At 34.3% G+C, this 126454-nt stretch overlaps 9 protein-coding genes and 1 pseudogene across 18 annotated transcripts; 1 reads left to right on the top strand and 9 right to left on the bottom strand.

The window, feature by feature from the left end:
* Positions 1–999: 999 nt before the first annotated feature.
* Positions 1000–18871, bottom strand: LOC140976442 (probable serine/threonine protein kinase IREH1). Its single transcript, XM_073440594.1, has 17 exons — positions 17924–18871; positions 15421–15491; positions 15135–15317; positions 13707–15050; positions 6347–6519; positions 6032–6278; positions 5840–5932; positions 5616–5756; positions 5427–5519; positions 4439–4643; positions 3742–3827; positions 3561–3649; positions 2754–2805; positions 2422–2478; positions 2166–2339; positions 1998–2075; positions 1000–1262 (listed from the first exon to the last, which is right to left on the bottom strand). The coding sequence occupies exons 1-17, from the start codon at positions 18636–18638 to the stop codon at positions 1179–1181; spliced, it is 3885 nt and encodes a 1294-aa protein (XP_073296695.1). The 5' UTR covers positions 18639–18871; the 3' UTR covers positions 1000–1178.
* Positions 18872–38083: 19212 nt separating this feature from the next.
* On the bottom strand, positions 38084–40664 carry LOC140976440 (protein indeterminate-domain 14-like). Its single transcript, XM_073440592.1, has 3 exons — positions 40087–40664; positions 39597–39996; positions 38084–39085 (listed from the first exon to the last, which is right to left on the bottom strand). The coding sequence occupies exons 1-3, from the start codon at positions 40187–40189 to the stop codon at positions 38266–38268; spliced, it is 1323 nt and encodes a 440-aa protein (XP_073296693.1). The 5' UTR covers positions 40190–40664; the 3' UTR covers positions 38084–38265.
* Positions 40665–41877: 1213 nt separating this feature from the next.
* LOC140977460 (uncharacterized) lies at positions 41878–44819 on the bottom strand (annotated as a pseudogene).
* A 4425-nt stretch (positions 44820–49244) lies between these two features.
* Positions 49245–52040, bottom strand: LOC140976438 (UV-B-induced protein At3g17800, chloroplastic-like). Of its 2 annotated transcripts, none has more exons than XM_073440590.1 (4): positions 51909–52040; positions 51619–51784; positions 50461–50753; positions 49245–50262 (listed from the first exon to the last, which is right to left on the bottom strand). In XM_073440590.1, the coding sequence occupies exons 2-4, from the start codon at positions 51757–51759 to the stop codon at positions 49443–49445; spliced, it is 1254 nt and encodes a 417-aa protein (XP_073296691.1). In that variant the 5' UTR covers positions 51760–51784; positions 51909–52040; the 3' UTR covers positions 49245–49442. The 2 variants fall into 2 exon arrangements, with proteins under 2 accessions (XP_073296691.1, XP_073296692.1); XM_073440591.1 differs by having other exon boundaries at positions 51904–52032.
* Positions 52041–65092: 13052 nt separating this feature from the next.
* LOC140976437 (NF-X1-type zinc finger protein NFXL1) lies at positions 65093–69176 on the bottom strand. Its single transcript, XM_073440589.1, has 2 exons — positions 68977–69176; positions 65093–68732 (listed from the first exon to the last, which is right to left on the bottom strand). Exon 2 carries the CDS (start codon positions 68680–68682, stop codon positions 65338–65340), a length of 3345 nt encoding a protein of 1114 aa, XP_073296690.1. The 5' UTR covers positions 68683–68732; positions 68977–69176; the 3' UTR covers positions 65093–65337.
* A 701-nt stretch (positions 69177–69877) lies between these two features.
* LOC140976436 (protein transport protein SEC24 B-like) lies at positions 69878–92937 on the bottom strand. Of its 8 annotated transcripts, none has more exons than XR_012175218.1 (24): positions 91659–92937; positions 90276–90482; positions 89997–90071; positions 89730–89828; positions 84866–84977; positions 84489–84616; positions 80886–81005; positions 80370–80450; positions 80027–80104; positions 79707–79799; positions 77843–77897; positions 76847–76923; positions 75775–75846; positions 75569–75652; positions 75257–75376; positions 75098–75166; positions 74008–74088; positions 73679–73817; positions 73262–73426; positions 72085–72230; positions 71821–72000; positions 71254–71342; positions 71066–71172; positions 69879–70243 (listed from the first exon to the last, which is right to left on the bottom strand). XR_012175218.1 is itself a non-coding variant. In XM_073440582.1 (24 exons), the coding sequence occupies exons 1-24, from the start codon at positions 92487–92489 to the stop codon at positions 70131–70133; spliced, it is 3246 nt and encodes a 1081-aa protein (XP_073296683.1). In that variant the 5' UTR covers positions 92490–92937; the 3' UTR covers positions 69881–70130. The 8 variants fall into 8 exon arrangements, 6 of the variants coding, with proteins under 6 accessions (XP_073296687.1, XP_073296686.1, XP_073296683.1 ...); XM_073440582.1 differs by having other exon boundaries at positions 69881–70243; positions 71141–71172; XM_073440584.1 differs by having other exon boundaries at positions 69883–70243; positions 71141–71172; positions 74008–74085.
* Positions 92938–96027: 3090 nt separating this feature from the next.
* LOC140976435 (mitochondrial phosphate carrier protein 3, mitochondrial-like) lies at positions 96028–99754 on the top strand. Its single transcript, XM_073440581.1, has 6 exons — positions 96028–96565; positions 98044–98405; positions 98762–98805; positions 98906–99120; positions 99197–99321; positions 99477–99754. The coding sequence occupies exons 1-6, from the start codon at positions 96209–96211 to the stop codon at positions 99517–99519; spliced, it is 1146 nt and encodes a 381-aa protein (XP_073296682.1). The 5' UTR covers positions 96028–96208; the 3' UTR covers positions 99520–99754.
* LOC140976434 (uncharacterized) lies at positions 99487–105488 on the bottom strand. Of its 2 annotated transcripts, none has more exons than XM_073440579.1 (14): positions 105289–105488; positions 105101–105161; positions 104808–104945; positions 103720–103817; positions 103333–103416; positions 102717–102850; positions 102443–102515; positions 102306–102351; positions 101994–102103; positions 101791–101898; positions 101600–101659; positions 101330–101391; positions 100934–101246; positions 99487–100500 (listed from the first exon to the last, which is right to left on the bottom strand). In XM_073440579.1, the coding sequence occupies exons 1-14, from the start codon at positions 105367–105369 to the stop codon at positions 100294–100296; spliced, it is 1575 nt and encodes a 524-aa protein (XP_073296680.1). In that variant the 5' UTR covers positions 105370–105488; the 3' UTR covers positions 99487–100293. The 2 variants fall into 2 exon arrangements, with proteins under 2 accessions (XP_073296680.1, XP_073296681.1); XM_073440580.1 differs by having other exon boundaries at positions 105104–105161.
* Positions 105489–107580: 2092 nt separating this feature from the next.
* Positions 107581–111922, bottom strand: LOC140976433 (long chain base biosynthesis protein 2d-like). Its single transcript, XM_073440578.1, has 12 exons — positions 111662–111922; positions 111519–111584; positions 110894–110982; positions 110476–110621; positions 110260–110384; positions 110088–110181; positions 109831–109994; positions 109327–109488; positions 108541–108667; positions 108266–108432; positions 108010–108117; positions 107581–107834 (listed from the first exon to the last, which is right to left on the bottom strand). Exons 1-12 carry the CDS (start codon positions 111785–111787, stop codon positions 107739–107741), a joined length of 1470 nt encoding a protein of 489 aa, XP_073296679.1. The 5' UTR covers positions 111788–111922; the 3' UTR covers positions 107581–107738.
* Positions 111923–114191: 2269 nt separating this feature from the next.
* LOC140976044 (CASP-like protein 1F1) lies at positions 114192–115239 on the bottom strand. The gene is made up of 3 exons (XM_073439889.1): positions 114941–115239; positions 114711–114834; positions 114192–114617 (listed from the first exon to the last, which is right to left on the bottom strand). Exons 1-3 carry the CDS (start codon positions 115123–115125, stop codon positions 114396–114398), a joined length of 531 nt encoding a protein of 176 aa, XP_073295990.1. The 5' UTR covers positions 115126–115239; the 3' UTR covers positions 114192–114395.
* Positions 115240–126454: the final 11215 nt, after the last annotated feature.

Genomic DNA, 126454 nt, shown 5'->3' with positions numbered 1-126454 from the left:
ATATATTAATTTAAACGGGTATTCGGGTCGGGTGTGGGTCGGATTATATCAAACCCGCCTCCATACCCGAACCCGAAAATACACATACCCGATTACCCAATTATTTAATCGGGTCTAAAAATCCCTCCATATCCACTTCTATTCGGGTCGGGTATCGGATCCTCCAATGGGTTCGGAGGAAATTGTCATCCCTAGTCTTGTGCTTGTAATTTCTTTGCTGGGAGTGTGGTGATTTGGCCATGGAAACGTCTACTCCAGAAAGCTTGCATCCTACCGAAACATCGCTTTGCATTATGGATGTACGCTCATGGTAAGCTTCCCACTCGAGACAGGCTTGAATTTGTAGAGGACAAAACATGTGTACTATATAATGGTGCAATCGAAAATTTGACACACCTATTCTCCTTGTGTAATTGGTATGGTTTAGGTGGGAATTAAACATTGGCTTGGAATGAAGAAACTAATGAGCTCCAAAGCTGCGATTCTACGAGTGTTTAGAGGAGTGTATCGAGAGAATTCCAAGCTAGCTAAGATGCGCTGCTCGACCTTTGCAGCTACTGTTTACCAGGTGTGGAACATAAGAAATAGAACCATATTCAAAAATGAGAAGCCAGATTTTGATGCAACAATTAAAATCAAGATATTCATTTTTCGTTGCTTTCTTAGTTCAACTTATGTATCTATAATTTTGTTTTAGTTAATTACTAAATTGTTTGATATTTGAATTGTTCTATCTGAGATATAATTACTTTTTACCTTATTAATGAATGTCCTTCTCAATATTATTTTTTTAAAAAAAAAAAACGACCGAACCTTTTTTAATGGTTTTATTTGTCACATTTTTACACGCTTGCCTTTGTTCATGTCATTGTATTTGTAACATCGTTTTGGAAGAATTAACAAGTTGTAAGCTAGTTTTGGAACCCGAAATTGGCTCTCATAAGAGGGTAATACAACCCGAAATTGGCTTTCAAAACATTTTTCAATTAAAACCGGCTATACACCCGAAATTGGCTTTCAAAAGAGGGTAATACAACCCAATTTTGTAACAAGAGTACTACATTATATGATGTAAAAGCACAAGAGAGCTCTATACAAACACCAAAACTTGAGCAAAATACAGAACACATTTACAGGGAATACATATTGGTAAGTATTTTGCACCCCACATACCCGAACTATGCACTAGAGTTCGCAGGAGGATCGTCTTTCCAACCTTTTGTAAGCAAATCGTAGTTGATGGATGCAAGCTGGGAAAGATTCTGTTGCACAGCAAAAAATGAATATGAGGTTTAGGCGGTTTACAGCCGTTGTTGACATTTGAGCAATAAATTAAGGTAATGCCCGATGTTATGTATTTAAGCACAAATGAACTTTCTTGCAGCAATACCTTTGAAAGCTTGAAAAAAAATTATAATATTCAAAAGCATGAAGAGAAAATCTTGTAATGCTATGCTAAAGGACCGGTTTTGTTATGATGAATTGATGGAAAGAAAACAAGAAATTAGGTTCATATCTGTTTTGAATCATATAAAGCATGACATGTGAATTGAATGATGGAAACAAGTGAAGGAGGACAAGGGTTTAGGCCTGTTACAAGTCGTTATATCTAAAAGTCTGAGAGAGAAAATGGCTCACTACGTTAATATTTCAACATGCCCCCCTCAACTCTAAGCCGTAGTGACAAGTAATATGTTCAGAATTAAAATTGAAGGCGTAAGTAAATATGCACATTAGTGAGACACAAGGCAACAAAGACCTGGAGATACACCCAAGACCAACTTATTGAAATATATGGGATTTTGTAAACCAAGGAATTTGCGTATGTAGCCTCCACACTCTAATACAAAATCGAAAACTACTTGCCCCAAAAGCTAAGAGTATAGGTAACCCAACAATAGTTTTACACACTTTAACAATACCCCCTACGCACCATCAGCTCATAAAAAAATCAGAAAAACTCAGCACCATTATGCACGAAATGATTAAATTATTACCTTGAATGAGAAATTGCTGAAGGAATAATTTATATCACAGTTGGAGTCGAATTCTTGAAGACCCCCACATTCATCTCCCTGTTCATGATCCCATCAAATTCGAAACCATTAGCATCATAAATTCATAACTAGAATATAAAATTTTTAAGTTCTGTTCCACCAACGCACCAGTTCTTCATGTCTGTTGCTCAGGCAACTACTGCTACCACTAATGCTTCCATTGTCGGTGGAATATTCGAATTCGCTATGTGCATAAACATGTTCATCAGATGGATTCCACGAGTAACGGCTTGTAAAGTAACTAGTGTCTGTTGCATCGTCTGACGAAGGGACAAAAGCTGCCTGGGAGAAGTAGCAGAATGATTCTTAGACGCCACCAATTTTTGTATTTGATAGGTAATTCAACTTGTTTTTAGAGTCAAACCTTCTGTCTAGCAAGCGTGTCCCAATTAATATCTCTGAAAAATGGATGCTGTTTCACCTGCCCCGCATATCTTATTCTTAGATTGGTATAAAAATTGGAATGACGATTTTAATCAACTATAATGATGCTATTTTAAGGACAAAGGATGATAACCGGCAGCCATTTTTCCTAGAAGTCTATAGTAAATCAAATTTGTCATAAAGAAGACATACTTAGAACAATGCTTTATCATAATGAATAAGATACACTGACAGGGATTGTTAAATAAATCCATCGTATAATCATCTAAAAGAGGTGATTAACATCATAGGTAAGACAATTAATAAAATCACCTCAGAGGCTCCACCAGCTCCAAGTCTCTGGTCTGGGTCTTCGGTCAAAAACCTGTCAGTTAACACAAGAAACTCTTAGGCAGATCAACTAATTTTAGCTTATTAACTCTCACCAATTTGGTGAATAGGTTTATGTAGCTTCTTAATTCAAAGCAAATAAAAATGAAACAAGAACAATTTCAACATGTTACACAGGTGATAGCTCAAGCAATGATTATGCATTTATATGCCCTGATATGAAGTCTATATGCAGCATATGGTTGTGCCATACTTCGGAAGAGGAAAATCAGGAATCTTCCCATGGGAAAAAAAAAACTTGGAAAAATAATTTTTCAAAACCACATTTATATAATTAAATGATCACTAATAACCACGTTACAGTCGACTATAACTTATGCTGATGCCAAATATCACACTAATTCATATTATTTATTTCCCAAATTTAGCTATACCCGAGGTTGGAATAGAAACACTGAACATATTTTTCACATGGTACAGGAGAAGGAAGAGAGGAACAGACACTGATACTGATCCAAATCTCATTTCAAGAAAATAGGAAAATTATGTCCAATAAAATAAAAGGAAAATAAAAAGGGCCATATGCTTTAAAAACACATCTGAGAGAAATATCTGCAAATATTCGAGTCTTTGATGTTCATACCCAAAACCTTTATATTACCCACATTTTGAAATATGAAACATTCAGAAGAAACTGGAAGTCAAGTAGGGATGTCAGATCACAAACATAAGGAGGTTAGAATAGAAGACATGCTGAGTAAAAAATACAAACCATGGGAATTATCTTACCCATCAATCAAATCGTAAGCATCAAGACTCATTTCATCAGGCACCCGAGGCCAAGGAATCTTACGATTAAGAATGTTGTCAAATATTTTCTACAAAAAAATTGATCAAGTAAGAACACAACCAAAAAGGACCTTAAAGGAAAAATATAAGGTTAAGTACACAAATAGCTCATCTTATTAACCTGAGGGTGCTCAGCATTGAAAGGAGGGATGCCAACAATCAACTCGAAAAGAATAACACCCACAGACCACCAATCTGCAGTAAAGCCTGAGGACATGTAGAAAACAATATTAATACGCATAATTTCTGACAAGTTATAGATAAAAAGTGCATCGAGCATCCTCATCCAGAAAACTACAACCCTTACTCAATAACTCTATCCAGTTACTCGGTGTTATAATGTATGTTGATAGTAACCCATAAAATGACCACTTAGACTACATAGTATACATCACAAACCTTAAAAATCATTTCAATCATGCAACTTGACACCTCTTTCATGTGCATCTAAAAGAAATTGCCCCTGAAGTAACATCTAAGTGAGTTTCATTCCTACAGTGAGTACCTCTTAAGGCTCACTTTCATCACTATCTTACCTTTTCTTCTGGTGTTAAAAATTTTGAATAAACATGAAGCAGTCACAAGGTAACGATACACTTATAGGATTAGAAAGAGAATGAAAAAAGATATAGGTTTCATTGATCAGTGATTATACTGAACACTTCCTGGGAAGATGTTTATGAATTATAATCTTGCTATCAAATACAAGATCAGCGTTATGTCAACAGACGATGGAATATTTATCTAGTCAAAACGAATTGAAAGCTTCAAATAATTCATTCCAGGCTATAAAATAAAAGAAAAAAGGACACGCTAACCATGCCCAGTTCCCAGAAGAATCTCAGGTGCCAAGTAGTCTGGAGTTCCCACTGCTGAGCGTTTCTTTCGCCTTTCTTGCTGATGCTCGGATGCAGATAGAGGGGGTTCGTCCTCTTCCATCGAAGATGTTCCACTGACAGCGGGAGCCGATAAATCATCAGTGCTGTTAATAAGGCCAACTTTTGATAGCCCAAAGTCTGTCAACTGTTCAAAACGAAGGAAACAAGTAATTTCAAAACTCAAACTATACATCGAACCACATAAAGAAGACAGTAGACAACAGCAAAAATGAAGTAACTTCAAGTGCCTCATCTGTGGCACTTAAAGAAGTTTTAATCAAATTATGACACAGGTAAGGCAGTTCATCCGGAGTGATATTGTCCCTTGTACAACATAATATTGCGATTGTGATATATACCAGATCAATGAAGATTTTCAAAACTTACTTAAGAGTAAAACAAAAATAAATGCATGAAAAAAAATTCTTAATCGCAGACAACTCATCTCTTAATTTCAATTAACCAAAAATGCAGATGGTGCGTTTGAAGCACCCTGACTTTGTACCTTTCTAGTCTAAGGAAAGGATAAAGATAGGAAGAGGGACATGGAAAACAATATATTCAAGTAAGATTGGACTTTCAAATAAGGCTCTTGGGAAAGTCGGATATAGCATGACAGAGTCACGAGGTGATTAAAAGGGAAGGAGTCGTAAGGTGATCAAAAGGGAAGGAGTTCTTGTCAAATAGCCTCCCTTGAAGCTCATCTTGCTAATCTATCTTACAGTGCTTGGCTCGATATTTGGAAAATGTCAAATCACATATAAATTTTTTCTTTGAGGTCATCTTTACACCACTTATATTTTCAATGAAGTATCAAAACATAGAAAAGATAAAGCCTAATAAGTTGCCTATAGTTGAATGATATAAATAAGTAAATCTGAATGTGTCAATGTAAGGCAAGAGCAATTAAAGCATGACAAAAAATGACCTTGATATGTCCATCATGTGCAATCAACAAATTATCGGGTTTTAGATCACGGTGAACCACACGAAGTGAATGCAAGTACTCCAAAGCAAGCACCTGGTCATCCATCGCACGTGACACGTTAATCAGTCACCTAGTAACCATAAGAATGAGGAATAAAATAAAACATAAATGAAATCAATAAACACTTACAACTTCTGCAATATATATGCGAGCGACATCTTCATCCAAGCAGCCTAGATTTCTCAACAATGAATAAAGATCTCCCCCATTCAAGTACTCCATTACAAGATACAAATTTTCACGGCAAGTGAATGAATAAAAGAACCGGACCTAAAACATGAGACAATAAATGAATTTATATATGATCATTAAAAGAAAACAAAGTAAAAGAACTGCAAGATAAATAGTCACACCACAAAAGGATTGCGAACAGATATTAGAATATCACGCTCTGCCAAAATACTCTCAACCGCATTCTTGCGTATCATATCTGCTTTTTTAAGAACCTGCAGATTGCAAATTCTCAATGTCAAGCTATCAATTGAGTTTTATACAGTATATTCCGTAAGGCATTTTCTTGTTCTTGGTTGTTATACTCCACTTACCTTTATCGCAAAAAAATCTCCTGTTGTTCTCTTTTTGGCCAAGAAAACTCGACCAAATGCCCCACGACTTATTGGTTTTATAATCTCAAAGTCATCAATAGAAGTCCGGTCTCTGTTAGAATGCACCGGACTACTTCGCAAGCTACGCACAACATCATCTTCTAAAGGAGCATCTTCATCAATGACAGCGCTTGTTATATCAACCTTATCATCATCAACTAGCTCACATAGTTGTAAATATTTCTCCCTACATGATTGAATGAAGGGTTAACACTAATGCTCCATCATAGACAAACAAAAATGTCAATACTTCACCTGATTAATTTCTCTATGCGTGCTCCAAATGTATCCACCGTGAGAGACTCAAATTTTCTTCGGTCTATGACAACTTTCAAGTCTTCAAGACAAGAAAGCAGATATTGCAAAGAACGATCATCATCAATGGGTGTGTTTGCCACACAACGAGCAATATCAGCAAGTTCATTTATCTGTATACGTGTTTCCCCAATATGAAAAATAAAAAAGAAAGAACTGGGAACTCAATTTAATGTAATTGGCAGTAGTCATCTGAACAATCATCATCATTTAAAACATAACACGCTCAACAGAATCCCAAAATCAATCCAACATTGGGAATTGGATCGATAAAATAATCACTTAATATTGACGTGATCCATGTCTCATCCAAGCAATCTTCAGATAAGCGAGTTCTCATTATTCTAGGTTGATTTCATACAATATAAAACACACTTTTTTTTTATTGCAAACGAAAATTTTATTAGAATAAGATAACAAAGTACAAAAAAGCGGATGAGAAATCCGCAAAAAAAGCTGCAAAGAAAGAAAACTACTATACTTTCGTCAACGGCATAGAAATTTCCAATCCCTCACGTCTGAGATAAAAAGGTAGTTAAACTCTGCAACTTTGTCGTCCAACTCGCGACTTTGAATTTAATCTACTCCCAGACCTCGTCCGTAGACTCGGTTATATCTGTAAAAATTCTTTTGTTCCGCTCCAACCAAATTAAACAAAAAATGCAATGAACTACTAATTACCAAAAACTCGTAGTTCTCCTCCCAGTAAGTAAGTCTGGCTCCAAAAGAAACATGTCATGTTCCTTTGTCGGAAATGTCCATTCGAAACCCGATTCCTACAATACTTTTATCCAAATTCCGCTCGTGAATGAACAATGCAACAGTAGATGGTCTCGATCCTGCTCTTTGTTTCGGCATAGGCTACACAAGTGCAGGCCTGAAGCACATGCAGGCCATCTTTTCGCAATGAATCGCAAGTCGGCAATTTTCTCAAAACCACAGTCCACAAAAAAACTTGAACCTGATGCGAGATAGGTACTTTCCAGATATTAGTGTAACACGGGAACAAAGGAAAGTTGCAGATCGGAAAAAAAATGTCGTCGAAAGAACTAACAGAAAAAGACCCTGAATAATCCCCCAGCCAAACCCTAAAATCCTCCGTGCCCAACTCTAAATTAGTTGTATCTAAGACCCCTAATAGAGTGCTGAACTCACCAATTTCGACCTCATTTAAAGCTCTTCTGAAACGCACATCCCAGTCAAAGTTGGAGTTAACCGGGAAATCGACGACACTGATGAAGTTGCTAACAGGTTTGTTAAGAGACATCGAAAATGATCCTCCCAAAAACGAATGAGATTCCCCCCTTTGAGCACCTCCTTAATTAACAGATGAAAAGCCGGGTACGGACGAGAGATAAATTTCCAAAGGCTTCTAAAAGTCGATTTCCTAGCCAACCCAACGACCCATTCATATTCTTGCCGACCATAAATGCTCTTGATAACTTTTTTCCACAAAGAATCCCTTTCCAGTGAGCATTTCCACCACCATTTCTCTAAAAGTGCCTTATTCCTCAAACAAATATCCCCCAAGCCCAGATCCCCCCGTCTTTTCGTTTACAAACTTGATCCCAGGCAACTACATGACAATGTGCCTCCCTATTGGCTCCGTCCCACGGAAAGTCCCTCATTAATTTTTCCATCCTTTTTGCCACCCGAATTGACACTTTAAAAAGAGACATGAAATATGTTGGCGCACTTAACACCGACCTTATCAATGTTAGGCGACCTCCTTTGAGAGAAACGCCTTTTTCCAGCTTGCTAGTTTCTTAAACATTTTGGAAACCAAGGGTTCCCAAAAATCAAAATTCCTCGGATTGCCACCCAACGGTACCCTAAGGTACTTAACTGGCCACTTCTTTTTTTTACACCCAGTCGCCAAAAGCCAAACCTTCCACCTCCTCTTACGAATAATTTAATCCCAACAAACTTTTTTCCCAAGTTAATTTTCAATTCTGATTTGAGGATGAAAGAATTGAGTATTTACACCAAAACAAGCAGATGCCTCTCAGATTGGACAAAAAACAAAGTATCGTCCTAGAATTGGATGTGATAGATTTTTTTTTCTCTCCCTACTTCCAGCCGTTTTACTTCATTCGCGTCCTTAGACCTGTCTACCAAACACCCCAATCCATCGATCAATAGACTAAAAAATAAAGGGGATAATGAGTCACCTTGCCTAAGACCTCGCTCCCCTTTAAATTTTCCTCGTGGCCGTCCATTAATAAAAATCGAAAAAGTGACACTGGATACACACCTCTTAATCCACTTTCTCCATCTAACACCAAATCCTTCTTTTGTAGCACAAAGTCCAGAAATCTCCGGTCCACGTTATCGTACGCCTTTTCCAAATCAACTTTAAGCACCCACCCTTTCTTCTTTTTCCATCTGCATTCCTCTACGATTTCATTTGCGATAAAACAACAATCTACAATCCGTCTCCCTTGAATAAATGCACACTGGTTTTCCGCTTTTGTATTGTTCGAGACTTTCTTCAACCTGTTGGTTAAGACTTTAGTCAAGATCTTGTACATGCTCGTTATCAGACAAATCGGTCTAAAGTCTTTAATCTTGAACGCTTCTTGTTTCTTTGGGATCCGACAAATGTAAGTTTCATTGGTAATACCATTAATGCCTCCTTCAAAAATTCAGCAAACACCTTCATTAAATCATCTTTGACCGTATCCCAACACTTTTGATAGAAAGCTAAGGTATACCCGTCCAACCTGGAGCTTTCGACAATTGCTTTCAAACACCGTTTTTTTAATCTCTTCCTCGGAAAACGAAATCTCCAACTCCTCTACTTCAAGCCTATCTAAAGGGCCCAACTCCAAATTGTCGAACACAACCATCACCATCCGATTTCCTATAAAGATTCCTATAAAAACCGATAATGGTCTCTTCAATTTGGCTCTCCTCCGTAACCACAGACCCATCCTTCAGTTCCACCATATCTATCATTGACCTATTCTTTCAATTATTCAGTAAGGCATGGAAAAATTTGAAATTCTGATCCCCGTCCCTCGACCGTCGCACTTTTGCTTTTTGACTTTCCATCTGAAACCTTCTAAATGATATGACTTCAAGTTCACACCTCGCCGCCCTTCTTTCCTCATTAAGAAAATCCGACCAATTTCCCCCTGCTTCTAAATCATCCAACTATTTAATTATGTTTATCAATCCCATGTATTTAACACCCACGTCTCCAAAGACCTCTCCATTCCATTTGGAAACCTCGACTTTTATTCCTCTGAGTTTCTTCATAAACTTATACCCTTCCCACCCCTAACTAACCCCATTGTTCCACCACAACAAAATGAGTCTTTCTAGGTTTGATGAAACAGCCAATCATTCTCAAATCTGAAAGGAGATGGACCCCAACTCAACTTAGCAGTATCAAACAACCCTGGATACTGATCTGAAGTCGTTCTGGGTAGCATCGTTTGTCTGAAAGTGGGGAAAATGTCTACCCATCCCCCGGAGAACAAGTATATGTCTAAACGGCAGCAAATCAGATTGGCCCTAAAGTTAGACCACGAATACTTTGCGTTCAATAAAGGCTGGTCATGCAGTCTCAGTTCCCAGATCAAATTGTCAAAACCCTGACATACTCGTATTATTTGAAAGGCTATTCATCTTTTCTCTCGTGTATCTGACCACATTAAAATCTCCTCCCAAGCACCACTTGTCTGCCAGTTCGTCCCAAAAGAGTTCTCCATCTCTTGGCTTGCATGGCCCGTAAATAGCTGAGAACCACCATTTGATATCATCTTTCCAACGGATCTCAATCGAAACCGAAAATTCCACTATAAAATTATCACTGACCACAACCACTCTAGGATCTCACATCACTAAAATACCCTCAGAACTTCCTATGCCGGTAAGATTACCCAATCAACAGACTTCCAAAAACTTGCAATGAATCGATTATCCACCATTTGTTTCTTGATTTCTAGAAGCACCACGATATCCGGTTTTTCCTGGCGTAAAACAGTGTGAACTAGTTCCCGCCATCTAGCTGCCCCTCTACCTCTAATGTTCCAAGAGCATATTTTCATATCAACGCATTTGGACCCTTCGAAGTCCAGCCTTTCTCGTAGTTAATCCCACACTTCAATCTCTTTAGTTCTCTGCTTAAGATGCCCATTGATTTCTTGACACCTTCCCAACACTTGTACTCTGAATACACTCCCGGAATCGTACTCTCAGCACAAACTTGATCTTCATCTCAGGCCTTTTAGAAATTAATCTCACTATACCCGTCTTAGCATCTACCCTCATTTGCCCTCCTCATAGAAAACCACTAGACAACCCCACAACAGAGAACGACGCAAGGAGGATAGAATGAAGCTTGAATGAGTGATTAAGAAATGATTAATGAAAACAAGATAGTACCACTCCCACTAAAGGTTTCGTATTTTGCGGTTGAAGTGACCTGGTAGTAGGCAAAGGTCCCGGAAATGATGAGAACAGCCCCTTAAGATTCGTCACCTCTTCCTCGGTGTGAGCTGAAGACTCTGATTGACAAGATACATGGCTATCAGACTCAGAGGAATCGAAACCATCCCCTAAAGCATCATCTTGTGTATCGGTGAAAGCTATTTATTCTCTATCATCCAAATCGAACTCCAATGTCCTCCTTATTCGATAGACTTGAGTTTAGTAAACCACCATCTTCAGGGACAGCTATACCCTCGTTGATACCCCTGAATTGTCTTTTGCTGTAAGTTTTCCCATATATAGGCAGTAAATTCTTTGTGCTTACGGCACCTATACTTTTAGCTTGCTCCTCGGACTCATGGTTTATTAGGGATTGAATGGGTGATCTTCTGAATTGTTTAACTTCTTTAGGGACAATTCTTTTTAAGGTCGTAGTCACCTTTCCCCCAATGGGGGTGCCGACGTCGCGCCTTCCTCTGCTGCCCGGTCTTCGTGTTTCTTAAGGGTAGCAAAAGCCTGCACATCTTTCACCATTTCCCCACTATTGCCAGATCCAAAACCTTTCCTTCTGTCTTCTATGTTTAATATTTGATCTCGTATAACGTCCAATTCTTTGGCCCCTTTCATTGAGCAACTGATAGAATCCGCAACTCCTAGTTTTCTACGAGTGTTTTGAGTTACCCCAACCGGCCAAAGTCCTCTTGCAATTAACCACGACCTGAGCATTTGATTACCGTTCGTAGTACTCGTAGACTGTTATGTCAAAAGTATCAACCTGAATTCGAATCTCTGTAGCCCTCCCATCCAACGGAATCTTCATCCTACTTTGAATAAACCCTCTTTCGGTACCTTTCACCTTGATCTTAGTTGCCCCAAGATCTCTGAAGTATAATGTGTCAGCATTACTGTCCATCAAACCCCCACACCGATCCCCGATAACTTTAAAAGTATCATGTGACCATAAGTTCCAAGGTAGGCCAAAGATCCTAACCCAGCTACTGCAACAATTATAAACCATGTCTGACGTGTTGATTTCTAGTCTCCACTCCTCAAAGACGAAAGACACCCCTCTGTCGAAGAACCCTCTCTTTAATTTTAGAAAATAGAAGAATTCTGACAAAATAGAAGGCCACCACACGGCTTTATTAGCTTGAAACAGAAATAGTTCAACCCTAATGTTTACAGAGTTACCAAGAGCAAGTTGTATCTGCTCCTTCAAAATGTTGATCCTTTCTTTGGTAACAATAAGTGCTTCATGCCATTTATGGTCCACCATTTGCCTACCACTATCCTCTACGACCTTCAGCCCTAGACGAAGCTCCATCTCGTTTAGTCTATCTTTCTGATGACGAAGTTGCCTAGCGTTGCCGCGATCTAGAATGGGTTGGGCCTTCCTCTAGGAGTTCTCTGCTAGTAAATTTGCCAAGATGTTGGATATCCTTTTCCAACCCCCTGAATTGTAACCACTAGGCACTATAGTGATCTGTTTTCTGCACAGCTTGTAGAATTTAGACACCTCTAGGAAGCAGACTCGCTTGTACGTAAATCATTGAATGGTAAATACTGCATTTCTGCCCCTAAAGCGATTCAAGTCTGAGCACGAAGAAGGAAGATTGACGAAATCCTTAAATTTTAAACTGATCCAACGTGCCTCTTCTCGATCAAGATCCAGCACATAGCTCACGTTCCTAGTTTTTTCAGACCAGCATATTGAAGATGCCCAGTGCCCACCCTCTGTGCGAACACTTTTTGTTCGATCTTCACTTCTTCATCCGAACTACTAGCCTAAAAATAGGAGACGACCTCCGTTGATACGATATAGCCTTGTTCCGAGCATACATCCCCACGAAGGTGCTAATGTTCAGCGATCCAGAAGCAAGAAAACAGAGAGAAGAGGTCTCATTACAGAGAGCGGTCAGAAGGCGCCATTATCAACAAAAAAACAGGAAGCCGGAGAGAAGAGAAGACCACTGGCTAGAAAAATGACAGAGACCGCCAGCAAAAAAGTACTCCAACGACGCCGCTATCAACGGGAGGGGGAGAAAAGAGGCAACACGAGAGAAGAGAAGCAAACGAAAACGAAAAACGAAAGAAGAAGAAAGGGTAGAGGACCGCCGACGGCGCCGGTGGGGGGGAAGCGCTCGACGATGATCAGGAATAAAGGACACTGATTGAAGAAGAAAGTTACCAATTCTTTTTTTTTTTTTTTTGAATGTCAAACCAATAACTTGTAACCAAGAACACATTAAGATTCCGCATGGTAAAATCATGGTGGAAAGTGTTTCTACATAAAAATTAGTAAACATAAAAAAAAGTTTCTTTGCAATTCCTCATACGTTACTGAAATGTATGGTTTTACACTTACAATTCCTCATACGTTAATTGGTTTTTCACTTACATCAACAAAAACTGAAATGTGTCCCTCTCACATATGTAAGGATGCTGGCACGAGCTAGATGCCCAGGTCACTGGAGTTTACTTCAGTGTCATAGTTGATGCTATATAACTAGAAATAAAGTGAAACTTTGATGCATCGATTGTCAAAATCCTTTAGATGTTCAACTACAGCCAGAGATATTATTAGCCTAGAAAAACATATGATCAAACCGAAAACAACCCTGACGCCATATTCTAGCAAATTCAGTGTTTCACTGTCACAAAATAACACAGCTTCTATAAAACGTGTTTATGAAAAAAAAATCATCTCAAAGACAGATTTGTGGATGATTAAGGACAAACTTGCAGATATAATTTTTTTCTTGCAAACCAAAATCACAAATAGTGAATTTTTGGAAGGATGCTTTGAAACTGAAGACTAGAGATTACAATAAACAAAAAACAATTCAGCTGGACTAAGGTCTACCTGAGGAAGATCACCATGCTCGGAGAAGGCACCTTTCCCTGACAAAAGCAAATCAATTGGGCTTGTCCTAGGTGTCATCAATGGGGACTTAGGTGTCATGCTGCCTGCTGACGATGTTGCCATTCCTTGGTCTGACTTAGGACCAAAACGTGTTCTACATGTCATGGATGGTAAAGCTTTAAAATCATCCACGTCAATGGTATTCTCAGTTTCAGCAAAAGAGTCTAACATGTCTTCAGAGCCTCTGCGGGACCAATCACTGAATTTTGGAGAAATAAGCTCCGACTCTGGGCTCCCAGCAGCTTGTTGAATGTCCTTTGCCGAAAATGATTCCATAAGCTTCTCAAGAGTTTCAGCAATTCGGAGAAGACGCTCATTGGCTCTTACACCCTTTTGATCACATCGATCAGCAATTGCACATATTCTAGAATGGTCTTCCACGTGCAAAGTAGGAACCTCCTCCTCACAAATGCGGCAAATTATTGAACTTTCATCGGATGTTATTGGCTGATCTCCCCGATAGCCCCAGGAATGCTTATGCTGGTGCTTGGAGGGCATGGGCATCATGGAGTTAACATGAGAATCTTTAACAGGAGAAATCTCAGGCATCTTAGCTGTAGCAAGCTCTGCATCACTAGCTCTTTTTCTGATATCTAATAATCTTGAAGCATCCAGAATAGTGTCATTCTGCTCCTTAACTGAAGCAGCTTCTTTGGGGCTTTTTCCAGAAGGAGATGGAAATTTCTTCCAAGATGCCATTCTATTTCTGCCAGCTGAAGAATCCATGTTTTCTGCGGTTTCAGCATGTGAAGATTGAAATTTTCCTTGTGCAGCAAGTTCTCTCTTCCACTCTGATTGTTCTTGACTATAAAATTTCCTGGTGGAGGGAACCTTCGTGACTTTTGGATCACTGGGCACCTTTCCATCGCTACCAATGACAGGAGGAACCTGTTTATCTGCAGGTTGAAGAGATTGACGGAGCTGAAAAAAATTTCTGTCCTCAGCTCGTTCACTTTCCTTATGAAACTGCAACAATCTAGTGCATCTAGTGAGTATAAAAAGCATTCGAGTGTGCAGCTGCTTTAACATGCCCATAGGAAGCTCTTGCCGCCTATCATCCAACTCTTGTACTATGCCTTCACATTGAAGCCAAAATTCTCCAGGTGAAGTCATTGCACAACTCCTAGCAAGAACTAGCAAGTCCTCTATAGTTTCTTGCCATTCTGGATGACTTTCAGCATTTTTTTCTAAAACTCCAACCAGATCTGCTGCAAAAATATGAAGATCAGAATCCACTTCTTCCTTTGCCTTGTCAAACTTTGTACGTATCATTGATAAAACCTCCTGTTGCAGTTTTAGAAACACTGAATATCCAAAAGAATAATAGCAAAATATCCTTGTTTTAGTTGAGTTTATAAGCATGAATACCTCCAAGTTATTCAACCTTCGAGGCTTCCAAAATGGATAAGGTCGTACACCTTTAGAATTTAACTCATGAGAGAAGCTTTTAATATCTCCAGGAAACCTTTTCCTGGGCGCACTTGTAACACGGAGTATAGCTTGAAATCTGGGAGATTCAGACTCTTTTGGATTGTCACAATCATATGATGCCTATAAAAAGTATGAAAAGACAAAAATAACATAAGCAAATTTGAATTATTGGTCAAGGAACTTTGAACTTTTATGCTTCACAGCATCAAAAAAAATAAACCACCTTAATCTCTGGAGTACACGCATCTGAGCTCATGAGACCTACAGGATTACCCCATGATGAATCAAATTGCCCTGAAATAACCAAGTGAAAGGTATGAGTGCTGCACCACATAACATGAGGCTCCAAGTACTATGAGTCTTTCCAGTTTCCGTGACAGGAAATTTAGCATTTTTTTGTTCTAACTTATACAAGAAGCCTCAGTCTTGGTAGCCCATAATGAAAGATAATGCTGTGTGAGAAAGAAAGTAAAAAAAATGTCGACTGACTGCCCAGCAAGGTGCTAAGGGAAGAGGTAAATAAGCAAATGTGATGAACAACAAACCATTCTAATTGAGGAAATCTGAAAGTTGGAAAGTCATTTACTCAACCAGTTCATGCAGATTAGAGTATGCCAGTTTAACTTGGTTTCTTAACTTACGGAGTAATGGGAAGTTTCTGAAAAAAAAAATTGGCTGAATACATTTATACAAGTTTATATAAGATAAATTCTGAATCTAAGGAAAGTAACAACATCCATGGGAATGGTACGAGGACACAGAAGAGAATTGAGATAAAGGAGCATTTTGATGCCATTTTGCCATGATCTCTGGCAGCCTATAAAGGTGATACTATGGTTTAATTTTTAAATGGAGGTCAATTTCATTTTGCCACGTGCTATATTCTTAGATTATCATGCCAGCATCATGTAAGGCAAACGATAAATGAGACAGTTCTTCATAGTACTGCTTTTCTTCCCATTTCATCTCCTATTCCAGCAAATACAAAACTTTTTTCCCAAAGTCTATTAAAAGATTGGTTTTCTGTTTGCTTCCTATCATTATGAATGATAATGCTAAAAGGTAATAGTAATGTACTTGAAATCTTCCTGCACGTCATAAATAAAAATATAAACACAGTTCAAAGAACAAGAAAAAAGCAGGAGGTGGTATCCAACATCACTTATGTCTCAACCAGAAAAGTTAATTCCTCATTACTTATTCAAACAACTATGATCACCTCTTCAAAATTAGCCTTATATAGTGGGTTACATAAACTAGAGGCATTCGGAAATCAGACTAAGCGATCCAAAGTGAAAAACCAAACCAAACTACATAGTTTTGATTGGATTTTAGTCACAGTTTGAATTGGCTTTTAATTGGTCCAAGGTTCATTTGAAAAACAACCCAAACCAAACAAAATCAAACTAAATATTAATATAATATAAGCAAGAAATAATATATTAATATTTTGTGTTACAAGTATTTCTAGAGAGATGAATTTATTCGATTAATTCTATTATAAAAATAAAAAGTAATAAAATATGTGTATAAAATGATAGCATTACATGTTTGATTATCATAAAAACAAAAACAAATAATGGTTGTAATTCAATTTAATCGTTTTTCTTAAGCAGTTTAATTTTCTTTACTCTTTTTTAAAAGACATTTGTATTTTTTTATTATAATGAGGGTGGTGGGTTTTTGTTTTAACATGGATTCGAACTTATGTCTCCCAAGGTTTTTATGTGACGATAGTGTAGTTTCTTTCGGAGATACACCTTTTATATTGTTAAAAAATGATTTGATTTTTGTTTTTATATTGACATTTCTTTATTTACAAATATTATATTAGATAATTTAAATTATATTTAACATTAATCAAAATATTTAATCTGCGAAAAAACGATTTTCCACACCAAACAAAACCAAAAATCTAGGTTTATTTTGATTTGATTTGCTATTTAACAAAACAAATAGAATGGGTTTGTTTCAAACTTTTATCAATAACCGAACCAAACCGAACCAAACGGTCCAAACCGCACTTGATCATCCCTAACATAAACCCACAATTCAAAAATTCACCATTCTATACCCCTCATAATGGCTCCACATTGCATTAAAAATTTGACAACTGAAGCCAGGTTCCATACGAGCCTATTCAATATGCCACACATGTCCTTATAATCCCACCTACCGAAGCCAGGTTCCATACGAGCCAATTCAATCTGCTCCACCTGTCCTTACAATCCCACCTCTTTAAGATTATACGGTTAAAAAATATGGTAAGAAGGCATATCACTTCTAAGTATCTAGCATGTTTTACCACCGTTTGGGATTCTTTTGACCAGCCTTATGCTAATTGGTTTCAGAACTTGTGGGAATTACTTTCTCAACCGGGTAAAATAAACATACAGCCATCATAATGCTTAAGGAGTTCCACTGACTGAAAAACCAGAAACACCTACTACAGCAGATTCCAAACAAAGCCCAATGGTATAAATCATCCACTGATCGCCATGTACAATAAGTTATCTAGATTACATGTCTAAGTTAATTCATAGATTCTTCTCAACCTTGTATGGCAAATGCTCCATTAGTTAAAATATATATGTATATCCTCATAATGTACAGGCCTTATGCTCAAGTAAAAAAATATTAAGGAACAAACACAACTACAAAATGTCATTGGAACCACATGTAAACTAAAGAAGTCTGTCGACCTCATAAGATGAAAAAATGAATACCCGTTGCTCCCGACGAAGACTCGCCATTTTGAAGCCGAGATCTTGCCTGAGCTGTGGAAACATGAGGGCTCTGATCCCTCGATGGCCCACTCTCTGTCGACATACCATCTGAATTGCTTCCATTCTCCACATTTTCCAGCAATGGTTTCTCCTTCTTCTTCTTACCAACATCACCTCCATCAAGGACACCACGGCTACCCAAAGGCCTCGACAAGTTACTAGAACCCAAAGGAACCCCCTTATCCCTACTCCCGAAACTAAAAAAGCTCTCCTGCGGCAGCGGTCCCGATCGAGTTTTTATCTTGTTCAAACCCAAGGACGAAGCCAATATCGGCGAAAAAGATGCCGACGTGGGTCCTGCCGCAGGGGCCGCGGTCTCGCTAGATTCCTTCGAATTGGAAGGAGCAGGAGATGAATTCTTCAATCTCTCGGTTGTGGGCTTGTTTAAACTCAGCGTATCTTTACCTTTAGAATCTTTTCTCCTGAGAAGGATTTTGCTAGTTGTCGTCGGAGTGTTAGCACGGGAGGAGGCACCGGCGGCTGCAGAACCGGAGCTATCTTTAGAAACGAATGGTGATAAAGATTTGGGCTTTTTCTTATCTGATCGGATCGGGGAATTGGAGTTGGACCCCGATGATCGAGGACTGTTGGAGGATCCGTCTGGGCTCGAAGTGTCGGATTTCTTCGAAGAAAAAAACCTTCCCTTGAACACCATTTTCAACTACTTTACTCAAATATTCTTGGTTCTTTCAAAGTAGCCCCGAAATGGGAGTATGGAGCAAGTGGGATAGTGAGTTAGCAGTAGCAGTAGCAGAAGCTGTGGACATGACGGCAAGACGGCGGAGGACGAAAGTTGCGAGCTTTTTTTGCCGCATTTGATGGGGGGAGGAGGCGGTGCCAGAATCGAACGGTTTTGACTGGAATTTAACAGTGGACGCTGTGTAATGACTTCAACTCCCATTATTTTTGTAACTTATTTTCATTTTTTTTTTCTTTCTTAATTCTAATTTTAATTTTTAACATGAATTTTTTTATCCTAAAAAAATCTATTATATTTCACAAATTTATTTTTATGAAACATATCAATATTATTTTTATTTAAATTAAAAATAATATTTTTAGACTAAAAATTTTTGTTTACAAAATTTATCTGTAAAATCGTCTCAAATAAATTTTTGTGATAATTTTAATATATTTAAAAAATAAATTAATTTGACTGAAATTATTTAATATTAGAATGTATTTAATATGAAAATAAGATATCTTCTCGATTACATCTAATACATTATTGAATTTTGAATAGAACTTAATTGTAAATATTTTAAAAGACAATCGTATTGTTATATTTGCAAGCACTTATAATTCATTTAGTAGCTCTCCAAAGTCCTGTGAGACGGTCTCACGAGTCGTATTTTGTGAGACAAATCTCTTATTTGGGTCATTCATGAAAAAGTATTACTTTTTATGCTAAAAATATTACTTTTTATTTTGAATATCGGTAGGGTTGATCCGTCTCACATATAAAAATTCGTGAGACCGTCTCACAAGAGACCTATTCCTCATTCAAACCAAACTAAAATTTTAATAATATATAAATAAATAATAAATTTTCGAAAATTTAAAAATAAATTGATTTTATCTAAAGTAAATTATCCGTTTTAATAGTTTTTTAATCAAACAAGTCAATGAATATTTGAAGAGGTCTAATTCAAAGGGGATGGACTTCTTGATGATATTGGAGCTAATCTAAAAGAAAATTTATCAAACATTTCATGGACTTGAACTAACCTTTGTTTATATAATTTTTTGGTAATTTTATTGGTGTAAATAATGGGCTCAATACATCTTATGTATTTCAGCCCATCATTGAGATAAACGATAGAATTTTGGAATAAGAGATATTCGGACATTTCAACAGTTTCCAATAATTTTTATTCTTTTCTAAAAATCGAAATAAAAATTTTATTACAATTAGTATCGAACTTGAGATTTTAATGTCAAATTGACTATAAATCATGAACATATTTTTTAGGGATCAATGAAGTTAAGTTATCAGTATGATTCGACCATAAGATAATTGATAAAATTGATATCATACTCATTTGATTTTTCACATTAATCTCAAATGAACCTAATGTATTTTTCACTCTACTTCCTTATATATTATCATTTTTACACTTGATAAAAAGGAGATGAATGTCAAAAACATGAAATACGAGAAAAATCTCTATACTTATTATATGTTACATGGTAAGCGGCACACTTAAAATCTAAATCTAATCGTAAGTCTCTCCCGTCATATCTTTTAAAAAAAAAATTTAAAAAAAAAAAAAAAAAAGTCGACCTAACTTATTTTTCAAAATTTTCTTATGCAAGTTTTGATAACAACTAATGAAAAGTAACTTTTCGAGTCACCATATTATTAAATATTTTCACGAGTACATTTAGATAATATCACAAACTAAATTATTGGCCAAAACCATAAAATTCAAGGGCTTTAAGTAGTAGGATTGGGCCACATTTAGACTTTGAGTTTTTATAGCTTTACATAAAGCCCATAAAAGTAATTCCAAAATACTATAAATATAATATAAGAAATAATAAAATTACTACAATTAAATTAAATTTTTTTTATTAGTAATTAAAATGATTGTAAAATACCATCTACAGTTGTTAGAGATAATTTAAATAATGATTGTAATCTCTAAATTAGTTTTTTTTATGACTCGTGTTTAAAAAAGATATGTAATGAATTAGTCGTCATAGACCAATGATATTATTATTGTATCGCTCATATATTTCATCAGCACATATGCAAGAAAATGTACAATGGGTTAACTTTTAAACAATCGATATATTAATTCTTTAAAGGTTGTTATTGGATTGATGAATTTGATTCGAAGAAAGATGAGGAAAATAAATTTCATATTATTCTCATCGATCCAAAGACGATTTAAGTGATTCTCAATAGTCGTGTGGAAAAATCATAACTATATTTGTACTCCATCAATCCCTGCAACTCAATACATCACTATAGCTCTATCCGTTAGCACCGCATTCTAGCTTGTTTTGACTCTACAAAAGACTCAAGGTAGCAAGTTTGATGTTATTGTGAGTGGGCTATGAACTTTCTTTTTGAATTGAAGAAGGTGATTATTGCAATTAGTCTTGAACCTGAAACATTATCTCAAATATGATATTATGATGTCAGACGAGCTACAAGTTATCGATAAATTGACTATAAACTTATGTATTATAGTTGGGGATTCACAGCCAAATTATAAAATTTGTCTCTAACCACTACAAGAAAAAAGCCTAAAGACAACGGTGAAAATCCGTTGTCGTATGCCCTGAAAAACCGTTGTTAAAGCTTCTGTGATTAAAGAGTTCGCTCAAAGACAACAGTTTTTCACCGTTGTTGTAGCTACAATAAAATTTGCGATTGGATTTATGCAAAACTGTCGCTAAAATTAGCGACAGTTTATTTAACCTTCGCTAATTTTAGTGACGGTTTGCCATAAAGTCCGTCGCTAATTTTAGCGACGGTTTCTTCATGATTTCCGTCACTAATATTTTCGGTAAAATAAAAAAAAATTTACTTTTAATAATTTAACAAATCTAAACGAACTTACAATTTGACTATGCAAACAATATTCATGAACTTAACTAACACTTAAAAATTTACCAAAAATTAAAGCGAAAAAATTTATCCTAAATCGAAACTAAAATCGTGTAAGAGAAAAAAAATTTAAGTATAGTGAGGTGATAAAATCGTGTAAGAGAGAAAAATTTTAACTGTTGTGAAGTGGTGTGGAGGAAAATGGACCGAAAGTGCAGATATGTATAGACAATTTACGACGGTTTTTGCTTAGACTGTCGCTAATAGTGACAGTAATTGCAAAACAGTCGCATATTTTAAATTTACGACTGTTTTAAACACGATTTTGTTTAAAACCGTTGCTAATTTTAGCGACGGTTTCAGAAAACTGTTGCTACTTTAAAGCATGCGACGGTTTTACTTAAAATCGTCGCTATATATAGCGACTGATTATATACCGTCGCTATTTTTAAATTAGCGACGGTTTCCAAAAAAACACACTCAAAGATAACGGTTCATAGAACCATTGTCTTTGACCATAAAAAATGCTCGAAGACAACGATTTTATAGAAGCGTTGTTATTAACCCTAAAAACCGTTGTCTTTGACCCCCAAAAGACAACGGTTTTTATAAAACCGTTGTGTTTTGCCCTCAAAAGACAACGGTTTTTATAAAACCGTTGTCTTTTGCTTAAAAAACGCACATACAACAACGGTTTTGACTAAAATCGTTGTTAAAAAGCATACGACAACGGTTTTAGTAAAAACCATTGTCGTATGTTCGTTGTTGATTTGGTTTTTGCTTGTAGTGAACATATATTGATCATTGAATCACTCACTTGACCAAATTATTGAATCTAACTCTTTAAAACTGGCAACTTTAGGGTGAGATCTCTTTGTTTTCTTCTATTAAAAAGTAGATTAATTAATATTTTTTTCATGGACGTGATCAATTTGATCCACATATTTTAAAATTCTTCAAAAAAAAAAGTTCTAAAATCTTAAACAGCAATACCTNTTTATCCATGAGAAAGGGAGAAAAGGTTGTTTTTCTTTTCCTTTTTTCCCCTACTCCTTTTTATCCTTTTCACTTTTTTTCTTTTTGGTTGCTAAGTGTTAATATTTTGTGGGAATAATACCTTTTTTAATCTCTGTGCGCCCTCACCATCTTCCGCCGGTGGTGTGTTCATTTCAAATGAAAGAGAAATATATAGAAAAAGCAAAAATCAAAAATAAAATTACCACACACATATAAAATACAGTCTTGTTTCCCAAAATGAAAAAAAAAAAAAAAAAAATTGGGTTTCATTCCAAAGAGGTGGTACTTATATGTACTTTCGAAAGAAATAAAATTTAAAAATTAGATTTTTTTATCGCAAATCAATTTTCGAATCGATGTTTATACAAATATACTAGATATACCCATAAAAAATATCAAACGACTAGATGTAATTTCAAAAAATGCCTCCATATTCAAGGGGAATTGAAGTTCGTAATTTGATTTAAACTCGAATAGAGTTGTTGATTTACACATTTTTCATGTTAAAAAGAATTGCATTGAAATGAATCAACTCTCATCATGCTTGAGTTTTAATCATTACAGAGATATTTAATTTATCTTTATATAAGATTTCCTATATTTCTTCGCATGGAGAATACTATGTAAGCACCAAATCTTAATTCCAAGGATTCTAGATATGGGCACAACCAAGTAAAATAGAGCTGAATAAGTTGGTATCGGGTGTGATATATTGAAATATAATTATGAAAATAAAGAATAAAATTGGACACCGATGTTTACATGCAAAACCCCTAAAAATTATTGGAGTAAAAATCGACGAGCAAGATGAAAGAATTCAACTATAATATTTTATGGTGTATACTCATCGTATTATCAAAGATAGTATACACTCTCTTAATACAAGAAAACAAACAACACACAAATATTATAGAAATAACTAGAAGAAGAGAGAAACTTGATCATTGAGATTCTCAACTTAAGAACGGGTTAAGGAATGAGGTGAAATGATGCACTTATTTATAGGTGCTCTTCTCCGTCTGAACGCAAGAAATTTCTGCACAATTTCATTGTCTGAATTTACGATGTCAATTCCATTTTTCGAATGCAAAATATGACCCCAATTTTTTCGCACAATTAGTACATACCTACCAACTTAAATTATGCCTCTCGCCACTCATCATTATTTTGCCGACATTTCTCTCAACTGGAGATATAATTGAGAATCAAAAACATCTCCATACATCTTTTCAATCTTGTTATTCCCTGTTGCTTACGTTTGTTCTAGGCTACTTGAGGATCTACACCACTCAAACTCATCAGTGTTCACTTCTTGGTTAGAACATCATCTTTGTTATAATTTTTATGGATCTTCTGCATATTCACATTTTCGTCTTCTACTACTTCTCGAAAAAAATGAAACAAAACTCCAATGTGTTTAGTCCTTAAATGAAAGACTAGATTCTTTGCAATGTGCAAGGCACTCTGACAATCACAAAACAAATGAAATTTCTCTTGTTTGTGACAGATCTCCTACAATAATATTTTAATTCATATTGTCTCCTTATAAACTTGAATAGTTGCCATATATTAAATTTTCATTGTAGATAACTTTACAATTATTTGCAGTTTTAAATCCTAGCTTGCTGCTCCTCCTACGAGTGTAAACATGTAACTAGTAGTATATTTCCTCTTATCAGGATCACCTGCATAATCTGAATCGAAATAGTCCTTGAGTATAAAATTTGATCATCCATAGCATAATGCAGCATTTGAGATACCTTTAATGTATCTAAAGATGCTCTTAACATACTTCAATTCTCTCTTCCAGGATTCGTGATATACCAAATGACTATTCTCACTGCTTCCGCAAAATCTTTTGTCTATAGCATATAGATTTTTTATTCAAGATCTCCATTACGAAATATTATTTCCAAATCTAGTTGTCTAGATGTAAGTCAAACACTGCATACAATGTCAACACAACTTTGACTGCTGTAGGTTGAATCACAGAAGAAAATATCTCAGTGAAGTCAATGTCTTCTTTTTTAGCATATTTTTTTTACAACCAATCTAGCAAGATACCACTCTACTTGTTTATTATCATGTTTGATCTTATATATCCATCCGTTACAAATTGTTTTTCTCTTGTGATGGTGTAACAAGATCACAAGTTTTTTTTATATCTAATTCGGTAAATTCTTCTAGCATTACTGTCATCCATGAGGATACATCCGAGATTTGAATAGCTTCATAGAAACTCAATGGCTCATCATCCTCTGTTAATAGACAATATGCAGTATTGCTTTCAGTGACATAATCTGAAAGTCGACCTGGTAGTCTTCTGTCTCGAGTTGACAGTCTTACTTTGGAAACCTCATACTCAACATGTTCTTGTTCCTCGTGCTCTGGTACTACTTCACAAGAAATTTTATCTTCTTATGTCTAATTTTCAACCTGAAATATAGTAGTTTCTGAATTCAGTATGTCATTGTCTCCCTTTACTTTATCTTTCTCGAAATAACATTCTCGTTGATGACAAGCTTGTGAACAATATGGTACCACAAATGAAACGCCTTTACTACATTAGCATAATCCAAGAAGATACATTTTTTTGGATTTCGAATCTAACTTTGATATTTCTTTTCATAGTACAAAACGTACATGGAACTTCCAAATATTTGCAAATGAGAATAATTACCAGTTTCCCTCCACAACTCCATCGGAGTCTTCAGATAATCACCACTGAAAGAAAACAATTAACAATATAACAAGCGATTTCAACTGTTTTTGCCCAAAATGACTTGGTTAGACCCGCAGTCCTCAACATGGCTATTGTTCTGTCCAACAAATTCTTTTTCATCCGCTGTTGAGGTGAGTAAACCATTGTGAACTGTCTTTCAATGTCCTCATATTGGCAAAATGCATCAAATTCGCCACTGGTATATTCTCTCCATTGTCAGTCCTCAAACCTTGATTTTTTTTCCCACAATCAAGTTCAATCAGCGCTTTGAAATATTTGAAGACCTGGAAAACATCTGATTAATTATTGATTGGATACACCCAACATCTGCTAGAGAAATAATCAATGAACGAGACAAAGTATCTCGCTCCTCCTAGGGATACAACCAGTTCTTGCCAAACATCCGAATGAATTAACTCCAATATGCATCTGCTTCTGGCAGTAGAATTGCCAAAATTTAATCTGTGTTGTTTACTGGTAGCACAATGATCAAAAAAGTATAGAGACACTTTTGTAAGCTTTGACAGCAGCTTCTGTCCTGAGAGAATTTTCAACTCTCGTTCTAACATATGGCAGAGGATTCGATGCCATAACACTGTTAATTATTCTCATGCACCAATCGAGCAACCGCTAGTTCCGTCTCTTTATGTGTTATTACAAAAGTACATACAAATTTACAACTACTTTTTCTGCCTTCATAACGACTCGATACGAGTTTTGCACCCGATATAATCAAATTGCCCAAATGACAAAATATTCTTCATCTGTCCTTTCATATGTTGTATCTCATGTATGGTATGAAAAGTGTCATCAAACATTTTTATTTTGATAGTATTGACCTCATCGGTTTCCAAGGCTTGATCATTTTCCGATGAATACAGATCCTTTTGAGACTAGTTCATATTGATCGAATCATTCTCTCTGAGACGTCACGTGTCACGTCGCTCCTGAATCCATAATTCATGTGTCACAAAATTTGTGTCTTCCTTCTACAACTGTCGCTGCTTCGCTGAATAGTTTTTCACCACCGCCTGATGTAATGGTCACATTTCCTTGAGAACCCTTCTCGAAACTTATACATTCTTTCTTGAAGTGTCATTTACCGTCACATTTAAAGCAGTAAATTTTTTTTTTCTTGTTTATCGACTTTGATCAACCTTATCTTTGGCTCCCACCAAAGTCACGATCCATAAATCTTCTACTTATCATCGGTAAAGACTCTACCTGCTTCAAAGCTACCAACCTATCTTCATTATTCTTGCTTTGACTTTCTTCTCCGAGAACTGCAGTTAAGATATCGTTGAATTTTAGAAAGCTCATAAGAATATTGTTGGTTAAGTTGATGATAAGTTGTTCATATGATTCTGGAAAATAGAATATTTAGTGTGTTGATATGGTCGGTCATCGATGAGGATTCCGTCATCTGAAGATTGTAAAGTCTTCTCTTTATAAAATTTTTATTATGTAGTGACTTGAATTCGTACATTTTTTTTCAGAGTATCAAAGATATTTTTTGCATTATTTATCTCAGAAATAATTGACAGTACTTTGTTTGATATGTCCAAATGTAAATTAGCAATAACATTATCATTAATATCATTTCACTTTTCATCATCCGTCATTTCACTCTGTCTATCTCCAATAGTCGCCAAACAATTTTTCTTTCTTAAAATTGTTTGTATTTTTTCAACAACATAAAATTGTTTCCATTGAAATTTGTTATCTCGTACATGCCTGTCATTATGTCACAACAATTTAGTAGACTGAACAAAATAATCTCATCTTAATAAAAAATATCAAAAAAATATTTTCTGATATGCAAGATCAGTCAAGGCTGCAACCACATAACTTACTCAGAATTTTAAGAAATTTTAAACCAAGATTCTGATAGCACTTGTTGGTCTCACGTGCAGCATCTTGATATATAATTATGAAAATAAAGAATAAAATTGTACACCGAGATTTATGTGGAAAACCTCTTAAAATTATTATGGTAAAAAAATAGACAAGATGAAAAGAATTTCACAATAATATTTTATGGTATACAACCACTCATTATATTTTCAAAGAAAACACACAATTTCTTAATATAGGAGAAACAAACATCTCACAAATATATTATAAAAATAATTAGTAGAAGAGAGAAATTTGAGAATTGAGATTCTCAACTTCAGAACGAGTAAGGAATGTGGTGAATTGATGTACCTATTTACAAACGTAAGCAATTTCTGCACAATTTAATAATCTGAATTCACGATGTCAATTCCGTTTTTTCCATTACAAAATATGACCCGAATTTTTCCGCACAATTAATGTATACCTACCAACTAAAATTTTTTCTGCCACCATTCATCATTATTTTGCCTACATTTTTCTCACTTGGAGATTTAATGAGAAACCAAACATAATATAATCCATATTTTTATATTCGAATTCGACTTCGAATATTTTTGGTCGAGTCGAAGCCCAAAGAATATGGATAAATTTTTTTATTGAATAAAAATTCAAATTCAAATTTGATTAATTTGAAACAATCTTTATTATTATTTGTAGACGACGCATACACGTTGTACATATAAATATCAATCACAACTCATATAAATCCATTGACAACACAAACATAAAATTTTTCAGTGTTATTATCTCTTTAAGTTAATCAGCTTACACCAAAAAAATACAGATATAAATGGAATATGATTATAATATTATTTGAATTTTAAATCAATAGTAGAAGGGTAAATCTGGTTCATACTTATAATGAAAATCAATAATTTTGATATAAAAATAATATTTTTCATGATTCGAGTCAGATTTAAAATCTGTCTCACGAAATTAAATTGTGAGATGATCTCATATAAATTTTTGTGATATATAAAATATATAAATAAGTAGAGTGAAAGAAACACAGCATGTGGGGGTGGGTAGGCATGCTTAACGGGCCGGTTCGACCCGGAACCAACCCGGAACTGGCCCGTTAAGCCCGGAACCGGAACCGGTATGGAAGAACTGGACCCGAAACTGTGTACAATCCGTTGGTTTGTGGGTTGAACCGGTTCAACCGGTTCTGGGTCTGGTTCCAAATCGGTTCCAGTCCGTATCCAGAACCGGACCCGAAACCCATAATCCGATTTTTAAAAAATAAAAATAAAAAAATGGCCTTTGGGCTTGCAGCCGTTGGCCCAAAGTCTGCATTTGCAGCAGCCGTTCTTTTGCACATTTTAGTAGCCGTTCAACGAAGATCCAGAATATTCAAAATATATTTTAATAAATCGTGATGAATTTTAGATGTTCAATTGTAAAAATAAATGTTTAAGTTATTTTGTTAAATTTTTTTTATGTAATCACAATTATTTGCAATCAAAATACTAAATAAAAAAGTGTCCATTAATATTACTAATTTTAATTATATAGTAAAATAATATAAATTAGAGTTCGGAACCGGTTTGACCCGAACCGGAACCGGTTTATTAGAATCCGAACCGTTCCGAAACCGGTCCGGTGGAACCGATAAACATGCCTGGGGTGGGGCTATATACTTTTTGGAAATTCCATTGAGAGAGTCCAAAAGTCAAAGCATAAAATCTAAAAGATTTAAAAGCGCCTTTCCAAAAGAATAAAAAACGTGCTACTAACGTTTTTAGCTACGCTGCATTTCACGTTTAATGAATCGTTTTATTCTTGTTATTGCATGTGTACTTCATTCAATCTCCATCCTTTTGCAATGATAAAATAATGCATATGTGTATATATATAATTATAGAATCCAACTATGATTCACTAATTTATATAATAAATTCGATTTAAATAATAATTTTGCTAAACGATGAAACATTAATTTTCCGTTAATGATTGTGATTTTTAAATACAAATTGTCTATTTTCAATTGAAAAAGAAGCACCTATTTTAAATCAGATGACAATGCTTAGACGACTTCATTCAAGAAATATTGTCCAGTTCTTGCCACGATCAGTGAATCAAGTAGCTCAATGTATAGCTCAATATGTTATTAGGTTTAAACATGATTTTGTTTGGGAGATCATCTCCCATCTTGCATGTTAATAAAGAATTCTACATATATAAATGATACCCTCGAAAGAGTTTAGAACCCGTGTTATTTTAGGATTTGGGCAGGAGGACATATCTAAGAGTAAAATGTTAGCACGAGCAAGAACCAGCTTGGGTAAAGGAAGTTCTCTCTGGTGAACCATACTAGGAGCAGATCAAACAGGCACATGCCCAGATGAACTTGGGCTCTCAACTTAGCCCGAGTAATGCAATAGGATTTAGGAGATTAAGGGACATGCCCACATTATCACACCATGATCATCTGTCCGAGCACCTTAGTATAAGTATCATTTCCGGGTCACAGATATGGGATACCATACTTCGGAATCTTGGGACTGTCATTCAGCGCACGTTGTTATTACGTTACTAGACTAGAGGCAATCTGAGTTGTCAGATGTGGCAGTATCAGAAGACGGGGCATGGATAGCCATCTTGCCATAAGTAGCAACTGAACACTGAAAAAAAGGTCATCATTACTTGTATCTCTATAAATACCTATTTTTATTAATTGTGAGGCATGCAATTCACTTACTATTTTTCACAAATACTCAATATACATTCTCTAAATTGCATTTTTTCTTCTGAGAAACACTTGACTGACTTCAGCATTGGAGTGACTACGTGCGCCCCACTATCATTCATTGTTATCTGAGTGTGAAGATTGTACAGCCCGGGAACTACCAACCTAGTCTCCCATGTTCCCGAGAAGAATTCACCCAGCTTGGTAAAATCGTCCACTTAGTTCACTCGATTTACTCAGCCCATATCAATAAATAAAGGACTTCGTTTGAATCTAAGATAATATAACAAGTACGTTATATATAACGTTACTTCCAACTCTTTCCAAAACTCTAAATTAAACTTTGCAAGAATTAGAGTTTGAGCACTGAGACTGTAAGGCTCGAGATTTTATCATTTTAATCCGAGATTATTTAATTTACGAATTTTGGAATGAGGAATTAGATTCCATGGTTTTTTTGTAATTAATTAGGATTGAAATTGAATTAAAAGATGGAGCGGGGATCGATTTGTAAATAGTGAAAAGTTGAGGGACTAAAGTGCAATAGCACTTGGGTGGACACTTGTCACACCAGGCAATGATATATATATATATATTTGACAAAGTTCTTTCATTCTCCAGAAGCAAAAATCGAGATTCCATAGAAAAGTTCTCAAATTCTCTTCGAAGCCTAGAAACTCGATTGTGCAAGATCCGAATATCAGAAATTAATTCCGAACACGGTACCGAGCTCCTCTTGACACGAGCTACAACTGGACGTAAGTTTCATTGAGTTTTGTTATTATTTGAAATTATGATATTGGAGGAATTATTATTTGATCATTATTATGTGTTCTGGGAATACTACATATCGTAGAATCGAAACCAGATTGAAGAACAGATTGATTATGGAGTTGTTATGATTTTCTGATTATATTGCTTGAGATTGGACATATTTGGATTATAGACTGATTACAAATTGTATCGGATATGAGTTATGATTTGTAATTGATATATGTTGCTATTGTATTGACGGGGATATCGGGATTGTACCGTTATGCCGTTGATTTGCATTAAATTCAGAGTAATCAAATTCAATATTGAATTGGGAATGGAATGGTGATATTATTATTCTCGATATGTCATTTCAGATTTACAGAGACAGTCTTGAGTTCAGCACTTATATTGCTTCAGACCGAGACTACGAAAGAAAGGTATAAGTCAATGTCGAACCCGGGAGAATGACTCGAGTTAGATATAACTTGAGTTTCCCTAAACCACATACTTATTGTTATTATATGCATTGATTTGAATTGATATGCTTGGTCTATTGATTTATAGAAAGCGTGATTAGACGATTGGTCTTGTGACAGAGGTGCCAGACTGTGATAGAGTAGTCACTGGCCCATTGCACGTTGTCACAGAGGAGTTATTGGCGGAGGTGCCAAAGGCTTTGACGGATAGGTCAAGACACTAGATGTTTGGTTTATATCGATGTTTGATTAGGAGTGGATTTACTTCTATTACTGAGATTCGATATAGTATGCCAACGTCTGGAAACCGGGATCCCTAGACTAGGAATGAGTCTAGTCTGAACTGTAGAGTCACGAGTTAATTTACAGTTTTATATCGATTTATGTTTTCAGATTTAATACATGTGATTGATATTTGTTTCATGCTTTTATATCGATTATATGATTGCATGTTTTGTTGATTTATACTGGGATGTATTTCTCACCGGAAATATCCGGCTGTTGTCGTGTTTGTATGTGTGCATGGCAACAGGTGGGACAGGATCGGGGTCAGGAAGAAGATGAGAGAGATCGTGATTAGAGTGGAGACTTCGGACTTTGATGTATATAGGGTTTGGAACACTAGACATTTAGTTGTTACACCTTAGTTTGAGTTTGATGTTTGTTGTACAAGACTTGTACTATTATACGGATATGTATATTAGATTGAATTTTATTACGTTCCGCACTATATTTAAAAAAAAAATGTAGACCCAGATTAATTACATTGATCCAATTAGCCCAATGACGATTAAGAAGATGTTTAGCGTCCGGGTCCCCACAGAGACAGAAGCGTATTTTATGTTCAAATTAAAGATAGTAAATTAAGAAGAATAAACACTTTCATTTACTATCACTTTCACACAAGTGTGTATTTTGAATCATCGACTAAAACTACTTGAAAACTTGTGTCAATTTAATAACTCGTTAAATTAGCAAAATATTCTAAAGACACATTTCTTAATATAATATATGCTCTATTTCAATTTTGATTAAGCTATGTTTAATTCGTTTAAAGTTCAGTTATACATTAATTCTAAGTTCTATTTCAATTCTATAAAATGTATTATGTTTTTTTATCCCTTTTTTTTATCAATAAATAAAATATATTATCAATCAAAACGATTATACATATACGGGCATACTCAGGTAAAATAATAACATGCTGTTTGAACACAAGTCAATTCTGTATTTTATATCTATGATTATATTATTAAGTTTTTTCGTAATATAGATAAGAGATTCGGTGCCATGGTCTGTTTTATTTTTTTTGTTTTAATTCATTATCTCAAAATTACATTTTAGTCCCACATTATTTTTCACAATTATGATATGACATTTATTTAAAATTTCAAATTTATTTTTTTTACTAATTTTAAAAATTATAATACGACATTAATTTAAATAGAAATCAAGTTAATTGCAAAAACGACTATACAACCACGCAATACGTATAAACAATAACTAGTATTATATTATATATGACAAAAACTTGTGTGAGACGGTCTCACGAGTCGTATTTTGTGAGACATATATCTTATTTGGATCATCCATGAAAAAATATTACTTTTTATGCTATAAATATTATTTTTTTATTGTGAATATCAGTATTTACCCGTCTCACATATAAAAATTCGTGATATCATTTCATAAAAAACCTATTCATTATTATTTTATTTATTATTTTTTGGGGACAAGCCATATGTCTTGTCTGACTTTGTTAAACACGTTACGATGCTAGAACAAAGTTAACTTTTTGTGATACCCGAGGTTTAATAAAATATTATATATAATTTAATATAAATTTTCAAAATAACTTTAAAATATAATAATTTTATATTTTGGAGAATGGCTTCGTTTTGCACGAATATGATATAATTATTGTATAATAAATAAATTTCGGAAAAAATATATCTACGTACACTTTTGTTCCAATAAATAAATTTGGGAAAAAAAATACGTACACGTTTCACTTTTGTTCCCTAAAAAAATAGAATTATAAATTTTAAAGTAATTGGATTTCGAAATTAAAATTTTAAATATGATATTTTGTTTATTGAAAATTTTGTAGCTTTCCATCTTAAAATATTGTACATAATTTTAGAATAATAATATGATATATTTTATTTGAGAAAAAAATTAAAGTTTCCATTTATTTATTTAGAGAAATTAGAAAATGCAATATTTGAAAATGATAACCAAGAGTATGTCTATTGTGGGACGGTCTCACGAATCTTTATATGTGAGACGAGTCAATCATACCGATATTCACAATAAAAAATAATAATTTTAGCATAAAAAGTAATACATTTTCATGGATGATCCAAATAAAAGATATGTCTCATAAAATACGACTCGTGAGACCGTCTCACACAAGTTTTTGCCTTTAACCAAACATATTTGGTGACCAAGTTGAAATGAGATAATGAATGATCTAATGAAAAATCGAAAGATAATAATAAAATAATAATTCAAATTATAGTAAAAACTGAATCAAACACAAAATAATTCAAAGATATTAAATACCCGAATATCATATTTCTCACTGAAAAATATCTTAATTAATAGCATATATAGATACATAAACACGATATATGTGAGAGCAACTCCAACCCTTGCTCCACAATGGAGTTGCTCCATTGTGGAGCAAGGTTTTTCACTCCAATCCAGCACCAAAAATGGTGCTGGACTGGAGTTGTCCTAAAACCCACTCTAGATGTGGCGCAGTACAAAGTGCTGCGCCACATCTTTTTTTTTTTTTTTTAAATTTTTTTATTTGTTTTTAAATAATTATAAATATTTAATATTTTATTATATATTAATTATATAATTAATATTTTTATTTTTTAAAATTTTAAAATAATTTCCTCTTGAAACTTAAATATTAATTTAAATTTTTTTAAATTTTTTTTAAAATTAAATAGATATTAAATTAAATAATTATTTTATTTATATAAAATAATTAATCGATTTTCTAATAAATAATGAAATAATATAATTATATTTATTATGTATAATTGTGTAATGGAATTATAAATAGTTATTATTGAATTAAAATTAATATTATAAGAATATTCTGAGAATATTCTTTTTTAGTGTAGAATGTAGTGTAGATATGTTGGAGATGAATTTAGTGTTACACTATTGTAGTGCAGAATATAGTGTAAAATGTAGTGCAGTAGGTTGGAGATGGTCTGAATGCTCACACATGCAAAGAGGTATGTATATCATGAATTTTTTTGTGTGTTATATATAATTATAATTAAAATAATATATAATATCTCTATTATCGTGGAAAAAAATTTATTTTTTTTATATCTTTTATATTATTAAAAAAATTATTAAATAAAAAGTCTGGGGAAATGGGCCAGAGTGGGTAAATTTGTATGGAGATTGAAGTTATAATGAGAGAGGAGAAAGAGACGAGTCAGCATCAACCATTACCTCCTCGGCACTGAAAACCATGATTTTACATTAATGTTTGGCTCCACACTTAAATATAAAAACTTATGTGAGACGATCTTACGAGTCATATTTTATGAGACGGATCTCTTATTTGGATCATTCATGAAAAATTATTAATTTTTATGCTAAGAGTATTACTTTTTATTGTGAATATCAGTATGATTGACCCGTCTCACAGATAAAAATTCGTGATACCGTCTCACAAGAGATCTATTTTTAAAAACGACACTTATTACCTCACTCGTGTCCATTCTTACCGCACAATTTATTAATTATTACAATGTTACGTTACAATTTCAATATTATAAATTGACGTTACAATTTCAATATTATAAATTGCACGATAGTTTAAATGTCAAGTGTTGATCGTATTTATGATTAAAAGAAATTATCGTACTTCAATAATATATCTCAACAATTGCACTTCTTTCATTACATGATAATCAAACACATGATATTGATTGATATCAATTGTAAAATCGAACATTTTAAAAAATAATTATATAGGATTATTTTCGAAATAAATATAATGCAAGGACGTATGGATATTATTACAACAATTTGGGAGTAACGTAGTTTAAAGTTGGGGACGGGTCACCTCAATTTCTCTGACCACCTCAGCCAACAAAGATCTGCTAATAGTCCAAATACCAAATCTAACACGAACCAAATGTTTGACCATAGAACAAATTATATAAATATATTCAATATTATTTTACACAAATATTATATGAATTTTCAACCCCTTTCTTCATATATCGATATCTTTATACATTATATACATATATATATATATATAATTTTGATATGTTGTTCATCAATCATGTTCATTTTTATGCTCATAATTGAGTCGACAATGACTTATTGGACGTGTGTAGAATATCAAAATCATACATGCAGTAAATGGCTGTCAACCGAGTAATAAACACAAAAATGAATACGGTTAATAGACAACATATCAAAATTATGTATATATAACTGCGTCTACTAACTCTAGTAAACTTAATCTCAATTTACCTTATTTATAGTAGTTTGGAAGAATAATTACAAATCCAAAAAGAAATATTCTTAACTGATTAATAGCAATTAATGCGAATCTTTGTGAAAACAAAGTAACCTTTTGTTTGCTTTTCCCTTTAAATTGACAACTAAGAGAAGAAAAGTAAATCTACATCGAATTCGCATCATTATTTGTTTCTGTAAAAAGCTTATCCTGCAAAAATTAAAGCTCAAATTTGGTAGATAGATTCAAATCCATGAAATAAATGAACAAATTAACTTTATGGTAAAATCATGATGATATTTCGCATCATCCGTGTATTTGATTTCAATGTATAACCTTTTAGGTATTGTTTGGTGCACATGATATGATAAACATGTGAGATATAATATAAGGATAAGTTAAGGATAAATAAGATGTAGGATATTATATTTAATGTTTGGTATGATTTTAATAAGAGTGATTAAATTTATATATTAGATTGTAATGACAAAATTAACCTTATCATAAAAATTTTATACATATATATATATGCGTGTATGTATATATATGTTTCATTGTCATAAAACAATTATAAATAAATTCTTTATCAAATAATCTTATATATTTTAAAATTTTAATTTGATGTGTCCAATACTCTAGTTCGTTTTTCACTTTTTTACATATTTATTTTATTTATATTTTACGTTTTAATATTTTTTATTGTTTCATGAGTTTATAATTTGATTATGGATATTTTAAAATAAATTATTGATGAAATTTCGAAATATCTCAAGTTTAGTAAATAGTATAGATTCATTTTAATACTAACTATTTAGTTTTAAATTTTAATAACAAAAATATATTTTTAATATTATATAAATTGTGTATGTTTTAACACAATATCAATAGCAATTTTTTTCCGAAGGAATATCTAAAACTAATTTAAATCCCAATGCTTGTGAAATGGGGGCAATAATGTCATTTCATAGATTTTATTATTTATCATGTAGATATCCCTACACATTAGAGGAATGTCTTCTCCATAGTGAACCACCATTATCACGGGCCATCCAATTTTTATGAGCTATTAAAAAATGAACCAAACATGAGATGAAGGATGATAAGTTATTAATCATTTAGTTATAAAGTGTACCAAACTATGCCTAAGAGTAGAAAATATTATATAATCACTATATTTCTTAATATCATTGTCGCGCCCCAAATCCAAATCACAGTAAATTAATTCACACGACTACACTTATTTTACGACTAATTGGTATCAGTCATCTAGCATCAGTCATCTAGCAGAACAAATATGTCTGTCTATCTTATCTTATCTTATCTTATCTTATCCATTATGAACGTTGATTTGTTTAACACAAAAGTACAAAAAATATTGAGACTGTGTGTATCATATTATAAATGTTGTGTGCAGGTAAAACCTATCAACAACATGCAACGAGATATACTAATTAAACACACAAATAAATTTTAATGACTAAATTAAGACAGAATAAATCACACACAAGTATAAAAACTTGTGCGGTGTTTTATGACAAAATATTCACTAGAAAATTATAAATACTTTACAAAATTTATACTAGTGAAACTATGAAAAACGATATTACTTAATAAGTCAAAGAAGTAAATTGCATCACAAATAAACAAAAATAAAACAACGGATGCAACTGTATTGTCGAAACCCGGAGACATGAATAACTCTTCAACCAAAATTTTACACGAGTGTAGTCTTCGAGTGTTCAACACCTCACGACAACACAACAAACATCGTGAGTCGATTATTTACTGATGTAATTATTTGCTCTTTCTTCGACTCTCAAAACCGCTGTCTCAAAACCTATGCATCAACAATGATATCTTATTTATAGAGTTATTTTATTTCTTATATAAAATCTTACGCAAATTAGAAAACAAGAATTTCATTTGAAAATACTCTTTTCAACAATAATGTAATATCTAGAGATCTTATCATAAATATCAATAATATTATCGAATAAAGAAAATACCAATATTAAAGATAATTTTATTAATTTAAAAAGACAAAATTTCATGTTTAATACAATAATATTATATAAAAAAATAAAATATTTCTTTCACATCATACCAAAAGCATGTCAGCATTTAGTTTACCTCGCCAAATCAAGATGAGCACAAAAAAATGTTGGAATATATATTCCCGTACGTATTTGGTCCCAAAATATTGAGTGTTGAAAACATCTCATATCAGAAGTCGATAATTTTGGAGCTTCGTACCTTTAAACCATATGCATACGTTCATCCCAATTTTAATATAGATACAGAATATTTTCAAGTGGGAATCATAAATCCAAAATTTCTGAACTCGAATGACAGAAAATAGAAGAAAAACTTATTCAATCATTTTTTATATACACAATAAAGTTGCCTCGCCGGAAATGCAGAGTAAAATACACAAAGCATACGGGGATTTTGTAAGGATAAAAATCAGTAAGTTTTAAAATAAGGCAATAAACTCCGTCGATCTCCATTTATGCGCCATAATTTCAAAGATAATAATAGTTGTTTAGAGGAGTGTTAATTACACCCCAGTAAAAAGAGTTTCAATAATTAACATTGAAATCACAAAATTCAATGTAACACGGTGGAGTAAATTCTGCGTGATGAATTCATATCAATTTTGATCAACTTTTCTTGAATTCCCATTCTCTAAGAACAGCTGATATGTTACTCATCCCAAGTGAATTCTCACAAGAAGAAGACGAAGCTTCTGCAAATGTCGGCCAGGAAGAAGATGTAGAATGACTCTGCTGGAATTTTTGCTTGCAAGAATTACAAGTGATCTGCTGCATGATGGAGTTGACTTGCTCCGTGGCGTGTTCTTTCAGCGCTTGAGCCTTTTCCAGCTCCATAATGGCCTGTTGCCGGATCCTTTTAGCTTCGGAGAATTGCTGCTCCGCTAGTTCTATTTGTCTTTTCGCTTCCTGCCTCGCCTCGTCGGCGTAAGCTTTCTCCGCCATGGCCATCCTAAGCTGCTCTTGCGTGAACTCTTTCAGACTTTCTGCTGCTATCCCCGCTGCTGAAAAAGGTTGTTTTTCACAGGTGGTGATGATACCCCGCGGCGAGGACCGATGGTAGTTGACGGTGGTTCTAGTGTCGGTTCTTCCTCCCATTTCCGACGACCCAATTGAGAGCTGCAGCTGTGTCGACTGATACTCATCTAATTTTTTAGAAAGAAGCTGGAGCTCAAGATTCGGGTAGCGGGAGGCGGTGCCGCCGCAGCTGGTGTCGGCGAAGCTGCTGAAGAAAATGGGGTCTATTTGTCTGGGCAAAGCACTGCTGCCATGCCTGGGCGCTACACTGAGATTGGTGTCGCTGGAGGGACTGGGGCTTGAAGCCGTTCCCGATAAGCAAGCCGCCACCAGAGGCGGCGGTAGTGGGTGAGATTCTGATCGGAGCTGCCCCATGCTGCAAGCATCTTGATGCTCGATGAAACTCTCCACCCTATGAAAATAAAATATTTTTATTTAAATAAAACAGTACTAGAAACTCCTTAATTATGTATGATAAAGTTCTTCTGAAGAAGGTAACAATTAAATTAATTATATCATGCATATATAGATACATACATGTAAACATCTGAACTGGGATTTCAAAAAGATTCAATTTTTATTATCCCAAAACAATCATTGTTTATATATTAAACATAGACCAGTCAAGTCAAAATCAAGTGTTCTTGAGAAAAAGATTTGACACACTCTTCTGAAGTTGAAGGAAAACTGAAAACTCACATTTTAAATAAATAAAAAGAAGTACGGAAGTATTAAAAATCTACCACAAATTTGTACCAAAAAACATTCTGCACTGAGTACATGAAAAAAACAGGAGACAAAATCCCTGATCCTTTCGTTCTGCCAAAATATACATTCATATATTTCTTATAATTTAACTCCACTAATTAGCAACATTACTTATATATTGAAACATCTTCAAAGAAAATTAGCCAAGAACGTACCTGGAAAAGACACGGCCACAATCACAAGAATGCCCACGAGTCCCACAGGTTTTCAGATGGGCTTTGTAATCCGACTGCACAGCGTATCCTTTGGAGCATTTCTCGCAGACCCATTGTTTCTGATTACTGTGCTTCCGCCTGAAGTGTTTCTTGATCCCGACAAGATCTCCGAGCGCGTGGCAGGGATTGTGGTGGAGGCAGCTGGGCTCCGGGCAGACGTAGACACGCTTCCGCGCCATCGGGGTGTCGCGCTTCAGCAGCTTCCACGGAACTTTGTGCCGTCGCCGGTGCATCTGCAGGTTCTGGTCGCGCTGGAACCCTTGGTTGCAGATCTCGCACACGTATCGATCTGATTCCAGAAGGGTTTTCGGGGATAGAAAGATCACCTCCGCATCTGGATCTGGAAGCGTAAAAATTCGACGGAAAACATTAAAATTTAATCATAAGAAACCCCGAAATTTGATCTTACGTGCAGTTAATAATTAGTTACCTGGAGTTCCAGCGGGCCGTCGTTTTCGTTTACTGACGCTTCCGTTTTCCGAAGAAGAGAGTGGCTCCGAAGGAGAAGAGGGATTATCGCTGTTTCTTAACATTGCTCCCAAACTGACAAATTCCTATGATCAAAATCCCAACTTACAAATCAACAACTGGGATCCGTTTTAATTTCTTCTTTTCCTATGAACTAATAATGGGAAGAAGAGAGATAGGACTACTGTTCAAATATATACACACGAACTTGAGCTTCAAACATGGATGAAAAGCAGCCAAAGAAATTCACAAAAAAAAAATCAAGAAAAGCTTCTTTTCAGATTGAAGCTTTCGATCAGCTGATCTTGAATTTTTACAGCAAAAACAAGAGCTACAACTTTTTTTTTTCTGATCCGTTACTGCTTCTCTCTTGGCCATGACCGGCCAGGAAGAATAAAAGAGAGAGGGGGGGTGGGGTNGGGGGGGGGGGGGGGGGGGTGGGGTGGGGTATGATAGAGCAAGGACAAATATATGGTTCCAACTCGAAGAAGTAATTGCGGCAAAAGAAAAAACATATATCCTCCTCGCTAAGGAACAAAAACACATTCATTNAATAAATGTGTGTGGTACAAGCCATTCCACACACATATGTATATGTATGTATATACGTACATGTTGGGGTCTCATTCTTCGTCAGTTTCATGCTAACAGCGTCTTTGTATAAAATAAACACAAGGGATGGGATGGGATGGGATGGTTAAATGAATGAAATAAAAAGTATACAAGTTGTATATTCACTTTATTTTATTTTTATGATTTTTTTAAATAGTGAAAAAATATATTTTCAAAATAACAACCAAAAAAGTTCAACTAAATATCAAATAACAAACATATTTAACAATGTAGTGTTGATTTTCAATGAGCAAAAATATAAAATATTTCAAGTCATCACTCAAAATATGAGTTACTTTTTTATTTCTTCAAAAACTTCAGATATTACCATTGATAATAGCTTGAACCAACTAATTTTTCTTCTTCTTCCGAAATGCTAAAAACACTTCAATTAACTTATGAGATTTGACTATGTGATACATTGCTTTCATGATTTCTCTTGTGCTAAGATTAGGAAATCTTTCTTATCTCAGAATTAATTTTTTGTCGTTTTACTGAAATTTATGCAATCTTTATTGCTCGATCTTCTCCAAAAATAATAATTAGCTCATCATAAAACGGGAATGAATTATTTCTCGATACTGAATGAGTAGGATGACTATGAAAAAAATATATATAAAAATCAGTTTTATAATAGTCATTAAATAATCAACAATACGTGAAAATATAATCAACTCTGAATATATGAATCTCATGCGGATTTTTCTGAAGTAATACGTTTTTTTATGGATCAAAACCAAAACCACTTGTATTGGGACCATTCAACATATCATACCACTACAATAAAAATAGTTTTTCGCATCGCACTGTTAACAGTACACAATAAAGGAACGTCGTTAATAGTATTATTAACAACGTGCATATTTATGTGATTTGTTAATAGTAAAAAAATTTTTAAAAAAATCGTATTTAGACATTAACGGCGTACATTTATTGCATGCCGTCAATATTATTATTCACGGCATGCATATTAGCACGCTGCGAAAAATGGGCGCCCAATTAATTAGCCACGGCATGCATATAGCACGTGCGAAAATAAAAGCCCAATTATCAATTGTTAAATTATGAAAATTAAAATATTTAACTAAGTATTTCATTGGACCAAATGCAATCCAATCTATTTATTTTATAACAAAACAAATCATAAATCATTTGTTTGAGCTGTCCAAGTATTGAACATATTAGTTGCAAGATTTCTTCTAAAATTAGTTCACTCATTAGAATGTTCCAATCACAGTACGTAGCAAGTTCTTCATCTGCATCTGCTGCATTATTATTTATGCTTTCCTCTTGTTGTTCTTCAACTAGTGGACTGTCTTCATCATCTGATCGATAACCACTCATTTCTTGCCTTATAAAATTATGAAATAAACAACATGCCATGGTGATGCGATTTTGAATTTTAATTGGATAATACGAGGTACGTCTAAGGATTCCCCAGCGAGTTTTTAGTAAGTCAAACAGTCTCTCTATTATATTTCTGACAGAATAATGTTTCCCGTTGAATAATTTTTGGATAGTAGTAGGCTGTTTTTTTCACTCCAATCATTAAGATGATATGTTTGGCCTCAAAATTGTGCATGAAATCCATCACAATTGGTATATCTGGCATCCACAAGATAATAAGAACCTTAAAAATTATACAACAATTCAGAAGTTCGTCTTCACTACCTCACGAGCTATGTCATCTTTCACAAAATTATGGTAAATGAATCATACCACAAGGAACAACTAAACCATTTTCCCTACTTATAGCATCTTTAAGAACTCTACCATCAGCGATGATCCTTCCCAACCAGTCTGAAAGTGGTTGTTTATTATAAACGTACAGGAAATTAATATATTGTGTGTATCAGAAGTTAGTGTTGTGTTCTGATATTGTCAACACGAGAACACAACATGCCGCCGAAATTAATTATTTAACACACAAGTACAACTTGATAAAATAGAGATCGGATTTAAATTATGCACAAATACGAATACTTGTGCAATGCCTCATGACAAAAATTCACTATAAAAATATATAATCGTTTACACCAAAATAATACTAGTGAGAATAACAAAACCAAATTCCTTGACACTCCAAGAAATTAAAATGCATCAAAATAAACTAAAATAAAAAATAGATGCATAAACCGAAGTTGCTTAAAACCAATATAAAAACACTCTTCGATCCACACTTTGTGTCAATGTTGTTCTTCACATGTCTTCAATACCAATCAGCAACACGGCATAAGCGTGAGTTGATCACTCAAATTCTTCAACACGAAAATTGTCTCCACCTCTGAACATCCTGTACGTTCAAAGAAAAAAAAACTCCAGCAACTGTGTAAAGATCCTCTCCAAAGTATTGACCTAATTATCTTTTCATAAGAACAAAATCCTACAAACATAAAACAAAATTTTATTAGGAATAAGTTCAAATCTAAGATGTTATATCTTATATATAAATACCAAAAACAAATCATAATAGATAAATATCAAGATTAGATTAGGTAAACCAAGTCTAAGAATAAATCTTATTATTAGATCAAGTCAAATTAGTCTAGAAATACAAAACTCTTATTTTTTAAATTTAAATAAAAGACAAAGATTAATTACGAATAAAATATTCCTTTCATAGTCAACACATAGATAAATTGCATATCTTGGGAGCACACTCCTAATATATTAGTAGCGATTTCAATTTTGCGAGTTCGATATCTAGATTTCTCTTCAGAAGACACACGAACCTTGATATGAGTGTCATCTAGAGCTCCTAAACACCCCTATCATTAAAAAAAAACTCTCATAAGTATATTATAACATATAAACTAATATAATAAACTAATTAAAATACCTTAATATTTCCATCTCTCATCTGTAGACTCATCAGGCCAGTCGAGTTTCTTAAGTATTTCTCCTTGAAGGCTTATAAGAGCATTTATCACTTTTTTGAAATATCTACTAATTGTTTCCTCTGAAGGTTCAAAATTGGCATTTATGAGATACGGCAAAAACTTGTGTGAGACGATCTCACGGGTCGTAATTTGTGAGACGAATATCTTATTTGGGTCATCCATGAAAAAGTATTACTTTTTATGCTAAGAGTATTACTTTTTATTGTTAATATCGGTAGGGTTGACCGGTCTCACAGATAAAGATTCGTAAGACCATCTCACAGATAAAGATTCGTAAGACCATCTCACAAGAGACCTACTCTTATGAGACTATGATTTATGTGATGAGCCAAAATATGCAATGTCATTGCAACTTGTTCATCCGCTAACATATTATTGGTCGATGATATTATTCCAGTTGCTTGAAATACATAACAATGTATTTCTTTTTCCTCGTTAGTTTTCTTGTTGTTAACTTTAATCTTGTCATAACTATAAGTATATTGAAAAGAACATATATTAGCTGGTTTAGTCCCAAAAAATTCACACAACAATTTGCTAACATCGGCCTTTTTATACTAATGTTGTTAAAACGTAGAATATATTTTAAAAATATCATTTCCAGTTAATGATAATAAGGGATTAGTTAAATCAAATCTCATTTATTTATTAATCTAACCACCTCTTGCCAAACATCCATTTCTCAACATGGGAAAAAAAATTTACTGAGAAGAAAAATAAACATGAAACCAATTATTTATACAAAAAGAACATGAAGACAAATTAAAAATAATTAAATCAAACAATCACTTAAAACATAGAAATCCAACGAACATCATCCAAAGCCCCAACATTCTGTTTAAGTTTTTTAAAAAACATAGAACATGCAACACACACAGATCCTAATGTATATAAAATTTCAACAACAAAAAAACCCACGAAGAAAGGAGATTTTATAAAGAGGAATTTAGGTATTACCTTCGAGAGACGGGAGGAAAAATATAGAGAGCGGAAGAAGAAGAAGGAGAAGTAAAGTTTGAGCCGTAGGAAAGATTGTAGAAGATGATATCGATTAGAAGAAAAAATATATGATTTTATCATCTTAAAAAATAGGAGGTAAAAAATAGAATGGAATGATGATTCCTTGATATCAACAATGTGATTTGGAATGAGGTTTGGAATGCTCATTTCATTCCTACCTCATTCCATCGTACCAAGTATGACATCTGTTGAAACATTTTATGTTTGCAATCTTGATTTTGATGTTAACAAAACTTGTTTTTTTTGTTTCTAACAAATTTACCTAAGTGCGCGGAAAGCTGAAACTGATCAGGCTTCAAAATGATCAGTTACCGATCCAAAACTAAAGCTATCGAGACGCAAACTGAAAGTGTCAACTGATTTATCAAACCGAACCAGTTCAACTGATATATCAAAGACCAGTACAACTGATTGTCTTGCTGATAAGTGGTTCAGCAGAAGACCTTCAGAAGCCCGTCCAGCTGATGAAGAGTTCAACTGATGAAAAGCCCAGCTGACCAGTTCAACTGAATAGTGAAATCAGTTCAGCTGACGAGCCCACTGATTTCACCATACCAGCTCAAGACCAGTTCAAAGCATCAGTTAGGAGCTGATCAGTTTGCAGAACAAGACAAACTTATCTAATGGAATTCAGATAAGCATAGAAGTACAAGCTACTTCGCAGACGAAGGACAATAATGAACATTGCAGCAGAACAAGACAAGACGTTTCAGAATGACTGTCAGAAAGGACAAGACACAAATTTCAAGGAACATATTTAAATTGCAACGAACATATTTGATGAGTCTTAATGTACGGTTACATTGTCCATATATATACAAGATCAAGACCATCAACAAAGAAGAGTAGAAAACAAGTGTGTGAAAAAGATAAGACACGCTCAACTCATATCGGTTTTATTTAGAATTTTTTATCCAAACTTTAAACCTAACTAATTTTTTCGGTTTGGTTAATTTTAAAACCAATCCAAACTCTGATCGATTAAAAACAATTCCAAACCTACAACGTGTAGGGATGATAATTTCCTCTAACCCGACGGAGAATCAGACACTCGAACCAAATCGAGGAAGGTTTTTAGGGGAGTTTTTATCCGATTAAATAAATGAGTAATCATGCATGATGTTTTTTGGATAAGAAAAAGATGGNTAATTGTAATATGTTTTTGTTGAATGATAATAGTTGAATAAATGAAGAAAATTATTAATGCATAGTTGATGTTATTATTGTAGGATAATGATGTTAGGATAAATTGCTTATAATATTTTGTTATTTCTTCTAAATTTAAATTTGTTAATTTTTATAATAATTTTGTTCCTTATTGTTATCAACGATTTAGTAAAAATCCTTAACTTAATCGAAATAATTCAATTTTGAGAAAATGCAATTATAGGTGATTATATGATATTTGGATGAGGTATGAATTTTCAATCATCCGACCGATACGAGGATGATGATGAAATAGAATACCCAATGAAAATGAATATGCTGATGAATATAATAAATGAGTACGAGAACAGAAGATACATAATATCACCCAACCCGATCATTTGTCATCCATAACAATGTGGATTTGATTATCCAGTTTGGTTTTATTTGATTTAGTTTCTCCTCCACGAGCAATAAACAGGAGTCGAGACCAAGCCAAGTGAAACAGCATAAAGTATCGAAAAGGCAAGCCTTAAAAGTAAGTTTCACAAATATGAATAAAAATAAATACAAGTAAAATTAAATGACTAAAACTCAACTTTAACAAATTAAAATACAAATTGTCTTAGTAGTTGTCGTCTCGTCGTTGCAACGGATTTTCCCAGGAGATTTCTTCCCGAGTGGAAAAAGAGAAGAGCAGAAAGATTGCACACACCACTTTAAATCTCTATAAATTATCGTGACATTTATTGAAATACAATTTGTGAATGTAATCAAGTATCACATAATTGGTTGATAATGAATCATTTTTCAAAAAATTGAATCTCCATCAATCTTACGTGATTAATAAGGTTTCAATGATGCCCAAAAACTAAACCTTTTTGTATTTAAATCAACCCAAAATTGGAGGACTAATTGCTAAGTCATTTTTCATTTTAAAAAAATGAATTTTATAAATAAGTAGCTTCTCTATATATTCAAGATGCTCTTTTAGTTAATTCTTGCACATTGACTCGTGAAAATGATAAGGTTGTATTTAGATTGATATATTTGATCGAAATTAATAATTTCAAATTCATAATAACGAATCAATTTGTTTGTTTGGGTAAATCCACTTGACAATGGATTTAAAATTCCCACAAGTTATTTTTCAGGTCATTATGATAGATTTCAAATTCATCTCAATACAGAGTCATTTCAAATATTTTTCCGAACACTCTCTCGAATCCAAATCTTTCCATCTAAACACAACCAGAACCGATGCAACCTAAATATCATAAAAAGGAAAGCTCTAATGTAACGTGTAGCAATGATGTCTTGTAAAGTCTATCCTAGAAATCCAAATAGATTAATATTAAATTAAGAACCGGAAAGATGGGCAATAATAGAATTAGAATTGTTTTTTAAAAAATAAAATAAAAAATAAATAGAACTAGAATTAATATATTTATATTAAAGTAAGAACAATTGGGAGGTATGATTGCAAAAGACATTCATTCTCATCTTCTTCTGCATGTGTGTGCTCAGAATCCAGCTTCCATCATGTCTCCATTCTTTCAGCACAATAAACAAATATTGATTAGGTCTCATGTCTCACGGATCTTAATCTGTGAGGCGGGTCAATCCTACACATATTCACAATAAAAAGTAATACTCTTAGTATAAAAAGTAATACTTTTTCATGGATGACCCAAATAAGAGATCCGTCTCACAAATACGACCCGTGAGACCGTCTCACACAAGTTTTTGCCTTGCTTTATGTCCCTAAGCTTAATTAATATATTAAACCTTTTTTAATTATCGTTATTTTTTTATTACGTGAAAACCCGTAATCACTATCTTTCGGTACAAACTAAATAAATCATCAGGATAACGCAATAGTCTTCAAACCACATCAATCAAGTAAACCACACTGCACAAGTTCTGTGTGACAAGTTCGTCCAATATTTATATTTGTCTTTATTATCATTACATTATAGGGTGCACAAAGACATACACTCGCACAATTGCTATAAACAGCATCAGATCACCTTTATACGGTGTTTTGAACATCTTTGAATCATGGTGATCTAAGCTATAAATATCGGATCAAGATCCTCTGCTGTGGGAACTCACAACAGATGGTGGTATGGACGTTGTTTTAGTCCACAACACTATTAAAAAAAACTTATTTTTTTAAAAATTTGTATTTTTATATTTTAATTATTTCAAAATCAAAATTATATTTTTTATATTAAAATATGTCATTAATAATCCAATTTAAAGTTACAATTTTATTTTTGATTATAAATATATATTGTTGGGGGTAAAATGACGTCTCTCTTATTACTTTTTCTTTTATAATTTTTTTAACTCTTTTTTTTAAAAAAATGTTAATAAAAATTTAATTTTTTTGTTACACATATGTGATTTCGAACTAACAAGAAAATACGACGGTACATTCAATTTTATTATCACATATTTGTAACAAAAAAGTAATGTACCGTCGTTTTTTTTTTTTTATGGAATCACATATTTGTAACAAAAAAATTAAATTTTTATTAACATTTTTAAAAAAAAAGAGTTGAAAAAATTATAAAAAATAATAATAAGAGAGACGTCATTTTACCCCACACAATATATATGTGTAATAAAAAATAAAATTGTAACTTTAAATTAGATTATTAATCACATATTTTAATATAAAAAATATAATTTTGATTTTGAAATAATTAAAATATAAAAATACCAATTTTTAAAAAAAATAAGTTTTAGGTGGGTTCCCTCCACGTCAGAGGATCTTGATCCATAAATATCGGGATCCAATTGTGGAGATATATCATTTCTATAATAAGAAGTATACACAAATCGTAATTACATACATTTACATATTCGTGGAGATGATTCTAGAACCCGTAGAAAATAGAATGACACTGTTATATTCATTGAAATATATCTTATAATGTAAATATATATTTGTCAGTCGAAAAACAAAACATGGCAAGCTAGCCTACTTTGGATAAGATCGTTCGGCCCATTCCAAAATCATTCACTGAAACTAACCACAGAATCGCACTATGTGAACGAGTTCAGACACCATCTCGTGCAAAGTATTACAATAAATTTAGATAAAAATATATATATTATCATTATCTTTCAATTCATAGATTAAAATTAGCAGCTACAAATACTTCGAAATCTCGAATATAGATTAATGGGAACTCAAAATTCAAAACAATATAATTGAAAAAAATCTAGAGAAGTGGTTACGTTGTTGAAGAATGAACTTTGGCACTAGTGGAAAGTTTGAAGTGATTGTTTTCTTTTTTTTTTAAAAAAAAAGAGATGTATGAAAATAATTTTTTGAAAAAACAACATAAACATTGGGCAGGAACTATTAGTTTTCAATGAGCAAGAGGATGGTACAAAATTATAAAGAGGAAACAAATCACATAGCAGAATCAAAGAGTCTACATTAATTGCCATTCAGTTATATAGATAGCTGAAGTCAGTCCAACATGACATCATCACTAACATTATATAGAATTCAAAACACCCCCGTCACTATATACAGATCACTTGGAGAAAGAACACACCATCACTTATTGGTCAATGAAATTTCCATCGGAATGTTCACGTTCCCAGAGAGAGAACACAAGGCCTAATTTGCAACAAAATGGTACCTCATATCGACGTAGCTCTCGACATCCCACAGGAAGGAACCGAAGGTCACGGCCTCCAGAACGAGTCTTTTCAGACCACCGAGGCTAATCTTGATTTGTTCATCTTTGGAAGAATCAATGGTTCCTTCAGGAGTGATAACTATCTCAGGTCTACCGAACAATGCTTCAGTGTGTTTTTCTATGATGTTAATAGCTTCCTTAGATCTAATGGTTGCATATCTCTGAAGTGTCTCCCCATCAAACGACATGACATAAGTTCTTAATCTTGATGGCTTTACTCCAGTGAAGTTTCCTGCACCAATGCTACCGGCCCATGATGAAACTTCCGGGTGAGGTGGAACATTTCCGGAAGATTTTTCACTGCTTTCAGTACCAGGTCTCGGCTCGCCAGCTATGACCTGTTGGATATTGGTCCCTTCATCTTCAATACCCTGTGGTAGGATTTTCATTGTTTTCTCCAGCTGAAATCTCTGGTCTAGCCGTTTTAGAAAATATCCATACATGACTGATGCAGCATAAACCTGGCCAACTCTTAGTTTGCTTATTTCAGCCATTGAGTTGGAACCACTGAGTCGATTTCCAAGAATTAGAGCTAAATGATTTTGAATCATCTCATAAGCTTCAGGGGAGTGGAGATGCTGCACCTTCTCCTCTTGACTGGTCAAGGGGTTTGGTGGTGATGGTGTTATACCAGGAACCAAAGGTACGTTAGCATCCATAAATTTCTGTACCACCAATGCATACAATATCTCCTCCAAGGCCTTTTTCCTTTCATTGGATTTGACCTCTGCAATTCTCCTGAAATTAGGGATTCCATCACATGGTTTAAAATTATTGACCCATCATAAACGTTCAACCAGAATTGATTATCAATTAGCATTAATCTGCTCCCGTGACCGACGATTTGGAAGTTTAAAATTCCAAAAGGCGCAAATTTAAGTAGTTTAATTACTTCAAAAGCATTCTTCGCAACAATTCAATGCCGCAAATACTAACCTGTACAAAACTAGTTCAGTACCAGATGCAGACGACCCTTCCTTCTCTTTCTCAGCATCACGGTCAGACTGAAGCTGTTCAAGCTGTTGTTCTACTGCAGCAGGGACAAGGTGTGGATGACTTATTAAAATCTGAGACAGAAACTGACCAATTGGTGACTCAAGTTGAAGTGGAGCGATCGGAGCAGCAGAACTATCAGAATTCGATTGCATAGACGCTCTGACAGCATTGCGCTTCCTGCTAAAACCCAATTTTCTTATTCCAAAGTTTGAAATAGAAATTGATAGCCCTTGCTGCAACACACCAAGAAAAATGGACAACAATAAGATGAAAAACAACAAAAAAGATGTGGTTAAAGCTTGAAAATATTTCAGATTGTATATCTTAAAGATAGAGGGTATGTTTGCCTGCATTGCCCTCGGGGCTTCCTTCTTCATCCATGAAATAAAACCAAACATTACACGTCATTTTCATCTATTTCACCCATGACAAATTTTTGTATTACTTTCTACATCTCCCAAACATTATTTTGTCAATATCAATTTGATTCTAACCACCATTTTTATATTATGACATAACATTTACAGGAAAAAAAAAATTTTGCTCAGAAAACAAAGTCAAATATACATCATGTCCTTCATAAAAAATTTCAACAAATAGTTTTTAGAAACATCAATAACAAAATAAGCTAGCCGAGCCTTGTCGGCCCAGAAAACGAGAAAAAGAGATATCCGAGTAAAATCCAGTCTTCCACAAGTCAACATTCGACTTCGTAGACGATATAATAATTAAAAAAATCCAAACATGACGCATCATGAGCGATTAAGGAATCCAAAACATCACTGTGTGGCACTCCTTTTGTTAAAAAAAAAAAAGAAAAAAGTAACAAAAATAGTAATTTTTAACATTAGATTTCAAAGTAAAACTATACTCTTGACAGAATAAAAAGCTGCAAAATTCGCACAAAACAGGTATTTCAACAATCCAAGCGATCAATGATAGCTAGCTAAACAATCAAAAACCAAATTAAGAAGACAAAGTAATCCCAAAACACGATCTTTAAAAAATAATGCTATTTAATTCAACATATTTCATCGGTCATAAACACCATTTACTTCCCTGATAGAGCCCAACCCAAAACAAACAAAAAATCGTTACCTGGATCGAAGCGTTGGAAAATGGAGATTTGAACCCAACCCGCGTAATACCCGTGCGAGTAGACCCAGATCGAGCAGCCCAGTCGGGCGGCAAATGGGAAACATTAGTGAAAGAAGACTGAAAAGCCGCCACAGTTTCCATCGTCAATCAACACCGCTTCCCTTCACTGCGGCAAAAAAGGATACAAATAAAAACCCTCCAAAAGATCAACAAAGATCCCCATAAAATAAACGAAAATGCAAAAAATCACGAACAGAATCAAATATTATCTGTTATAGTTGTCACCTCACCGAATTAATGACGAATCGGGGAAGTTAGGGTTTGGATTCGCGCAGTTAATTCGAGAATTGATTGGAAAATCAATATACGCTTCTGTTTAATATTGTCGAAGCTTAAACAGAGTCGGCAATTGTATTCAGATATTATTATGAATTATATTTATAGACGTCTCAGTGGCAAAAAACCCCCTTTTTCACTTCATTTACGAATAGCCCACCGTTCGTTTATTGATTGTGAGACGGTCTCACGAATCTTTATATATGAGATGGGTCAACTATATCGATATTCAAAAAAAAAATAATACTCTTAGCATAAAAGTAATATTTTTCATAGATAATCCAAATAAGAGATCCATTTCACAAAATACGATCCATGAGACCGTCTCACACAAATTTTTGTCTTATTTTGATTTGAAAGCGAATACGCTTTTTTGTTGGAATTAACAAGTTATTGTTTAATAAATAAGTATCAGATTTTTTGTATTAAAAGAGTAGAATTATTAAATTAATATAAATATATATCAATTGATAAATTATATACTCAATATAATATATTTTTAAAATATTTATAAATATATAATCATAGATTATAATTTTTCTATCGATAAATATTTCATATAGACAGTTAAAATATTTTTATGTCGCAGATAAAAATAAAATAAATATTTTAATTATATTTAAATTAAAATAACAATCAATCGAAAAAAATCACGAAACTTATTATAAACGTCTAAATTAAATAAAAGAACTTCTAGCCATTAGAATTACACAAATCGGGGCATCAATTAAGATTTTTCATGAGTCGATGTATCAATGCTCTAATCGTCACGCTCGATCGACTTTTTTTCTTCTCTTTTTCAATAGATTCTTCTTGTTATTATACATCTTCTTATTTGAATATTTTTTCAAATTCAAAACGGATAAATACCAGATTTCGAAATTATAAAACGATAATTATCATGTTTTGGTAATCCAAAAACAACTCCTCCGAACTCTCTGATTACAAATATTTATTTTATTATTATTTTCAATATATTAAAATATTTTTAGATTTATATATGATTGATTTATTGAGTCTTTAAAAATGTAAGTGAATTAATTCCTAACTCATTTTACTTATCTCATCAAAATCATTTAATTATTCTAAATAATTTTAAACTTATTAAAATAAGAAATCTCTCGGACATAAATAAATAAAAAAAAATTAACATTTTGTCTTTTCAAAATAAAGTAAAAATAATTTTTAAAATTAGAAATAATATATTTTGTTCAAATCACAGAAATTATAGAAATTTGTTTTTAGAATAAATGAATTATTATTTATTAAATTAAAAGCGTTGAGATCTCTATGTGGTGGAGGGAGATTGTCGACCTTTCCTAGTTAGAGAGTGGTGAACAATGAGGCTGCGTGGCTTGTTTTAATTGGTCACTGACTTTGTGGCCTAGAAAATCTTGACCAAGCCACCACTTCATTTTTTATCCACCAAAATACCAATTTTTTTTTTCATTCAAACCCTTATTTTATTTTTGATTGGTTAAAATTAAATTTCTCGATTAATTTTATAATAATAATAAATAAGACAAAAACTTGTGTGAGACGGCTTTACGGATCGTATTTTGTGAGACAGATTTCTTATTTGGGTCATCCATGAAAAAATATTATTTTTTATGCTAAAGTAACGTTTGGTTCGTGATATGAGACAAATAATATAGATATAAATAATATTTTTTGATAATAAAATATATAAAAATGATAGTTAATATAATATTTGATTTGATTGATTAATTTGATTAAATTTGAGATGATGTGATATTATCATTTTGTCCTTTAGAAAATATTAATAAATTATTTATTAAGGGTAATATTGTAATTTCAATTCAATGATTTGATTGATGTGAGATAAGTGATTGATGATTTGATTGATTGATGCGATAAAGATTGGTAGATGGATAAATAATATGGTGCATGAAACATGATATTAGATTTGATAAAAATATGGATAAATAATAACGTGAACCAAACGGTATCTAAGAGTATTACTTTTTATTGTGAATATGGATAGAGTTAATCCGTCTCACAGATAAAGATTCGTGAGATCGTCTCACAAGAGACATATTCTAATAATAATAATAATAATAATAATAATAATAATAACCGACTTCATGAAATCATCCGCAACATTTAAATCTACACCCGGTGTTGGATTTGGATAGAAGGATTTGATTCGAAAGAAACGATTTTAAGTATATTTAAATATTAACTGATCACGACTTTGTTTGATACAAAATCGTATTATATTTAGCATAAATGAAAGAACAAAGGAATATGTGTAAGCAATTGTTACCACCAAAGTATGATCATCATACTTTTAAAAAAGAATCTGTTTGGAATTTGAAATGATGGCTTTTAAATTCTTTGGTTTGTTCGGATAAAAAAAATAAATGAATTTTTAAATATTTTCAATAGTAATTTTGATTATTTTAAATATAATAAAGATAGATACCGATCTAGATCTATTTTTTAAACCATTGTTATTAGTTATAGTTTTTGGTAAAACGACAGATGTTCGGTCTTACAATTGGATTAAAGTTAAGGTCATGAGTTCGATTATCATTGATTGCAATGAGTGTAATTATTTGGAGAGGGATTGTTGGTATGCAATAATTGTTATTTCTTATTAGAACAATCGAAACGTGATGTTTGAACTGCTGTACAGTTTAAAAATTTTTGAGTTGTATTATTTACATTAGTTAGAATTTTTGATAAAACGGCAAATGATCGTTATTATATTATGCATGTTCTCTATATATTTTGGTTAATATTATTATTAAATAAAGTAAAACAACATCATCAATATGCTACAATTATTGCCACATCTTGCCACATTGCTAGCGTCCGCTGTCATTTGGCAACAGAAGCTGTTTTTTTTTTTTTTTGTCTAAAAGTTTTTAATTATTTATTTTCATTATTTTTATTCGTTTTGCATTAGAACTTGAATACATATCTTGTTTAAAAAAAATAAGAATTGAGATTTCACATAAAAAAAAATGTGGATTGAAGCTCAAGTTCAATAATTCGAAAAAATAGATCACTTAAAATGATGAACCGGTCAACTATTTTTTTCAAAAAATTATTGAGTAATTTACGATGAAAATTAATATTTTTAGCATAAAAAATTAATACTTTTTCATGAACCGATAGAATTAAAGATATCTCTCACAAGATTAATATGTGAGACGGTCTAAGAATTTTTTTTGAAAATTCTTTATTCGTAAAATATTAGGTAATTTATCTTTTTAAAAAATTGTACTCTTTATATTGTTTTGAAAAAATTCTTTATTTATTTAAATATTTTTTGGTTTATTTTTCAAAAAAAAATAAATAAATAAGTATATATGTGCATCAGTCCATTTATTTTTAATTTTATTTGTACTAGTAATATGCTTAATATAAAAAATAATGATAGTTGGAATATGCAAATTCTTGAATTTCTGTGCCTAAAATTCTTGAATTTATATTATTCTAATTTTTTTAAATATTTTATTTATTTAAATACACGTTGATTAGTTTTCAATAATAAAATAGAAGAAGTTGTCAATTTTTTTTGCAAATTAACGAATTTGAGGTCCAACTCCCATTTTGGTTACTTTATTTTAAAAATATTACACAATTTAACTTTTGAAATAATTTGTACTATTATATATATATAAATTGTAATGTCCGAGATTTTAGTACTGTAATAAGACATTGATTAATTGACAGAATTGAGATTTCATGAGCTAAAATAAGACGTGAAAGGAGAAGCCGGGAGTCAATGTATTATAAGCCAAGATGTTGGACAGAATATCTGGCGCCCGAGCGGTAGGAAAAGACCGCCCGAGCGCCAATGCATCACAAGATTTAAATTTGGACAGGAAGTCTGGCGCCCGAGCGGTAGTTTTTGACCGCCCGAGCGCCGATGTTGAACAAGAGGAATACTTGGACAGAAGGTTCGCCGCCCGAGCGGTAGTTTGTGACCGCCCGAGCGCCAATGTTCAATAAGGATATGTCTCGGACAGAACATCCCGCGCCCGAGCAATAGATTGCAACCGCCCGAGCGTCGACTGAAATGTGTGAAAATAAGCCACGTTTCTCTAGCATGCAACTTGTGATATATATATATATATATATATTTCATGCCTTCAGCAAGAATCAAAAAAGGAGAAAACGAGAAAGGGTCAGAAGAATGGTATGAAAAATTTTTACGCCTTTTATTTGAGGAAATTGAAGTTTACGAAAGATTCGGCCGTCAGAATTTCAATCCGATTTCAGTATCGTGTTTCTATCCACGAGAGCTTCAACTAGACGCAAGTTTTATTGAATTTTGATATGGTTTGAAATTATGGTATTATCAGAATCGGATAGGATTGATATATGATGTTCTTGAGATATTAGACATCGTAGAACCGAGAACAGATTGACGAACAGATTGGTTATACATTTGTTATGATTTTTCAGAGATGGAATTGAGATTATTCAGATTTATGAGATTGTGGATTATATTGGATATTGGCTATGATTTGTAATTAATATATATTGTTGTTTGAGTTGACGGGAATAGCAAGACTGTACCGTTATGCCGTCGATATTGAATTAGATTGAATATTGATCAGAACAGATTTGATTTGATTGGTGTATTGATATTATACTCCTCGATATTGTCATTGCCAGATTGAGTATTGACAGGTTTGAATTTGAGACTGCGACAGAGCTAGAAATCGGCGAAAGGAAGGTATAAATCAATGTTAACCGGGAGATTTACTTAAGTCAGATTGGACTTGAGTTTCTCTAAATCACATACTTGTATGTTATTGTTTCATACCTTTATATTGTTTGAATGAATATGCTTAGTCTATGGATTTGTAGAAAAGCAGATAATAGCAGATAGCTATTGGGTGAGAGTCGCTGACAGAGGTGCCAGATTATGACAGAGTGATCATTGGCCCATTGCACAATGTCAGAGTAGGCATTGGCGGATATGCCAAGTCTATGGCGGATATGCCAAGACAATGGATATTTGATTTATATTGATGTTGCTTAGGAATGGATCGATTCCTATCGCGGAAATTCGGTATATTATAATATCCAGGAACCGGGATCCCTAGATTAGAAATGAGTCGAGTCTGAGATGACGAGTCAAAGAGTTTTATCTGTATTCACTAATGTGTCATAAATTATTATTTATGTTTGGTGATACATGGTTTATGCTTTTGTATATGATTTTATGCATTGCATGTATATATTGTTTATACTGGGATTATTCTCACCGGAGTTATCCGGCTGTTGTCTTGTTTGTATGTGTGCACGACAACAGGTGGGACACGATCAGGGTCAAGAAGAGGATGAGAGAAAGGACAAGTTAGCGTGGTGATCCGGATCAGAAGTAGTTAGGTTTCAGCACTTGATATATAGTAGTTGAACCCTAGTTTCGTTTGTTGTATGCTGTACAACACTTGTACTTTTATACTGATGTGTATACAAGATTGATTCCATTACGTTCCGCATTTAAAAAAAAATTTAGACCCTGTTTATCTTTATTGGATTGAATTATTCTCAAAGAATGATTAAGAAATGAATTAGCGTCTCGGTCCCCACATAAATAAAATAATTTTTTTTAAAAAAAAATGAAAAGAACACAAATTCAAGAATTTTAAGTACGAAAATTAAAAATTTTGCATATTCCAACTATAATTATTAATTTTTTTATTAATCATATTAATTAAAAATAAGTGGATCGATACACATATGTACTTATTTCTTTATTTTTTTAAGAATTCAACCAATATATATTTAAATGAATAAAGAATTTTTTTAAAACAATATAAAGATTACAATTTTTTTAAATAATAATTACATAATATTTTATAAGTAAATATATTTGTGAAATTTTTTTTTACCATCATCATTTTAAGTTGGTCTATCTTTTCGAATTATTGAACTTGAACTTCATCTCTCATTTTTATATGAGATCTCAAGTTTATTTTATTAAATAAGATATGTGTTCAATTTCTTATTTAAAACAAATAATAATAATGAAAATAAATAAAATAAAAAAATATAGCATCCACTCAGGAAGCAACAATAATTGCAACGTCCTCTTCTATTAGTAGCGAACACTTCAATATTTTTGCAGCGTTCGTTATTGATGGTGACGTTTAGCTTTATTTCTGCAAAACCTCACCATTTACTTTTTTATTTTTTTTAAACACAATTTATTTTTAAAATTAATTTTTTTTAGAACAAAAACCCACGTAACTATTATTTTCCAACTGCGATTGCTTCTAGTTTTACAAGCTTCCTATATTTTTGAATAGTATTATAGTAAATACTTTTTTTTAAAACAAAATAGTCAATGCACTTGATAAATGTTGCTCGTAATAGGGGTTTATTTTTATTTATCAAATCATTTAAAACAAAAAGATATTAAATTTATCATCTTGAGCTTTGTCATAGCTAATATTATAAAAACCCCATCAGATTTATATTTATCTTATATTTTATGCTCTTAGGATCGAGTTAGAGTTTAGATGAGATGAATAAACTATTTTTTAAAAATTTATTTAAAAACTTGAGTTACAATAACTTGTTCTTGAAATATTCAAAAATGAACAGAACACAGTGAAATTAAATCGAGTTTGGTTCTAAAACCATACGGAAGAAATTCTAAATAATCCCTCTAAAAGCCGATTAAATATTTTTAAAATATTAAAAAAGTATGCAAGTTAAAATAATAATGATTTGGTCGAAACATTTTATCAAATATTTTGTATGCGATGTTTTGGTATTTGAAAGACAAATACTATGTTTCAACTATGACTACCGAAAACAGTAGCAAGAATAAGTAAATTTTATAAATAAATATACACGAATTTTTTTATGGATGTTTGTAGATTAAATACTCATGATACGTCACACATGCTTCCTCTTGGAAGGATTAACTAGAAGACTTTGATTTATACAACTTTTTGTACAAATCTATTTTAACTTAAGATTTATCCTTATCTAATCAAAACTCATAGCATACCCTCGATTTATATCTTTCAATTTATTATCTCTATATATCATATACCATTTATTATCTCATGTTACAAACCAAATTTTCCTTTTTTATGTGTGTGAGTTGCCCCTCCCATTTCTTTTATATTCCCTTTTTAAAATTTTTCCAATTTTAATTAATGTCCCTTCTAGGTGCATGTATTAAACTTGGCGTGCCTCGTGGGTAACTGACCTAAGGCTGATTCCACGTCAAACCACTCATTTAGTCATTTACGTCACCATTTCATTTTATCATTATTATGAATGAATTTAATAATTTTCTAATTCTAAATTAATGATAATAAATAATAAGGTTTTACAGAATAAAAATTAATATTAGAATAAATAAATGATGCTCTCTCATCTAATATAACTTCTTCTTTTTTTCGAGTTTGTATTTTCTGATTCAAGACTTTAAATTTATGATACATGCATGATACATTAACATCGACATGCATAATTATTTTTTTGCGACATATTCTCAAAAAAAGTAAGACAATGTTATGATATATTTGATATAGACTTCACAATGGAATATTGTAATAAGAAAATATTTTAGAATTTTATTTCACTTGGATTTAGTCGTCGCTAGCTATCGCTTGTGATCACGTCTCGGAAAAATAAGGTGTTCTATACTTTTTCTAACAAAATATATTTAAAATATGAAATCAAATGATATTAGAGGATTACATTTGTGTATTTTTCTTGTTTGATTTGATTATCAACCAACGAATTATAAATATATAAGAAATATTTCTATACATATATTAATAATAAACCAGACAAAAACTTGTGTAAGACGGTCTCACGTGTCGTATTTTGTGAGACGGATATCTTATTTGGGTCATCGATGAAAAGGTATCACTTTTTATGCTAAGAATATTACTTTTTATTGTGAATATCGATAGGGTTGATCCGTCTCACAGCTAAAGATTCGTAACCCCATATGACATACTCAATAAACCAATAATGCAAATAACTTATCAATGAAAAGGAACTATATATTGGGCGATCCAAGATTATCCCCGCCAAAAGATGATTGGAATTGGAATATTGATTTTGGACCACCACCATTCAATTTTAAATATTTTGAATTGAGATCAAGTTATCCTTTATATTTATTTGGTATAACGATAAGTCTTGATTGTACTATTGACATTAGAAGTAAATGCGATGTGTTTGTCATCTTCATCTTCATCTTCATATCCGAATTATATACCTGCCTTCATACCCAATCTCATTCTTGTTTCTTTTCTCGAATCTTAACCGGAACCCGCGGGGATCAAATCTACATCCCCGCTCCAAAAATAGTAATGACACGGCGGTCCACGAACCCGAACTTATTATTATTATAATTAATTTTAATAATATTAATATTATTAAAAGTAATTATAATTAATATTATTATATTAATAATAATATTATTAGTATCGAGATGAGTTCAGAGATATGAATGATATATCAATACTCGTCCTGAACAATTTCGGAGATTCAAAAAATTCTCGAACTCGAACCCAAAAATTATTCCCCAAACCCTTTCTGTTTAGGTTTTTCCCCGTGGGGTGCCGAACGCACGGAGAAAATTGTCATATCTAATTAGAAGTTACACATATGTTGCAAGTTGGTGCAATATTGAAATGATGATTATGAACGAGCAATATTTGCTTACGTTGGAAAAAGATCAGACCGGAACTATGAAAATATCATTTGATTGAATATGATTAAAGTTAAAATTATATATCTAACAAGTAACAACTGTATTTTTTGTAATAATTATGAAATCTCAACTGTTATTTTATAGTGTATGACTGAAATATTGCCGTTTTATCAAAACTATAGCTGGTGGTAAAAGTGTAACTCAAATATTTCAAACTGTACAACAACTCGAGCATCAAGTTTCGATTGTTCTACTCAATATGGACGATTATTGAACTCAATGGATAGACTCTTGTAGCATTAATACAAGGTTATAACCAATGTTTTCGAAATCGGAGCGATCTGTCCGACCGAGAACTGGTCACGAGTCTCGTCCGATTCGATCCGATCAAGAAAGTGCTAATAAATTGTTTGACTAGTTTTGAAATGGCTGGAACGTCAAAACCGCCCAAAACGATAATAACTGATCAAGAATCGGTTATTACTTTTTTAAAAAAATAATCAATTTATTTTTTTACTTTTTATATTTAAAATTTTATTTTATTTTTGTATATATATGATTATTTTTATTTTGAATTTTATTTAAAAAATTTATTTTAGTACTATTAAACCTTATTTTATATATATAAAATTTAGTATTGAATGTATCTTCAATACAAACTTTAATTCTTTTAATCGACCACCAAGTGCTATAGATATACATTCAATACTCGTCAGAATGACTCACATGATACCATCAACCGAGCCACATAAAAGCTACAATGTAAATTATTTTTTGATTTAGATTTTTTTTTTCAAATTATTTTGTAAAAAAGTAATTTAATCATTAAACGCTTGCAGCCTTTCAGAAAATTATAAAAATAGTTCAAAAAAAAAAAAGTTCATTGAAAATTTTGATCCTCTAAAATCAGAGTTCTAGTTGGCCAATTATTGTATATTTTTTTTTATTAAAAAAAAATGTTTACGGTCATTTTCTGACTTTCAAGTAATGTTTTATGTCGAGTAATTTTTTGCGTGAAACTATATATATATATAATTCAGAATTCTGCATATTTCATGTGTTATAATATAGTATATCGTGTGCATGATCTGAAGACAGTCTAACGGACACGACGAGCTCATATATAACTACTTGCAATGCAGATAATGAAAGGGAAGTCGGGCACTTGGAAAATTGGATCACGAATATCAGCTCTGTAACTCCCCAGGATTCGACATTCGACGTCACGTTCGATTGGGAAGAAGAAGAGTTTGGCAGTCCAGAGGCATTTCTCATCAACAACTCAGTTTTACCTAAAGACACTTACTCTAGAGCATGTACCTTGACACAGAACAATCCACTTTGTTTGCAACTCTTGGGTTTACCTATAAAAAGCACTCCCTGTTTTCTTCTCCAGTCAGGTACAAAAAAATTTATATATCTAAGCAAAATAGCTCATGGGTATGGATATATTTAAGTTTCATTTTTTTTATTTTATCGGGTTCTTTGCATTCACTTCCCCTATACTTAATCATGTGTTTGACACTTATCTTCCTTACATGTTATAATTTTTGTATTTGACACTTATTTTTCTTGCATGTTATAATTTTTGCACTTGATAAGAGATGTAACAGGCGAGTGAATGCAAAAGACCCTCTTGCAAGCACATGTTACCCATCATTTAATCGAGATCAATTTTACTTGATGTGTTTGTCCAGGAGCAATAATTGGCCTAACTAACATAGCGCGCATTTGTATATATAGTTTAAAAGATTTGAATGATATTGTTGTTTTAATATATAGTTTATGATATTGCGACAAACAGCCAATCTCACCGGTTATAATTACCAGCAGAGGAATCGCAGTGGAGGCTACAGATTCACCACACGGCATTCGTTTAATATTACTTGAAGACTATCCATATGCGGTCGATGAACTGGAAATCTGGTCAGCCATAGAAACATGGGTTGAGAATTACTGCAACTTGTGCTACGAATCAGACGAGGCTACGGAAAAAGACACCGAGTTACAATCATGGTGGAAGGAGGTGAGGGAAGAGGTCTACCATAAGTCGGCCTTTCTTTCATGCCCGAGCTATGAAGTCCCGAATACGATGAGCTGTGCTCCAACCCAGACAAGGCATTCCTAAGAACAGTCACTGTTATTTGATAAGAAATCAGGCCCGTGTTTGCTTTATTTGTGCAAAAATATATATATACATATAGATAACAGTTTTTTTAGAAATATCTGCGCAATCGTGTGTAAAGTCAAATGGGGAGAGTGTCCAACCAAACTACGGCGGCACCACCATCTTCTTCACAGATCAAACACTTCAGCCACCCCACGACCTCCATCCAATCCCATATCCCATCCAACTACCTATAAACTCAAATCCAGCGGGACGATGTGCACATGCCCGATCTGCAAATTTCTTCTCCATCGATCATGTTGTTAAATGTTATTTTTGATTGTCTTAATTTTTTAGTTACTTTGATAAAAAAAATTTAAATATTAATTTGAAAATTTAGGTGATAACGTGATAACTGAATAAAATATTTTGTTTGATATATCTTTTGATTGATTAACATATTATGAAAATATAGAAAGATATATTTTGATTAATATGAAAATATATGATGTAAAATTTGAAAAAATAATATCTATGAATAAGTGTCTAGAGTGTTCATTCAATTCGAAGATTGTCTAGTATGATTGTTAGGTTAATCATGAATGAGTGATAGTAGTATTGGGATATATGATCTCGGGAGAAATTCTCGTGCGTCAAACCACTGATATTGTGTTACTTGATCTGGTTGACTAGGTGAGCCATAAAAGAGTAACGTCAGATCTTAACAGATAATATTGTATTCGCTAAGGGTAGAGCTGGTGGTAGGAAAAAAGTGAGTGATCTCTAACATATATTAGACTGCACCAGCAGATAAACACGCACATTCCCGGATTCATGAGCATAACAGTCCGACCCATTAGCACCCAAATAAGTGTATTATGCACTGTCACGAGTATAAGAGATAAAATTGCGTTTTGATTAATAACTATATCAATTGATCCTAAAAATTGATATCAGATTGATGTCATTAGTTGAAGTGTCCCATGGGTTTGAGTAAGAATTTATCGTTCTTATAATATTAAAAAAGTTCGAATTTTATTTTATTTTTCAAATATTTTTATGGTAAAGCTATGAAACAATTTTAGATGAATTAATTAGTTAGGCAATTCGAAGAAATTTATGAAGACTCATAAGCATAAATTTCAGTTAAAATCATTTCATACCATGGGTTTGAATAATAATTTATCGTTCTTATAATGTTAATAAACAGTTATTAGTATTATCAATATTATATTTTTATCATTGTATTATTAATAATTTTTTTTAATTAAATACTTTAATGATTATTGTTCTATTCGTTACTAATATAAAATTATTATTCTCGTATAAATAATATTAATATTTATTATTATTGTTATTAGTATTCTATTATTACTATAATTATTATTACTATTTTATTTATTTATCTATTATTTAATATTAATATTTATTATATTATTTTTGAAAATCATTAATATTGTTTTATTAATTACTGTTGTTGTCATTGTTACTATTAATGTTGTTATAGTCATTTAAAAATTCAAAAGTTTAAATAAAATATTTTAGCAATTTAAAATGTTTGAAAAGATGATATGATAATGATAAGAGAATACACAAAATTAATAAAATAGATTTTTATAATATTTTTTATTACGAAATAAAAAAACTAATAATTTTATAGGGATGTTTTTGTTATTTGACAACAAAATTAATAATATACTGTGTATTTGAGATTTGACAATCACCTCTCCTCTGAAAAAACTAAAATATCAAATTCATTAAGAAAGCCCACTTTTAAATTATGAGAACCTGATCATGGTTCCATTAAAACTGAAACCCGAATTAAATTTTATTTTTGAATTCTGATTCGAAAATTAAAAAGGGATTTTTGGTCAATTTCGATCTTACAAATAAAAAACCAAAATCAGAATTGAAATAAGTGGAACTGTTGCAGAATTATGAGTTCATCTTAAAATTCTAGAATCCCCGAGTAAACATTGGCAAGTTATATAAAAAATTACTCGATTTATCTATAAACTAAAATTTTGGATTTTATTTTTGCTTTTGAATTAGAAAAAAAGACAGTTTTACTATTTCATAATTTAGTAACAAAATAATTGTAGCTTAGCTAGTTTGCTGAAATTGGGAGCTGCGTTGCTATTATTTTTCTTGAATACTAAGATTTATTATATCAAATTTCTATTAAAATCACTTCAAGCGCGAAGTTTTAAGAAATAATTTGTCGTATTTATGAAGAATAAATAAATAAATTCAATTAATCATACTAAAAGTAATATCTTGAGTGTATTTTCTATTACAATTTAATGATTGATAAAGGTGAGGGATTGACGAACAATTTGGCTGGCCGATAGAAGATAATAAATAGGGGAGAAAATTTCATTTTCATAGAAGCCAAGCCAGAACAAGGTAGGCTGAGCTAGAGTCCGAGAAAATATACCTAAAAACCATATCCAACCCCCCTTCAAAGAAAAGGAATTGCAAAACAAAATACAGCGGAAGAAGCCACTCAATGGCGCATGTCCTCCCAAGCATCCACACTCAAATCAAAATATAACACCAATACTCCTAATCAAAATTTGTATTTGATAGCTTTTTTTTTTAATTATTCACATGCTTTCTCCCAATCGTCCACCACATCACCTGATTGGTCGTCGCTCGCCCCTTCTTGCAGTGTTGAAGGGTTCATGCAAATAACCTCTGGTTTAGATTCAGTAGCTGAAGGACTTTCTGGCTGTTTCGACATATGCTCAAGCTTAACTGAATCATTAGATGATTTCGAGGTGCTTCCCGAATCTAAAACACTCCATCTGTTGCTAGAAGCCATGCCGGGAGCTTCTTTCCCACTCGATGAAGGCAACTTGGAATCAGCAATATTTGCAGACCACTCCTCAGCACCCCAAGAACTCTCCTTCCAGTCAGGTTCCTGCAGTACTGCCTTCTTCCATGGGTTCCCTTTCACCACAGTGACGGTACCGTCCTTGGCTGCTGCGGCAGATCCCCATGCGTTGGTGCTGGAAGTGATTGGAGTAGCACTGCCGTTTTGAGGAACAACAATAGCACCATAATACACAGACCCCTGGTCCAGTCTCCTCATAGCAGTCGCAGCTCGGGCAGGATCACCAAATACGGCCAAGGCATTCTTATCATTCAGCCAGACTAATTCACATTCCCCTCCGAACCTTAGAACCAGGGCACTAATATCTGCTTCCCTGGGCAAATCAAATAAAGCAACAACAAGCCTGGGATCCATGTCCACTAGAGAGTCAAAAACGGGGGGTTGAATTAGGTTGCTAAGATTGGAACCTTTAACACCGAGTATGCGAGCTGGGGCTTTAGACCTGGGTGTTACATGAACGACAACAAATCTTTTTGGCTCCCAACCAGCAGCATTCACAGATAGCTTCCACCTTTCTGCAATCAGTCTCACAGCATCTCTCTTCTCCTTTGACATTATGCAGAACACATGAACTTTAAGTGCATTGAGCCCCCCTCTACCCCTTCCAAGGACAAGATATTTGCACCTCTCTTCCACAGATAAGGCCCATTTAGAGTCACGCCTGAGAAGGTCTGAAAGCACTTCAGACACTGATGAGTTCTCGCCAAAGTGAAGTGCAGTCAAGTTAGAAGAATTAGCATCAAAAGCATCAGCGAGAACCTTTTTGCGCTCCATTTTTGCACATTCATCATCACACATAAGCTTCCTCTGACCAAGTGGAATTCTCTCGCCATTACCTGCTGCAGGTTGGAGAGGAGCTGTCAACTTCTGGATTGTAGAAGCTTCAAAAACAGTATCAGCATTGTTTCCAGAACTGCTGCCCCCATTATCACATGGAACTGCTGCGGTGATTCGGCCACAAGAACAAGTAATTGTAATAGAAAACTCACATCTCACGTCAGGACATGCAGTTGAAGGGTGACAAAGGGCAGTACAAGTATGCCTGCAATCTCTCCTTGGTGCACCACATGTCTGCCCACAAGATACTCGCAAACCAGTAGTTGATCCAGTGGAAGAATCACATGGCGATGGATGACAATTCCTAGAGCACGCATGTAAGCCACATTGTCTGGTCTTTCCACATAACTTGTTGCACCTAATATCCTTTGATCCACAAGGAATGTTCCGGAGAACCACATGCCCACCAACACACTCCTTTGCGACAGGAACTGAGCAAGGTGGGCAATCCCCAAAATGGCAGCTATGTGAAGAAGGATGACCACAGGGCTGAGGAACTGAGCAAGGGTACTGACATGAAGGGAGAGGCGTACCACATGGGAGAGGAGGAGGAATTGAAGTTCTGCCGCAAGCACAAGACAAGTCAGTAAAAATAGTCTCCAGGCAGGGAGGGCAATGACCACTGTGACATAGTGACATGCACGAATGCTGCCCACACCTTAGCTTCTTCTCACATGGCATGGAGCACAAATGAGGATCCCAATCAACCATGGGAGAGCTGTTAGAATTAGAAAGAGGACAACACCGCTCGCTGCACCGATGCCTTCCACAGTTTTTCTTCAGGCCACAAGGTTTATCGCATGTATAACTGTCTATCCCTGAAACAGTCTTGTAGCACTCCACAGTCCGAGAAGTTGAACCACAACGACACTTTTGGGTAACAAGTACAGGACATGGCGGACAAGCCCCACGATGGCATGTATCCTGACAGTGATGTAATCCACAAGGGAGAATCTTTCCACAAACCTGGGAACAAGTAGGGATAGGATCCAGACAACTCTCCCTATCCTCTTTTAAGCCTGTCTTACCACAGCAGCATGCCTTTATTCTATCAGGCAGCAACTCACATTCCCCACATAATCCTGGATGGCAATTTTCGATGCAACCATGATTGCCACAATTAAGTGTCTTCTCACAAGTAAAACCACAAGAGAATACACCATCTTCAACCTTGACTTCTCCCTTAACAATCATATCTCCACAGTGAACAATCTCAATGTTTTTCTTGCAAAAACAAGATGCATTAACAAGAACCTGGCAAGGATCACAAGGACCCACATGGCATACCCTTTCACAATAATGCCGCCCGCAATCAAGAAGCTTGCCACATGTTTGTCCACAGGTGAGAACAGACTTCCGATCAGAGCATCTTGTTGTAATCACTTTCTTCCCACAAGGACACCTACGTGGTGGAGCAAAAGCCTTGCAAGGGGTACAAGGACCAGGATGGCATTGTAAAACACAAACATGAGGACAAAGATCCTCTTTACTCATGCCAATATCAGGACCATCCTTTTCCAATAATTTTCCACATTGCTCGCCACAAGAATGCGGGGTCAAATATAAATCTGAAGGGGGGTCTGGTCTCTTCCCGCAAAAGCAGACATATCGAATGTCCTTAGAAGACACGAGCTGAACAGATTGACATCCAGGACAACGCCAATTCAAACCCTGATTCTTTTCAGCCAGTAAATCTACAGAAGTAGGTGCTCTAGCCCATTTTTTAATACAATTCAGGTGAAAAATTGAGTAGCAGCTGGAGCAGGACCATATTGCGGCAGACCTTCTAACCATGTCATAACAAATCATGCATTCAACAGATCCCTTCAAAAGCTTATCCTGAATTTCCTGCAAGAGTTGAGGAATGTTCATGTCCTTCACCATCTTAGCCTTCTCTTTGCCGCTATCTATCCCCCGATCCTTCTCCTTCTCTTTGTGTTGATTAATAAACCGATCACCGTTTCCTCTTGGCCCGAAATGGTTCCTATTCCGGTTGGTGACAACAGGTCGAACCAACCTATTGACTGAACCCACACCGTTCCCATTTCCATCATCGGTCTGGGTTGAAGTCTCAACTGTAGCTAATGGACTTACTGTTGTCGTGGTGGCTGCAGAACCTCGCAGGACCCACTCACGACGGTTATTCTGGAAATGATTGTTTCTAGGTCGTCGATAACTGTTTTCCCTTCCGCTCGTTTGATCAGAAAAGCTCATAACTCGATCCAGAGATCCGAAATCGTAATCTGCTGTCTCCGTACTAGAATCTGAGAGAAACAAATTAACACGAGGTTCAGCAACCAAAAAATAAAAAAAATCGGCATGGAAATCATCAATCCCAACCAAACATCGTACAGAATGAAAACAGAAACCCTAAATTTTCAAATATACGGACACTACACCGACTAATTCTCAGAAATCGTCCAAAAATCAGCAATAGCAGTAAAAAAAAGTAAAAAAAAAAAAGAAAAAGAAAAAAGGAAAGACAAACAAGATAGAAATGGTAGAGACCTGAAGAGCGCCAAAGAAACTGAAATCGATCCTGAATCTCCAGAAATTATACACTGATTTATGAAAATCTGAATTTGTGGGTGGAGCGGTGTGAGAGGATCAGGGGGATGAGATATTTAAACAACAGGGGAACGTGCCGCCCAAACAATGGCAGCAAAGAGGGAAAGAGAGAGGAAGACGGTGTGCGACCTGAGGCCCTAACAGAACACACTGACATATTTTATACATGACAAAAAAAATCGTGTGAGACTTTTGGATCGTATTTTGTGAGACGAATTTTTTATTTTTTCTATAAAATATACCTTTCATATTTTTCACTTTTGATTTCATTTTATAGGAGAAAATGCCCTTTTTCCTTATTCGAGATAAAAAAAAGTGTAAAAATATGTATGCATTTGCGATAATGTTTAAAACTAGAATTGATTATTGAAATGATTGAAAATTATCAGCTATACTAAGTATATATACTGAATTATAAATTATATAAAACATATGAATAACATCTATTGAAACGATATTTCAGCCATTTCTGAATTGATGATGGTGATTGGAATTTCCAAATACCGCAATAGCTCAACAATTATTTTCTGTGAACATAACAACATTCATCATTCTCCATCTCCAAGATTTTTATAGTTGTTCTTGGTACAAAGAAAGAATCCTTATTTTTTTTAATTGGTCGGATCTCGAACCCGATACCTCATCTTTGGTACGGGAATAAAGAAGCCTTTTTTGTTTCAAAACATATGAATAAACCATACTGTATGTACATAGATGCACGTGTATTCCACATGTACGATGAATATTTAACAGAGAACCAAACCAAAATCAATAAAATCCATATATAAACAATCACCGCAGCAAATCATACCGGTCGGTATCAACGACATACAATAGTCCACAGCAAGAGAAAAAGTCAGCTTTGCCATTGCAAAAATAAAAAAAAATTTATTTGTAATCAGATAGAACTTCCTATGACAAAATAAAATTTAGTTTCTTAAACATCTATGAACATCTACTTCGATTGAAAACTATACCTTAAAATCGCGGTGACGACCAACTACTCTGAATCTAATTGATACAACATATGATTGATCCTTAATAATACATTGCAAAACAAACGATAAAAGGTGATGGAAAATAAATATTAAACATCAAATATTTGTCAGTTTACTTTGAACTTGTCGATGGATGTGTACTAGGTATTCAACGTAAGAAAGCGAGCCCAGATTCTTGTCTTCCACCATGTATGAGAAAAACATCATCCCTGCACATCAAACAAAAATATGCACTTTTTAACTTGTACGATCCGGAACAGGTTTTAGTTCATACACTTGTCTTACGGGAGTTGGGATAGAGACCATGAGAAAGGGAAGGAGTGACAGTTAGTATGCAATTAGCCTGTGATACAGTCAGAATTTGACTCAAACTCTATCTATTGACGAAGTCTGGTTCGAGAAAGAACTACTCTGATAGCTAATTGAGTCTAGTTCATGCACATATAAGTTAAAGCTCGAGCACTTATCGAGCTTATTCAAAGTTTGAGTTCAAGTAATTTTTGTGATATTTTTAGACTGCTGTCATAACCTCAGTTATTTAGTTAACTACATATTTGACAGCAAAATTTACAAAAACCTGACAGCACTTTAGCCATTTTTGTCTATTTCTAATATCTTCCAGCCTTCGGAGTACTATCTCAAGTAACTAAAACAGTGTATGACTACTGATCGAGTTCGATTACTCAATTTGCAAGTTGAACTCTTCTACAACAAACGCTACTCGTGCTTGACTTGTGTTCAGATTGGGACTTGGACCTAACTCAACCCTACAACTTCCAAGGACTTAATCCAGGCAATGTGATACATCTAACACACCCTTCATGTCTAAGAAAAAACAACTGAAGTGTAAAGTTTACATTATCGGGTTGAGGTGGGCTTGATCTCTGATAACATGTTAATATTGAGATTTGAACATATCTCAACCCCAAAAGCTAGCTCAGGAGGGAAAGATTGTTCAACTCCATATACACAACTCTCAAGAACTTAACCTAGCACATGTGAGACATCTAACTACTTGGGGTCATGTGTACCCTTAGGTGTAGGGAGTGGGGTATGGCAAGTAAGAAGTCTGCTTTGTTGACGGTGGAAAATGACAAGTCACTGACCCGATGGATCACCTTTTCTGCACAACTTCAAGCTGCAAGAACGTAAAATTGTGAATGAGAAGCAAACCAAATAATAGTCTTTCGTATAAGCAACAGTAAAGAATTATTCTAACCGCAGGTATGAACATCGCTGACGCCTTATTTCGTTTAGTATAGCATTAACCTTCTTTGACAGTGGATTTTCAAGCTGCTGCAACACAAACTAGAAGAAAGGAAGATCTAATAAGCCAAATTTAGGATATGGAAGAATACTGATGCATCAATTTGCTCCATATTCAACACAAATGGACGATAATCTACCGCTCTACGGGTGTAAGAATGAAACAAGTGGATGATCTCCATCACCATGGAAGTTGATAAACGGAAGAATTATTATCAGGTCTTACTATTGTGACAATTTTACTCGAGGGGAAATCTTGAAATTAGACATCTTGATCGGCAAAGTAACCAAAATGCATGTTTCCAAAGTGCAAATATCAAAAAGATTAGTTTAACATCTTGTGTGCGCCAACATTGGTTGCTCATTCCATATGTTCTGTACCTCTTCTACACCAATTCAATGTTCTGCACGTGTCTGAAACTCTGATTGGGTGTTCAAACATCTAGCCAGTGCAGCAAAAAATATAGCATGGACTAATGCAAAACACTAGGAAAATAGCCAGTGTACAAGTCAACAATACCTGATTAGAAATGTCTTCAATAGACGAGATGCCAAACAACTTTTGCAAAACATTTGGTTGAACGGAGTTGCCAACATATATTAAACACACTTCACCGTTCTCCAGAAGATATACTCCCTCATCACAGATATGCTCGCTTGAGAGAGGAACAGAGGTGGGAATAACGACATTATCTGACTCCTGACCATTTGGAAATAATAGGTAAAGGGATCAGGGGCACACCTTGAAACCAATAATGACACCGTAAAATCTTGAACTTCGTACCTTCTCATCAAGGTCATGAAGGACTATCATCCTGGGGTACACCAAGGGGACTACCAAAGGAGCAGCTAAAGGAGAAACATAACTAATCCAAAAGGACCTGTCATCAATTCTTCCATCAGGGAGTAATCCGCTGCTTTTGAGTAAAGCTGAAAAACAGAAAGCAACCAAATCATCAAAGCATTCTGCATATGATAAGAGAAAAGAATCCAATGACTTGAAGATTACAGCATCATAAAAATCAAATGAGATCATACTGATTAGGTGGAAAGAGTCCAAGTAATTTTATTTTTCACCCAATGTATAGAGTTATCAGAAAATAATCGATAAACTAAGGATAAGTGCAGATATGCTCAGAGGTTCACTATCACTAACCAAGGCAGCATTTACTTTTTGCATACTTACTAGTATAGTCCCATGATAAATTTAAAAGGAATTCATTTAAAACAAAAATAAGTTACATTCAATGATTTAATTAATGGAAATTAAGCAAAAGAAAATAAAGGAGAGCCAGGGGAGGCGCCTGGAAGGGACTCTGAGAATGCAGCGTGGAACAATCGAGGACGGTGGGGAGGCGCCTAGGGTTGTGGAGGAGGCCCCTAAGTGTCTCTCTGTGCCTGGAAATTTTCCAGGACCGTGGAGGAGCGGTGCTGGTTGACAAAAAGTTACTAGTTTTTATGATGTTTTGCATCCAAATGGTATCCCTTGATTATTTTCATCTGACTTTTGAATGAATGACACTCCATTGATGAAACATGTCCCTACAGATTGATATCTATGTATACACGAACAAGGATCAACATTAAACACTTTTTTGCATCAGATTTTTCTGAAAATCGTTGCACTGTCTACCTTCTATTTCTTTCTACTAAAAAGATAGTATACTTTATTCTCTAGCTATTATTCTTGCAAATTACTGTATAGTATTTGCAAGAGGAGTTGCTATATCTTGTGGGATGATTGTCATAAACCGATGCACTAAGGCAGGTTAAATTCTTCTTAAGGAGATAGTGTTCAACATTTGCCTCCACTCTCAATGGCTGCAGATTTATTCGCCATTTTTGAGATTTCAGGTACCATACAAATAACGTAACAAAGGTAATAGACACGCGTTGTTCATCCATTTCAAAAACCTGGGATTTATTGTATTCCCATGTTCTTCTATTAGCAGGAAACTTACCCAGAACAAATAGAGGCAACAGTTTGAATGCTTCGGGTAAAACGAGTTGTCCAGAAGAAAATACTGTAGCACATAACTTGCGATAAGAGTATAAAATGTTGATGCAAACATTTGTAGCATGATCTCTGACTTGTGCAAGAGGTGCCGAAGGAATTTCATTTGCCGCTGTCAGATGAAAAAAATCAGGGCAGCAGCATCGGTGCGCTATAGCAGAAAGGGCAAAAATTTATGCTATGTCTATGCACCAGAAAATGAATGAAACGAGCTAATGAGGGATAATTTACAATTGAAAAAGTCATGCCAAATCATCATGTTCCATATGCATTCAAGTAACGGAGACCACACTACCTGAAACACTCGTAATCCTCAACAGAACACAAATTCACTGAAGTCCAAAAAATCTTACTAGCAAGCTACCTTGCTTCAACATGCAAGTGAAACATGTGTCCAAGTCAGCAGAGCGAAACAGGTTACTCAGCATATTGGTGCAAGGCAGAGACAAAGTCGAAACTCGGATTCTTCTTTGGCCATACACAGTGGAGTAAAGAAGAGCACACTAGGCAACACAAACATACAAAGTAATCAGATGATACACTTCTTTCTCTCTCTCTCTCTCACACACACAGAGAGAATCAGCATAACAAATCTCGTTATCCATATGATAATAGATTCATCACAAATCAGGAAAATTAGGTGAGCAGACCAAACCGAAATAATTAGGGCAGGGCAGAAAATTGAAGTTAAACCTGAAAAACACACTCTGAGCCTTCCTGCAACTTATCGTCGTGCCTTAGCGATACCATTATCGTTTTGTCACAGTCAATCTGCTAAAAATAAAGTTTGGTGAGGAAACCATTCTGTTCCAAGCAACAAAATATGGAAAAAGCGAATGTCCAACAGTAACAGAGTATTCTTTTCTGTAATAGAGCAAATGTACCAAGAAAGGAACTTGAGAATAAAGAACGGATAAGAACATCATGCAAATGATGTGTTTAAAAGATTAAAAGCGGAGAACAAATGTAGAAAACAATGCGCATTTGCAAATATTGTACACTTAGAAGGTTGTAAACAATTTTTTTGAAGCAATATGACAGAGAGCATTCATCAAATGACTAATACTCTAAATGACATAAACAATAGAAAGAAGTAGAAAGACGAAACCCACATGATCTCACTCATTTATTTCTATCATTTCAAGATCAGTGGATCCACATGCTTACTAAAGTGGAATTCAAAGGACTGGACCCAATAAGTGAAGGTCATTTTCCTCAAGATTGTTGTAAAAACCTTCTTTCGCAGCTTCAAATAGCACCTATATATCCCATGCCTTAATAAATTTCCAGACATAAATGTGTCAACAACCTACATTACTAAACAAGTTCAGCCTTCAGGATGCTGTACTACTTTTAAATCTAAACTAAAGGACTTCTTCACCGACTACAGAAGAAAAATATTTATGATTAATTTGATTTTGAAGAAAATTAATTCTTCAATTAAACAAATAAAATAATGCAAGAAACTTACAGTAGACCTGGGAATATATGAATGTTTCTTAATAGCAAGAATCAAGGAAAAGCCAAATGTAAACTTGAAAGGATAAATGAACTTTATTGTTGAGATACTGGACTTCTATAATGTCATTCAAAAAACAATTAGTGATATATAATCAATGCAGCAACTGTTTGAGTTAATGTCTAGAAGGAGTAGCTATTTTCAGTCAAAAGTTAGCGGTGAGAATAAAAATGTGCTATTGCTAAAACCCTGGCACATACTGTTAATCAACATCAGGATCAGAATTTATTAGAACATTTGAGCAACATAGAAAGAGAGACATACAGCAGGTAAATCAATGTCTGTTGGTAGGCGCTTGCAGTAATTTCCATAATATTCTTTAACTTGAATACCCTATGTAGAAAATAGAACTTTCAGTCATCTGCTAAAGATTAGCCATTCTCCAAAGAAATTAAGTTATATCCTCATAATTGACAACCTCACCTGGCTGCACCTGACACGCATTACTGCCTCAAAGCCTTGGGGCCTTTTGACATTCCACAGAAGATCATTGTACAGCTTTGCCGGATCAGAAATAGCAGAGAAAGGATAATAATAATACACCTGGAGACAAAATTGAATCAGTAAAATTTACAAAACCAGCAATTATGAAACTCAGACATTCAAGCAACATATCTAAATGACATAGAGAGGAATCAACTTCAAACCTGTCAATGATGATACAGGTATAAGACCCTCAAATAAATAATGGTTGCTCATGAAAATATATAAAATTAAAAGTCTTTGTTTACTTACCTGACCTCCGGTAGTCCTTGAAACCACAGAAAGGGAGGCGATATCTACATATGTTTGTGATGTAATGAACAAGTCAACACAGACCTGAAAGCATTTCGAAATTGAAGATAGCAAGAAACGAATTTCAATTGAACCCAATGTTAAATTTCAAAATGCTTAAACAAAGCAAACATCATTGATTATTGGGACAAAATATTAAAATGCACCTGATGCTCAGCAAATTCAATTGCCATAGTTTTCATGATTTTATCCATTGGTTGGAGCAATTTGTGAGCCTCCTGGAATTAAAAAATGAATGCAATTAGTAGAAGTAGAACAATTGATATCTAGGAGTACCGAAATGTCAATTATTATCCTCCGTTAAAGAGATGGAGAAAAAATGTCAAACAACAAACCAAGGCTTAAGGAATAGACAATGAAGTTACTCTCAAATCTAAACACAAGAAGCTGAAATTCTAATGGAACATGAGTCACTTAATGAGTGCACACAATGGATGATCAAAACCATTTATGCATCAATTACAATATGCATTTGAAGAAAAATAATGACATCTATGTACAGTATCATAGAGTTATGAAGCACCTCAGTATATGGTTCAGATCCTTAGAAAATATTTTTAGACAGTGTTGAATTAAGAGTTCCAACCTTTGCTTTATCTTTCTATCAGAAGCAAGAAATTGATTTAAGGGGTCCTTCTCAGAGAACAAAAAGAGCTAAAAATCCTTTTCTAACACGAGATGCATGATTCCAAAGTTAGCGGATACAAACTAGAAATCGAATCAAATAACTATAAGCCATTAGGATAAAATGAAATTAAAACTTATTAGCATTGAATCAGAATTTTATTATTCATTGTTTTAAAGAATGGACCATTGAATTTGTTATGATGTTTTTTTACATGGGATATAGAGAAAATGGGCTTCTTTCGTTAGTACCCAAAAAGAAGGTGAACCGAAAATAGCACTACAATAATACATTCAGACTCAATAGCTATGATAAAATAACTGCTGCCATGAAGGGGAAATGAAAGGCGGTGGAAAAAAAAGGCCAACAAACAGAGATTATCAAGACTGTTAAAGCTTACATGGCCAACAAACAGAGATTATCAAGACTGTTAAAGCTTACGCAAGCAATTCTAAAGTCATGTTTTCATCCGTCGGTAGAAAAAGGTCACCACAAATGCAGCAAAGTATACACACACAAACAAAAGAATAAATAATTCGAACACGAGACACAAGCATGTAGTGTCATAGACATCTTATTTTTGAAAAGCATACCTTCTCCCCAGCTGCTACATTAGTTCTGCCTTCAGCTTCTCTAGACGAAAGGGAACCAATGCCAATTGACGGCAAGACTGTAACATCAATATTATCAACACCATAGCAATATAATTAGTATTTAAATGTCAAATGGTAAAACCTGAAATTTTACATCAAATTATGGGTCCGATGTATCAAATTATGAAGCATGTCAAAATGCCAAAACTGAACCAAGGACTGTAAAATTTAAAATTCCCAAGAAAAAAAAAAGACAAATTGCTAAAATTTCATGCTTGGGAAAAATAAATGAAGTACAATAAATGCACAAAAAAGAAAATTTGTCAAGTAGAAGAATCATATTCTAGCATCATATGGCATAAAAATAGGAGCAGAATTCCCAAGTTCTTATGTATACATGTATATAACCAGTGTTCTTTAAAAAGTGCGAAAAAACACGGATTAAGCTCAAAGTACGAAAAAAAGCTTCGCTTTGGGAAAAATCATGGAAGTACTGTCAACCAAACCACCGGGAAAAGTGCAAAAAAGCATGAAAAAGAGTGAAAAACACGAAAAATCGCAATTTTTTAAATAAAATTTTAAGCTAATTTTTGTTCTTCCATAAAATTTAACATTTAAATAATAAATATTTGGTAGTATACAATTTAAAGAAACTCCTAAAGGCATCGAAATAAAACCTGCCCCTAACCCTTACTTTCTTAGTCATTGAGCGATAACACTCAGCAAACGACGGAAGTTTTCCTCTTCAAATTTATCATTTTGAGAATTTTACGTTGTTGAGAACTTAAAATTTTATGCATTTACTTTTAAGTTGTATATTTATGTGTTATTTAATCTATTGATTGACTTACTTTAATTAAAATTAATAAAAACTAAAAACCTATTTTCACGCTTAATCACGTACTAAACCCGCTTGAACTTGTAAAGCTTGAAGCTTGATTGTGACGCTTCGTGCCTTTTAGGACCTAGGTTATTAAGAAACAATATTCAGCTTGCCTGATTGGAAAACAAGAAGTTTGCCGCCAGTAGTTTTCACAGCCAGGAAAGCAGCCTGTACGCAAGAACAGTACAACGCATAAATATTCTATAATGTTAAATATCATGCACAAGGTCATCAACCAATAAAAACAATCATGAGCTTCTTCACATTAAGTAAAAAATATCTCCTATAAATTTATTAAAAATGAAACATGACCAAACAACTACAACTTATAAGTGTTCAATGTCTTATTTTGATTCTTCCATCTAATGGACTCCAATCACAAATATGCTCCACCAGGAATAAGTTTCAATTTGTATTGCCATATCTTCCCCAGAAATCCTTTGGTGTAAATAAAATTTTACGGTAGCCCACTTTGTTGGATTTTGTATAAGTATGTCCGCTACAAGGTGAAGTATATGCTTCAAGCTCGGATAAAAAACTAAAACTTGAATAATAATCTTATCTTGGATGCAATCATTCGTCATGATTAAATGCATATTTATTCAAACTCCCATGCGGACCAATTTCACTGGCAGCTGCTCCACCCACTTCCGATAGTTTCATGAGCTTCTTCACTTTTGTTCACCCAAAAAATTCAACACAAACAACAGTGTTACTCTACATAGGCTTGAAAGGCTGAACAACACTCCATGTTTTTCTTGGTCATGAGAAGGTCACTCTCTACCACCGATTGACGCTACATTTTGTTCATCTCATTATATAACAATTCTTCCGCACTACAGATTGTTGCTTCATGCTATATGCGTTTAATAGTAAGGTGAATTGGAGGGCTCAAAAAACAGGGTGATGAGAATAATGAGCTAGTGAGAAAATTAAAATGGGATTTATGATGGTGCAAATGGGTAAGTTGCTTCAGCTAGCCAACAACGCTACTTGAGTTTTCAATTTATGAATTGGTATATTATTGACGGGACAAGTTGACTGGGTGTTGACTTGAAAACTGACTAGACTGACACTAGTGTTAAGTTGGCTGCTTTTTTTTTAACCCTTGTCTCCCCTTTTGTTGCCACCAAAATATTTAAAGGCCTAACTGTCTTCAGGAAAAAGGAACCAAGTCTAAAAGAAAAACCGAAAAAGACAAAACCAGAGAAGCCAAAAACTCAAATCTAATGATATCAAAGGGAAATAAATAAGTTCTACACGAGCTGGACCACAACCTCCCAACTTAACTATATCACCAATCATGGGGCCAGAATTTTCCTCTAAGTGGCCCAATTCACAAGAGCACAAAGGATCTAGACTTATTTAGTGATGTGTAGCTATGTTGAGCAAAGGCCAAAGAACTTATAATTGCCTGCATCCAACAGAAACGCCGGAGGCGGGATTGCACACAGGGGTGGTAAATACTAGATACTCGGTTTACAAGTGAAAGCAATGTGGAACTGACAAAAAAAAAGGCAATAAATAAGGCAGGTGCTAGGCTGAAAATCCCCCATAACTGCTGGCCTCATTTTATTGCTCGACTCACACATGTTACAATTTTCATTTTTTTGTCGAGGTAAACTTAATTCATATTTAGGATGAAAGAAGTAAAGAAATGAAAAATTTTGAAAAATAAGAGGTTGCTTTTCTTTGGCTAGAGGCCCAGTGATTCAAAGCTGCTGCCGTGGTTAAGGTGTTAGATCACATGGATGAAGAAAAATGTTTTATAGATTTCACAATGAACCAAAATACAGCATATCTACATAGGAATATTATCCTGGCACTATAAAAAAAGTACATAATTTATGAACTTTCACAATGAACTAAATAGTACAAATTATCGCGATTGACCAAAATGTGCACCCTACTAATTCTTGGATTTATTCACTTTCCAACATTACAAGTCCACACGGATAAACAGACGCTGTTACATACCTTTACTGCAGCACCAAAAGCTGAATCAGCAGTTCTAGTATTCTGAAACATTGTAGGAATGGTATCCAGCAAAATCTCTAAATGTTGACGGCACTGCATTTAATAAAATTTTATTTAAATCATATCAAAAAATTTAAACAAAACCAAAAGCATTAATATTAAGGTCCTAGTTGCTAACAACCACTAACATTCAAAAGACATGATCACACAGCAGATGAATATGGAAAAAGAAAAAAGGAAAGCGATCAAGGAAAATAGGAATTTGATATAAATAAAACTGCATTCAACACATATAAATGAAGTGAGAAATGATAGCCAACCTCAGCAAGTTGAACAACAACGTCGCTCTCAAGAGGAGTATAGACATCTTGTATGTCAGGGACTATAAGCATTAATGGCTGCAGTTGAATAGGACAAAAATTAACAAGTGTACAGCGTTCATGGTAGCAGCTTATAATGAAGCAAACACAAGCCATTTTAGCCCCATGTATAAAGTGATAGACACAACAAGCCTATGGGCCTGGCAATCAGAAGCATTAAAAATAATTACAAGCATGAAAGGAAGTTAAAATATTATAACCACAGTAAAAAGGCATATAATGAATTTGAGACAAACCAGCATATTCAATCTATGAAAGAAATACTAATGAACTCTGCATCCACCTGCTGCAGAGCACGCTTTAGATTGTAAAAATGGATGGTGGAGTCAAACGTAGCAATGCCCACAAGAGTTCGAGGACCATCCTGAAAGGAAAATAACCAGCAAAGCTTCCTTTAAGAAATTCAAATAATGACTGAGCACGGGATCCATGGTCATCAGATTAGAATCCTAAACAATGCATTTATGGTGCTATATCTCTGATTCACATAATTCATACAGAGCTTTCCTAAAAAAATTTAAGACAAAATTGGTAAATATTATTTACTGAAAGAAAGGAATTTCTACAATACGTTCAGAGGAAACATTATGAGAAGTGCACAAGAGGCAGTTTAACACGTCATTAATCCTAAGCTGTGAAATCAGATATTTTCCTGAAATTGCAACCATGGTTAAGTTTATGCAAGCCTTAATGTGCTATTCGCCTTTAATGAAAAGATTAATGCAGGGAATATAGAACAAGATTGATGTGCAGTGCTCAAGGAAAGTTTACTGCATAAAATATCCAAACTTGAACCCACGGGAAGATCAATTAGAACTTGGGTGATTGCACTGCAAGCTGCTGCAGTTGCACCAGTTTGTATGGCGTTCACGGAGACATCAATAAGGAAGAAAAATACCGAGGGCATAGGATCTCGCACCTGAAATCAGATCCATATACATGAAATGATTACATTACAAGGAACAATATGATATTTTATGCATCTAACACATTGATTCCCAAAGTTAGGTGGAGCATTTGGCATAGATATTCACAATACGAAATTCTAAAGCATCTTTTCTAAGAACAATATTTTATCATGGAAGCACTTATGATATTTTTAATAACCTTTTAAGGTTTCCTACTAAATGGATTTTTCCCATCACGACACTATTAAATCCAACGGATCCAATCTCCGACAACTCCAGAAATTAGAGCCACTTGATGAGCCTAGTTTCAGGAAGCTCCTGAAGAGCTTAGTATCAAATATCAGATTAGCTTCTTGATCCCAGTGTCAGATGATAAGTTCATCATTTTTATATATTTTTTTAATTTAATTCATAGTAATTTGGCGAATTTTAATAGTTAATGGATATTATACCACCTAATCTGTTATTTTAATTGAATATAGGTGGAATCGAAGAAGTGGAGTCGAGAGGTCGGAAAAAAAGAAGTATCTATATGGATTCGGTACCCCGGTATCACTAGACGGTGGAGAATCAAAGAAGTGGAGTTGAGAGGTCGGAAAAGAGAAGTGTCTATATGGATTTGGTACTACGGCGTCACTAGTTGGTGGCCCGACGCAAGGAAAAAAAATTTCAATTGAAGGAGTAAAAACGTGCAGAATTTTCTTTCGTTTCCTCAAGATGAATCATATATAGGTGTTGTGTAAGGGGTAATTGAAAGGCTAGAGAAGCAAGTGAATTGGAGAGAGGACCAGCTGAGACAAGTTTCATATTTTTTAGGGTTTTTTTTTTTCAAATAATTTAATTTAAAAATTTTTTTAAAAAAATAATGTAAAAAAAAAAAACATTTGCAAAACTACTGCAATCCGCGCTTACGGAGCGCGGACTCTGCTTAAGTGGAGCAGCTAGTCCAAGTAAGAGATGGAATATTTTAGCGACGGAATATATATAAAACCGTCGCTAAAATTGAATCAGCGACGGTTTAATCAGCGACGGTTCATAAACCGTCGCTAATTATGCCGACATACCACGCATAATTGTATCAACAACGTGCACATGTACGCCGCGGATAATCTTGAACCTTCAACGACTTGCAACTTTGCAGCGTGCAATATACACTGCAGAAAGAGAATTTGCGCGCTGCGAAAAGCCATTTTTGTTGTAGTGAAGATAGAGAAAAAAACAGACAATAAGTTTATCAAAAAATAATTTTTTTCAGGAACCTCTACTATTCAACCTAGTTTTTTCAGTGATTCAGGGATTGCCGACTTTAGTTTGTTTTGTCAGCAGGATTTTAAGACTCCGTCTTGGTCGAACATACACAGTTTTACAAATTTGCTTAATGTTGGTCCGCAGCATCTTGTACATGACATTCGACAACAGAATGATGTTGAGGAAAATGAACAACATTCAATTGAGATATCCCAGTCTTGATTAATTTCTTGTTTGTTTTTTCTCTGTCTTCACTACAACAAAAATGGCTTTTCGCAGCTTATATTGCACGCTGCAAAGTTGCAAGCCGTTGAAAGTTCAAGAGTATTCGCGGCGTACATGTGCACGCTGTTGATACAATTATGCGTAGCGTGTGAAGAGATAGATATTTCGAATTAGCGACGGTTTTAATTCCATTACACCGTCGCTAAAATCAGCGACGGTAAAAAAACCGTTGCTGATTCAATTTTAGCGACGGTTTGTATATATATGCCGTCGCTAAAATATTCCGTCGGGATTAGCGTACGTGCTTACAAAGCGCGGATTGCAGTAGTTTTGAAAATGTTTTTTTTTTACATTATTTTTGAAAAAATATTTTTAAAATTAAATTATTTTTAAAAAAAACCATATTTTTTATATACTTTTAGCCCAAGAATTTAGGCCCATAAAAATGCACGGCAGCCCAAGAATGTAAAACAATAGAGGCAGACCATTTTCAAGGAGGGGAAAAGAGAATTTACAACAACCAGCCGATTCTGATATGGGGTGTGGAGCGAAAACCTCAGATATAAAGGAACGAAGCAGCAGCACCAAGGGGAATTCAGGTTGAAGGGCTCGTTCTTGTACAGCAAAAAAAGAAAAAAAAAATCTGGAACCCTTAGGAATTTAAGTAACCATCTACATCCATTCAGCCGAAGAACAAAGCGAGAGCAAAGAACGAAAGGCAAGGGCAAAAGTAGATGAAAAATCAATAAAAAATAATATGAGAATTTTAGGAGATTGCAACGGTGAACCAAAATCTTTATAATCTTCTCCCATTGAATTTTCATTTCTATCTTTCACTGTTTTTTGGTTGGGATTTAATTTTCGATCTTACTCTGTTTTAATTTAGTTTATTTAAATTATCCGCTCATATTTCGTAGGTTAAATATAGTTTAAATAATTTTATTTAGTATTTGCTAGTTAGTCCTGGTGGAACGACAACCTTATTTTCTATTATATTAAAACTTGACGTCGTACACTTGCAGTTAATTCATAATATTTTAATAAGTTGGTGCATTGATATTTATATTATTTTGAGTTTAACGAAAGAGCGATCAAGTTTTTGGGGATGATGTCGATAACTAATTTTTAGCAATATCATAAGAGACTATTTGACAGTAGTTTAGCTATTTATTTATTATTATTTTTCATTTTTTTAGTGTTTTTTTATCTACTTTTTCTTGAATGCTAAATTTTTATTCTTGCTGAGTTATCTTTTTATTATTTACTCTTGCAGGAGTTTCTTTTCTAGTGGATGCGAAGACGTGAAGTACAACAAGTTGAGCCTTTTGATCTAGAAAAAGTAGAAAGAAATAGCCTTGTGAAAAAAGATTTGAAGAACCAAGGCTAGAGGAAAGAAAAAGAGCTCATATGTGCAGAAAACGAAAAATAATAATAAAACTAAAGTTTGGTTAAATTCTTTTTGCAGAATCAATCACAACATGGCAGGGGATGACTCAAGCTTTTCAGTCCAAAATATTTTCCACCCTCAAAGACTACACCTGGAGTGGTCAAATAAGCCTTAGCGGGTCGTATTACTACAGAATCGACTTGAACAAGTATAACTTGACCTGATTTTAGGTGCTGTGCACTTTTGGCTATACATATATTTTTACAAATAAACTGACTAAGACTAAGTATTGTTTGACAATAATTGGGATAGAAAAATACCAATTCAAAGTGAAAGTAATGTTACTGCATGGATCGAGGTTATAAATTTTCTCTTTTTCATCCATTAAATAATATTTAATTACTTGAAAAATCTGTTTTAAATTGTCAAGTTGCAAATAGTTTTTTTACCAAGTCCTGTTATAAATCTTCTCTGACTTTGACGATAATTCTTGTTTGCGTGTGAGCAATATTTCTGAGCAATAATTAGTTTATAAACTAACTCATTCCATAATAAAAAAAATGAACTTATCTATTTTTGTTTTTATTTTTAAACTTGTTCGAGGACGATCAAGTACTAAGTTGAGAGGACAAACCATGTATTCTCTAGCAGCAACAAACTCAACGGTCCCTCTGCAAAGCTCAGGCCTTTCATCAGCATCTCTGCGCCTTCCATCTGGACCTAAGTTGCACAAATAGTAACGAGGAGTTTCATCCGTAAAGCCTGCAATAGGAAGGTAAGAAGTGCTCCCCAATAAGTACGGTGTTGATGCGTCCACAGAAGTTGAAATAGAGATTCACATTTATGAAACCTAGGACAAAAATACAATATTAAACCACCACACAGAATCCCACAAAAGAGAACTGAGTCTGTCACCCAGCTTCTAAAAATCAGAGTATATGAATTGTACAAACTACAAATCATATGACTCGCTTGTTACAACAGGACTTTAAACAAAAGGGTGGTTCTTACCACAGAAGTTGCAAATGAAATGTCTGCCTTGATCAACAAACTTCATGAAAGGATTAATGTAACCTTTGCAACGAGAACATCGAATAGGACCAGTTTCACCAAAATCAACAATCTAGCACACATGACGGAGTTCACATGAAATTGTTCAGCTTATAGGTCAAGTGAATGGGACCAACAAACTAAGATGGATAATTTATCTTATATACATGAAATCAAATGACAAAGTAATAACCATCAGCCAATTTAGTGCAAGAAGGCTAACAAGCGGACGAAATAAACCTGTTACAGTTACTCCCTCCTTACAAAGTTGAATGACCCTATCCTTTCAGGAAGTCCACAAAATCGTGTTCCATTTCATAAAATAACATTATTTTTTCAAGAGTACCTATACTCCTTCCTTACTCAGTTGAATGACCATATCCTTTCAGGAAGTCCACCAAATCGTGTGCCGTTCATAAAATAACAGTTTTTTTCCAAGAGTGCCCTCACCTAAAGGTGCTTGGTGGAACTCACACTAACAGCTAACCATTACTTTATAGGTTAAAATTAGCATGCACATAAATGTTGCATTTCAACCCTCATCTAAACTTATCAATTCAAATAAAGGTATCAAATGTGAACAATGACTCGTCTTCCTATAAAGATATTTTTTCATATTAATTTGTGAGGACCTTCTACAAATTCCTGGTGTTCACTCACATGCCCTAAATAGATTAATCATTCATATTCCATATGGTTTTCAGTTTCAAATTGGTACACAATCTTCAAAAAGACCACAAGGTGAAACCAAAATGTCAATTCAAGCGTGAAGATTGTAAAATAGACTAAATTGCTACTTTACCTCAATAAAACATTCAACTATGAGTTTGACTGATGATGTTCTTTGAATAATACACAAAAACAAGGCAGGGGCAGGTAAAAATTGAATAGCTGATCCCATACATCGAGTATGTCTTGCTTTGATACTTTCACATACGAATTGGAATTGTGCAATCCACCTTTACTGAACAGAAAATCCACTTGGTCTAATTTGAGGGACTCACTCATCTGCTGCAAATTGGATGGGTTCTTGTTCATCTGTTATAGACAAACGGTTTTTCCAAAAATCACCTCAGATCAGTTTCCAGTTATTTTGGATTCGGAAAAGATTAAGTGGGGACCATCGCCTTTTAGATTTGAGAACGTGTGGTTGAGCCACAAGAGCTTTAAACCATCAGTCTTGTCGTGGTGGAATGATGCAGAATTTTAAGGATGAGAGGGTTATAAATTAATGAGAAAACTCAAGGCTCTGAAATGAGACATTCGAAAATGAAATGAAGAGATTTTTGGGCTAGTGGAAGTAAAATTAAAAGAGTCGAGAGAGAAAATCAGAAGGCTGGATGAATTAGAGAGTGAAGGGTGGGGATCTGAATAGGTATCAAATGAAAGAAAGGAAGCAAAATAGTTGTTATAAGAAATGGTAAGTCGAAAGAATCAGATTAATAACCAAAAAAGTAAGGTTAAATGGATTAAAGAAATGATCATAATACAAAGTTTTTTCACTCGCTTTTGAACCAACGGGGGAGTAAGGCCAACATTAACAGATTGGAAAGAGATGATGGATTGGTTCTTTCAGGAGTTATATAGCAAGTCAAGCACGAGGGGTTGAGATACTGAAGGAGTGGAGTGGTGCCCCATTGATAGATAATTGAGTCGAGACATAGAAAAACGTTTCTCAGAAGAGGAGGTCAAGAAGGCAGTGTTTGAGTGTGGTGAATGTAAGACTCCGGGATCGAACAATTTTACCTTGGCATTTCTTCAAGAATGTTGGGATATTGTTAAAGGAGATTTAATGAAGCTTCTCAATGAGTTTTTTGAAAGCGGAATCATAAATAGTGTTACCAATGAAACGTACCTAAGTTTGATCCGAAAGAAAAATGATTCGATCAAGGTTAAGGACTTCAAACCGATCAGCCTTAAGACAAGCTTGTATAAGATAATAGCTAAAGTTTTAAATGCGAGGATTAAGAACATGTTGTCAGACGCAATATCAGAATCTCAGAATGTTTTTGTTGAGGGAAGACATATACTTGATTGTTCTCTTATTGTGAATGAACTATTGGAAGAGGGAAGGAGGAAGAAAAAAATGGTGGGTATTAAAGCTTGACTTCGAAAAAGCATAAGACAATGTAGATTGGGATTTTTTGGATTTTGTATTAAAGATTTTTGGATTTTGTATTAAGGAAGAAGGGATTTGGAGATAGATGGAAAAGGTAAATCAAAGGATGTGTATCGAATGTATATTTTTTTATAATGATTAGTGGGAGGCCAGAGGGTAAATTTAATGCACATAAAAAGCTTAGAGGTGATCTTTTGACTCCTTTTTTGGTTGGTTGATAAAGCTAAGGACATGGATTTAATCAGAGGGAACGAGTTTAGTAAAGACAGGAAAGAAATATCTCATATTCAATTTGCGGACGATACACTTTTCTTTGTTAAGAAAGAGGATCATATCAGATTTTTGGTGGAAGTTGTGAGAACATTTTGCAACATGTATTCGTTAAAAATCAGTTGGGGAAAAAATTCTTTGTTGGGCATCCAATGTGAAGAAGAAGAAGTTGAACAGTTGCTCAGCAAATTGGATGTGGTAAGGAGAAGTGACCGATTAAGTATTTGGGAGTGTCTTTAAGAAGAAATCCATTACAAGTCTCGTTCTGGGAACCCATTCTGACTAGGATGTCGAAAAAGTTGGCAAGTTGGAAGAGAGCAATTCTGTCAAGAGGGGAAGGTTAACGTTGATTGCATCGGTTTTAAACGCACTCCCGATTTATTACATGTCTTTTTTAGGGTACCTAAGGGAATAGCGAATGCGATGGAGAAAATTTCAAGGAAATTCCTTCGGGATGGAGCTGATGATGATGCACATAGTCATTTGGTTGCCTAGGAACATGTGTGCAAACATAAAGATAGGAAGGATTGGGTATTGGCAATATTGTTTTGAGAAACAAGGCTATGTTGAGGAAATGGTGTGGAGGTTTTATGTCGAAGATGGGACGTTGTGGAAGAAAATTATAGTCAGTAAATACAGGTTACAAGAGAAGGTTTGGATGCGGGTTTAGCAAGAAATGTGACATTCAGATGCCCATAGAAGTTTATTTCCCGATCTTACCCGACTTTTCAACAGTTAGTGAGAATAAAGGTTAGAGGAGGTAACAACGCTAGGTTTTGAGAAGACAGATGGTGAGGGAATTCTTCCTTTAAAGATTTTAACCGTCTTTATTTCAGCTTTCTATGGTTCATAATATGACAATATCATATTTTGCTCACTTTGACAATTCGTTGTCCCAATCATGGGATTTGCATTTTTGAAGGGTTTTGAGGAATGAGGAGTTATTAGAGTTGACTGAGTTATAGGTGAGATATATAGGATAAGGTTGATTGAAGGGTTAGATGATATACGAGTGTGGAGGGGCGATCCTTCGGGTCTTTTCTCAGTTAAATACTTCTTGCTTCATTCTTTCCTGAAAGTAGCTTTCCCGGTTTTCTTATTTCTTTGTTATTTAGAAGGTTCCAGTTCCAACAAAGATCAAAGTATTTTCGTGGACAGCGATTTTGGGTAAGTTCTCGACCTCGGAGATGATGCAAAAAAAGTGGCCCTCATGTCCTATGTGCCCAAATTTGTGTGTGTTGTGTCGGAAGGACATGGAAACAAAAGATCATATACTCATTCATTGTGAATTCACGAACGGCTTGTGGATTAGAGCTTTGAAAGAATTGGATTTGGTTTGGGTGGTGCCGAAGTCAACAAAAGATTTATTCGCTATGGATCTAGGACGGCTACTTGGCAACAGAGGAAGAATTTTTTGGCAAGTGGTGGTTCATGACATATGTTGGTCGGTGTCGTTAGAGAGAAATCGAAGAATTTTTGAAAATACGTGAGCCAACAGTGTCGAGTGCTGTTATAAAATCAAGATCATAATTGCTACGTGGATTGGTGCTAATGAAGAATTTCAGAATGTGTCAATGTCATATTTATTGAGATATTAGGCTTTGCTATATTATTGATAGGACAATGATCTTATGTAATTTTCGGTGACAGTGGATCATTAGTCCACTTATTGTAATTAAAATCTTTTTAACTTATTAATAAAATATTGTTTCTTATTTGAAAAAAAAAACATAAAGCTAGAATCCGCGTAAAATTTAACTAAGGATCTGGTGCGGTTATGATAGCTAACTTCTTTGTATGATGGAGAAGCTAAGGAATCCTAAAATTTATGATAACAGAAGTACAGAACCAGATGAAACAAAACAAAAATCAAGATCATTTACTCCTACATTGCTGTTGTCTATGCCGAAAGCAAGAGGAAAATCAAGATCATTTACTCCTACATTGCTCCTTCTCCGGTGCTATTTGGATGAAAGCCTTAAAAGAGCTGGGATTTCAATGGGCATTTCCAAGGAAGGCTCAAGATCTATTCATTATTGAATCAGGGTGTCACAGTGGGAGAAAATCATCCAGAGTCTGGTATGTGATAGTACATTGCACATTTTGGTCAATATGGTTAAAAAGAAATCACAGAATATTTGAAGATTTGTCGGAGTCTGCAGAACAAGTTTGGGAGAAGATAAAGCTCAAAGTTGCCAACTGGTTGACGCAATTGCCAGACTACAATCACCTATGTATTTCCGACATAGTTAGGGATTGGAAATTATTATGATCATGAAACCATGTGATGGTGTCATAGAGTAGTGCTTTAAGGATTTATCTTGTAATACTCTTGCGGATTACTCATCCGTCTCTACTGTAATGTTTTCCAATATTATAATAAAGTTTGTTTCTTATCCAAAAAAAACAAAAAAATAACAATAATTTTCGCATTACTTGGATGGGCTCCTCAGATGGATGTTGAAGAGCTAAAGGCTGAACCAACAAAGCCAACTGCATACCAGAAGTTGACAATAGGTCTGCGGTGCATGGAATCTAATAAAACAAACAAAAGCTCCATTTGTTATTAATAATAACAAATCAGTGGACAAAGTTGTAACTAAATGGCCAAGCTAAAGGCATAAAAACAGAAAATTATAAGACAAAGAAGACACTAGTAAAAGGGGTTCAGAATTTTTTAAAAAATTATACGAGACACTTCACCTGATTTACAGTGCACCTAATATAGCGAGGACTGCAATTCCCAGCATCTTTGACAACATAATCACTAGTTGCAGGCTTGACAAAACATAGAGAATCAGGTGAAAAGCATATGATAAAAATGTGATGTCATAAATGAATATTTTACTCATTTGATGGTTTGAGCATAATGTCTACCTGAAACACAAATTGCAAGAAGTTTCTATAGACAAAACTAAGAATTTCAAACGAAATAAATAAAACTAGTACTTTAATTTTCTGATAGATGACTAGCATAATTACCGGAGGAGGATTTGCCTGATTATTCTGACGGGTCTCATGCAGAATCACAGTAGTTGGAGTAAGGTGAGGAATTTGGTTGGGATCAATTCTTGATTGTGGTTTTTGACTCAAAGCCATGGTTTGATTTGGAAGTGGAGGTCGGCCAGGTGCCACTCCAAACATCAGCTGTTGTTGCATAACGCCAGGAATGGGAGGAGGTCGAACCACCTACTACATGAACTCTACAATTAGCAACTAGAGTGTAATCAAAGTTGTGTTATCTAACAGCTCACGTCAAAAAATAAAAGGACCTTGTAAAGTTGCATCAGTAGACAGCTTTAAAAACAAGGAGAAATGCTTCATTTAATGTGTTTGTATTATTAGTTCCATCTGGCTTAGGATCAATTGGAATACAATTGTGGCCCCAAAATTCGCCCAAAAGGATCAAAAAATCTGCCAAAATCGTAGTCACTTATATGCAACACTAATTGTAAGCTCCGACCATAAATCCATTCTTCTATCGACTGTGAATCTGATAACAGAAACCAGCAAATCCTAAACCAATATATTAGTAATTTCACAGGCAAAGTGAAACAATTTACTAGAATAGTATCTTTTAGCAAGTATGTTGACACTTGAAGCTTGTAATGAAGAAGAGATACATGAACCTTTACTCTACCCACGAGAACTATACCAAAACACAAAAGTGTGTTGTGAACAATATCTATAAATACTGCTGAATATGTAAAAATATTGTCATGATTCTAATTATTAAACTGAACTTCCAAACCAGATTCCTAGTTAGAGCTCACAAACATGATCATTAACTAAGACTCGCTAGTAGAGCTCATGAATCCAAACTAAGGTCCAGCTCAAACTTCTTTATCTTGAGCTTTAACTCCTTTACATTTCTAGACGAGGCAACATGATAAAGACCTGTTTCAACTAGAGATTTTTTTCTTATCTAGAACTAAATAGGTTCTGCTTCCATCATGTTTAAAGATCTCATCAACAAATCAAAGTCAAGCTACATTTCCAACCCCAAAAATATATCATCCAAATTCATCCCATGGGTTGTGATTAACATTTGAAAATGTCTACAAGAAAGAAAGATATCACCCACTGGACTAACATCATATGAACAAAAAAATATCTTAAAAATATATACAATCAACAAAACTAAATGATGAGGAAATAAATTCACACTGTCACACATAATACATCTATTGGCGCCTAGCAGGTTTCCCTGACAAGCAATTATTTAGTTACCATTTGCTCTATATGACCTCTACAATCGACAAGCCGGAACCACAGCAAAAGTAAGAACTTTGAACCAGTAACAAACAACGCATTCTATAGATTCAATTAAAGGGAATATAATGAACTGTGGAATTCAAATTTCACCTGCTGTGTTTGCGGTGGCCAAGTTTGCATCCCATAAGGAGATCCCGAAGCTTGGAGCATCCCTTGAACTGGTGCTGAAAATGGTGACGAACCCGGTGATGTTCGCACGTTTGGTGGAGCTGAAAAAGGTGGTGGTGGTCGGCCCATAGCAGATGTTGCACCAGCAGGTGGAATGCCATAGCTGGGACGCATTTGTGGAGGTTGAGGAGATGGTCCAGACGGCAGTATAGTCGGTGACTGTGGAAGTACAACTTCTGGCCTTGGCATACTGCTACTCGTGGCAGGAGGGAATCGGGGTCCACCTGTGATCTGACCTGGCGTAAATGTACATGGTACATTACCAAGTGAACCAGAAATGCTTGCGCGGGGCAGAGGAGCAGGGCCTGATGTCAGAGGGGAGAAAGGAAAAGGTCCTTGCCAAGGACCAATCCCAGAAGAAGAGGAAACAGCAGGTTCACCGATAGAAGACGGTAATGCCCCAGGAGGGGAAGGTCTTGATGCAAAGGGAGGAGGATGAGCTACAGGTGGTCGGCCACTGCGTCTAGCGGACACCATATTTGAAGGCAATGTATTTTGACGAGGACCGTTCGAAGGGGAAGGGACTCTTGGAAGCACACCTGATGGGGGTATTGCTGGTTGGCTTCCAGTAAAAGGCGGGGTCTGTTGGTGAAATGGTGTGTTGTGAGGAGGTCTAAATATGCCACCACCAATATTACTTGAACGCTGTTGATTTTGATTATTGATTTGTAAATTTTGCATGTCATTAGCCAGTACATTGGGATCCACGTTTGGGTTGAAATTGCCCTGCGAAGGTCCCCCAGGGGTTGCCATGAGTTCTGACAGTGATCAGAATCCTTAGCATTCAAAAACCAGTTTCTTTAACAAACCACCATATTTAATCTCACCCCCAATCCCCACTAAACTACAAAGTAAACAGAAAATGCGTCGAGAACCAATCTAAAACTGAAATTGAGAATTTCACACAAAAACTGAATAATTAACAATAGATTAAACCTGGAATAGAAGCCAAAATTTTGAATCCCCGCAGCAATAACCTATCAATTTCCGGCCACAAATCGATCTGAGAAAACCTTTAAGAAAAAACCTGGCTAAAGCCAACAATCCAAACAAAGGAACGTCAATTTTGTGCGTCAACGACAGCGGTATAGAATCAATTATCCACCACAGAACTTTTGCACCTCCGGCCGGCGAGAGAGGCTACATTTGATTCATCTCCATGGATCGAAGCTGAGTGAAAAAGATAACTATTAAAATTATATTAGTTATTTTATCTTGATATTATTTTTGTGTAATGTATTTTGATAGTAAATTTTATTATTACATTAATTTTTTTTAGATTAATTTAATAAATTTCATTATAAAAATTATTCAAAAATAAATTAATGTATTGCCATTTTAATTAATGTGTTAAATGAATTTTTTTGTGGAATAACTTGTTAGTAAAATGAAGGTGGTTCACAACCATGCGAGACATATTATTATTGTTTTTAGTATGAACATCGATAGAACTCGTAAGGTTGTTTATGTATAACTAGTCGCGATACAGGAGGCCTCAGATTAGTGCAAGAACGAGGATTAATGATTTAACAAATCTCTACCAATTCACTCTTGGTGGTGCAAGTAGTCACTTGTCCGGATGAAGATCGTAGTTACAATGATGTAATTATGACAAAAGTTAGATACTCATTGAGTCACTTTCGAAAAGATAAGTTGTTCCACATTTGTAGATCGACAAATGTGGCTGCACATAATATTGCTCATTTTGTTTTTCCTTCCCACTCTCATATCATATGGGAATACAGGAATTTTTCGTTTTTGTTGGAAGATCTTGTAACAAAAGGCCTTCTTTTGATCAATAAAATTACAATATTTTTCTGTAAAAAAAATAAAAATAATAATAATAATAATAACAACAACAGGGAATATTTATTTTAGTGTGGAGTTTAGAGTTGATGGGATAGAAATTAGTTTTATATTTGATGTGAAAATTACATTATTTTGAAGTTAATATCGCATCAAAAAAGAGTAATGAGTTTGAGATGGACTCGATGTAATAATACAAGTGCATGTCGTCATACGACAATTCTATTTTATAATTTTTAAATACAAATATAAAATAAAAAAGCATACTTTTGATTTTGAAGATATAGTATTATTTATATTTTATAACAAGCGTACAACATAAAATTGCAGCATATAAAATTTTGATTTATCAGTTTATTAAAATTTGGGATAAAATGTATCAAGATTTGATATTAAAAAATGATTTCTCTGTTATTTTATATTTTTGTAAAACATATAATTTATCACCTAGTGATTAATAACATAAACTTTGTTAAAAAAAATTTAATGTAGATACACACTATGAAATTAAATATGTATATTTTAATTTTTATTTTGTAAATATACACAAGTTTATCAACTATAAATTTGATACATACTATAATAAAAAATTCATAAATAAAAAGGCAAAATATAAATTTTATTAGTTTCCATATCTCTTTTATAAAATCTAACAATTGAATAAAAATTAATCAAAAAATTTATACATTTCTTAAGTTACAATAAAAAGAGTAAAAAGATATAGTAGGTCTTTTGTGAGACGGTCTTAACATTGCTCATATTTACAATAAAGAGTGTTTTTTTCATGATTGACCCAAATAAAATATATGTCTCATAAAATTGATTTGTGAGATCGTCTCACCTGAGTTTTCTTGAAAGATATATTCTGGAACACTGGAAATAAAAATTTTAAAATTGTGCACCAAGTAAATATGATTTTTTTACTTTATACACTATCAAATATTCAAATAATGGATGATTGCAAAATTTTAGCTTCTCGATATGTTTCAAAGAATCAAGAAGCTCATTCTCTGGTTAGGATCAAGAGTAGGTCTCTTGTGAGACGGTCTCACGAATCTTTATCTGTGAGACGGGTCAATCCTACCGATATTCATAATAAAAAATAATATTCTTAGCATAAAAAATAATAATTTTTCATGGATAACCCAAATAAGAGATCTGTCTCACAAATTACAATCCGTGAGACCGTCTCACACAAACTTTTGTCTATGATCAATTAGGTTGGATATACCCTCTTATACCTTTTTCCCGGATGCAATTGCTTTAGATTTATCTTCATAATTTATTATTTATTATATTTATGCGTATGTATGTACACACATAACTCCTTACAAGTTTTTTTTTTTAACAAAAATTCCTTACAAGTTTCTATATCTATAAATTCCTGTATCTTGCTTAAATCAAAAGTCAACGATCATAATTTTTCTTTAATTTATCGTACACATTATAATATTTTCGTTCTTGCAACATACGTAGCGATCTTAAAAATGAAATTACCACTTGCATTATTTAAATGTNTGTTATATTTGTCACAATTGGAAGATAAGTGTCATATCATTGGTGAACACAATGATACGTACGATTGATGGTCAATATAAAAACCTATATATACAGTTAACTTGTAAATTATCGTTTTATGTCGTTTTCTAATATTCTTTTACACCGAAACAAATTAACAGACATTCTTAGACATCTTTTTTCCTTCATATTTATACTATACAGATACCAATTATATTATATTATCATATTAGAGTTATTAAGATAATAATTTAACCTATTTAAAATCTTGTTTTATATAAAATCTTAAGTTTATTTTATATTAATTGTATTGATTTTGTAACGAGTTTGCTATTTTCTAAAACACCCATTTTTTCAAATTTTTTTTTAAAATTTATATTTAAATTATTAAAAATATTATTTACGCAATATATATTCGCATGATATGTGCGTGCAAATGACTTCATTTTCGTCATCATCAGTTATGTTGTTATTACGTGGTATATTTTTATAATAAGTGTTTTGGTTTTCAAACTAATTGATTTTTTTTCTAACATATTATAAAATAAAAATCAATTATCAAATTCTACGAAGGAAAAACTGATCTTAATATAATTATATTTAAAATAAAATAAATAATCATGAGTAGGTCTCTTATAAAACGGTCTACTGAATCTTTATCTGTGAGACGGGTCAACCATACCGATATTCACAATAAAAAACAATATTTTTTATGGATGACCTAAATAAGAGATCTGTCTCACAAAATACGACCCGAGAGACCGTCTCACACAAGTTTTTGCCAAATATCAATAATCATTCGTATAAAAGTCATATTGTTGCCTTTTTTTTGTTTTATTTCAATTATTCAATAAATAACAAAATAAGGTTATTTTGTAAATAAATTAAAGTTTAAACTTTATTTATTCAATAATTATTTAAAATAATTAATTATTTTTCATTATAGAAGTTATTTTCTATTAATAGAACGCGAAGGGAGGACCAATTCCAATTTCCCTTTGGAAACGCAGCCATTTCCGACCAATTCCAATTTCCTCGGACCTTCATTTCTCCTTTTTCATCGATTCTTGCAAATTCATTTCCATTCTTTCTTCTCTCCAAAATCGCAAACCAACTACCGCAAATCGTTTCAGGAAAAGTTTCGAAAAATGGGCTTCCCTGAAAAGTCGTCAACGCAGTCTTTGATCCCAGGTTTCCTTTACTCTTCGTCGATTACATCGAAGAGATACGTGAATTTGGAACAGAATCTGGTGCCGTCCGGTTTCAGTTATTCATCCGGACCGTCTGTTCCGACGCCGTCAATGGCTGGGATCAAGCAGAACTTTGTGATCCCGGCGCCGAAGGAGAGCAGGATAGAGTTGTTCTCGCCGGCGTATTACGCAGCTTGCACAGTCGGAGGGATCTTGTGCTGTGGCCTTACTCACATGGCTGTCACCCCTCTTGATCTTGTCAAGTGCAATNTACATATAAATATACCTCTTGATCTTGTCAAGTGCGATATGCAGGTTATGGCATATCCACCCATAAATATATATACATATGTATACATACACATATACGTGTGTGTGTGTGTCTGATTCAAGCGTCCCCGCATTATTATAATTTTTCTAGAAATTTAGATGTTTTTAAATATCAAAAATATTTTTTAAGAAAGAATGATTTTTTTCTTCGTAAATTTTCTGACCTTCAGTTTCATCACAACGTAGAATTCCTGCCTTCCTGGCTGCTCAACTATTCTTTCATGCTTACGTTCAGAAAATGAGTTCTATTTATTTGAACTTTTTTATAGAAACTATTAAGTAATCTGATGTGAACTCGCTGAAATGGATGAGCCGGGTTGGGAACTCCAACTGATCAAATCAGTAATTTATAACCTTTGGGAATTTGAATGAAGATAATGTCTTCAATAGCAATTGCAAACAAGGAAATGAACTCGTAAATGGGCCGGAGTGGTGTCCAGCGTGGCCGCTCCGATGCTTAAGTCAGCAAACTTTTAGATGAACACAATCAATATGTAAATGATTGAGTATTCAAAGGTTTTAGAATCCTTAAATGAGAATTATACCTGCTATTTATATTAGAAAATAGGTAGTTACCTCGATTCCAGCGCCACCTACTAAGTATGGCAAGTCGACTGCCCATACTCTAGCTTCTGATGACTTATAGGACACTCCAGATCCAAGTTGCTCTGACAAATTAGACTGCCTGTATCAATCATACTCGAGTGTGGTTCAATTCTCGAGGTGGCCCGGGTAGTCGGTTACCCGGATGTTTGTATGAGAGCTCGGGATACGATAACTGCCCGGGAAGAAGTGAAGTGCTCGGGAAGCTGGCTTCTGATCTGGGCTTTCCAATTAATATCTTGGGTCAATGATGACCCAGGCCTTTACATGGGTATCATAATCATTATTTGATATGATCGGGTCTCGAATTAGAGATTTTTTTATGTTTTAATGTACTCTGAGCAGGGTCTAATCAGATCTTTTTTTCCTCAATTCATTTGCTAGAACATTACATGTTATCTAGGAAGCAATAGGGGGGAAATTTAACAAAGAGAAAAAAGAAGTCATTATCTTCATCAAATAGATTACGAGGATGATTATTTAAACTTCTTCAAACATTTAAATGTGATATTTGGGTTGTTCTATTTAAGGTTCTGGCCTCTCTGGTTTAAAATAAGATGCTCCATCTCAATTTGAAGATTATATCTTTTTGCATTGTTGAATACAAGCCAATATTTTTGAATTAGGACAGCACAATGATCTAAATGACAATGTTCTGATTTAGGATTCAATAGATAATATGGTTATATGTTATAATGGGAAGTGCATAGTTTTCTTTGGTATGGGAACTTATAATCGACTACTTTTTTCGGGGAAAAAAGATTTGGAGCCTACTTTCATGCATAGATTCCTATCTCGTGATTCAAAAGATTATATTTTCTTATGTGTTGAGACTTGAGATGTCTTCTTTTGCTCCTCAGATTGATCCTACCAAGTACAAAAGCATTTCCTCTGGTTTTGGAATTCTACTGAAGGAGCAAGGAATCAGAGGTTTTTTCAAGGGTTGGGCACCAACCCTGCTCGGGTACAGTGCCCAGGGAGCATGCAAGTATGGTTTCTACGAATTTTTCAAGAAGTATTACTCAGATATAGCTGGTCCTGAAAACGCTGCCAAGTACAAGACCTTGATCTACCTTGCGGGATCTGCATCTGCTGAGGTAATTGCTGATGTTGCTCTCTGTCCTTTCGAGGCGGTAAAAGTTCGAGTTCAAACTCAACCCGGATTCGCTAGAGGGTTATCTGATGGATTCCCGAAGTTTATCAGAGCTGAAGGAACTTTAGGGTATGGCTGAGACTCGATCTTTTTTCATGCTATTTTTCCTCTATCATTATTGGACGAGTTTGAAGGCATAAACACTTGCCTTAGAAAGTATTCTATTAAGCGGGGGATTTTCAACTATCATTTTAGTACAAAGCAAGAAGCAGCTTTGTGTTTGGAATACAGGGAAAAGAAGCCCTTTATTTCGTAAAAATAATTTGAAACAAAAGCCTAAAAACTATATTTAAAGGCTTCCAGATTTTGAATGTTTAATCGCAACCAAAGACAAGTTTTTCAAGAAAGTCATCTTCTTGATACAGTTTTCCATCCAAAGATACTCTACTTGCTGATATTACGATGAATGGTTCTCTTTTCTGCAGGCTCTACAAAGGGATTGTACCACTTTGGGGACGACAGATTCCATGTAAGCTCACCTTATTAGAGTTCTTTGAGGAAAAAAAATAGTAGTTAGCCCGAGTAATTTGATTTGATTGAGTAATGATCATACTCGATCAATATTGTAGATACAATGATGAAATTTTCGACATTTGAGAATATTGTGGAGGCTATTTACAAAAATTATATTCCGACTCCGAAGGATCAGTGCAGCAAAAGCCAGCAACTGGGCATTAGTTTCGCTGGTGGGTACCTGGCTGGAGTACTGTGTGCCATTGTTTCACACCCTGCTGATAATCTAGTGTCTTTCCTCAACAATGCCAAAGGAGCAACAATGGGCGATGTAAGTATCGATGACAATTTAAAAATTGTGTGTTATCGACAGCTCGTCTCATTGTAGTGTTTTTCTTGTCTCCCAGGCCGTGAATAAGCTTGGTTTATTGGGTCTATGCACTCGTGGCCTCCCTTTACGTATTGTCATGGTTGGCACTCTCACTGGAGCACAATGGGGCATTTACGACGCATTCAAAGTTTTTGTTGGGCTGTAAGTTTGTGCAACCATTGATGTTACATCTTTTATAACACTAATTGGTATCAGCATATGTGTTGAAAGGTGGAGCTTCACCAAACGTAACAGAAGATTAGCTCTGATATATTTCTTTGCTAAATTTTTCACTGTGGAGCCTTATGTTCTTGCAGGCCTACTACCGGTGGTGGAAGTCCTGCTCCTGCACACAAGTGAGATGAAATCAACAAAATGTTTTCTTCACTGGAGTTGCAGATGGGTTGGATTATGTACCATTTTTACGAAGCATCTGTTCGAATCTTTTAGGAAATTTTGCAGATATGGTTGATTCATTTTGATTGTTATAATAATCGTAACGAGCTAGCTCGAATCGAACTTCAACATTTTCATATTGTGGTGACCATGAAAGTGAGAATCCTTGTGGTCAATAAAACAATACATACTTCCTTCATCATATACAAATCTCTGTCTACTTCCAAGATATAGGTTTTAAGTTTTAACACTAAGTACACAGACATATGTAACCTATTATATGACTCCTAAAACAAAGGTTGTATTGCTTTAAAAAAAAATACTAAGCTATCAGATCTGTTGGAACAGATTTCGTGGTGCACCAAAAAAAGTAGGAGTTTTTTACTAGAAAAATATAAAGAGAAACAAAATAATTTAAATATTGTCAATAGAATGAGTTCCTCTACATGAATAATACATTTAAAGGGCTTTGCCTAGCATACTTATACTGTCTAGGAGAAGGCCATGTTCCGCCAAAAACTGATTCGGTACTTTTATTCAGCCGTGTGATACCCCAAACTGCTTCCACTCCATGATGCTATGTGGCTGCTAATAATCCACTTGGCGCGGGTTTCCACAGAGTTTGGCTTAGTGCTGTTCTCAAGAATGTTTCGAGAAAGGCTTTGCAGGTCCATTCATGGACGAACGCACATGTGAGGTCTTGTCAAGCTCAAATTACTTTTTTCAAGTTTAAACAAATCATTTTTTAAGTCTATGCTCGATGGGGTATAAAGTATCAAAGATCACTCTCGCAAACACATGCCGCACTTCTTTCAAACTTCCAAATGCTAGTTCTTCATAATCGATCTTACTACCGCGTTTTGACGCAAATCCTTTTTCCCTCCCACCTTTGACGCATTCAAAAATCTTGCACACCCTTAGATACAATGCCAGCGGGAAGAATACCTGTTGATAAAAGAAATGGTAAGAGGAATTTCATCAATTTCCAGAATGCTCAAAAGTGAATAAACGAGTCAAAGAAAACAAGCGTTGGATAAATGAAAGGTGAACAGACCTACGTGACAACTAAATAGTCCAGCGTCATGTGGTTGGTTTTCCAGGACATAGTTTTCAAGTCACATCATATGTGAAAGGGTTTGAATGAGAAGTTGGAAACAGACCATAATTTAGCATTTTGATATAATTATCTTGATCGCGAAAATTGGAATTAGTTTTTTTCCATATGCAACACATCACTTCCATAATTCAATATTGAACAGAATACCATGAACCATAAAAAAGTCGTGAAAGAAGAATTAGAGACTTCCGCTGCTGTTCAAACAAACAAACAAAAATGCAATGAGCTTACGAGGGGCCAAAGGCATATAAAAATGCTTACAAGATCCGAAAACGGAGATTTGGGATATTTAGCCATAGCCTGGGAAACAAAGTACTCGTCGGTCATATTGGTCAGAGCACGTCTTACAGAACCCGCGAAGCCCATAACGTCATCTACTAGTTCCTCCGACTCGAGGTATCTAGGTTCCAGTAGTTCACGAAAGCTATTATCATGTTGTTTAGAGATACGTCTTGCTATACTTACAGCTTCCGATAAATCTCCACCATTGTGGACAGCAAGGCTAAATGCAGCTATCACCAGAGGATCTCTAGGCTGATCCGACAAAGCTTTATGAAATGCCAAGATAGCAAACCTGATGAACTCATTATTTAAACAATTTGAAGCAACTCAAATTTTCTTATTAAGTACACAACTAGAAATCTTCTATATTCTTACCATAAGCTATTATGACATGGCCTGTCAGGTGCCAGAAGTTTATCAAGGTTGGAGAATAAAGACTGCAAAGTAAAAAATTTATGAGTTGCCAAAACTTGTTTAAACTCATTGTACAAACAATATACGTGCATGTAGGCACATATGATTCTATAAGAACACAACCAACCTATACGAACATTCTCACCACCTCATGTTGGAATGAAACCATAGAAAACATCAGAATCTAAGTGACTCGTCTTTTTTAGATAATGAAGGCATTGAAACAATTACCAAAAGCATGTTATACCGCTTGTCACGTCTCCGGAAACCATGGTTTACAAAATATGCTGCCTGCAAAATAAGGCTCCATACTCATGATTTGGATGACAGAAATTTGCAGACTGAATATGGGAAAAAATCAATATGAAGCTACTCCAACAATAGCTTTCCAAGACCCAACACTTTTGATGTATACATAATACCTGAATAGGTAATATTATTTCTAAAAGACCAACTTTCCACAATAGTCTCAACGAGGCTTCTGCAGAGCCATATGCCATCATGTAATTGACTTCCATCAGAAGCCTTCCCTGTGTGCATAATTAACCAAAGAAATGTCAAGTATCACCATACAACACAGAGCGGTTAAAAACAGAAGGAGAAAAGCCTTCTCAGTAGTCAATACCCTATCCAGCCGTAGAATTGAAGTAGATAATTTTTTTAAAGCAAGAGCTGTCTCTCTTGAAAATCGAAAACCCAATCTTGCAGCAATTCGAACAGCACGAAGAATACGAGCTGCAGAGATGACACAGACCTTTTAATGCCAATAAAAAGGAAGAGAATAGTTAAGTTAACTTTCTGGCAATAACTAAAACCAACAAAAAATTACTTTTAATAAACATTGTTTTGACAATTTAAAACTTGTAACATAAAAACATGAAAGCATTTGGACAAATACCATAATTACTTTATTTTAGACTTGGTAGTTAGTACTTACCACAATCCTCAGTCAAGGACAGAATGGCAGGTTTAATAGTTTGTACCTTCAATAAATATATGCATGTAAATAAGTAGTACAAAGTAACAGGTTCAAGTAACTTAAAAGTTTACAATAGCTTAGAGATACATGCACACTTTAGCTTTCCTAATATCATTTACTCCGCCCGTGTAGTCATACACCAACCTTTCATAAGGGTCAAACATCAGTCTGGATCAAGAAGAAACGAGATTCAGCAACTTTGAATAATACAAGGATTTAAGTAATTCAAACCTAAACATTCCTATGCAATTCACCCTCCGACATATAACAAGTGCATAAATGAATAAACAAAATAGAAGAGATTTCAACAACATAAAAGCAGAAGTTGTATTGAAGAAGCTATGAAACTAATAAAGCTGATTTAGCAACCCATTTATTGTAAAATCTCTCTGAAGGCAATTTCTCCAGCGATTATAATCTTTCTCATCACAACCAACAGGTTTCTCAAGATCAAAGCTCAAGTCTCTCCCAAACCTTGTTGCACGGGTGCTAAAGCTTGAAACCTGATTCATAACGCAAGAAGATGAAATGAAAGAAGAAATTATATTAAACCACTTGTGGTATCGGTAAGTAGCTATATTAATCCCTCTGTATTGAGAGTTGCACTTGAAATTCAAATAATCCAGCAGTCCCACTCAATCATTTCAGCAATGTTAAACTAAGTGGAGGCCAGAAAAAATTGAATATATTTGTCATGGCATTGAAAATCATGGAGAAAAATTGAAAAAAAAGGTGGTGGTGGGGGTGGGGGTATGGAGGGGATTTAAATGACAATTGACGGAATGATCAATCACTATTCCTAACAGGGACACATGTACAGAACAATGTTACTGAAGAAATCTTGTCTTTAAGAAGAAATTTAATAGCTGATTCAAGCACTAGAATTAGTGAATATAAATGTGGCAGGTCCAAAACATGATGAGTGCAAGACAAGTAATACAGCTACAAATCTATATATTTAAAAACTTCAACTAAGTAGACGAACCTCCACAACGGTATCATCAATGTGCACATGACAAATTGGAAAACGTTTTCCAATCATCTCACATCGAGAAAATATTCTCATTACCTGCAAATTAAGAATGCTTCTTCCTTAGATAGTTAATTACAGAAAGTGCAGAAATGAAACTCTTGTACCATTTTTTGCCCAAGCAGACAACCACTGTTTTCTAGGAATCTCTTTTTAACATGGTGGTGCCTCAGTGAGTGACAAAATTTTAATACCACGACAATTTGTAAAACAGGTTCTGTCATACATTATTAAAAAACAATCTTATAACATTTTTCGGACATCAACCTGTGTCAGAAACTCCATAGCATAAAAGAATGATCACATCGATCTAAAATAATACAATAACAATATAAGGCAGACCTCTTTTAGTTCTGCAGAGGTTATTATATCAAAATCCTTCGGTATCCGTTGCAATATAAGGTCCCTCACACAGCCCCCCACAAGGTAAACTTCAAACCCTACAAAACAGAGAGGGAAAATAATAAATTCAACTTAACATGAACAAGTAACATACACGGAAGTGCCAGCAAGTTGAACTCCATATATAGGACAACAGATATTCCGTACTTTACATTAATAAACCAACAGAAACTGGAAGAAAACCACAGAAAAAAACAGCAGAGACGAAAATACAAAATAAAAGTTTTACTAATGTCTGACCAACAAGTTTGGTGCTTCATAAATATCAACTGGTGTCTGCATGGCTCAAGAATATATTCCTAGAAATGGGTGATGACGGGATTCGTACCCTTGATATGCAAGAGGTAGGCTCGTCTAGTCTAGTAAATATTAATGCCAATAAATAAATAAAAAAATCTCACAGAAGCAATGAATTGATAACAATCCTCAACAAACAGGGAATTATTTTATTGATTTTTAACTAAAATAACTTTATCATACTGATTGAAGAGATTCCAGTAATGGGCCTATGTATTAGACAGATAAACTGCCCAAATGTTATTGAGTTATGAGTTGCAGAAATCTGCGCCACGATCACCTGACAACTAAGGAAATGATAGTGTCATAATCATAGTAGATGGATGCTTCAGCCAAATTGAGACACACCAGGAATCACGTATAATAACATAATGTCCCTCCATCCAGGCCATTATTATTCTCTTAACCAAAAAGAAAAAATCTTGTCTTTGTTGTACAGTAACATAAGGTTCAAGAATGTATCTAAAAGACTTCAAACCTTTCCCCAAAGTATTATCACAATTACATGAACAAATTAATTTAACAACATTCCTCCCTGTATCCTTACTTCCCATCACGCTGAAACAATAAACAGACTAAAAGAGAAACTTCGCTGGTTTCCATTTATCGTAACTGCATCACCATGGGACTCTATTTCAGTTACTCCATGAGTTATACACCAACAAAAATATAAAATAAATCGAACTAAAAAAGAAATGTCATTTAGAATTATTGGAAGGTACATCAATCACCTTTTCTTCTGAGACCATTTAGAACAACTCTCGTAGGCCTTGAAATTTTTGAAGTACTAATTCCAAGGTCTTTGGACTTAAACTTTTTCCACTGTATCGCCTCCTGATGCACAAGACCACCACTCTGGCTATCAATCACTAAAAGTTTAAAAACAGAAAAGAAAAAAAAAAAAAAGAGTAAGAACAGCAACAATGGCCATACTGAATCATATAACTAATGATAAAACAAATATCAAACTTAATAAACAATTACGAATCAAATGATATAAGGAACATTAAGGTTGATTTCTCACCACCTTTTTCACTCTCTGTTTCATCAAATGCTTCAATTGTAGCCGTATATCCCACCCTTACCTTAAAGATAGTAAAATCAATCGCAAAAAATAATTTACAAAATCTTAAAACTGAAATTTCAAAAAAAAAAAAAACACTTCGAAAACTGGCGCCACATTTTCGCAAGATGAACGAAATGGTAGCATACCTGGAGAAAACATTGGCGGAGAGGCAAGCGGAGAGGATAATACGGGAGACGAGAAAATCCTAAGCCAGCTGAAATGGCCATTAAAGTGGCATCCAATCCCAATTTGGGGTTTATGATTTTAGAAAATTAAAAATTATTTAGGGTTTATGTTCAATAAACGCATATCCGATCGCGCTTACTGCTGCTATTGAATTATCCAATTTCAGAATTAAATATTCAATGGGTTTATATAAATATATATAAACCTTAAAAAATTGAATTTGATTGATTATTATAATAAACTAATAAATTTAATGACTTTAGAACATTTGTTTGACATTAACTTTTAAATTCTTTGATTTTGGGTCAGAGACCATTTTTCAAAATTTGAGTTTTAACTTATTCTTATTGAGTATTTGAAATAAAATTTTTGAGTTAATTTAAATCAAATATTTTCTATAATTCCCATTTTATTTGAAGTTCAAATTATTTTAAAATTTATTTTCCATAAGAATAAAGATTATTGTTATTTGCTTTGATAAATAGGAAACTTGATTTTGTTCTCAGGAGAAGTCCAATTGTTACATCCCTCTAAAATACAAGCATTTTTGGGAGCCTAGATGTGAGACTTGTTATAAATTATAAATATGGATTTTTATTTCATAAATATGTTCGAAGATATGGAGGAATTATTTGTTTCATAGACGTGAATTTCCAAATTTATTGTGGTATGATTGATTTGTGGTCAAGTTTATCAATGACTTAGGTGATGATTGTAGTATAACAAGTACATCAAAATGTGTTAGCTCTGTCGGGTCAACGTCCCGTCATATAAAATAGACGGGATAGGTTGATGAAATATCAACCCATTTGGCAGCGGAACAAACAGATTGATAGTTGGGACGGGCTGGCCGCGAGATTATGATTTTATTTATTTAGTTAATTTATTAACTTCTGTCTGTATGTTTCCATACACTATAAAGTAACGACACACAAATCAGAACCATTTCTCTTACTCATGAAAGATCAAATGTTCTTGAAATAATTGGTGGAGATGAAAAGAGAAGAGATTGAACAAAAGATAATAGAATTTAATGATAGATGAATATTAAATTGTAATTATCATAAATTTGTTTAGGTTTTTCAAACAATATTTTATGAACTCTTAATTTCTTATTTAATGTTATAAAATATTGTCTTGAAATATTAATTCATGTTATTTCCTTATGTTTTTTAGTTTTTTTAAATATATGTGTGTGTGTCAGCCTAATCCGTGACCCAAGGACCCAAGATGGGTTGGGTGGGTTGGTCTGTCCAATCCCACGTGATGATGGGTTGTGGCGGGTTGCGAGTTGACCTGTTTTAATCAGACAACTCTACTTAGACATTAGGATCCATTTGATTGTTTGTCTTGAGAGTCCTCATTAAATATGTTACAATCAAGTAACAGACATATAAGAATTTTTTTTCCCGAGTAAAGCTATGTTTATAATATGAATAATATAAATTTAACATCAGGGTTTGTGTTTTACGTTATTGGGGTTGTTCTCGTTGATATGATCGATATCCCATACATTCGTGCAGATCGATTTGCATGTTATTACACCTATTGATATCTAGTTGATGGCCGACCCAAGCACGATGAAAGGAAATTGTCAGCCAAAGGATTTTCCAACTTTTGTGTTGGAGTTATTGGGTGGCGAGAAATCAGTTAGTGTTTGAAGGAAAGCAAAAATCTGTTACTGATATTTTGGCTTGTGCGTAGGGGCGTTTTGACCTCATTTTGCAGAGATGTGGGCTCTTAAGGAGGGAGTATTGCAAGCAATCGATCGAGGGTGGCGTGCTTGGATTGTGTAGAAGTATGCTGTCAATGTGGTTCGGGCAATGAGAATCCCAAACCTTTCTCGATGGAGGACCCAATTGCGGCAGTGGTGTGAAGTTGCTGCTCTCAATTTTCATCTGCTATAATATGCCATTGCCTACGTAGTGCGAACCGTGTGGCTCATGAACTCGCCCGTCGATTTTCAAAGACGCTAAGATTTTAATTATTCTGAAGCGATACTTTTGTACCTTCAAAAATTTGTAATCAATGACTTGGTGCAGTATTAAAAAAATTTTAAAAAATGAAGAATTCCAAAACTATTTTATGACTACTATTTGAAATAAGAAATCTTTTTAAATAGAATTTTCCACAGCCAACAGTTATGGGAGTGTGTGAATCAAATTCCAGGCATGCAACGTCTCCGTTGTGAAAAAAGAAGTTAGATTAAACTTTGTGGGAAAGCAGGGTAATATATTAAAAAAATACACGTATTTATGGATTCAGATATAAATAACAGATATAAATAACGTGTTGCAGTTACACAAGAAATGCAGTATACTACTCACTGTACAGAAAACAAACAAAATTTCAGAAGACAACGTTGAATCTCCTCATGGAGATGAGACGATCTCCAAGAAGTCGAAAATCTTCACTCCAGCTTAATTCTGTCACCCTCCAACGGAGGTTTCGTGGGCTCAGCAGGAAAGTATTTTATGCCTACAAGGTCACCAACACTGCTGATAACCTGATACAGATTCAAAGAGGAGTTAGTTTTAACGGTGCTGCATGGAAAAAAAAAATTATATATATATTAGTCTTTCGTCAACGCTATTCTCGTTTTTAGTCCTCTGCAGATACTCAAGCCAACAATCTGGCATTTGGGCTGTTGCATGTTGACAATAATTTGATAAGACCCTGACCTCTAAAGCGTTAACAAGGTCTTCCTTTGAATGAGCAGCAGAAATGCAAATGCGTGCACGGGCCAACAATAAAGGAGTAGCAGGAAAAGCAACCGTGACCACAGCCACCTGCATAGCATAATCACAAATTCAAGCAAACTTAAGAGTGAAATAGTGTGAAACAACCAAACAAAACAAAATTACGCTTGATGATGGACTGTTATTCAACTGAAAATAAACAACACGTGGGAGGGGGAGGGGGGCTTAGAAAGCTTACATTCCGTTTGAGGCACTCTCGTGAAAAAGCAGGAATTTTTGCCGGATTATAAAGCATTATGGGCATCACGGGGGAATCATTATCCCCGAGAACTTCAAAACCCATTTTCTGCAATTCTGATCTGAAAAAGTTGCTGTTCTCACGGATATTTGCCAGTTTCCGAGCCCCTGCAAAAACAATGCATCAGGTTTAAGAAAAACACTTGAAAGAACATGATAGATGCCAATGACATGACACGGCATGGTTTTACAACCTAGCAGTAAACCAAATTTCACCTCTGCTAGAGCCATCTTCTCCAAGAATAACTTTAATGGAAGAAATAATTTGCTGTGCAGCTGGTGGTGATATTGATGTTGCATAAAGATGAGCAGGGCACGTGTATTTCAAGTAATCAATAAGTTCCTGAAGAAGTGTGATCATATGTTATAGTGAACCATAGAGAAAAAGTGAAGCAATATCATAGTTCTATTCCAAACATATAAGAAAAGATTAGTATTTTACTCCGACAAAATCTTATCAAGCTTCTAAAAGATCTATGTAGGCACAAGCACATTATACCGATACATGAATTTATTTCTCTAGGGTGAACCCTACAAGGCAATTAATAGATCAATTGAAAATGAGATATAGTTTTGACTTTTTGCTTGAACGCATTGTTCTTTTAAAAAGTAGAAAATATGAGTAATTGCTAGCAACAATGGATCAATATGAGCAGGGTGTTCCCACATATTTTAGGTGAAAGTTGTTTGTCTTTAAATTAATCCTATTTGCAGAATACAGTCAGACTAAAATTCTGTGCCACATTTTCTGTTGCCTTACTAGCGTCATAACCCAATTTTTTTCTTCCATACACACTTCTTCCAAGGTCATGTAAGTAAAAAGGTCATTTGTGCAAATTAAATATAAATCATGCATAAAAATAGAAACTACCAAATAAAATAAAATGAATAAAAGTTGTTTCCTAATATTAATTCACACAATTTATCAGTGTGATATTCCTTTTGCCTGTTGATAAAGGCATATTTACAACCACATACCAAAATAGTACTCATGATACAAACCTTAGATCCCGCTATATAACCACCACATGACCCAAATGATTTTGTGAAAGTTCCCATCATAATGTCCACATCCGCCGTATCAACTCCCAATAGTTCACAGACACCCCTCCCAGTTTTCCCAACAGCACCAATGCTGTGAGCCTCGTCCAGATAAACATATGCCTGTCGTGAAAGGAAAAATTGGTCGGCACAAGACAGGAAATACTGAAAAACATAAAACTAAGTTGCATAAGTTGGCACTTCGCATCATAACTCATATCTTCAAAATCCCTTTCTTTCTTTTCTATTCTTCTTTTTTGGAAAGAAAATAAGAACAAACCTGACAAGTTATACGAGGTCAGATTTTTCATAGATAGGCTAATTCAAAACCATATGCCAAACAACTATCAATCATCAGGACTATCGTATGCAAAATTTATTCATCACTTCCATGCAAGTTACAAAATATAAAAGAAGAATAAGATAAGAAAGAATATGGGAGATAATATATAGCATGGAATCTACCTTGTACTTCTTACATATGGAAACAATTTCGGGGAGCTTGCACAGTTCCCCTTCCATGCTGTAGATTCCCTCCACCACGACAATTATCTTTTTCCAAGGTCTGTGTGTTCTAGGCTGTCCCTCTGCAATTTGTTCCCTCAAAACCTTCTCCAAATGAGATGGTGCTACAGAAAAAGTAACATTAAACTGTTTAAGATTAACTGTTTTATCATTTATCATGATATTTAGCTCCACAAGAGAAGAAAATTTTAGCTAACTGTTATGCTGAAAGACTCGAACAGTTGCCCCAGATCCCCGAGCGCCGTTAACTATAGAGTTATGGTTCAATGAATCACTGATGATCAAACCTCCCTGCAAACAACTGATACTCAGAACAACACACAGTTGAAAAGGAACAAAGTCAATATCAGTCACGTCAACTGCCGATACCTTCCCAATTAATACAGGAAGAATGGCAGAATTTGTCACATAACCCATGCCAAAAACTATGGCAGCTGGCTTTCCTACGAAATTTGCTACACAATCCTCCAATTCAATATGCAATTTGGTTGTACCTGGTTACAAAGTTTCTCAAATCTAAAGTCAAATTTTGCAGCATGACATGTCCGAGAAAAGGGGATAGGTATCACCAACAAACACATTTACCTCCATCAGCCCGGGTACTACAGGTGCTCGGGAAAAAAAAATTCAAGGACTCAATTACCCGAGGTGTGCAGTATTCATCTGCTGCAGCAAACCCCAGATAGTTATACGAACCCAAGTTGAGGCACCTAGTAACTCTTGTAGTTCGCCTACATTGAATACCATTAAGTGAGGATGATATTTCCAATTACAGAGGCTCTAAAGTTGAGAAACCTTGTTTCTGAAATAGAAATGGCATATGCTTTAGTCTGATGCAAACAGCATGCACGGTAGTTCAAAACCCGAAGCTAAAGTGTTGGGATTCAAAGGACCTATTATTTAGTTTCCCCAGAATTAACGCCAACTAATCATGTCATCAAAATATCAGGAAGATATAAATTCACAAAATACCACGTCTAATTTTAATGACGCAGACACTTACTGCAGAGTTTTGTTATTGTCCTTGGAGACACGCTCCACCACATCAAACCAAGCATCAGGAGGGCTTGATATTGGTCTGTTAAAGCAATCCTGCATCAATTATCATGTGAACCTCATATTTTTTATTGGAAAAGAAGAGGCATTTCACGACTCCCAAAATGATTAATCTTGTTGTTTGGTCATACGTAAGAAAGATGGAACTATGTTCTTGATCATCAGTCTGACTCTGCGAATTTTTTTATAACTTTTGCTAGCCCTTGCTACAGCTCTTTGCTTTTTTCCCAAAGAAAACAATCTAAGTACTAGAGAGGAAGGGATCAAAATACGTTTCCGTTCTACCGCTTTCATTTTTACAATAGGCCCTTTCATCAACAGGAATTGGAGGCTTGGAGCGCCATAAAACAACTTTAAGATAAAGGAGAGAGTAACCAGTCCTCGATTTACTACTGCTAAATAGCGACGAAACACACGAGAGAAAGTATCACTGGCAATTCAGGAACCCCGCCAATAAAAAAAACACGATTTAAACACAGATCAGAACAAAACAAACCGAAATAGAGCTAAATATTCCAACTATAAAGGAAAACAAACTTCAGATAAATAAGCTGAAATTTCGAAAAACAAACCTGAATCCGTAAATACAGCCGCCGAATGTAGAAATCCTCAAGCCCCAAACATATTGGAGCATAACCCTTACATAACAACGAAACAAATGATCTCATAATACAACTCAACGACTAGCATACACGTTCGTAAGAAAGCAGGTTACCTGAAGGCTGCTGTGAGACAACCGATCGACAATCTTCCGGAAAAAATCGCGGAACTGTCCGAAAGCGAATAGGAGGCCGTAGCTAAAATAAGTGGTCAAAGCAGTGACGTACGGGATGGTGATCATCTTCGAATCGACGGCGGCGATCGAGGATAGGAGCCTCCTTCGCTGAGATCCGCAGGGAGAGAGAAACGATGATTAGAGAAAGAGTGGTCCCAGAGGGAAATGGGTCGCGAGATTTACCAGTCCACCTCTATGTTCCACTTATACACAATCTGCGCTGGACTGTAGGATAACTGATTAAATGGATTTGTTGGATATGAAAATTCCATCTTGTTTAATATTTTTACTCAAAATGGATTTTAAAAAAATACCCATTGCATAAAATAAATACTTCTATACATCATCGACCGTCAAAATTCGAATTTATTAAATTTTGAAATTTTTGATTCGCTACGAAATGGTATAAGATAATTCTCTTATACCATATAATTTTATATTATAAAGAATAATTATCCGTGGTTGGTGGGTCGGTTATGGGTTCGAGATGCAGTTTTTGAATTAAGGTAAAATTTGGACTGAAATTATGAAAGATAATTTTATTGATTATGGAATGATTTAAATGCCAAGAATAACACGATTTCGAAATTTTAAAGCACAAAATACATGTATTTTCACTCAACTTTTCAATACGCTCTATTTTCTGTGTCTATGTGAATGATGGTGTGTGCGTGTGTGAGAACTGATCTATGAATATAACACAAAAGTGTTCTCATACACTGAGAATTTTGCTTCTAAACTAAGCTGATGACATGTCCTATTTTTCTCTCGTTTTCCGATCTTCACACACACTTTGTTGATGGTCTTGATCTTGTATTTATAGAGACTACGTGACCGTTCATCAAGACTCGTCAAATATGTCCGTTGCAGTTTGAATACTTGATATTTATGTCTTGTAATTTCTGACAGTCATTCTGGAACGTCTCGATTTTAAGTTCTGCTGTAACGTTCATTATTATCCTTTGACTGAACAATTACTTTTCTTAATGCGCACAGCTGGATTATACTTAGATAAGCTTGTCTTGTTCTGCAAACTGGTCGGCTCCTAACTGATGCTCTGAACTGGTAAGCTGAACTGGTCTTGAGCTGGTCTGGTGAAATCAGTTGGCTCGTCAGCTGAACTGATTTCACTTATTCAATTGAACCAGTCAGCTGGGCTATTCACCAGTTGAACTCTTCATCAGCTGACCAGGCTTCTGAAGGTCTTCTGCTGAACCATCTATCAACTGAACAATCAGTTGAACTGGTTAGGTTTGGTTGACACTTTCAGTTTCCGTCTCGATAGCTTCAGTTTTGACTCAATAGCTTTCTGCGCACTTATGTAAATTCGTTAAAAACAAAATAACAAGTTTCGTTAACATCAAAATCAAGATTGCGAACAAAAAATATTCCAACATAATTTTTTTTGTGTTTGGTTAGAACCCAAACCTTATATGTTGGATTGGGTATTGTGTAGTTCAGGCACTCGGTTTATTTTAAATTTTTTATTTTAATTTATAGATAAGTTTATATATTTAAAATAAAATAAAAATGTGTATTTTTAGTTGATGATGCTAATATTCTAATTTTTTTTATTTTTAGTGAGTATATATTTTAATTAAGTAGAAATTATAAATTTAATATGATACATCTTTATTTTAAAATTGGATAGTATCCGACCCGAACACTAAATAACAAGGGTGCTTTATTGTTTCGGGTTAAAGTTTGGGTATACAAATATAAATTCAAAACCCAAATAAATCGGGTCAGTACCCACCCTTAAGTATAAGTAAAAGAAATCATATTCATTTAATGACTGAGAATTTTAGATTTAGATATACTTTTTGAACATTTGTATAAAAAAATATCCACACAATCAAATTTGAATATAATGAAATTTTCATAAAATTCTGCGAGAATAAAGGCATTTACAATGTCTGTGATATTTAATTACCGATTTGAAATGCCTTTGCCTTTAAAAATGGCACTTTAAAAATTAATATTGAGGCTTATTTTATTGTATTGCATTTTGTTTCATTAAAAAATAATGATATTGTGGGAGAGAAGTATTTTAGGGAATTTTTTTATATATTTTATTGTATTGTCTTCAAAGAAAATGTGAGATCATCTCACAAAACACATATTCTATTTATTTCTTTTCTATATAAAATATAGATAAGAATCAAAGAAATAAACTTCATTTATTGAATATTTAATTCCAAAAATTCATACGTTAAAACGATCAATTTTATAATGTTATATATCAAATAGTAAGAAATCATGTAAAATCAATGTCATTAAAAAGCTGTAATAAATTCGTTTTGTTTAATTATTATTTAAATGGATTACATAGTAAGTATCATTAAATAAATAGAGTATGTCTCTTATGAGATGATATCACATATTTTTATTCATAAGACGAATTGATCCGATCCATAATTATCATGAAAAGTAATATTTTTAACACAAAATTTATATTTTTTCATGAATTTCAAATTAGACATATGTTCACAAAATTGATCCGTAAAACAGCAGTACGAAATATATATATATTGTCATAAAACCCTCAACTCTATTACACGACCTCGTGTGCACAACAAACACAACCAGACAAACTACGCCGCCGCCACTTCAAGTTCCATGAAAAGGGAGAAAAAAAACCAATATTCTGTGTGTGTTTCATCTTCTTGTCCGATCAAACTTGTATCTGGCGCGATTTTTTGGCAGAAATTATAGTAAGAACCATGTAGAAGACGACGCTGAAATAAGAAAGTGTGGTCGCCGCCGCGCCTCTGTTGCAAAACGGAGGAAAGTGGTCGCACAATGGCAGCCAGCCCGCTTCACTGACTCCGTATTTCCCCACGAAACCTATCGCCGTGGCCGCCGCGCACCCGGCCATCAATAAAACAGTGATAATCTGTCAAAAAATTTACACCAAATTTAACCGGTTAGTGCTAGCTAGCGGGATCTTTGTGGGTTATTTTCGCAAGATAACTAGTTGATTACTCACCAGATCGTGAACGAACATGGCAAAGTAATTCGTCGGATTTATCTCTGTGTAGCCGAAGATGGAAGCAAGAAAGAGAGAGACAACGGAGAAGGCGCACGCTATGATATTCGCGTACGCAAAGAACCTGAAAATAATCAACCAAAATACCATTAAAAAATATTCTGTAAATCGAAAATCCCATAAACGTAAAATTTCGGGGAAAAAAAAGATTCCCTTAAACAAGATCTTACTTGAAAGCGGAAGAGTAGCTGTAACTGGCACTGACCCAGATACCGTAAACCAAAGCATTTTGCTTGTTTGTGAGCATCATCCATGCAGCGGCCAAGGACGCTGCAAAAGACAGAATTCTGAGGGAAATCTGTGTCAAAAAGAAGATTTTGTGGGTTTTCAGAGGTGAGCTAACAACTCCTGCCATTATTTATGACGGTTTCCTGAATTTTTCGTGGTTTGGGAGCAAGAAATTGGAAATGGGCGATACAGAAACTGATAATGGCGGATGGTTTGAGGTATTTATATCGGCAAGAGGGTTGAGTATTGTTCAAGATTCAGAAAAAATGTGGTTTTGGAATCGCTGGCAGAACCAGCAAGATAGTAGAGAGATTAATGGAGAGTTTACTCGTAATTTAGACCACTTCCCATATAATCTGATTAAACGTTGGATTCTCTTCATTTTTTTAAAGAAAAAAAGAAAAGAAAAAAGAATATGATTTACTTCTGTTTGGTGAATATAATTTGGAAATATGGCTTTATTTTGTTCGGAAACATTGAATGTCAACTAATTAGATTTTTATTTGAATAATTCGGGTTGAAATCGAATATTTTATTTCAACTTTTACATGTTTAAAGAAGCTGATTATTAAGAAAACTACTTAAAATTATATTATATATAATTTATCAAGTTTAAAAGTATAATTGACAAATTAAATAATAAGTTACTCAAAATTATTTTGAATTTAAATGAAATTATATATCATTTGTTAAGTTTAAAAGTATTATAAACGATAATTATTTATACTATAAGTTACTCAAATTTCTTTTGAATTTATGGGTAATTAGAGTGTTAGCATAATAATTTTGGAAAAAAGTATAAGATATACATATAATTATGATTTCGAAAATAAGAATAATATCAATAGTCATAGATTAAGTAAGTGTAATTGATATATAAAGTATGGAGTTTTTTTTTTTATGACGTGGGAACCCGCAACCGTTATCTTCGGTGCACACTAAATAAACTTCGAACTAAACAGATAAAATGTATTGAGCAAACTTTGTTTGACAGAGTTATCCGTGAAAGTGTTGGGGAGGTAATCAAACTTACGATAATTGGATTTTTGGTGCTAGGTTTGATTTGATATGACCGATTATCTGTTCGAATTCAACTGAATCAAAATATATGGAGTATAATATAATCCATTGATCATTATTTATTACGCAACAATGATTCATTTTATAATACTTAGTTTCCCATACAAAAAATATATATTTACTCTTCAATTACAAATGCTGGATATATCGTTATAAAATATGCAATTTGTTACGTATAACTAAGTTACTAACTATCACAAATATAAATAATCATCCTTGTGAAAAAGATTATGATACCTAGTTAATCCGACCTGACCCAGGTTATAGTATGCCCAACCTGAGTCATCAGATGCCCGAACCCTTTCACTAAGATTATGGGCCTAAGGCTAATCCAACATGCCCGAGTAAATGCCCAACACCTTAAATAGAATTCGAGTTACCTCATGATAGAGAAGAGTCCCTCAAAAAGACACTGTTCGAGCAGCCGAACTGAAGCTACATCAACCAGAGTTCACGTCAGCATTGGCGATGGATAAAGTCTTTTCATATAAAACTCTTGAATAGATCTTTTGCGATAAGGGGAGAATCCCGAGAGAAAAGGGATATACTTTTCAAATTCATAATTCGCCAAATATAAGATCTGATCATAACGAATTTGGAATTTCTGGGAATTTTCCTTACTAAAGTTCTCTCCATATAGGAGACTTGCTTTCCTTGAGTCCTTGGCATACAAGGCGCTTCACCTTAGCCCTATAATACCAGGTATTCTCTACAACTTTATACACTCAATCATTGCGTGCACAAGAACTACTTTATTTTTGCACGATTAAATTTGCTCCCGTACTGACTTAACATCGAAGAGGCTACGATAGAAAAACTTTCGGTGCCTTCTAACATTTGTTCATCCGTGCTTGATTCAGCTTTGTCTTTTATCGATCAGGGAGTCTTGCTCGGATAATTATATATGTATTAACCAGAAATCAAGAGTAATTTTTGATCATCTGACTGAACCTTAGGTATGTGAAACTTTTTGAATCATCAGTTGGTGTCGTCTATGAGAAATTAAAGAAAAAACGCCGAGATTATTAGAAGAAGACATGGTGCACGTGGAAGACGTCGTGGCGTCAACCAAGGAGATCCCACCCGAAAAAATACTAATCAAATCAGGATGATGGAAATACTCCTCTGCCACCTCTTCCACCTGGTTTTGACATGGCCCAAATTGCTCAACTGATCACCGTTACCGTAAAGCAAGTTTTGGCCCGAAGAGAAGCAAATAATCCTCCGCATCAGCCTATATAATCGAATTGTTTTGATACACATTTTTAAAATTTTAAAGCATGTGTGGAGTTAAAAGTAGAACGAGCAAGTTATTTCATTTAGGAACACAATACAACTTATTTTGATGTGAATGATATAACTTCGCGTTCTCGACTCATTTATCGCTAGACTCGAGTTTTGAAATAATTTGAGTTAACATAATATTTCTTTGATCCACATCTATCAATTTATTATCTCGTATTATATATCTTTATCATCTGATCAAATGAGCTATATGGATCAACAATGAAAACCAACATCTTTCATCATAGCACAACAATTATATTAATACTCTCGTGAAACCACTTCACAAGTCAACTTATTGAGACGAATCTCTAAGTCGACTCGACTCATGAAAAATATTATGTTTTATGTCAAAAGTATTGCTTTTTATTGCAAAAATGTCATTTTTTTTAGTTAGCTAATTAATAAATGTTGTGTAATATATGTTAATTTAAGTAAAAAAAAATTTACTTTTATTAGGGATGGGAACGAGTCGGGTAGTTCGGGCCTAGTACCCGATTTGTCGGGTAATGATTTTTGATACCCGAACTAGACACGATTTTTAAACACTATACTGGGACAAGTTTCTATCCCTTTATTTAATAATTATATTACTACTAATGGGTAAACATAGAACCCCCTCAAAGCCATACTCTCAATTTCTAGATTGTCGTTAAGACTTTATTTTAGTAGTTTGAAAAATTGTCAATATAATCCACTTATTTCATTTGATAAGACGAATTATTTCTTCATGTCTAATTTGTTTTAAAAACTATACTTCCATTATATCAGCTCTTTTAAAATTTAAAAAATAAGTATTTCTCGATAATCGTATTCAAATATAAAGGTAGTCAATGGCTAACAAAAAAACTATTAAATATTTCAGTCTTTTCGTAAATAAATAAGTATCCAAACCACTATAGCATTGAATAAGTTAACCGCAATAGTCATACTAAAAAATGGATTATATATTTAAATGCGTGTAGAGCTTACTATGGAATCGGAAGAAAAGAACTTAAAATGACTTCAATATCGAGAGTCTGAGATGTCCTGGTTTCACTAAAAAATATATAAAGATGAAATATTTGGTTTTTGAAAAGATTTAGAGTATGTTTGTTCTAAGACGGTCTCACATATCTATATTTATGAGATGTGTTTGTCTGCTCCATACTTACATTGATAAGTAATCATTTTGTTTTTTGAAATTAAATCTTGTGATTCGATAATTACTTGGTTTAGAAAAACCATATTTTGCAATGAAACTTTATACCAACATATTTTTTCATGACGTGTGAACCCATAACCGCTATTTTTTGTTGCGCATTAAGTATACTATCAGACTAATTAATAGTAGTCTGGAAAGTATGAAACGACGAGTAAAACAAGAAAAATTTATACTACCGTATTGAAAATATAACCTAAGGTTATCTTATGCTTATAATGTTGGGGAAAACCCATAAACCGCAGAATCCATCATGATAAATCATTAAGAATTTGACTGAAAACTTAAGCGGAAGCGTACCTGATGCCATAATCCTGAATTCTTTAGAACGTGCCTTGATCTTCCAGATCTACGCGCTCTTTCTTTGAGAGAATCCTTTAATTTTCTCTTCAGAACTATTTTCTTAATGGGAGAGAGAATAGTGAAAGTGATAACGCGAGATCTGGGGACCATGACCCATATATATAGATAATATTATCATTATTTTCTGATATTTCTGTTTTAGCCCATCATAAAAACAGAAATTACACTTATGTCTCTACACATTAAAGGCCCAACAACCTATCAGATACATTAAAGCCCAATAACCCGAAACCTTATTTGATCACTTTATTTTGGGCTTAACTTAACAGACAACCCACACACATAATTATTCACATATAAGCCCATATAAATTAAAATTGATCCAACAATCTCCCACTTGGGCTATATGTGCAACCTTATAATTATGTTTGTGAAATAACCTTATGAGCTCAAAATTGTTGTCATTCTAAAATGTATCTATAACCAATCCGGTCCATCAATCACATCAACATATGATCAAAGCAGTCTTCGCTACACTCGAGGTAGCTAGACCCATCAATGGTCACATATGCCAACACAACTGAATGACATGGATCATGAAGTGGATGTGTAGCATGGAAATTTCATGCAATGTGACCGTAACATGCCTATTTCCAACTGGTCCTCCCCTAACTTTATTGAGATCAAACTTTAAACCATAATCAGAGTGTAACTTAACTTGAAATTTATTTTTGCAGAAAATAAATTTACATAACTGTAACTGAAAATGTCTACAACTGAAAAACATTTAAAATAACAAACTCCCACTAAAACTGAATTTCCTCAATTGACATAACACCCATACTAGCAGTGTGCTCATGAAACTGTTTGGGTGGTAATCCCTTAGTAAGCGGATCCGCAACCATGCAGTTTGTACCGATATGCTCAATAGACAACTTTCCACTCTGAATTCTTTCTTTAACAACCAGAAACTTGATGTCAATATGTTTTGACTTCGTCGAGCTTCTGTTGTTATTGGAATACATAACTGCTGATTTATTGTCACAATGTAACCTTAGTGGCCTTTCAATGCCATCAACAATGCGCAGTCCCGTGTCAAAATTTTACAGCCATATTCCATGATTGGATGCCTCATAACACGCTACAAACTCAGCTGCTATGGTGGAAGAGACTATAAGTGACTGTTTAGCACTCTTCCAGGAAATGGCACCTCCAGCAAGGAGATAGATGTAGCCCGACGTAGATTTCATACTATCTTGGCATCCAGCAAAATCGGAGTCAGTATACCCAATGATCTCAAGCTGATCCAACCTCCGATATATGAGCATGTAATCTTTTGTTTTCTGTGGGTACCGTAAAACCCTTTTGACTGCTTTCCAATGTTCCACTCCCGGATTACTTAAATATCGTCCCAACATTCCTGTCACGTACGCAATATCTGGACGTGTACAAACCTGAGCATACATCAGCCTCCCCACTGCAGATACATAGGGAATCTTCTGCATTTCATTTTCCTCAAACTCATTCTTTGGGCATTGTTTGAGACTAAATTTGTCTCCCTTAGCCACAGGGGTATCCGTTGGCAATCTAGCATCCCATATCGCTTGAGAACTTTCTCGATATAGCCTTTCTGAGATAATACAAGAATACCTCGAGAGCGATCCCGATGTATCTGAATACCCAGTACAAAAGATGCATCACCAAGATCTTTCATCTCAAAATTCTTAGCTAGAAATCTATTGGTGTCATGCAACAACTCTATATCGTTGCTAGCGAGCAGGATGTCATCAACATATAAAACCAGAAAAATATACTTACTCTCACTGAACTTATGGTACACACAATCATCGACCAAATTCATCTCAAAACCAAACGAGATGATCACTTGATGAAATTTGAAATACCATTGTCGAGATGCCTGCTTGAGCCCATATATAGATTTCTTTAATCTGCAAACCATATTATTTGTGTCTTTGGACACAAAATTTTCTGGCTGCACCATATAGATCGTTTCATCAATGTCACCATTTAGAAACGCCGTCTTTACATCCATCTGATGAAACTCAAGATCGAAATGCGCCACCAAAGCCATTATAATCCTTAAAGAGTCTTTCGAAGAAACCGGAGAGCAAGTCTCTTTATAATCAATGCCTTCTTTCTGTGTAAAGCCTTTAGCGACAAGACGAGCCTTATATCTTTCCACATTGCCTTTCGAATCCCTCTTGGTTTTAAATATCCATTTACAACCAATGGGCTTCGTACCTTTAGGCAATGGGACAAGATCCCATACGTCATTGTCCTTCATGGTCTTTATCTCCTCATTCATGGCATCATTCCACTTTTGAGAGTTAGAACTTTCCATGACTTGACGGAAGTTAATAGGATCATCCTCCGTCAATCCAATGTCTGCCTCATGTTCTTGAAGAAATACAACGTAATCATCTGGCACTGCATTTCTCCGCTCTCTAGTGGATCTCCTTAATGGCATAGGTTCTGGAGGTGCTTGAGTTTGTTCATCTGGAATGGGAGGATCTCTAATATTATCTTCCTGTATTGTGTCTTGGTCAAAGTGAGGAATGTAATCCTGATCAATTTCCAAGACACCTGTGGGAATATTTACATATTCCTCTTCAAAGACAATATCTCTTACTTTATCTCCCCCCGCAAACTCAACATCCTCAAAGAACCGGGCATTTCCTGACTCAAAAATCGACTTACTTGTGGGATCATAAAACTTGTACCCCCTGGATCTTTCAGAGTATCCAATAAAATAACAACTAACCGTCTTTGAGTCCAGTTTCTTTTCATTAGGCTTGTAAGGCCTTGCCTCAGCTGGACATCCCCAAACGTGCAGATGCTTAAGACTGGGCTTTTTTACCCGTCCAAAGTTCATAAGGGGTTTTGGTCGCTGCCTTAGTTGGAACCCTGTTAAGGATATATGCTGCGGTCTTTAGTGCTTCTCCCCAGAGTGATTTTAGTAAGGTAGAATGACTGATCATACTCCTCACCATATCTTTAAGCGTTCTGTTTCGTCTTTCAGCAACACCATTCATAGTGGGCGAACCCGGCATAGTGTACTGTGGGACGATACCGCATTCCTCTAGGAATCTTGCAAAAGGTCCTGGACGTTGTTCACCAGAACCGTCATATCTACCATAGTATTCACCACCACGGTCAGATCAGACGCTTTTAATCTTTAAGCCAAGTTGATTTTCAACTTCAACTTTATAGTTTTTGAACACATCCAATAACTGTGCCTTTTCATGAATGAGATAAATGAAGCCATATCTTGAAAAATCGTCTGTGAACGTTATAAAATACTGTTGACCATTCCAAGAAGCCGAAGGGAATGGTCCACAAATATCAGTATGTATAAGTTCTAAGACGCCTGAACACCTGTTGGCTTCAAATCTCCTTTTGTTGGTTTGTTTTCCCTTTATACAATTAACACAATTATTAAAACCTGTGTAATCTAAAGGTTCGAGAATTTCGTCTGACACAAGTCTCCTTATTCTCTTTTCAGAGATATGACCCAGTCTTTTGTGCCATAATGTAGCTGAATTTTCACTGGTTAATTTTCTTTTAGTGCCTCTACTTGTTTGCAGGGATTCATTAAATGAAGCAATAACATCCAAAGAATAAAGATTATCGTATCCTGATAAAGAACCAGAACCAACCAATTTTGGATCGAGAAACAAACTGAATATTCCATTTCCAAAAGAACAAGAATAACCAAATTTGTCCAATGCAGAAATGGAAATTAAATTCCGTCTAAAAGACGGTACGACAAATGTTTCATAAAGATCCAAATATATTCCAGTCTTTAACAATAACCTAAATTTCCCTATTGCCTCAACTTCAACTTTGTTGTCGTCACCAATATAGATGAATCATTCAGCATCACTTGGTTTTCGGCAATCCAGGCAACCCTGCATAGACACACTGATGTGAGTTGTTGCACCAGAATCTATCCACCACGTGTGTCTAGACACTGAAGTTAAATTAACCTCAGAACAAACCATATTCAGAAGCATACCTTTCTTAGCACGCCAAGCGTGATAATCACTGCACTGCTTCTTCATATGCCCATTACTGCCACAGAAAAAACAACCAGAACTTTGAGAATCACTAAGCTTCTTCTGTTGTTTCTTCGGAGGCTGTGTATCCGCAGCTTCTTTATCCTTCCATTTCTTTCATTTAACCTTCGAAGTAGAGGCATAATGAGCACTTTCTGTCTTATCTTGCTTCAACATTTCCTCTTCCTGGACACAGTGCGAGATGAGCTCATTCAGAGACCAAGTCTCTTTCTGACAGTTATAGCTCACCTTGAACTGGTTAAACTGAGGAGGAAGAGATATCAAAACCAGATGCACTAGCAAGTCCTCAGAGAGGTCAAGCTTCAGTACTTTCAACCTTGAAGCAAGATGAGACATTTCCATAATGTACTCCCTGATGTTGCCCTTACCCCTGTACCTCATTGAAACTAGGCTTGCCAAAAGTGTACCAATTTCAGACTTTTCACTTTTAGCAAACCTCTTTTCGAGGTCTTGAAGGAAAGCCTTAGCCGTAGCAATGTCGCTAGACATTGTGCCCCTGAATGATTCTGGAATGGCCCTCTTCATGATCATCATACACATGCGATTCGATCTCTCCCACCTTTCAAACTCCCTCTTTTCATCAGAGGTACTCTTATCCGTAATGGTGGGAGCAGAGTCAACCCTTATCGCAAGGTCCAAATCCATGACTCCGAGAACTATCAATAAATTCTCTTGCCATGATTTAAAATTAGAGCCATTTAACATAGGAATAGAATTTATGTTGGAATGAATATTTGCAGGAGTCAAATCTGAACAGAGAACAAAAAACCAAATATCCAAATAAAATAATCAATAAATTCAAATAATGTAAACCTCCATAAACAGAATATCGAGCACTCCATTAATGTTTCATCTTTGGACAAAAGATTAACTTGTAAGTAATATCCTGGCGCAACAGTCAAACACTGATAGTAACTATCATGTCAAATAACAACCTTCCTTTGGGCCGATTTATTATTCACATGAAAAATCGAACAACTATCACATGTTTACCACCACAATTGCATATGTAATTATATTAAATATTAACCTTCCTTTTGGCCGATCAATATTCATATAAATCACATATACCCAAAATCCTTTTGTATCTCAAAATAAAATTAATTTCCATAAAAGAGGTCACTTTGACGACATTTTATTTTAATTAATCAATTTAAAAAAATACATATAACCTTATCATTATTTGAATTAATGAATATTTAACCTTAACCGAATAAACGAAACCCAAAAAAAAAAAAATTTTCGGAAATTCCGTACGGGCCGGCCCGGCCCGTATGAATCGGACCGACCCGGGTCCGTACGACCCGGTCCGAATCCGTACGGGTCGGGTTGACCGGGTTCGTACGACCCGACCCTAACACATACGGGTCGACCCGAATCCGTACGGGCCGACCCGAATCCGTACGTTTTTTTTTAAAATTATTCCAAATTTTCGATTTTCCTCTAAAATATTTTGTTGAACAAAAACTGGAAGGAAAATCGAAATCTTATACCAAATCCTTAAAATCTTCAACCAAATCTTTTTTACCAAAAAACTAAAACTTTAAAAGATTTGGTTTTTATTTAAAATATTTTCTAGATCTGAAACCATATCAAAATATTTTTCAGATCTGAAGCCATATCAAAAAAAAATTTCAGATATGAAATCATATCAAAAAAAATTTTCAGATCTAAAACCATAATAGAAAAGTTTTAAATAAAATTTTCTTTTCCAGATCTGGAGACGAATAATATCCAAAAAACTTGAAACAAATCTCAATGATTCAAGCATGAATGACTCTGATACCACTTGTTGGGGAAAACCCATAAACCGCAGAATCCATCATGATAAATCATTAAGAATTTGACTGAAAACTTAAGCGGAAGCGTACCTGATGCCATAATCCTGAATTCTTTAGAACGTGCCTTGATCTTCCAGATCTACTCGCTCTTTCTTTGAGAGAATCCTTTAATTTTCTCTTCAGAACTATTTTCTTAATGGGAGAGAGAATAGTGAAAGTGATAACGCGAGATCTGGGGACCATGACCCATATATATAGATAATATTATCATTATTTTCTGATATTTCTGTTTTAGCCCATCATAAAAACAGAAATTACACTTATGTCTCTACACATTAAAGGCCCAACAACCTATTAGATACATTAAAGCCCAATAACCTGAAACCTTATTTGATCACTTTATTTTGGGCTTAACTTAACAGACAACACACACATAATTATTCACATATAAGCCCATATAAATTAAAATTGATCCAACATATAATCCTTGCTTGATGTCACCCAACATGATAAATAAATCACTCATTTGAGGGAAGCCATCGGGAGATGCATATTTGAAAGTTGTAGTAGTGGAACTTTAAAGCCGTTACACTGCAACTGTATCCTTTTTTGTAAGAAAAATATTATAGGAATGGAAGGTTTTTCACTATCACCTGGTTTTGAGTCTAATTTCCCTATCGATAGGGGATGTGTGTATGTTATTGCATCGACTAGTATCACTTTTGCGATAATTAAAAAAAAAGTCGTGTAATTAGTTTTTTCTTGAAAAAAAAAAAACAAAGTACAATTAAATGTTGTCGGAAAAAAGTACAAACTAATTTTTTTGACAGATAAATCATGTACCTTTTTTTATGGCTAACAAGTTTCATTCATATAGTTCCTGAACTAGAGATCAATAAACACGAAGATGCGCGCGCACACATATATATGTGTGTAAGAACTTGAAAATCTAGTGTAAGCTAAATAGAGTAGAGATAGTTGTGAAAAAGTATTAGATTTTTTAAACATTGAGAAGTCTGGTGCTTAGGTTGAGAGATATCAACGAGAAAATTGTAGTCCTGATAATTAATGTAACAACAATAAATGTTATATCCAATTAAAATGTTGACACATATTTTCTTCAATATTTATATACTAGTATTTCATCCATGCAATGTAAAGATTGTATCTCATGTATAATATGATTAAAAATTAGATAATATGAATATTTTGACTACGTAATTAAAAAGTAAAAATAAAATAACTTGACAGTGACTAATATATTTAATATTCGAAAATTTTTTATTATAAATTATGAAAAACTTATTTAAATACAATATTTGTCGTCGAGTTATCTTGATTACCGTCTGTATCATATATTAAAAGTTTGAGGTCCTTGGGATTTATAATTATGGATACAACGACGTATAACTGTCCACGACTGAAAACAAGTTTCATATAAAAAAAGTCCTACATGAGATAATGATTATCTTTGACTTTTGTTAATTGTCATTGCATACGAAACAATCAATGGAAATTGTCTTCGTTGGAACTTGAAAAGAAGTTTTGGACCAGAAGATGTTAATGATATTTTTGGAATAAGCATTATATGACCCGAATTACTTCTGATAAGAATTTGTCCTTCCAAAACATGGTTCTCTAACCTCATTATAATCATTCTAATTCTATTGCATAATCCAAAAGAGTGGTCTATGTTCCATAACAACATGA

The sequence above is a fragment of the Primulina huaijiensis genome, chromosome 5, assembly GCF_012295235.1.
Source record: "Primulina huaijiensis isolate GDHJ02 chromosome 5, ASM1229523v2, whole genome shotgun sequence".
Lineage (NCBI taxonomy): Eukaryota > Viridiplantae > Streptophyta > Magnoliopsida > Lamiales > Gesneriaceae > Primulina > Primulina huaijiensis.
The sequence above is the reverse complement of the archived record's forward strand: the minus strand, read 5'-3'. Positions and strand labels throughout refer to the sequence as shown.

Coding starts and splice junctions, on each gene's coding strand:
- LOC140976442 (XM_073440594.1), bottom strand. CDS start 18,638: ATGGTGTTCAAGGGAAGGTTTTTTTCTTCGAAGAAATCCGACACTTCG. Junction 5,933..6,031: donor GAGATTTTTTTGCGATAAAG/GTAAGTGGAGTA, acceptor TGCAATCTGCAG/GTTCTTAAAAAAGCAGATAT. Junction 5,520..5,615: donor GCATATATATTGCAGAAGTT/GTAAGTGTTTAT, acceptor ATGGATGACCAG/GTGCTTGCTTTGGAGTACTT.
- LOC140976440 (XM_073440592.1), bottom strand. CDS start 40,189: ATGTTAAGAAACAGCGATAATCCCTCTTCTCCTTCGGAGCCACTCTCT. Junction 39,997..40,086: donor ACGGCCCGCTGGAACTCCAG/GTAACTAATTAT, acceptor TTACGCTTCCAG/ATCCAGATGCGGAGGTGATC. Junction 39,086..39,596: donor TGTGGCCGTGTCTTTTCCAG/GTACGTTCTTGG, acceptor TTATTTTCATAG/GGTGGAGAGTTTCATCGAGC.
- LOC140976438 (XM_073440590.1), bottom strand. CDS start 51,759: ATGGAAACTGTGGCGGCTTTTCAGTCTTCTTTCACTAATGTTTCCCAT. Junction 50,754..51,618: donor TTTCCAACGCTTCGATCCAG/GTAACGATTTTT, acceptor GGTGTGTTGCAG/CAAGGGCTATCAATTTCTAT. Junction 50,263..50,460: donor ACTGAACTAGTTTTGTACAG/GTTAGTATTTGC, acceptor CCCTAATTTCAG/GAGAATTGCAGAGGTCAAAT.
- LOC140976437 (XM_073440589.1), bottom strand. CDS start 68,682: ATGAGCTTTTCTGATCAAACGAGCGGAAGGGAAAACAGTTATCGACGA.
- LOC140976436 (XM_073440582.1), bottom strand. CDS start 92,489: ATGGCAACCCCTGGGGGACCTTCGCAGGGCAATTTCAACCCAAACGTG. Junction 75,167..75,256: donor TGCGTGTCAGGTGCAGCCAG/GTGAGGTTGTCA, acceptor TTTTCTACATAG/GGTATTCAAGTTAAAGAATA. Junction 70,244..71,140: donor CAGAAAAGGTGATCCATCGG/GTCAGTGACTTG, acceptor TTTGATGTGCAG/GGATGATGTTTTTCTCATAC.
- LOC140976434 (XM_073440579.1), bottom strand. CDS start 105,369: ATGGCCATTTCAGCTGGCTTAGGATTTTCTCGTCTCCCGTATTATCCT. Junction 105,162..105,288: donor TCCGCCAATGTTTTCTCCAG/GTATGCTACCAT, acceptor ACTATCTTTAAG/GTAAGGGTGGGATATACGGC. Junction 102,851..103,332: donor TTGATGATACCGTTGTGGAG/GTTCGTCTACTT, acceptor GTTATGAATCAG/GTTTCAAGCTTTAGCACCCG.
- LOC140976433 (XM_073440578.1), bottom strand. CDS start 111,787: ATGATCACCATCCCGTACGTCACTGCTTTGACCACTTATTTTAGCTAC. Junction 109,995..110,087: donor TCGAGTCTTTCAGCATAACA/GTTAGCTAAAAT, acceptor CTTTTTCTGTAG/CACCATCTCATTTGGAGAAG. Junction 108,433..108,540: donor AGAAGATGGCTCTAGCAGAG/GTGAAATTTGGT, acceptor TTGTTTTTGCAG/GGGCTCGGAAACTGGCAAAT.
- LOC140976044 (XM_073439889.1), bottom strand. CDS start 115,125: ATGGCAGGAGTTGTTAGCTCACCTCTGAAAACCCACAAAATCTTCTTT. Junction 114,835..114,940: donor AGCTACTCTTCCGCTTTCAA/GTAAGATCTTGT, acceptor GATTATTTTCAG/GTTCTTTGCGTACGCGAATA. Junction 114,618..114,710: donor CCATGTTCGTTCACGATCTG/GTGAGTAATCAA, acceptor ATTTTTTGACAG/ATTATCACTGTTTTATTGAT.